The 136,725-nt window shown below is 41.9% G+C and overlaps 6 protein-coding genes across 9 annotated transcripts; 2 read left to right on the top strand and 4 right to left on the bottom strand.

Moving 5' to 3' along the window:
- Positions 1–34,150: 34,150 nt before the first annotated feature.
- rab40b (RAB40B, member RAS oncogene family) lies at positions 34,151–43,352 on the bottom strand. Of its 2 annotated transcripts, XM_028431114.1 has the most exons (7): positions 43,126–43,352; positions 42,762–43,005; positions 38,230–38,377; positions 36,539–36,599; positions 36,076–36,153; positions 35,660–35,882; positions 34,151–35,423 (listed from the first exon to the last, which is right to left on the bottom strand). In XM_028431114.1, the coding sequence occupies exons 2-7, from the start codon at positions 42,901–42,903 to the stop codon at positions 35,131–35,133; spliced, it is 945 nt and encodes a 314-aa protein (XP_028286915.1). In that variant the 5' UTR covers positions 42,904–43,005; positions 43,126–43,352; the 3' UTR covers positions 34,151–35,130. The 2 variants fall into 2 exon arrangements, with proteins under 2 accessions (XP_028286915.1, XP_028286916.1); XM_028431115.1 differs by having other exon boundaries at positions 38,317–38,377; positions 42,762–43,352.
- A 644-nt stretch (positions 43,353–43,996) lies between these two features.
- Positions 43,997–46,327, bottom strand: cox11 (cytochrome c oxidase assembly homolog 11 (yeast)). 3 transcript variants are annotated; one of them, XM_028431266.1, is made up of 6 exons: positions 46,272–46,327; positions 45,277–45,630; positions 45,048–45,203; positions 44,799–44,924; positions 44,445–44,676; positions 43,997–44,406 (listed from the first exon to the last, which is right to left on the bottom strand). In XM_028431266.1, exons 1-5 carry the CDS (start codon positions 46,272–46,274, stop codon positions 44,488–44,490), a joined length of 828 nt encoding a protein of 275 aa, XP_028287067.1. In that variant the 5' UTR covers positions 46,275–46,327; the 3' UTR covers positions 43,997–44,406; positions 44,445–44,487. The 3 variants fall into 3 exon arrangements, with proteins under 3 accessions (XP_028287067.1, XP_028287068.1, XP_028287069.1); XM_028431267.1 differs by having other exon boundaries at positions 46,191–46,309; XM_028431268.1 differs by having other exon boundaries at positions 45,277–45,534; positions 46,272–46,308.
- A 1,220-nt stretch (positions 46,328–47,547) lies between these two features.
- Positions 47,548–51,387, top strand: LOC114452074 (chromobox protein homolog 2-like). Its single transcript, XM_028431178.1, has 5 exons — positions 47,548–47,643; positions 47,735–47,778; positions 48,517–48,582; positions 48,818–48,887; positions 48,966–51,387. Exons 1-5 carry the CDS (start codon positions 47,578–47,580, stop codon positions 50,316–50,318), a joined length of 1,599 nt encoding a protein of 532 aa, XP_028286979.1. The 5' UTR covers positions 47,548–47,577; the 3' UTR covers positions 50,319–51,387.
- A 6,750-nt stretch (positions 51,388–58,137) lies between these two features.
- On the bottom strand, positions 58,138–59,142 carry nog3 (noggin 3). The gene has a single exon (XM_028431511.1). It carries the CDS (start codon positions 58,792–58,794, stop codon positions 58,138–58,140), a length of 657 nt encoding a protein of 218 aa, XP_028287312.1. The 5' UTR covers positions 58,795–59,142.
- Positions 59,143–66,796: 7,654 nt separating this feature from the next.
- On the bottom strand, positions 66,797–127,458 carry ankfn1a (ankyrin repeat and fibronectin type III domain containing 1a). The gene is made up of 26 exons (XM_028432085.1): positions 127,245–127,458; positions 126,726–126,853; positions 126,402–126,641; positions 124,190–124,413; positions 121,000–121,271; positions 106,676–106,713; positions 96,547–96,672; positions 93,160–93,355; positions 90,514–90,724; positions 86,680–86,874; positions 84,013–84,126; positions 83,668–83,765; positions 81,789–81,879; positions 80,953–81,060; positions 76,989–77,088; positions 76,748–76,880; positions 76,414–76,530; positions 76,064–76,279; positions 75,774–75,940; positions 73,827–73,998; positions 73,404–73,572; positions 72,563–72,729; positions 69,295–69,517; positions 69,024–69,216; positions 68,075–68,938; positions 66,797–67,976 (listed from the first exon to the last, which is right to left on the bottom strand). Exons 1-25 carry the CDS (start codon positions 127,326–127,328, stop codon positions 68,107–68,109), a joined length of 4,614 nt encoding a protein of 1,537 aa, XP_028287886.1. The 5' UTR covers positions 127,329–127,458; the 3' UTR covers positions 66,797–67,976; positions 68,075–68,106.
- A 1,136-nt stretch (positions 127,459–128,594) lies between these two features.
- LOC114451616 (TATA-box-binding protein-like) lies at positions 128,595–133,649 on the top strand. The gene is made up of 7 exons (XM_028430380.1): positions 128,595–128,642; positions 131,941–132,040; positions 132,348–132,447; positions 132,526–132,613; positions 132,700–132,791; positions 132,865–133,029; positions 133,550–133,649. The coding sequence occupies exons 1-7, from the start codon at positions 128,595–128,597 to the stop codon at positions 133,647–133,649; spliced, it is 693 nt and encodes a 230-aa protein (XP_028286181.1).
- Positions 133,650–136,725: the final 3,076 nt, after the last annotated feature.

Below are 136,725 nucleotides of genomic sequence, written 5' to 3'. Positions count from 1 at the left end.
AAAGGATGGCCACACAAGAGATAGAAAATTTGATGGAACTCAGCTGTTTGGACGCAGACAAGTGCAATTTGGTGAAGTTTTATGACCATTACAAACGCAATAACTACACCTATCTGGTGTTGGAAAAGTTAGATAGAAATTTGCACGAATATATGGTCAATGTGCATAAAAAATACCTACCTCTGGTTGAGATTCGAGTAATCTTGCACCAGACCCTGGTGGCTTTGAATGCACTCAAAAGCATTGGTATGGTACATTTAGATATCAAACCAGACAATATAATGCTTTGTGATCATCGCCAAAAGCCGTTAAGGGTAAAACTGATAGATTTTGGCTTAGCTGCTAAGGTGTCAAAATTAACGCAAGGCCATTGCAAACAGGTTACTGGTTACAGAGCGCCGGAGATAACCTTGGGCCTCCCAGTGACTGAGGCTGTGGATATGTGGTCTCTCGGATGCGTGGCAGCTTTCCTGTTTATAGGCACACATCTGTACCCTATCCATAGTTCATATGAAGAGCTAAAGATCATTACACAGATGCAGGGTCAGCCAGCTGATCACCTGCTGGATAGTGGATTGTACACTGAAATTTTTTTCTGGAAGAAAAACGATGGAGAGCGGCACAGGTGGCAACTGAAAACAAGGAAAGAATATACCATAACAAACCAAAAGGACATATACTATACCAAGCAGGAATACACTGGCTTTGCCAATGATTGTAACAGTTTGGAATGTTTGTTAAAAATGCGCGAAATCCCAAAGACAGAGTTGGAGTACGAAGACCACTTGGCATTTTTAAGCCTTCTCAAAAGGATGTTGCACACAGATCCTGCACAGAGAATCACACCCACTGAAGCTCTGGGGCACCGTTTTCTAACCACAAAACACTTTTCCAAATACAGTCTCAAAGACCCTTACGTAGACTCATCCCTTAAGTGCATGAAAGTTTGCCCACCCCTGGACAAAAATATTGAAACCCCAGCTTTAATAACCTCCAGTGAAGTTCCAGATGCAGAAGAACCCTTGTTTTCTACTGACAAGTCTAGCCCTGGGCCTGACAAGGCTAGTCCAGAAGATAAACCACACAGTGATAGAGAAAATACAGATTTTAGCACGAATAAAACTAAAAAGACACTGCTGACGACTATTAAAAGATTCCTTTCCAGGAACAGTCCTGGAAATAAACACAAAAAAACTAGACCTAAAGATAAACCCAACACGTCTTGCACAGAAGATAAAACAAACAGGTCTAGTACTGGACATCAACCCAACAAGACTGGTCCTGGAGATAAAGCCAACAAGGCTAGTCCTGGAGTCAAATCCAACAAGACCACTTCTGAAACAAATGAAGTCAAGTCACGTTGTGGAGAAGACATGATTTGGACCACAGTCAAATGCAGAAGAGCAACATTAAAGAGGATTTGGAACTTCTTCTCCAAGAATAAAGTACATTCTACTGCTGCTGTATAGAAGAAGATTCAGAAATTATATCTTTATTTTACAAATAAATATATAAAAAAATCCCAAGTCTGTCAGAACTTCCATCGTGCCAAAATCTGATGGGCATCATTTAGGCGACATCTAAGAGAGTGTATCTACTGTGCTGGCTAGAATAACCAGTAGAGCACATGCATTCTCTTGTGTTGACCACAGGAGCAACCAGAATAGAAGAGCATATCTCTTCTGGCTGCACATCAGAAGAAGTTTCCTGAATGTGGGATACTTCCTGCTAAAAAATAATAATAATAAAAAAAATAACAAAACTAAATTTAATGATTTGTTTTCAGACATAAACCCTTGAGAGCTCTGAGATTATTGCTCTCACAATACTGCTTTATTTGTCAAGATACTCAAACACTGACATTCAACCTCAAAACGTCAAAACTAATTAAAATATGGGGAAAATAAGAAAAAATAAGAAAATAAGGAAAAATGTGAACATGTGTTACATCCACTGGGGTGTCCGTTTTTGGTTTGTCCTGTTCCCCAATCAACGGGGACCTTCTCCTGATCATCTGCACCTGGCCATCTGCTGAGGGTATGAGGGTGCCCTTCCTTCACTCTTCACCCTCTCTCTCAACCTGCAGAAGCAGAGCCACACCACAACATTTATTTATATATTATGCAACAGCAATAGTAAAATTAGATGAGAATAGACACTAAAATAGTAAAAAGAACTAGAATGGTGATCACATAGTTAATTAAATCAATTGATTAATTTCAGCAACCATCAATAAATAAAAAAATGCCATTATATGTAAATATATCTAGGTCGACTTTATTGCCATGTCGACGATGTCAATTAGAATTTGTTTCAATAAGTTCTATACGCACTGACATGAAGGAAGTAACAAGTAAACACAGTTCTGTGACTCAATAAAAGTCAAAACCGTGCATAAAAGGGTTAAGATAAAAGACAGTAAGTAAAATCCAGGCTTAGTAAAAATACAATATACAGAATAAATAATAACATAATGAATACTAAACTTTCCCTGAAAGGTTGAACAGAAACATGAAAAAGATTTTATGAAAAAGGTTATGTGATATTAGTGTGATTGCTGCTGATTGTTGCTTACACTTTGTGTAATTTAGTTTTCTGTTACCACAGAAACAGGAATTCTAGTTTAATCTTAGTCCTTTACAGGTCATAAACTGTTGTTGTGTGTGCAACCTGAAATACGTGACACACACGGATTGTTAACACTGAAATGAATGAGCCGATTTGATACAGTCATGTCGCTCTGACAATTCACACATTTCTCTAAGCGATTTGGCCCTTAATAAACATTTTAGGAAACGATCACTATTATATTATTATTTAACACAAACGAACCGGCCCAACACGACCATCTATGTCGACATACACGTTTATTTGATCGATAAAAGTTGTTTTCTAATGCAACAGTGCTTGATATGATTGTGTGCGACAGCATTTCCTTATGAAATGACAGGAAATGGGGCGTGTATAAGTAACGTGGAGACATTTGTTGAAGTGAGTATGTGGTTATTTCATTTTTGAGAACGACTGGATTGAAAGACGGTGAAAGCTAACGTCGGTTAGCAGTTGCTCTGGACGGAAGCGTCGTCATGTTGCCATGGAAATGCAACTTGCGGGCCTGCTCGTGGTTACGTAAATTGCCTGCGACAACGCATGCATTTTACTAAGCGATTTCACCTAAATAAACGTTTATTTTTTTCTTGGTTCCCTTGTTTAATGTATACTTCATCTCCAAAATCTTCTACATATTTATCTGTGTCAATCTTTTGCCTGGTGCACGTTTGTTCATATTGTTTTCTAAGTAGTTGTGTATTAATATTTAAATTGCACTTCATATTGGTAGTAATCACGACGGTAAACATATTAATATTATGATGTATAGTATTTAGATAATATTATAATACAATGGTATATATCTGCAAAGTTTGGAAGAAGACTACCGGTATAAACCATATGTTTTCCACGGCAATGGAAGTCACGTGACGCCTCATCAAGCTGTCATTCATTTGGCGGCTACTTGCCAACTATTTGCTAGGCTATATGCTACATGCTAACGTTAACTTTTTATTTCGTTTGTTTTTTTATTTTTTTTTCATGCTAACGTTAACTGTCACATCAGGACAGCAGATTGACGTCACCGTCAGGTAAATGACGGCTGTTTGCATGGTGGTGTACATGTATGTCGACATAGATGGTCGTGTTGGGCCAGTTCGTTTGTGTTAAATAATAATATAATAGTGATTGTTTCCTAAAAAGTTTTAGGGTCAAATCGCTTAGAGAAATGTGTGAATTGTCAGAGCGACATGACTGTAATCAAATCGGCTCATTCATTTCTATTGGTGCTCATTGGTGTCCACACGTAATAAAACCCATGGTGTCCCTACGAAAATGCCCCACATTGACTTTCTGTGGAGAAAGTTTTTCAGTTTTCCGTGGTGCCTGCACGTAATTTCACTCCTTTTCGTGTCACTGCCACGTAATTTGGTGTTAACAATCCATGTGTATGTCACGTATTTCTGTGAGATCAGGTTGGTGTGTGGGTCTGAAGTATCAGCTTCCTCCTTGTATAGAAACCAGAGCTTTGGCTTCCTGTTCTAAAACCTGACTTTGCTCACATTTTGCTACACTCACACACACACAGTGTACACACATGCATCTGGGTCATCAAACATTCAGCAGCAGACTTGTCTGATTAGGGGTGACCACTGTGGTTTCTGTCTGCCACACAGACACAGACACACACACAGTCAAACTTCTGTTCTCGGTGTGCAAATGTACAGGTGAGCTAATAGTTTCCACGCTATTTAGTCAGCTAATGAATAATTCTAGGCTGTATACAAACATTTACCTTCTGGAGTTTGCAGTGCTTTTACAATGAGTACTTTTCCTTCTGACTGCCTTCTCTTTAGTTAATTTGGTCCTCACCCATCTGCATGGGTAAACAGGCTCTCCAGTTGTATGTAAGTACCTCCCTTGCATGGACTGAAATTGATATTGTTTATTACACCTATGCATTCCCAAGTTCATGCTTTGTTTAAATTTTGATGTAATTCATTTTGATTCATTGAGGAGTTGTGGTCCTGTTCATGTTGGCACTATCAATAATAATTCATGTAGTTGTTTACAATAAAGACTCATATGTTCGAATGCTCTTTATAGACTTTAGCTCAGCATTCAACACCATCATTCCACAGCTCATCAACAAACTGGACTAGCTGGGGCTGAACCACAGTCACCATCATTACATGATAAAAGAATATCATTAAAAACTCTTAAAAGTGCTGATCTAGTGTTGTGCAATGCTTTAAAACCAGACTGGTAAATCTCTAATAAAATGTGCTCAATTAAATGTGCAATTATCTGGTTGTAGACCAATTCTTCCAGGACTTTTATGTCTACCTTCCCTTTTTGTAGAATCCAGGACTGCATGGTGAGGGTGGAAGGCCTTTTTCCCAACAGCAGGAGGCTCTCATGGTTGGCATGCTCCTTCAAAACAATGCCATTAGATCAAATCAAATACAAGCAAAGGGGGAAAGTACAGTGTCAGCCTTTCCAGCACTGACTGTGTCTTTGAACACAGCATATTGTGGATGAAGCAGCTAAGAAAAAATGTCAGTAAATGTCCATTCAGACAGATGCATGTGGATGACTGGTGTCCTCTGCACCTGTCTCTGTGCACACCTTTGTGTTTTTTTTCTCTCGTTCACAACATTTTAACTGAATTTTCTGCAGTCACTGAATCATTTCTTGGAATTAACTTTTCTTATTATTGTCTCAAGAAGAATACAATTTTCAAAGTTTGGATTTGGACTGCTGTGTGTATGATGTAAAAACAGTGTTTGACTGAGCAGAGAAGAATCTGAGCTTTTTACTTTGTTAACTGGCTTCAGTGTTAGAGATTGAAGAAGTGTGTGGAAAAAAGTGTAAGTAAGCTGCTCTGCCATTGTTCTCTGTAATTCATGCATGTCTGATGTATGTATGCTGCGTGTTTGTTCTCCTCCCTTCGTCCTTCCCTTCTGTCCTGTCTACTTTCTCTTTTCCTCCTTTAGCTGACCAGCCATCAGCAGGGGGGAGCCTGGTCCTGCTCCAGGTTACTTCTTGTTAAGAGTTTTTCTTGCCACTGTGTCTTTAACTGCTTGCTCGGGGGTCAGGTCCTGGGTTTGTGTAAGCACCAAGAGGCAAATTCCATTTTAAAAGACACTATACCATTTAAGTAGAATTATATATTCGAAAATATTAGATAGATTTTTATAGATTTTACAGTCAGAATCAGAATCAGAAATACTTTATTGATCCCAGGGGGAAATTGCTTTCATTCCAGGTGCTCCATGTATACTCAAAAAAACAGGTTAGAAATATAAAATAAGGTAAAGTAGTAAGTGTAAAATAAAAATTAAACCTAATAAATTCTAAACATTAATAAACATTCAAGTAAAATCCAGGCAAGTGAAGACTGATAGTCATATATAATACAACTTCGATCCTTCCGTCTGCAGTAAAATCTTGTCTACAATAAAGCCAATATGGATATGATTACAAGACAGTGTGTTAGATTGTCTGATCTCAGAGGGAGGAGTTGTACAGTTTGATGGCCACAGGAAGGAATGACCTCCTGTGGCGCTCAGTGGTGCATTTAGGAGGGATCAGTCTGGCACTGAAAGTACTCCTGCACCTCAGCAGCACGTGGTGGAGAGGATGGAAGCTGTTCTCCAGGATCCCCTGCAGCTTAGACAGCATCCTTCTGTCTGACACTGCTGTCAGGGAATCCAGCTCCACAACATCTTCTTCTGATCAGTTTATTGAGTCTGTTTGTGTCCGCTGCTTTCAGTCTGCTGCCCCAGCACACAACAGCAAACAAAATGGCACTGGCAACCACAGACTCATAAAAAATCCTCAGCATAGTCCGACAGATGTTAAAGGACCGGAGCCTCCTCAGAAAATAGAGGTGGCTCTTGCCCTTCTTGTAGAGGGCTTCAATGTTCTTAGTCCAGTCAAGTTTATTGTCCAACACCCCTCCCAGGTATTTGTAATCCTCAACAATGTCCACACTTTGCCCACCGATGGAATTTGCCTCTTGGTGCTAATGTATAACTGAAAATGTAAACTGCTTCGCATAGAGTGACCTTACAAAATGAAATTAATACCTTAACATTTTATTTTATTGTTTTATGCATTGTCCTTATGCTGTGCCCTTTTAATAGCACGTCAGTATTTACACTAATGCCATGCTTTGCTGAACAAGCCAAGCACATTAAATGTTCTTTGTAATTTGAAGGACTGTTGTGTTTTGATGGTTGTCATAGTTTTGGAAGATTCTAGAATGTCACTGGTCACAAGAGTTTGGTTGCTGGGCAACCAAACTAATTAAATGGGCAGATGTCCAGATTCTACTGCATATAGGAGAATACCATTGACAGCTTAAGTTGGAAACTACAAGACTGACGAGCAACTTGGACACAGAAAATGTCAAGGTACTGTTTGAAAGACATCATCGGAAAGGGAACCTTCGGCACTGTGGCCAGTGGTTACAGACTTCCTGGAAAGAGAATAGTAGCAGTAAAATGTATTAGGAAAAATTTTCAAAGGATGGCCACACAAGAGATAGAAAATTTGATGGAACTCAGCTGTTTGGACGCAGACAAGTGCAATTTGGTGAAGTTTTATGACCATTACAAACGCAATAACTACACCTATCTGGTGTTGGAAAAGTTAGATAGAAATTTGCACGAATATATGGTCAATGTGCATAAAAAATACCTACCTCTGGTTGAGATTCGAGTAATCTTGCACCAGACCCTGGTGGCTTTGAATGCACTCAAAAGCATTGGTATGGTACATTTAGATATCAAACCAGACAATATAATGCTTTGTGATCATCGCCAAAAGCCGTTAAGGGTAAAACTGATAGATTTTGGCTTAGCTGCTAAGGTGTCAAAATTAACGCAAGGCCATTGCAAACAGGTTACTGGTTACAGAGCGCCGGAGATAACCTTGGGCCTCCCAGTGACTGAGGCTGTGGATATGTGGTCTCTCGGATGTGTGGCAGCTTTCCTGTTTATAGGCACACATCTGTACCCTATCCATAGTTCATATGAAGAGCTAAAGATCATTACACAGATGCAGGGTCAGCCAGCTGATCACCTGCTGGATAGTGGATTGTACACTGAAATTTTTTTCTGGAAGAAAAACGATGGAGAGCGGCACAGGTGGCAACTGAAAACAAGGAAAGAATATACCATAACAAACCAAAAGGACATATACTATACCAAGCAGGAATACACTGGCTTTGCCAATGATTGTAACAGTTTGGAATGTTTGCTAAAAATGCGCGAAATCCCAAAGACAGAGTTGGAGTACGAAGACCACTTGGCATTTTTAAGCCTTCTCAAAAGGATGTTGCACACAGATCCTGCACAGAGAATCACACCCACTGAAGCTCTGGGGCACCGTTTTCTAACCACAAAACACTTTTCCAAATACAGTCTCAAAGACCCTTACGTAGACTCATCCCTTAAGTGCATGAAAGTTTGCCCACCCCTGGACAAAAATATTGAAACCCCAGCTTTAATAACCTCCAGTGAAGTTCCAGATGCAGAAGAACCCTTGTTTTCTACTGACAAGTCTAGCCCTGGGCCTGACAAGGCTAGTCCAGAAGATAAACCACACAGTGATAGAGAAAATACAGATTTTAGCACGAATAAAACTAAAAAGACACTGCTGACGACTATTAAAAGATTCCTTTCCAGGAACAGTCCTGGAAATAAACACAAAAAAACTAGACCTAAAGATAAACCCAACACGTCTTGCACAGAAGATAAAACAAACAGGTCTAGTACTGGACATCAACCCAACAAGACTGGTCCTGGAGATAAAGCCAACAAGGCTAGTCCTGGAGTCAAATCCAACAAGACCACTTCTGAAACAAATGAAGTCAAGTCACGTTGTGGAGAAGACATGATTTGGACCACAGTCAAATGCAGAAGAGCAACATTAAAGAGGATTTGGAACTTCTTCTCCAAGAATAAAGTACATTCTACTGCTGCTGTATAGAAGAAGATTCAGAAATTATATCTTTATTTTACAAATAAATATATAAAAAAATCCCAAGTCTGTCAGAACTTCCATCGTGCCAAAATCTGATGGGCATCATTTAGGCGACATCTAAGAGAGTGTATCTACTGTGCTGGCTAGAATAACCAGTAGAGCACATGCATTCTCTTGTGTTGACCACAGGAGCAACCAGAATAGAAGAGCATATCTCTTCTGGCTGCACATCAGAAGAAGTTTCCTGAATGTGGGATACTTCCTGCTAAAAAATAATAATAATAAAAAAAATAACAAAACTAAATTTAATGATTTGTTTTCAGACATAAACCCTTGAGAGCTCTGAGATTATTGCTCTCACAATACTGCTTTATTTGTCAAGATACTCAAACACTGACATTCAACCTCAAAACATCAAAACTAATTAAAATATGGGGAAAATAAGAAAAAATAAGAAAATAAGGAAAAATGTGAACATGTGTTACATCCACTGGGGTGTCCGTTTTTGGTTTGTCCTGTTCCCCAATCAACGGGGACCTTCTCCTGATCATCTGCACCTGGCCATCTGCTGAGGGTATGAGGGTGCCCTTCCTTCACTCTTCACCCTCTCTCTCAACCTGCAGGAGCAGAGCCACACCACAACATTTATTTATATATTATGCAACAGCAATAGTAAAATTAGATGAGAATAGACACTAAAATAGTAAAAAGAACTAGAATGGTGATCACATAGTTAATTAAATCAATTGATTAATTTCAGCAACCATCAATAAATAAAAAAAATGCCATTATATGTAAATATATCTAGGTCGACTTTATTGCCATGTCGACGATGTCAATTAGAATTTGTTTCAATAAGTTCTATACGCACTGACATGAAGGAAGTAACAAGTAAACACAGTTCCGTGACTCAATAAAAGTCAAAACCGTGCATAAAAGGGTTAAGATAAAAGACAGTAAGTAAAATCCAGGCTTAGTAAAAATACAATATACAGAATAAATAATAACATAATGAATACTAAACTTTCCCTGAAAGGTTGAACAGAAACATGAAAAAGATTTTATGAAAAAGGTTATGTGATATTAGTGTGATTGCTGCTGATTGTTGCTTACACTTTGTGTAATTTAGTTTTCTGTTACCACAGAAACAGGAATTCTAGTTTAATCTTAGTCCTTTACAGGTCATAAACTGTTGTTGTGTGTGCAACCTGAAATACGTGACACACACGGATTGTTAACACTGAAATGAATGAGCCGATTTGATACAGTCATGTCGCTCTGACAATTCACGCATTTCTCTAAGCGATTTGGCCCTTAATAAACATTTTAGGAAACGATCACTATTATATTATTATTTAACACAAACGAACCGGCCCAACACGACCATCTATGTCGACATACACGTTTATTTGATCGATAAAAGTTGTTTTCTAATGCAACAGTGCTTGATATGATTGTGTGCGACAGCATTTCCTTATGAAATGACAGGAAATGGGGCGTGTATAAGTAACGTGGAGACATTTGTTGAAGTGAGCATGTGGTTATTTCATTTTTGAGAACGACTGGATTGAAAGACGGTGAAAGCTAACGTCGTTTAGCAGTTGTTCTGGACGGAAGCGTCGTCATGTTGCCATGGAAATGCAACTTGCGGGCCTGCTCGTGGTTACGTAAATTGCCTGCGACAACGCATGCATTTTACTAAGCGATTTCACCTAAATAAACGTTTATTTTTTTCTTGGTTCCCTTGTTTAATGTATACTTCATCTCCAAAATCTTCTACATATTTATCTGTGTCAATCTTTTGCCTGGTGCACATTTGTTCATATTGTTTTCTAAGTAGTTGTGTATTAATATTTAAATTGCACTTCATATTGGTAGTAATCACGACGGTAAACATATTAATATTATGATGTATAGTATTTAGATAATATTATAATACAATGGTATATATCTGCAAAGTTTGGAAGAAGACTACCGGTATAAACCATATGTTTTCCACGGCAATGGAAGTCACGTGTCGCCTCATCAAGCTGTCATTCATTTGGCGGCTACTTGCCAACTATTTGCTAGGCCATATGCTACATGCTAACGTTAACTTTTTATTTCGTTTGTTTTTTTATTTTTTTTTATTTTTTTTTCATGCTAACGTTAACTATCACATCAATTCGCAATCCAAGATGGTGCCAGTGTGTACGGCCCGCTCTCTGTCTCCACAAACTTTGGTTGTAATTCTGCTGTTTTTATTGCTTGCCCTTTTAAATATCAACGCTCTGCTGGTGTATGATCGCCAAACGCTTCTGAATCTTCGACTGTCCTTTGAGAATTTGGAGCAGTTTGGACATGATGGACAGAAAACTTTCTGCCCCCCGGTTCTCTCTGGTATACCGGCTTACCTTCTCCGTGTTCCGCCTCTACCTGCACGCAGAGGGCGTAGACGCCGGGGAAAACGCAGTGGCAGACTGGTGAAGCTGAAAGCGTGCTTGGCGTGCTCTCCTGAGGCCGCTTTGGAATACTTTGGACCCGACTATCGCCGCTTCGTCTCGTGGCGCTCCCTGGATCCGATCGCCTCCTCCCTGGTTACGGTGGCTGGTACAGACGAGGGACCGGGGACTTGTCACTCCTCCTTTCGCTACCTTCATGAGCGCGGGGTGAACCTGCACAACTTGCGGCCACTTCTTCGGATCCCACAGACGACTAATGCGCCGGCTCCAGCTCCGGTCAGGATGGCCCTGGTGAATGCTAGATCACTAGCCAACAAAACTTTTATCCTTAAGGATTTCTTTACGTCGCGCCGGTTGGATTTTCTGTGCGTAACAGAAACATGGATGACTACCGGTGAGTCCAGTGCTCTTTGTGAACTTTTGCCACCTGACTGCTCATACTTCAACTCTCCCAGGACGTCAGGTCGCGGAGGAGGCATAGTGACTGTTTACAGGGAGAGTTACATTTGTAAACAGCTCATGCAGACTCCTTCTTACTCCAGCTTCGAGCTGAATTTATTTGAGCTGGGCTCTGTCTCTCCAGTGTTGTGCGCCGTCATATACAGACCTCCCAAGTACTGTAAAGACTTTGTTGATGACTTTGCTGACTTCTTGTCAGGAATAATGCCTAAATATGATCGAGTTTTAATAGCTGGGGATTTTAATATCCATGTGTGCTGTCCTGTAAGGCCATTGGCTAAAGACTTCTTACATCTCATTGATTCTTTTAATCTCATTCAGCATGTGTCTGGTCCTACACACGAACACGGACACACGCTTGATCTTGTTTTATCCCATGGTTTTACTGTTTGTAGCCTAGAGGTTTGTGATGCTGTGTTCTCGGACCACATGCCTGTTGTGTTTGAGGTACCTCTGCCCTGTCACACAGTCAAACCTCGCGCTCCTGTGCAGCGCAGTCGTATTATTAACTCTTCCACTGCTGCTCAGTTCTCCTCAGCTTTTAACTCGGTGTTCAGCCCAACTGAAGATTTGGGCTCAAATTGTGATGTTGAGGCTCTCTCCTCTTATTTTAACTCAACATGCCAAACTGTGCTCGATGCTGTGGCTCCACTAAAAACAAGGCCTTCCAAACCCAGACCTAAGCCATGGATAAATGACTCTACACGTGCTGCCAGACGCGAGTGCAGGAGAGCAGAGCGAAAGTGGAAGAAGGACAAGCTACAGGTGTCTTTCCAGATGTTGAGGGACAGCTGGCGTTTTTATCAGAGAACTGTTAAGGCTGCAAAAACCAAATATCTTTCTGATATTATTTTATCTAATTGTCACGATCCTCATGTTTTGTTTAAAACTGTAAATTCTGTTCTTAATGCTCCACAGTCATTTTGCTTGGAGAATTCCACTGAAGTATGTGAGAACTTCCTGAGCTTTTTTATCGACAAGGTTGTGAGCACTAGGGCCCTGATTACTCTCCCTTCTTATGATCCTTCCATCTCTGTCACATGCTCGGCTGTGTTCAACCAGTTTGAGCATGTCAGCCTGCCCTTTCTGAGAGACATAATGGATCATATGAAACCTGCTGGGTCTCCCTGTGATCCAGTCCCCCCTCGTCTTTTTAAAGAGGTCTGCTCTACTCTGGCACCACACTTGCTTAACATCATAAACAGCAGTTTGTCAAGTGGGAGTGTACCTGTGAGTTTTAAGCATGCGGTGGTGACACCACTGGTTAAAAAGCCTGGCTTAGATCTTTCTGTGCTTTCTAATTTTAGGCCAATTTCTAAACTCCCATTTCTTTCTAAAATTCTGGAGAAGATTGTCTACTGCCAGCTAAATTCTTTTTTAGAGGGGCACCACATTCTTGAGATGTTTCAGTCTGGGTTTAGAACCCGTCACAGTACGGAGTCAGCACTGTTGAGGGTTTTTAATGATGTTCTTTTAGCTTCAGACGCGGGTCACTGTGTTGCTCTGGTTCTGTTGGACCTAACAGCGGCCTTTGATACAGTGGACCATCAGATCCTCTTGTCTCGCCTGGAGAACTGGGTGGGCATCCAAGGTGGTGCTTTAGACTGGTTCAGGTCCTACCTAACAGGGAGAACCTTTTGTGTACAACTTGGAACAGCGGAGTCACGTGCAGCACCTCTCACATGTGGCGTTCCTCAAGGCTCTATACTTGGCCCTATTCTTTTCTCCCTGTATATACTTCCTCTTGGATCTATTTTCAGAAAGCATGGTGTCACATTTCATTGTTATGCTGATGACTGTCAAATTTATCTGCCACTAAAACAGGGAGAGGCTTCTTGTTTAGAGAAACTTTTAGAGTGTATTGCAGAGATTAAGGCATGGATGTCATTAAACTTTCTCAGCCTGAATGACGAAAAAACTGAAGTCATGTTGTTCGGCCCTTGTGATGCTTCCAGAATTAATGTGGATCTGGGTCCTCTGAGTCAACATGTGACACAAACAGCCACAAATCTAGGGGTAAAAATGGACAGTGGTCTGAAATTTGATGTGCAGATCAAATCAGTTGTCAAGTCCAGTTTTTATCATTTACGACAACTAGCCAAAGTCAAGCCATTTTTATCAAGACATCACTTTGAGATTTTAATCCATGCTTTTATCTCATGTAGACTTGACTACTGTAATGCACTTTATGTTGGGCTCAGCCAGACGCTGCTGTCTCGTCTGCAATTAATTCAAAACGCTGCAGCCCGTCTTTTAACAGGTACCAAAAAATTTGAGCACATCACTCCGGTTTTAGCTTCCATTCATTGGCTCCCAGTGCATTTTAGGATTGATTTTAAAATTCTTTTATTTGTTTTTAAATGTCTTAATGGCCTCGCCCCACAGTATCTGTCTGACCTGCTTCAGCCATACACTCCCTCACGCTCTCTTAGGTCGGCAGATCAGTCTCTTTTAATAGTCCCACAAACAAAGAGGAAATCTAGAGGGGATCGTGCTTTCGCAGTCACTGCCCCCAAACTATGGAACAATCTGCCCCTGCACATTAGGCAGACTGACTCTCTTGTAGCTTTTAAATCCTCTTTGAAAACATACCTTTTCTCTTTGGCTTTTAACTCAGTCTGAGATGTTGACTTTTACTGTTTTATGTTTTTACTATGTTTTTATTGTTCTTTTATCTTCATGTGTTTTATATGCTTTTGTATTTGTGGACAGCACTTTGGCCAACTTGGTTGATTTTAAAGTGCTCTATAAATAAAGTTGAGTTGAGTTGAGTTGAATCAAGACAGCAGATTGACGTCACCGTCAGGTAAATGACGGCTGTTTGCATGGTGGTGTACGTGTATGTCGACATAGATGGTCGTGTTGGGCCAGTTCGTTTGTGTTAAATAATAATATAATAGTGATTGTTTCCTAAAAAGTTTTAGGGTCAAATCGCTTAGAGAAATGCGTGAATTGTCAGAGCGACATGACTGTAATCAAATCGGCTCATTCATTTCTATTGGTGCTCATTGGTGTCCACACGTAATAAAACCCATGGTGTCCCTACGAAAATGCCCCGCATTGACTTTCTGTGGAGAAAGTTTTTCAGTTTTCCGTGGTGCCTGCACGTAATTTCACTCCTTTTCGTGTCAGTGCCACGTAATTTGGTGTTAACAATCCATGTGTATGTCACGTATTTCTGTGAGATCAGGTTGGTGTGTGGGTCTGAAGTATCAGCTTCCTCCTTGTATAGAAACCAGAGCTTTGGCTTCCTGTTCTAAAACCTGACTTTGCTCACATTTTGCTACACTCAAACACACACACAGTGTACACACATGCATCTGGGTCATCAAACATTCAGCAGCAGACTTGTCTGATTAGGGGTGACCACTGTGGTTTCTGTCTGCCACACAGACACAGACACACACACAGTCAAACTTCTGTTCTCGGTGTGCAAATGTACAGGTGAGCTAATAGTTTCCACGCTATTTAGTCAGCTAATGAATAATTCTAGGCTGTATACAAACATTTACCTTCTGGAGTTTGCAGTGCTTTTACAATGAGTACTTTTCCTTCTGACTGCCTTCTCTTTAGTTAATTTGGTCCTCACCCATCTGCATGGGTAAACAGGCTCTCCAGTTGTATGTAAGTACCTCCCTTGCATGGACTGAAATTGATATTGTTTATTACACCTATGCATTCCCAAGTTCATGCTTTGTTTAAATTTTGATGTAATTCATTTTGATTCATTGAGGAGTTGTGGTCCTGTTCATGTTGGCACTATCAATAATAATTCATGTAGTTGTTTACAATAAAGACTCATATGTTCGAATGCTCTTTATAGACTTTAGCTCAGCATTCAACACCATCATTCCACAGCTCATCAACAAACTGGACTAGCTGGGGCTGAACCACAGTCACCATCATTACATGATAAAAGAATATCATTAAAAACTCTTAAAAGTGCTGATCTAGTGTTGTGCAATGCTTTAAAACCAGACTGGTAAATCTCTAATAAAATGTGCTCAATTAAATGTGCAATTATCTGGTTGTAGACCAATTCTTCCAGGACTTTTATGTCTACCTTCCCTTTTTGTAGAATCCAGGACTGCATGGTGAGGGTGGAAGGCCTTTTTCCCAACAGCAGGAGGCTCTCATGGTTGGCATGCTCCTTCAAAACAATGCCATTAGATCAAATCAAATACAAGCAAAGGGGGAAAGTACAGTGTCAGCCTTTCCAGCACTGACTGTGTCTTTGAACACAGCATATTGTGGATGAAGCAGCTAAGAAAAAATGTCAGTAAATGTCCATTCAGACAGATGCATGTGGATGACTGGTGTCCTCTGCACCTGTCTCTGTGCACACCTTTGTGTTTTTTTTCTCTCGTTCACAACATTTTAACTGAATTTTCTGCAGTCACTGAATCATTTCTTGGAATTAACTTTTCTTATTATTGTCTCAAGAAGAATACAATTTTCAAAGTTTGGATTTGGACTGCTGTGTGTATGATGTAAAAACAGTGTTTGACTGAGCAGAGAAGAATCTGAGCTTTTTACTTTGTTAACTGGCTTCAGTGTTAGAGATTGAAGAAGTGTGTGGAAAAAAGTGTAAGTAAGCTGCTCTGCCATTGTTCTCTGTAATTCATGCATGTCTGATGTATGTATGCTGCGTGTTTGTTCTCCTCCCTTCGTCCTTCCCTTCTGTCCTGTCTACTTTCTCTTTTCCTCCTTTAGCTGACCAGCCATCAGCAGGGGGGAGCCTGGTCCTGCTCCAGGTTACTTCTTGTTAAGAGTTTTTCTTGCCACTGTGTCTTTAACTGCTTGCTCGGGGGTCAGGTCCTGGGTTTGTGTAAGCACCAAGAGGCAAATTCCATTTTAAAAGACACTATACCATTTAAGTAGAATTATATATTCGAAAATATTAGATAGATTTTTATAGATTTTACAGTCAGAATCAGAATCAGAAATACTTTATTGATCCCAGGGGGAAATTGCTTTCATTCCAGGTGCTCCATGTATACTCAAAAAAACAGGTTAGAAATATAAAATAAGGTAAAGTAGTAAGTGTAAAATAAAAATTAAACCTAATAAATTCTAAACATTAATAAACATTCAAGTAAAATCCAGGCAAGTGAAGACTGATAGTCATATATAATACAACTTCGATCCTTCCGTCTGCAGTAAAATCTTGTCTACAATAAATCCAATATGGATATGATTGTTAGACAGTGTGTTAGATTTTCTGATCTCAGAGGGAGGAGTTGTACAGTTTGATGGCCACAGGAAGGAATGACCTCCTGTGGCGCTCAGTGGTGCATTTAGGAGGGATCAGTCTGGCACTGAAAGTACTCCTGCACCTCAGCAGCACGTGGTGGAGAGGATGGAAGCTGTTCTCCAGGATCCCCTGCAGCTTAGACAGCATCCTTCTGTCTGACACTGCTGTCAGGGAATCCAGCTCCACAACATCTTCTTCTGATCAGTTTATTGAGTCTGTTTGTGTCCGCTGCTTTCAGTCTGCTGCCCCAGCACACAACAGCAAACAAAATGGCACTGGCAACCACAGACTCATAAAAAATCCTCAGCATAGTCGGACAGATGTTAAAGGACCGGAGCCTCCTCAGAAAATAGAGGCGGCTCTTGCCCTTCTTGTAGAGGGCTTCAATGTTCTTAGTCCAGTCAAGTTTATTGTCCAACACCCCTCCCAGGTATTTGTAATCCTCAACAATGTCCACACTTTGCCCACCGATGGAATTTGCCTCTTGGTGCTAATGTATAACTGAAAATGTAAACTGCTTCGCATAGAGTGACCTTACAAAATGAAATTAATACCTTAACATTTTATTTTATTGTTTTATGCATTGTCCTTATGCTGTGCCCTTTTAATAGCACGTCAGTATTTACACTAATGCCATGCTTTGCTGAACAAGCCAAGCACATTAAATGTTCTTTGTAATTTGAAGGACTGTTGTGTTTTGATGGTTGTCATAGTTTTGGAAGATTCTAGAATGTCACTGGTCACAAGAGTTTGGTTGCTGGGCAACCAAACTAATTAAATGGGCAGATGTCCAGATTCTACTGCATATAGGAGAATACCATTGACAGCTTAAGTTGGAAACTACAAGACTGACGAGCAACTTGGACACAGAAAATGTCAAGGTACTGTTTGAAAGACATCATCGGAAAGGGAACCTTCGGCACTGTGGCCAGTGGTTACAGACTTCCTGGAAAGAGAATAGTAGCAGTAAAATGTATTAGGAAAAATTTTCAAAGGATGGCCACACAAGAGAAAGAAAATTTGATGGAACTCAGCTGTTTGGACGCAGACAAGTGCAATTTGGTGAAGTTTTATGACCATTACAAATGCAATAACTACACCTATCTGGTGTTGGAAAAGTTAGATAGAAATTTGCACGAATATATGGTCAATGTGCATAAAAAATACCTACCTCTGGTTGAGATTCGAGTAATCTTGCACCAGACCCTGGTGGCTTTGAATGCACTCAAAAGCATTGGTATGGTACATTTAGATATCAAACCAGACAATATAATGCTTTGTGATCATCGCCAAAAGCCGTTAAGGGTAAAACTGATAGATTTTGGCTTAGCTGCTAAGGTGTCAAAATTAACGCAAGGCCATTGCAAACAGGTTACTGGTTACAGAGCGCCGGAGATAACCTTGGGCCTCCCAGTGACTGAGGCTGTGGATATGTGGTCTCTCGGATGCGTGGCAGCTTTCCTGTTTATAGGCACACATCTGTACCCTATCCATAGTTCATATGAAGAGCTAAAGATCATTACACAGATGCAGGGTCAGCCAGCTGATCACCTGCTGGATAGTGGATTGTACACTGAAATTTTTTTCTGGAAGAAAAACGATGGAGAGCGGCACAGGTGGCAACTGAAAACAAGGAAAGAATATACCATAACAAACCAAAAGGACATATACTATACCAAGCAGGAATACACTGGCTTTGCCAATGATTGTAACAGTTTGGAATGTTTGCTAAAAATGCGCGAAATCCCAAAGACAGAGTTGGAGTACGAAGACCACTTGGCATTTTTAAGCCTTCTCAAAAGGATGTTGCACACAGATCCTGCACAGAGAATCACACCCACTGAAGCTCTGGGGCACCGTTTTCTAACCACAAAACACTTTTCCAAATACAGTCTCAAAGACCCTTACGTAGACTCATCCCTTAAGTGCATGAAAGTTTGCCCACCCCTGGACAAAAATATTGAAACCCCAGCTTTAATAACCTCCAGTGAAGTTCCAGATGCAGAAGAACCCTTGTTTTCTACTGACAAGTCTAGCCCTGGGCCTGACAAGGCTAGTCCAGTAGATAAACCACACAGTGATAGAGAAAATACAGATTTTAGCACGAATAAAACTAAAAAGACACTGCTGACGACTATTAAAAGATTCCTTTCCAGGAACAGTCCTGGAAATAAACACAAAAAAACTAGACCTAAAGATAAACCCAACACGTCTTGCACAGAAGATAAAACAAACAGGTCTAGTACTGGACATCAACCCAACAAGACTGGTCCTGGAGATAAAGCCAACAAGGCTAGTCCTGGAGTCAAATCCAACAAGACCACTTCTGAAACAAATGAAGTCAAGTCACGTTGTGGAGAAGACATGATTTGGACCACAGTCAAATGCAGAAGAGCAACATTAAAGAGGATTTGGAACTTCTTCTCCAAGAATAAAGTACATTCTACTGCTGCTGTATAGAAGAAGATTCAGAAATTATATCTTTATTTTACAAATAAATATATAAAAAAATCCCAAGTCTGTCAGAACTTCCATCGTGCCAAAATCTGATGGGCATCATTTAGGCGACATCTAAGAGAGTGTATCTACTGTGCTGGCTAGAATAACCAGTAGAGCACATGCATTCTCTTGTGTTGACCACAGGAGCAACCAGAATAGAAGAGCATATCTCTTCTGGCTGCACATCAGAAGAAGTTTCCTGAATGTGGGATACTTCCTGCTAAAAAATAATAATAATAAAAAAAATAACAAAACTAAATTTAATGATTTGTTTTCAGACATAAACCCTTGAGAGCTCTGAGATTATTGCTCTCACAATACTGCTTTATTTGTCAAGATACTCAAACACTGACATTCAACCTCAAAACGTCAAAACTAATTAAAATATGGGGAAAATAAGAAAAAATAAGAAAATAAGGAAAAATGTGAACATGTGTTACATCCACTGGGGTGTCCGTTTTTGGTTTGTCCTGTTCCCCAATCAACGGGGACCTTCTCCTGATCATCTGCACCTGGCCATCTGCTGAGGGTATGAGGGTGCCCTTCCTTCACTCTTCACCCTCTCTCTCAACCTGCAGGAGCAGAGCCACACCACAACATTTATTTATATATTATGCAACAGCAATAGTAAAATTAGATGAGAATAGACACTAAAATAGTAAAAAGAACTAGAATGGTGATCACATAGTTAATTAAATCAATTGATTAATTTCAGCAACCATCAATAAATAAAAAAATGCCATTATATGTAAATATATCTAGGTCGACTTTATTGCCATGTCGACGATGTCAATTAGAATTTGTTTCAATAAGTTCTATACGCACTGACATGAAGGAAGTAACAAGTAAACACAGTTCCGTGACTCAATAAAAGTCAAAACCGTGCATAAAAGGGTTAAGATAAAAGACAGTAAGTACACTCAAAAAAATCATTTGTTGGGGGAACATAAAAAAATTATGGAAAGTATTTTCATCCAATTATAACACGCTAATTTAGCAAGAAATTGTTTTGTTGTGCGACATAAACATAAATATGCTGGGTCAACATAATGCGTTTGTGTTACTGTGACTTAATTACAAGGGGTAAATCCAACATAACTTTTAAAGGTTATTTCAACTTAATTAGAATGGGTTTATCCATCATAACTTTTATGTTAGTTCAACATGTTTGATTAAAGTGTGGGTGACCCAATTTAATCGGGTAGGTACAACTATATTTAAAATGATCACTCAACAATACATATTTATGCCAAATTAGCATGTTATAATAGAATATAATTATACATATTATGTTCACCTAACAAATGTTTTTTTTGAGTACACGTGTTTGTCCTAAGTCAGGTCCATTGTGGCTTCTACAGGATCAGCTACAAGTTGTTCATTACAAATTAGATTAGAAGAATTAGTTGCCTTCAATTATTTATTTTTTTTAGTACACATATGAACTGGGCCGAGTCTCTGCTAAGACCTTGTAACATGTAACATGACCTTGTAACAGGTTTGATAACATAGTAATTATGTTAAATTGTCATCTAGACATTCTTTTAACATGAAAAAGAAATTACATGCTGGGCTAGTGGGCCTTGTGAACTTGCATGCACTTGTAGTCAGTCTGTGATCAGATGATACATATATGTATATACATATGCTCCCGTTTGAACATAAAAAAATGTTTCCATACAAAGTCCAAGCAGTCAAAACGTGAAAATGATAAGCGTCAGTGCAAAAACAGTGGCATAATGAGGATGCCTGTTCAAGTCCAAATTAAAGAGTGTGCACATTTTCAAAAATTATTGAGCAAAAAAATCTTAAGAGCAATAAAAACAAACAGAAAATAAACAACCGTGCTGGTAATGTAACATTTTACATCCATGGGCATGTAATGTCACTGTATGCAACAGTTAAAATATTAACATGCAAGTAGGGTTTTTAGCACCTGCAGTTTCTTAGACAATCTCTGTCCATCAAGCCCCATGATGAGCTTCTGCAGAGCTTCAAAAGTGTATTTCCACTCTGGAGGGTAGCTGAGATTGAGCGCATAAACTAAAGTGACCAGCATTGCATTTGCCACTGGCACATTACCAAGGTTGTTGAGGACTTCTACCCCCTCCAAAATGATGATAACATCCTCTGGACCATCACCAAGGTCTGCACCTTCTCTGCGAATCACAAATACACCAAAGACCGTCTCCATTTCAGCTTGACCGTTGTCAACATCACAGTCCTGAAAAAAGAAAAAATATAAGTAAATGAATACAACAATATCATACAGATTAAAAAATGGGGCACATGGCTAATACAAAGCAGCCATTTAATCCACATAATGTGTGATCTATGAGATCTAGATAATTAAAGGTAAATTACATACCAGGCGTTCTTTCACCACTTTGTCCGGCTCTTCGTTCAGGTAGACCTCTTTTCACATCAATGCTGTCAGTCTGAGCATTTGGGCCGCACGATGTATGCCAGGAAACAAAAACATGAGAAGAACAATTTTAAACAACAGGGAGACTAAATGTGATGTGACGTTACTTCTACTCTTCTCCCCATTATATTTCCGTTTAAAATGTCAACATTACAGTGATGTGTTTGGCAGTGTGTCCCCTTTGTTTTACCTGTGTCATTGGTATCAGGATACTTTTTATCTTTCTTCCCTGCGCACCACCCTTCTTGCCAAAGACCTGGAGCAGTTTTGATGAGTAACCATCCAGCTCGGAAAAGAACTTTGGCAGCAAACCAACCGTCGTTATCCTCTTGAACTCAGCACATAACTTGATAATGGGTACAGAGAAATATCAATGCGTTAATTTAACAATTATAGTTTCCCACCAAATCTTGGAAAAATAGTTTGGAAACATTTTTTTGGGTGCTACACATTAGCTGCATTGCTAATCCACAGAAGCACAATACTTATAAATTATGTCTTGTGGCAAAGGTGAAAAAAAGGCTTGAAACAATATGATACAAGAGCAAAGAAATCACCACAAAAAAATAATTCCAAACTGTGTTTGTTTGTGCTTGTTTTTGAATTGAACAACTCTAATCATTTACCTCATGCACACGGAAGAGAGCTGGCCATCTGGTTTTAAAAACTGCAATCATGGGTGCATCTCGAATAACTTCTTGCCTTCTATGAGCAAAGGTCTTGGTCATCATTGCTGCCACTGTGTCCTCATTGTTCCTTTTCGTAGCTTCCAACATAAGAGTCTCCCTTATCTTTTCAAGTGTCTCGGCTGATTCACCTGATGGGTAGGAGGGGCAGTAATTCACCTCAGCTTAATAAAAAGTGTAGTTCCTTGAGAAACTCATCCATTTTTGTGGCTGGCACATGAGCAAAATGCTCAAGTTTGAATAAAGCTGTAGCTATATTTTGCTGAATTGTGTCAGGTAGAGTCTTACTTAAATCCACATCTTCACTTGGAAATGCACTGTTTATTTCCATTGCAGAATAATCCAAACTAAGTGCATCTTGCTCTGCATTGTAAGACAACTCTTGAGAGACCCCAGTTGTAGTCACTATACCTGGTTTGAAATCATTTAGCGTATGGGGCTTGTGTTTCCTGTTTTTGTGAGAGTGATATTTTCCGTGGATATTCGTTTTGTAACTGCAATCCCTGAAAACACAGGCAACAGTTTCATGGCTCTTGAAAGGAATACCCAAATGTGAGAAAAAATCTCTTTCAGTAGAAAGACTACAACAGGCACACAATGGACAACTAAATGTTGTCAATTCCAGAGGCTTATGAGTATCAGGTTTGGGATGAACTCTTGATATGTGGATGTGCAAGGCATTCAGTGTCTTGAAATTACATGGGCAATTTGAATACAGGCACAAGTAGCTTAGCCTATTGCGGTGCATTAGTCTTATATGTTTGAGAAGTGCATTCCTACTCTGAAAACACACACTGCACTCCTTGCAGAACTTCTTAGCCAAGCCTATCTGGATACATCAGCTTTTCCTTTTCATGTCTTCCTTACTTATCTACACTCAAACCTGTCACTGGCAGATGACCACTTTTTCTGGGAGACTTTTGCGAAGGGGTGGCAGTTGAGGTGAGTGACCCAACAAACTTCGTCATGAATTTCTGTGATGACGAGAGAGAGAGAGAGAGCAAGTAAATGTTAAATAAATGTATTGCATGTTCAAATACACCAATGACATGGTGACAGTATGAAAAAAAGAAAATGAGCTTCATTGGCCCTCAACACTAACATGCCAAAAAAGAAAACACACAGTGCCTCAAAATTAACGTTTTAAATGACTCATTACAGAGGAATTAAAGTCTTTGCATATTGTTGGAACCTTTATTTAGGTATGATGACAAAAATTAACATGGGTCGATGAAACTTGTTTAAAAAACAATCCACAAAAATAAAGCACGTTTTTTCACAGCACAACTCTGGGATAGTGAAGAATACACAAGCCCACAAGAGATTTGAAACTGTGTAGATCACAGCAAAATTATTCCAAACCCAGCATCATCTAAGTGTAAACTAGCAGGTTAAGCCGTAAATGTACAGGAGATGTATTGTCTAGTATTTCATTAAGATAACTAACATCACAGCTCTGACAAGAATGCAGCACTGTGCTGTGAACTTCACCATGTCCTTAGTGGATGTGAAATACAGTGGCTGATATAGGTCATTCTAGTAGGCCCGCGCATTTGTAACAATTACCTTGTGTGTCAGAATGGCAGAATGTTGAAGAAAATGGGTGCCGCCACCCCGACAAAGGAAAAAAACCGTTACAGTGCAGGGACGTTTAATAAAAAATGGAAATGCTGACACAATTACACGTCAATGTCGGACTGGCAGCCTGTAACCAAACAAAATCCCGGATTTTGAAATTCCGCCTGGCCATATTTATAGGTCTCAAAAAGAAGACATGTCCGGCCAAAAGAGGACATCTGTTCACCGTAACTACGAAAACATTCGGCAACGAAATTAATCGCTCAAAATCATAAAGCTGACAGATAATAAGTTGACATTAACGTTTCTGTGCAGTGGTTTATTTTCAATTTACCGCCTTCCACGAGTGTACGCCTTCCTTCCTCTTCCATGTGCTGCCAGTCTGTCTTCTTCTGCAACCTCGCCAGTTTGTACATGCACTCCCTGCTCGCACACTACTGCCACCTTCTGTTCTGGAGTTGTACATGCGATTTGCTCTCTTACCCCAAAAGCATTAGGTTCTGTCAGCATGACTGAATTTAGCAAACGTAAAGTTATTGCACATCATGCTAAAATAGCATAACTTAATCATGCTCAACCACAAAACATAACTATATATGGTAGAAGCTACATGTTATAATTTGATTAATTTAGCAGACACACAATCCGGCTTTTTTGAGTGTAAAATCCAGGCTTAGTAAAAATACAATATACAGAATAAATAATAACATAATGAATACTAAACTTTCCCTGAAAGGTTGAACAGAAACATGAAAAAGATTTTATGAAAAAGGTTATGTGATATTAGTGTGATTGCTGCTGATTGTTGCTTACACTTTGTGTAATTTAGTTTTCTGTTACCACAGAAACAGGAATTCTAGTTTAATCTTAGTCCTTTACAGGTCATAAACTGTTGTTGTGTGTGCAACCTGAAATACGTGACACACACGGATTGTTAACACTGAAATGAATGAGCCGATTTGACACAGTCATGTCGCTCTGACAATTCACACATTTCTCTAAGCGATTTGGCCCTTAATAAACATTTTAGGAAACGATCACTATTATATTATTATTTAACACAAACGAACCGGCCCAACACGACCATCTATGTCGACATACACGTTTATTTGATCGATAAAAGTTGTTTTCTAATGCAACAGTGCTTGATATGATTGTGTGCGACAGCATTTCCTTATGAAATGACAGGAAATGGGGCGTGTATAAGTAACGTGGAGACATTTGTTGAAGTGAGTATGTGGTTATTTCATTTTTGAGAACGACTGGATTGAAAGACGGTGAAAGCTAACGTCGGTTAGCAGTTGCTCTGGACGGAAGCGTCGTCATGTTGCCATGGAAATGCAACTTGCGGGCCTGCTCGTGGTTACGTAAATTGCCTGCGACAACGCATGCATTTTACTAAGCGATTTCACCTAAATAAACGTTTATTTTTTTCTTGCTTCCCTTGTTTAATGTATACTTCATCTCCAAAATCTTCTACATATTTATCTGTGTCAATCTTTTGCCTGGTGCACGTTTGTTCATATTGTTTTCTAAGTAGTTGTGTATTAATATTTAAATTGCACTTCATATTGGTAGTAATCACGACGGTAAACATATTAATATTATGATGTATAGTATTTAGATAATATTATAATACAATGGTATATATCTGCAAAGTTTGGAAGAAGACTACCGGTATAAACCATATGTTTTCCACGGCAATGGAAGTCACGTGTCGCCTCATCAAGCTGTCATTCATTTGGCGGCTACTTGCCAACTATTTGCTAGGCTATGTGCTACATGCTAACGTTAACTTTTTTTTTCGTTTGTTTTTTTTGTTTTTTTTAATTTTTTTTTCATGCTAACGTTAACTGTCACATCATGACGGCTGTTTGCATGGTGGTGTACGTGTATGTCGACATAGATGGTCGTGTTGGGCCAGTTCGTTTGTGTTAAATAACAATATAATAGTGATTGTTTCCTAAAAAGTTTTAGGGTCAAATCGCTTAGAGAAATGCGTGAATTGTCAGAGCGACATGACTGTAATCAAATTGGCTCATTCATTTCTATTGGTGCTCATTGGTGTCCACACGTAATAAAACCATGGTGTCCCTACGAAAATGCCCCGCATTGACTTTCTGTGGAGAAAGTTTTTCAGTTTTCCGTGGTGCCTGCACGTAATTTCACTCCTTTTCGTGTCAGTGCCACGTAATTTGGTGTTAACAATCCATGTGTATGTCACGTATTTCTGTGAGATCAGGTTGGTGTGTGGGTCTGAAGTATCAGCTTCCTCCTTGTATAGAAACCAGAGCTTTGGCTTGTTCTAAAACCTGACTTTGCTCACATTTTGCTACACTCACACACACACAGTGTACACACATGCATCTGGGTCATCAAAAATTCAGCAGCAGACTTGTCTGATTAGGGGTGACCACTGTGGTTTCTGTCTGCCACACAGACACAGACACACACACAGTCAAACTTCTGTTCTCGGTGTGCAAATGTACAGGTGAGCTAATAGTTTCCACGCTATTTAGTCAGCTAATGAATAATTCTAGGCTGTATACAAACATTTACCTTCTGGAGTTTGCAGTGCTTTTACAATGAGTACTTTTCCTTCTGACTGCCTTCTCTTTAGTTAATTTGGTCCTCACCCATCTGCATGGGTAAACAGGCTCTCCAGTTGTATGTAAGTACCTCCCTTGCATGGACTGAAATTGATATTGTTTATTACACCTATGCATTCCCAAGTTCATGCTTTGTTTAAATTTTGATGTAATTCATTTTGATTCATTGAGGAGTTGTGGTCCTGTTCATGTTGGCACTATCAATAATAATTCATGTAGTTGTTTACAATAAAGACTCATATGTTCGAATGCTCTTTATAGACTTTAGCTCAGCATTCAACACCATCATTCCACAGCTCATCAACAAACTGGACCAGCTGGGGCTGAACCACAGTCACCATCATTACATGATAAAAGAATATCATTAAAAACTCTTAAAAGTGCTGATCTAGTGTTGTGCAATGCTTTAAAACCAGACTGGTAAATCTCTAATAAAATGTGCTCAATTAAATGTGCAATTATCTGGTTGTAGACCAATTCTTCCAGGACTTTTATGTCTACCTTCCCTTTTTGTAGAATCCAGGACTGCATGGTGAGGGTGGAAGGCCTTTTTCCCAACAGCAGGAGGCTCTCATGGTTGGCATGCTCCTTCAAAACAATGCCATTAGATCAAATCAAATACAAGCAAAGGGGAAAGTACAGTGTCAGCCTTTCCAGCACTGACTGTGTCTTTGAACACAGCATATTGTGGATGAAGCAGCTAAGAAAAAATGTCAGTAAATGTCCATTCAGACAGATGCATGTGGATGACTGGTGTCCTCTGCACCTGTCTCTGTGCACACCTTTGTGTTTTTTTTCTCTCGTTCACAACATTTTAACTGAATTTTCTGCAGTCACTGAATCATTTCTTGGAATGAACTTTTGTTATTATTGTCTCAAAAAGAATACACTTTTCAAAGTTTGGATTTGGACTGCTGTATGTATGATGTAAAAACAGTGTTTGACTGAGCAGAGAAGAATCTGAGCTTTTTACTTTGTTAACTGGCTTCAGTGTTAGAGATTGAAGAAGTGTGTGGAAAAAAGTGTAAGTAAGCTGCTCTGCCTTTGTTCTCTGTAATTCATGCATGTCTGATGTATGTATGCTGCGTGTTTGTTCTCCTCCCTTCGTCCTTCCCTTCTGTCCTGTCTACCTGCTCTTTTCCTCCTTTAGCTGACCAGCCATCAGCAGGGGGGAGCCTGGTCCTGCTCCAGGTTACTTCTTGTTAAGAGTTTTTCTTGCCACTGTGTCTTTAACTGCTTGCTCGGGGGTCAGGTCCTGGGTTTGTGTAAGCACCAAGAGGCAAATTCCATTTTAAAAGACACTATACCATTTAAGTAGAATTATATATTCGAAAATATTAGATAGATTTTTATAGATTTTACAGTCAGAATCAGAATCAGAAATACTTTATTGATCCCAGGGGGAAATTGCTTTCATTCCAGGTGCTCCATGTATACTCAAAAAAACAGGTTAGAAATATAAAATAAGGTAAAGTAGTAAGTGTAAAATAAAAATTAAACCTAATAAATTCTAAACATTAATAAACATTCAAGTAAAATCCAGGCAAGTGAAGACTGATAGTCATATATAATACAACTTCGATCCTTCCGTCTGCAGTAAAATCTTGTCTACAATAAAGCCAATATGGATATGATTGTTAGACAGTGTGTTAGATTTTCTGATCTCAGAGGGAGGAGTTGTACAGTTTGATGGCCACAGGAAGGAATGTGGCGCTCAGTGGTGCATTTAGGAGGGATCAGTCTGGCACTGAAAGTACTCCTGCACCTCAGTTAGTACTCAGGTACTCCAGCACCTCTTATTGAGTCTGTTTGTGTCCGCTGCTTTCAGTCTGCTGCCCCAGCACACAACAGCAAACAAAATGGCACTGGCAACCACAGACTCATAAAAAATCCTCAGCATAGTCCGACAGATGTTAAAGGACCGGAGCCTCCTCAGAAAATAGAGGCGGCTCTGGCCCTTCTTGTAGAGGGCTTCAATGTTCTTAGTCCAGTCAAGTTTATTGTCCAACACCCCTCCCAGGTATTTGTAATCCTCAACAATGTCCACACTTTGCCCACTGTTGAAAACTGGAGCCGTGTGTGTCTTGGTCCTCTTCAGGTCCACAACCAGCTCCCTTGTCTTTGCCACATTGAGCAGCAGATGGTTCTGCTCACACCATGTGACAAAGCTGTCCACCACAGTCCTGTACTCAGACTCTCCACCTTTGCTGATACATCCCACTATGGCAGAGTCATCAGAAAACTTCTGAAGGTGACATGACTGTCTGGTAGCTGAAGTCAGAGGTGTAGAGCGTGAAGAGGAAGGGAGAGAAGACTGTCCCTTGTGGGGCCCCGGTGCTGCTGACCACTGTATCAGACAAACACCGCTGCATCTGCACATACTGTGGTCTACCAGTTAGATAATCCACAATCCATGACACAAGGGGGGGCTCTACCTGCATCGCTGTCAGTAATCACCCAGGAGAGCCAGCTTGATAGTGTTGAAGGCACTGGAGAAGTCAAAAAACATGACCCTCACAGTGCTCGCTGGCTTGTCCAGGTGGGTGTAGACATGATTCAGCAGGTAGATGATGGCATCCTCAACTCCCAGCTGGGGCTGGTAGGCGAACTGGAGAGGGTCCAGGTGAGGCCTAACAGTAAGCCGGAGCTGTTCCAGAATGAGTCTCTCCAGGGTCTTCATGATGTGTGACGTCAGTGCCACTGGTCGGTAGTCCGAAGATCCACTGGGCCGCTGTGTCTTCGGCACCGGCACTATGCAAGACGTCTTCCACAGCACAGGGACCCTCTGGAGACTCAGGCTCATGATGAAGACCCGGTGAAGCACTCCACAGAGCTGGTCCGCACAGTCTTTGAGGACCCGAGGGCTAACACCATCAGGTCCTGCAGCCTTGCTGGTGGGGAGTTTGCTCAGCTGTCTTCTAGCCTGGAGAGGTGTGAAGAGTGGAGACCTCATTGTAGGTGATGGAGGCATCAAGAGGGGGGAGAGGAGGGAGCAGTGCAGGTTCCAAAACTGGAGAGTCAGCAGGGACCGGGACCGCAGTGTCAAATCTGTTAAAGAACAGGTTTAATTCATTGGCACTTTCCACACTACCCTCAACCCCTCTGCTAGCTGGTCTGAAACCTGTGATGGTCCTCATACCGCTCCAGACCTCCCTCATGTTGTTCTGCTGGAGCTTCCACTCCAGCTTCCTCCTGTAGTTTTCTTTAGCCTCTCTGGTTTTCACCTTCAGGTCTCTCTGAATGGCCCTCAGCTCCTCCCTGTTGCCACCTCTGAAAGCCTGCTTCTTTTCATTGAGGATGGCTTTAATGTCTTTTGTTACCCAGTCCTTGTTGTGACGTTGCAGTCAACACAGAAATTGATGTAGTCAGTGATGCACCCTGTAAGCCCATCAATGTCCTTCCAACCAGTCATTTCAACCTATGCAGTCAGAAGGATGAAAGTCACAATAAAACAGCTGCATTTGTCATCTAAAAAACAAACACAAGGCTCTTGTGGTGTAACAGTAACACATCCAGCCATTGGCTGGAAGATTCCATGTGCAAGTCCTGGCAGGAGTGTGTAGGCTGATTGTCACATGACAAATGTAGTTTGTAACACGATGTTTAATTTGTCTTTATGTAGTAACAGCGTAGAACAATAATAATATACACTGCTCAAAAAAATAAAGGGAACACTTAAAGAACACAATGTAACTCCAAGTCAGCCACACTGTGAAATCAGCCTGGCCAGTTAGGAAGCAACACTGATTGTGAATCAATTTCAGCTGCTGTTGTGCTGATAAAGATTCTCAGTCATTCAGGTCATTTTCATTCAAGATCTTGAAGCAGGGCAACTGGACTAAGGAGACTTCCTGCACCCAGTCCCCCCTTTCCACAAGTTATATTTAGGTCTTGTTAGAATTTTTGCAGCTATGATCAACATGCATCTACTGTACTTTGTAGGGTAACAGTGCAAATTGACTCACCACATGGTGTATATTTATAAATTCATAAAAATGATAAATAAATAACTATTCCAGCAGTACATGAGCTGAGCTGATGCTGTGACTCACCCTGGGTTTGGCCAGCTCTTTGACCTTCTCCATCTCTTTGTCTGACAAGATGTTGTGATAGCAGATGATATGGGGCTGGTCCCACTGGACTGGGCTGGTGGTTGTTGCCATGGTTGCGACAAGAGACTACTCTTATTCTGATGTCTTTGCCCAGACACAGCTACTCATAACACTTCCTCTCGGGGAGGTAGTCATCAGGTCAACTTTGGGTCTCGCTCCTATGTCAGTCTTTCTCCTCCTATTTCAGGTTCCCATTGGCTCGCTGGTGTGCCGGGTCTAACCAGACGGAACCAGACTATACCATCACTGTTTTGGGCCTATTCACTTTGGACACTGCTCTGTGTATGATGGTACTGACCAAGCTCCAGCAGCCTTCTGGTGAACTTCAGCGCTCTCTGCAGTCTTCCTGGCTGGTAGTATCTCAGGTAGTCCAGGACAGTCACAGATATCTCTTCCTTTTCCAGCTGCTTCATGGTCCGAGCCATCCACAGCTCCATCTTTCCTTCACAATGACTGCTCCTGTGACCTTCCATTTCTGCACTACATTTCTGACAGTGGAGATAGACAGTCCAAACCTCATTTCTTGTACCCTTCTCCTAATTCCTAATAATGAATTATCTTTTTAGTTTAGTTTTAGGTCAGAGGAGAGTTGTTTAGAGGCCCCCATGTTTCCACTCTCTCAGAAAGAACCTAGGACAAGCACAGCCAGGTCTTGAAATGAAAGTGATTACAAGGGTGCCCAAATTTATGCACATGCCTTTTTTTGTTTAAATGCACATAAAATGTCTTTTGGTTGGGCCAATAAAAATGATTTCACTGCTGATATGTTTCTGTTTCCATAAGGTATAACATACGTTAAAATGAAGTTGCTGCTTCAAGAGCTCAGCAAATGACAAACTGATGCAGTGATTTTCCTTAGGGGTGCCAAAACTTTTGCATAAGACTGTATGTGATATGTTGGACATCTGCCTAACCACCAACTACTTCAAATATGACGGCAAATTCTACAGACAAAAACATGGGGTCACCTGTATCCCCAATTGTGGTCAACCTTTCTATGAAAGTAGTTAAGGCTAGAACCCTAGCTTTCTTCCCAGGAACAGCTCCATCCCACTGGTTCAGATATGTGGATAACACATGGGTGAAGATCAGAACAAGTGAAGTGGAGCACTTCAAACACATAAATGCAGTGGACAAAAACATCAGGGAGGACAGTCTGGCATTTCTTGACTGTCTTGACTGTACACACTGAACTGTGGATGTTTGATATGACTTTTTTGAGTACTTGTCATTGAGTAAATGTCATTTTACAATACAAGTCTTATCTCTTAGAACTAACTCTGAGAATTAAGACCGATTTGAATAGTTTGAAATGCTTATTGTAGCTTGGAAAATTGTCATAGTAGTGGTATCGGTACTTGGTCGATACCACTACTATGACAATTTTCTGTAATTGAAAACAAACACAGTTACAGTTTTTCAGTGAACAGATATTTATTCTCATGTATGATCAACAAAAAAAGAACAGAAGCACCAAACATGTTAGAACCTGAAAAAACAACAGGCCAGTTCTAGGTGTGGGACGCCTTCCTGCTACACAGGCCTGTGTGTGTCAGCATGAGGATGCACCAGTCACCAGGTTGTCTACAGCATCATCTGAGCCTGCAGCTCCCTCAGAAACAACAGCTGGCTGCACCTGCTGCAGGAGGACCATGGTGAGGAGGTCAGATGTCATACTTGGTTCAGATGGAGCTCCAGCAGCTGGTGGATCTGCTCCAGGCTCAGGATTTGAATTCTCACCTGTCAATCAGTAAATAATAAACATTTATATATTGTCAATAAACAGAGCTTTACTGTCCTTGAACAGGTCTTGCATATGATTGGTGTCCAGACTAAAGTAGAGCAGGTAGGTGTCTGGTGATGTGAGGTAGCTGAATATCTGTAGGGAGCAGACTGCTCTGTAAACTACATAAACACCAGAGGAAATGCACTGAAGATTCATACATCCAATGCTACCTGGCTGTGTAGCATCACTACCCTTGTTGATTAGCTTCACAGGAGTTCATCCATAACATAAACTGACTGCATAGGAACACACTGTGCTGAGCATTCAAAGCAAAGACGGTGTAGCATCATGGCTAACATGGTGACTAACTTTATATGACTGCTGCGGCTAGTTAGCCTGCAACACCACACTCATTATTATATAAATAGTATTACGCACTGTTTTCATACACTAACATTTTCGCTTGGCAGATCTAGCATGCAATAACTGCCACGTTTGTTGTTTATATTTGTTATGACGATGTTACGTGTTTTTTACTGCTGTGTTATCTGACTAATCAGTTCAGCTCATAGACACACATAAAGACTGATATATAAACAAGATTATATGCATCATAAAAATGCAGCTTACATTTTATGGTTTAAGAATCATATTTCTAGTCTTTAGAACATGAGTACTGCTGTAATGTTGTCCCTTATAGCAGCATAGACCTGCCTAGATTTGCATTCCCTCTGCTAAATCAACTCAGCTCAGTGTTACCTACCTGAGATTCACATGTTTACGGTTAAACATATCTAAATGATGATTTGTACTTTTAAAGCCTAGTAACAACACAATCAGCAATTCATTTTACTGTGTCATTGGAACACAGTAGTAGTTGTAAAAATAGCTCCACATAGAGCTACATGTAGAGTGTCTTGACACAAGGGATAGTTGTGCAGCTCTGCAGCTGACATAAAGGCAAAGTCATTAAATAGTGCAGAGAAAATCACCAAAAATCACACAATCTGACCCTACCAGTATGAAGTTCAGGGCTTCTTTAGTTACATTTCTTTGCAGGCCTAAAATCCTCAGCCTCCACTGGTATCCATCTATCCATCCATCCATCATCTATTAACCCGCTTCATCCTACAGTGCAGGGTCATGGGGGGCTGGGGCCTATCCCAGCTAACTTCGGGGGAGAGGCGGGGTACATCCTGGACAGATCACCTGTCCATCGCAGGGCAACACACAGACAAACAACCATTCACACACACAAGCACTCCCTACTGGTATTGTCCTGTTTACTGTCTCTAATCTCAATTTCAGGCTTCTTTAAGAGGGGATACAAATTCAGGTCTAAATTCAGCTCTGCCAAATATTGTGGCCTAAAAGGAATCCAACGTGGTCTTCTATCTTCCATTTGCATTGTTACTTCATTACTGGACAAGCATTAATCAGGTTGTGTGTTTGCACCATTGGTAATTAAGGATCATCATTACTTCTCATCATCAAAATTTAACATCAGGTGTGCATCTGTTCTTCACACTTAAAAAAAGTAAATAAATCTGATGGAAGAATCAAACCCCACCATACAAGCAGATGGTGAACACGTGTTTTTACCTTGTTTGTCCCACTATAGAGCCTGAATGATCCACAGACTCCTTCCTCAGCTCCTCCAGACTGAAGCTCTTCTTCTCATTCTCCTTCAAACAAACAAACATTCATAGTGCTTTGTGATCCTTGAAACAAAATAAACTTTATAAAGTCCTCAAAAGACTTCTAATAAATAAAAAACAGAAGCACATACAAAATAAATAAAGTAAACACAGTAAACAGACTCTGGCGGTGAGTAAAGTTTATTGTAAAGGTGCGTCTTATTAAACATTGATGATAAACAGTGCAAAACAGAGCTTCCTATTCAGGGACCTCCTCTGTCTTTGGTGCAGGGAATATGTGATGTAGCTTTACACAGAAAACAAAGACAAAACCAACAGGTTCTTCGTCATAATCATCATCATATCGAACAGGCATATTTACAACACGTACAAATATTGTACACAAATCGCAGCTTTTAGTGTTTCACTGGGTGGTTTGGTAACAGCGTGAAAACAGGCTTTGAAGAAGAAGAAAGTGTACAAAAGTCAGCGTCCAAAGTCTTTGTATGTTTACGTATTTTAGGATCCACACGTCTGTTGAGTAGAAAACATCCTGAGGAAGAAGCTGCACAACCATGAACGCAAAAAAAATCTCTCAGATAACAAGGTGTTACAAGAAGTTACACCTCCATAATCTGTGAGGATCAGGACTTCCAGGAGGTGCATTTTATAATGAAACAGCCTGTCAGTCCTTAACAAAGAGTCAAACCACAGAGACCTGCTGGAAGGTAAAACATTTGCTTCCTGTGCTTGGAGTATTATTGGGTCACTGTTAGGAAAAAAAGACTTTTAGAACTAAATGTGATGTCATATAAAAACAATCCTGATGTAGAGACAACACAAAAATAAATTAAAAAAATATATAAATGTAGTATTAAGGTGAAAAAAAATATTTCCTAACACTGACTGAAGTCATCCTTGTTGTTCATTCTTACACACTTGTTTTACTGTTAAATACGGACGTTACTTTCTCTACGATCAGACACGTGAAGAAGAAAAACGCACAATCAAAGTGGAGCCAGGGGGTCACATGTTACCATATAGCAAGTTTTAACAGCTTTTCAGTGTCAGGTGGATTTGTTTTGGTTCATACAAAGTTCTCTTTTTTCTGCTTTGCCTTTAATGTTTGGAAGCAGAAAAAGGAGAAGGTGAGTTCACTGTCATTAGGATATTTTACAGCTGTTTCTGCAGCTCTGTGCAGACGGGCTGAGCGGAGGAGGTCGGATCAGCTTGGGCTTTTTTAGTAGTACCCCTCCGGTCCTCTTGGTGGCGCCATGGTGAGCGGATGCAGTGACGGAGTAGGAGCGTCCATGCATCATGCGGGCGTTGAGGCCGTTGGCCATGGAGAAGGACTTGAGGTGAGACTTGAGAGCCAGAGGGAGGGGCAGTTTATCAACCAGGTGGACCGGAGTGCAGGAGACAATGGAGCGACAGCAGAGGTCCTGAAGACTCAACACTGAGACAGAGAGAAGCTGCATGAAGTTTAAAGTGTTCAAGACAAATTCTAATGACGATAAGCAGCAAAGTCAAAGCAGCTCTGAGCACATTTGTTATTTCAGTGTTATCCAGCAGAGGGCAGTATGACCCTGAATACAAAGCACAATCCTCCGTTTTTATGACAAGATGTTTTTCTCTTCTAAAGCCTGGCTTCACTGTGAAGGCAGAGATGTAGTGATGGAGTTTATAACTGACCTTTGTTGGGCCTCCACAGACGCTCCATGCCGTGTCTCATCAGGACGATTCGGGCCAGCTCCATGAACGACTCAGTGATGTTGAAGTTGCACAGCGGGCTAACTTCAAAGAAGGTGAGGCCCAGCTTCTCAGCGTACACCTGTGCCTGCTCTGTGGTCACCTGACGTTTGTAGGCCAGGTGGAGACGGTTACCAACAAGGATCTTAGGCACCCCAGGGGCATGCTGGGAAAACAGGACGATAAAGTGCCATAGAAGAGGTGGGATGAAAAAAAAAAGATGAATCCTGTTTCAGAGCAGCAGAGTTTCTGTGTTTGTGGGTTGATTGTGGCTGACTCATTCACAGTGACATAGTCAGTCCTTGAAATAATATCTGATCAGTAAACATTTTTCAAACAATGATTGATTGATCACTGACCTCGTTTATCTCTTTGATCCACCTGTCGATTCCATCAAAGGACCAGCGGTTGGTGATGTCATACACCAGAATGACTCCCTGAGGAACAGACAGAGGGAGGAGAAAATATTCATATTTCATATTTATTTATAGTAAATCTGAATGAATGAGTTCACATTGTGACTTAAAAGTAGGGAAATGAATGGTCAATGTCTGCTCAGTTTGCACACCAACACAAACAACAGATTCATGATCAGCTTTTAGCCTCACCGTGGCAACAGTGTCACTGTTGTCATGGTGATATCTCCTCTGTACGCACCGATAGCCCGATGAGTGATGACAACAGCTTCATTCAATGAAAAGCTCAGTGTTTGAGGAGTGGGATGTGTTTTCTCTCACTCCCTCTGTCTGACCGAGAGTCACAATCAAAGAATCCTGCCACAAGTATAGCCACGATTGAATAATTAGTTCTGTTTATTATTACCTGTGCTCCTCTGGAATAGGATCTGAATATGGTGCAGAATCGACCCTGACCAGATGTGTCCCTGAAACGACAAAGGTCAAAAGGTCACACACACACACACACACACACACACACACACACACACACACACACACACACACACTTTCAGTAAACAGTTTAAACAGTTTTTTATATCAACTTTTACTGACTCATCTTTTTGAATATCATATGTAGGACTGCTTTCAGGTGAAGACAACATATCATTATTAGTTTTCAGTGCAGAAATTATATTTAGTCTGAGACAAAGTCAAGGAATACATCTGACACTGAAAAACTACAAAACAAAAAGGAAGGAAAGTAAACTTCCAACGTAGAACTTAACTCAAGATTTGTTAGTCTTTGACTTATCTTAGTCTTGCATCAGGACAGTGTCTTTATTCGGGACTCATTGGTCTTGATTTTGGCCTTAACTTGAGACTGGTTAGTCAGATTTGGAAGTTCTGAAGTACTCTGGACTGGTTCCTCTTAACATATGACTTCACTTAAGACATGTTAGTCTTGCCTGGGGTTTGGAACTTGACATGGGACTTGCTGATCTTCAGTTGTGACTTAAGATATTTTTAGCTTGAACCAGGACTTGGTGGTCCTGAGGAAGTAACTCAAGACATGGTAGTATTGACCCAGGACTTGGTGGTCTTGACATAGGAATTAACTCAAGACTTATGAGCCTTATTTTCAACTCTGAATTGGGAACTGTCACCCATTACTTTGGGACTTCATGCTGGAGATGTTAGTCCTAGAAACCTGTCTTGGCTTTAATCCTGAACCCAGTACTTGTTGGTCTTAATTCGGACCTTAATCTAGGAAATGTGAGTTATGACTATGGACTTCTTTGATTTGGGAAGTGTTACCTCAGCTTAGTATTTGGGACTAGCTGACTTTGACCTTGAAGTGTCCTTTTTTTATTCTTTTTTATGCAGTGATGTATAAATAAAGTTTCTATCAGTTTAACTCTGATGGTGTAGTAACAGAACGTGTCCCAGCCATCACAATTTCAGAAAAAAACAAAACAAGCCTGCACTGTGGGTCTGTTGTTTTTGAGCGTCCCGAGTGAAAAACAGTGTTTCTCAACAGCAGCTGAATACCACAGCAGTGTTTTGATTGGCTCAGAGGGATGCTGGCTGGCTGCCGGCCTGCTGCTCTGAACAGCAGAGATAGAAGCCAGCTGTCAGTGGTCCAACAGAGCAGGACAGATCGATGCTGTATTGATGCTGTACAATCAACACAAGTCTTATTTAGAAGAACTGGAGTCCTCACCAGAGCTGAAGCTTTACGATGCATCTGACGGGATTTACTCAGCGTGTGGAGACAGAGAGCGTTTTTAACAAACACACAGACTCAAGTGTCTCATCCGCTTAAACATCAAGGTTTCAGATTAATAATTTAATAATAGCCTTGCTAAAAGCTCTAAAAATATCTCCAAGAGGAGGACGTGTGTGCAGAGCAACGCTCCAGGATAGTCACATTTAAGCAAGTACTGAATTTAACTTTATCATCAGGTGTGACATTTTCCTCTTGAGAGTGGACATACATTGTGCCAGAGGCCGCATCACCTGAAAACCCTATTTATAAAACCAGCCTCACATGCTTCCTGTTTATTTTTGGTCCAAACCCTCTGCAGTGTAATATCAAAACCTGCTCTGGTGCCTTACCGCCCTCCTTGTACACAATCAGCCTTTATGCTGCTCACATGACGTGATGTTGAGGACCAGGATTCGGTCACGGATGTGTTTTCATACCAGAGCTGCAGCTTGACTCGTCTCCCGTCCAGGAGGATGGTGGTTGTCTTGTAGTCGATTCCTGGAAACAAACCAGTAGATGCAGTTTTTTTAGATTCAGTCTGATGTAAACTTCAGGATACACATGACAAATTAAACCAGATTATTAAAAAAACTGAAATTTGCAGGATTATGTTAATGGAGGGATTAGAACCAGCAACATTTTCCTCTGACAGCAGATTAAGAAGCGCACACTGCTGGAAGCTTCCAACTTCCAAGATCTTAACGGATTTACTGAAGAATTTCAGAGATGATTTGTACCAGAGGCCTGCAGCTGCCATCAGTGATGCCCTGTTATTCAAAACATCCTCCGCAGGCTTCCTGTTTCTGACCACAGCTCCATCACTCTCTCACTTATTACTGATTAACTGTAGATATCAGGCTGCTGTCACACAGCAGGAACAAAAGCAGCGGAGGACAGGACAGCCTGTCTCTTTTATAACAGTAATTATCAGGAGCCGCTTGAAAGTAACAACGCGGTGCCGTGATGCTTCAACAATGGCCGCCACACACGTTATGTAAATGCTCTCGACCGCTTTGTCATGCAGAAAAAGCTCAGAGGTCCGTGCAGCTGTTTTATTTCTGGCAGTTTTAGCCATCACGTAGACAGAGCAATGAATCCAGTTTCCCTTCTCTGACCTGCATTCCTTGTAATATTTTACTTTGACGTACCTCCTCACACCTTTAGTCACATTAGGTTCTGTGGAGCAACATTTGTATTACATAACAAGTGCATAAAAAATGCAATAACACTGATTGTTAGTTCAATAAAAGACATGCTAACACATTCCCAGTACAACAGGCTTTGTTCAAATTATGTCACTTATTTAGATTTTTAAAAGAACATTGAGCAAAAACTGGTCAAAGAGTGAGATGTGCGTGTCTCCTTAGCAGCTTGTTGACTTTACAGTCTGTACATGTCTAAATAAAGCTTTAGAGAACATTACAGCTACGTCATCGGACAGGGGGTCTTGAATTTATAATGTGCAATTAGGCAACCACAAAGCTGCATTTTCAGAGGACAAAGACAACAAGAGGTGATATAACGTAGGGTTCTGGGAAGAAATGCAACACACCATCCAACCTACACACATATGTTCAAGTTATTACACACACACACACACACACACACACACACACACACACACACACACACACACACGCATGCATGATACATGAAGCATCTTGGGAAAGTAAAATTACATAACAGGTTGGAACAGTGAGGTTTGCTGACAGACATCTGACAGTAAAACAGCACTGACTGTAGCTGCCTGCTGGGCTGGAAGGAATCATCTCATATATCCTTCACTTACTTCAATAACATTGATGATAATTAAAAGCGCTGGATGAAATTATGGTGACTGTGTGCCATCCAAACATGAGTGAAAACATCAAATAGGCAGTTTTTTTTATGTGTTAGTCAAGGTCACTCCATGAGTGGGATCACACATCCAGAGGAATGAGTCAGCCTCTCCTGGCAACACCAGCAACATCTTTACTTTCTTCATCTTTTATACCCCCACTGAGCTGCTCGCAGCATTACACACACACAAGCACACACACCTTAGTTGAGCCTTTATAACTGTTTGCTTAAAGTTCAGCTGGGAAAAGTCTTTTTAGTGAAGTTGCACAACACTGCCGAGCATGTTATAAAAGAGCTGATCGGGGTGTTCAAACTGTAAACGAGCATTTGGCTCACCGTGTCTCATTTGTGAGTGATTATCAACAGTCTCTAAAATACATAAAATAAACTGAGAGGCTGTTTGTGTGCATTTTTCCGAGCTCACGTCGACACTAATCAAGGTTTTCCCGTGAGGTTTTGGCACCATCCTCCCCACCGCAGCCTGTAATAACAGCCCTTCTCTGGACTTGGCTGAAGAGCGTGGCCCCCTCTGGGACCTCAGGGAGCCAGCGATCGCCCCGCACTTTCACCACAAACCTCCCTGGCAGAGAGGCAGTGGACCACAGCTATGTCTCTGTCTGCCGTCGAGCCTCTTGTTAAAGGAGATGACCCAGAAACAGCAGAAATGAACACTTTACCCTTTAGTTTTCCATCAGCTGAGCCAAACTCCAACACAGGAAAACATCAGTGCAATTGACTATATTACAATTATAAACGACATGTCAGAGGATATGATTTATTAGTGAGATGGCAGCAACTAGTGATTAATCGACTGCCAAATTTATTATTGAATCAATTAATCTGCAGTAGTTTAATGGCACAGATTGAAGGATTAGCTCCATCTGCTCTTAATCTGACCTAATATAATATAATCTAATAATCCCATACCAGACATTCTCAGCTATAAATTGAGCATAAACATGCAAGCAGGTGTCTTTATGAATACATTACAGTGACACGCTCCAGCCTTTATGCTAAGCTAATATATCCTTAAGGTTTATTCAGTTGAATAGAGGCTCACAAAAGTCCAAATTTGTTCCACTTTGACCTAAAACAGATGCAGCCAATCACTGAGGACCACTGCATGGATGGGGGAAAATGCTAATATTATTATTACTATTTCAAGGGCTGATGTTTAGAAAAGCGCCACCTAGATGATCAATGTGCAGCCATGCACCATGACTCTTCCACGCAGGGCGATTTTCTGCATCCACAGCTGCTTTCTCTCCTGATCCGTTTTGCCCTTTGACCTCACTGCACTCTGCTGCTGGTTATGTCAGCGCAGCATTTACTGCCATCCTCCTAAGAAGCTTTAGATGCTCACTGCCTGTCAGACTAAAGCCTGACCAATAAGATTTGTTATTGTGTGCTACTGCCCATAAAATCCAGCTGTCGTCCTCATAAGAAGAGAAATTAAAACTTCTTCTTCTTCTTCTTAAAACTCTTATCTGTACTCACAGCCATTTTTCTCCTAGAGTTATTATAGAGATGATACAAACAGATAATATTAAAGAATTCCAGCCACAGGTTTTACATGTTGTGATTATGTGACTCAGTGAGTACATTCTGTATACACAGCCCTCAAACATGGCCGCTGCAGCGCGTGTTACATCATGTGTCAGCCGTGTGAAGCTGGAGAGTGTCGACTCGTCCTGTTGCCCCCCTGCAGGTCGAGTGTGAGTCATGAGCAGCTGCCTGCCAGTGTTTATTAATACCTCACAGCTTCCACAGGTCCAATCCCGAACACACACAAAACATAATGTATGACAGTGGGATTCTGAGATAAGAATACACAGAATAAACATTTTTATAGTTTCATATTAAATAAAAGGAGATGCTAATCTTTTCAAGTGAAAATAACTCATGGTGCTATGTGCTAGCTTTCAAAAATCCTCATATGATTGTTACGTTTCTTCTTTGTTAAACTGAAACAATAGACTGACAGCAGATTTTATGCAATTTCCCCATTGTGGGACTAATAAAGGTTTCTTAATCTTAATTAATCTTTTGCCTTACAGTCTCCTATAGGTCGATCTCCCAGATGGTTCTATGTAATGCTGATTGAGGTGGAATTGTTTCACTGAGTTTCTCACAACTCCTGAAACAAGCACCGACACGCCCGACAAATCAAACTTCTCCAGATATTTTTGATTTCCTGTTCTGCGCCGGGCTCTGGGTGTCTGCAGAAATGACTTAGATTCATGTCAGGATGAAATTAAACATACAGTCAGAATCTTATATTTGTGATACTTTGGTACACAAACAACAATGGCTGGTTCAAACAGTAAGTCGCTGTTTGGTTTTCTCACACGATCAATTGACACTAGACATATATAATGAATCTATGAAGCTGCCTTGTAAAGACAGCTGGATATGACTGCCACATGGATCAACAGTGCCAAATATCTAGTCATAAGTATGAGCACTTTAATGTCAACAATTCTACATGCAAGTACCAACTAGAAAAACACGAGCAGAGTAAACATACAAAACATCACACAAAACAGTACCCTCCATTGTGTGTGTGTGTGTGTAGGGGGGTTTATTGTCCCCCACTATGATGAGTTTTAACTTCCAGTTAGGTACTGTGCTCCCTCATGGCTTGTTTCAGGCTGATACTGGGAGTTGGTGCCAAAGTGTCTCATGTTACCTCATGAACAAAGTGATCATAATTTACAGAGTGGGTGTGTATTGAACACATCTTTGGCATTAGAGCCTGTGCTGTCACTTGTGTTGTTGCACTCTCACTGGACTTTTTGTTCTTCTCATCAAGAGTACTTTAAGGGGTTTCTGTCTATAACTTGTAAAGAGCACTAAAATTACCTGATATCCACGGCTAGACTTCCTGTTATCCTCTTTGCGCAGACGGTGCGTAAAAACAGGTTATCCGTGCGCGTAAAATATTCAAAAATGAACTAACAGGTCAGTTTAGATTCAATAGATGACTTAATCTCTACACACCGCCACTCTACTCAACCCCTTTAGCCTTGTATCGCTCACTCACCCATGTTGTATCCGTACGGGGACTCAGTGGCTCCGTCCTGCAGGCTCGCCAGGATCTCGGCCTTCCCAACATCGCTGTCTCCCACCAGCAGGAACTTGAGCAGAAAGTCGTACGCCCTGGCAGGGCTGCTTCTGTGGCTCATCCTCGCGGCTGATGGCAGCTGCGGTGTCCCATCATGAGATGAGACCCGACTGCATGAAACCTAACCCCCTCCTCCTTCTTTTCCCGGTCCAAAGCAGGAATACTGAAATTAGATAAATGAAATAAATCCGCCACGGGTTCAGTCTCTACACGATCCACGACAGGGATTCTGTGTGTGTTTACATGCCACAAACAGTTCGGTCACCACCAGACTCAGACTGACCAGGAGAGCTGCAAGAATAACAGCGTGAAACGGTGACACTGACAACTAGTAAAGGACGGGCTACTGCAGTTTCTGTGCCATCCGCGCGCACAGGACTCCGCGCTTTTACGCACGAAGATCTGCGAACGGTTCAGCTCCGTTCCTGGACTTCCGGACTGAAACGGACGAGTTGACGGATCTACAGCTTCCCTCTCTCTTTTCTCTAAGCAGAAGGTCTCTGTGTGTATGTAGTGTGTGCAAGGAGGGGGGAGTAATAAGGACTAATAAGATTGTCCCCGAGTGCCTTCCTGTGATTGGATCATCAATTGAGTTGCTAGGGCAACCTCGAAAGTAGATTGGACGCCAGAGACGTCCGTCAGCGAGCTGGGGCAGTCGTGTGATTGGTTTCCTGTGTGACGTTAAATTATAAAAGATTAGATTTATGAATTCCTGTTTGCGGCTACAAAATAAAAGCACTACTGGTATATAAAAGAGTGCATTTCCTTAGACAAGCTCAACTGTACTTTTGATTTTGCATACCTCTACATTTAAGGTATGTCTTAACTTTATTTGTTTTCTTGTGCAAAACCTTTTCAACAAGGCTACATTCTGTAAATAATTATTACTCAATTTCAAAGGCTACCTTCAACCATAATATTAACTTCATAATTTCCTGTTACAAGAAAGCTGTTTATCTTCAAGCACACAACAGTGCCTCTGCTCCTCTACTGCCCCCTGGTGTAAATATACAGTACTTTAAACAATGAATTGATTGACATAAAGTAAATAATGATAACATTTTTCAATATGTATACACTGACACCTTCTTCCCTTTTTTTTTAAAGAAAAAACATTTATTATATGAAAACCTGCAGAACTGTTTGCAGCCATCCACATTTTTATAATAATTTATTGAATCTTGTTAAGGATTTTGAACAAAAATTAAGCACTTGTCAGAGGCCACATAGGCTGCTTGAGTCTCGGTGTCTTTTTGTTTTACTTTTTTCTACACAGATGCATAAATGAGAACTAGCCCAAGACTCTTGAAGCAATCATTATATCAGTCTCCTTTTCATTCACAGGTAACGTCTGTCACACATCTCCAAAGCTCAAAATTGACTTTTGACTTGAGCTTGGAGAAAACACAGGGTTTTCAGGAACATGAACATACAGCAGCACACAAAATAAACATGTTCTAAAACCTTAGGAATCTCTGTGTATTCTCAATGTTAAGGATCAGACAGGGTCTGAGCAAGCTTCATTTTAAGGATGTGTTATTTTTGGTGTGAAAGTTTTAGAGCATGGCAAAGTCAAGAAATTATTTTCTTGACTTTGCCATGCTCTTGACCTGTCCCTTCTTTCAGTGTAGCAGGTACGTGCAGGTCATTGGTAGCTGTATCCAGGTAGAGGGAGTTTCTGACCCTCCTTGGCCTCAAAGAAGGTGTAAGACAGCGTGATGGTGTCCACCCGGGCCATTCTGGGGTCCTCGTCAAAATCTGGGTCAATGTAGAAGAAGACAGGCATGTCCACCTCCTCGTGAGGGTTCAGGCGTTGCTCCTCAAAACAGAAACACTGCAGAAAGACACAGGGCCAGATGTTAAACATCTGGAGAAATACATAAATATGCAGGAAAATCTGTCCTTAAGTTAGATAAACAATGTGACAAATGGGTGACCAAGACACTCGAACTCCACCTGTATCTTGTTGAAGTACTGTCCCGCTTCAAATGGCACCACATTATAGGTGGAGATGCCAATGATTGGTTTATCTGTGGGATTCTTGGCTCTGTAGAAGGCTAGTGCTGTCTCACCTGGAACTACCTGCATTCAAACAATAATGACAATGTCAAAGAAAGGTTGTGAAGTTTACATGAGAAGTTAATGAAATGTAATCGTCTAAAATCTGGATGGGTTAAAGGGTCAGGAGTGAGGAGGAGGACTTACATATATCTCTGTTTGCTGTGGTTTGAAGTTCCACTGTATGCTGGCATGTGTGTCGGCATTGAAGGTCACTTTGATTATGCGTCCTTTCACTGGCTTCATCGTCTCCACCTGATCTGTATCATGTCCAGCCACTGCCATGCCACCAAGCCCCGACGCCTGGTAAATAAACACAACAGTAAAACTTTCCCACTGCAACCCAAAGCAGGAAGGTGTGTCTGCATGTCCTCACCTGACAGTAGAGCCGATAAAGTGGCACCGCCGCGTATGACAGGCCGATCATGCCAACCCCGGCTGCAGCGATGTATGTCAGCACTGTCTTGTTTTTCTTTTTCCACTCCTCCTCCTGGCTCCTGGTCTTTCTGCTCCGATTCCGTACCTGGAAGCGTGGAGGAAACCTCCTCTGCAGGAAGTGTCCAGTCTGAGAGTGCAGAGTCTTTGGGGCACAAGAGTGTAGTGTCCGGACACATTGTGCCAACAGCACCGAGGCCTGAGTGCAACAGATAGATGGATGCAGCAAGAGAGACAGTGACATTGCTGTGACAGCAGAGTCACACCTGTAGGCCAGACAGCCGAGGAAACTCACCTGGATGTAGGAAAGTGTCATAATAACACAAAGTTAGTGTGAGATAATCTAGCTGATTAACACACAAATCTCTCTTTGACCTTCACAATAAAAGTACTTAACCACCCAACATGAAATAAAACTCAGCAACAAATTAACCACAGCATGGGTGTTGAATATTAAAGGTTAACACTTTCCTGTACAATGAATTTTGACCAAAGGCTCCTCCTCCATCAATTTCAACTCGTGCAATTGTATTGGATTTATTCGTCTTTCACTGCTTGTGCATGGGCTTACCGGCTCATTTAACCAGTCAGTTAGCACCGAACAATAAACAGAACAAACTAACATTAACTTTAAAGTTCAGTTTAACTCATCTTTATAGAACAAACTGTTAAATTGAACGAAACGAGCTCACAGCAGCAAACAAACGTCTGACCTACAGTCACCGGCTGTTCGTCAGTCTGCTAAGGTTAGCTTTGCCGACTAGCTAACGGAGGACGGTTTAACAACAACATTTAATTATTACTTCAAAACGAAAGTTAATAAAATAGTCAAAATTCTAATTTGAATGCTATCACCTCTGAATATGAGTGCCACTGTCATTCACAGTTCCACTGTAAATCCTTAAAAAACATGTTTTACAGAACCAGGTTGTGTACCATTCAATATTCTCCCTCTTCAGCCATAGGCGGAAAGGTTCCGGTGTTATGCCGAGTCCTTCGTGCTAGAGCAGAAGACAGCTTTTGCGTGCATTACTGCCACCTGCTGAAAAGGAGGGTGGCTCAAAAACAAAAATGTATGTGCAAAGGAGTACAGATTTAAAAATCTCAGAAAGATTAAATTATACTTCACTGTTTCTGCCAACCTATTATTGCCAATTCATATTAAACTGTAGTATGCTTAATAACAATTATTAGACTGTTCGGATCTGAATGTCCAATGATCAGTAGATTTAATGCTTCCCTTTCCCTTTTTTCCAGTCCAGTTAATACTCACTATGTTCCCTCAAATTACCAACCCAACCCCATTATCCAACATTTTCTAACAGTATATATATATACTATTATACTGTCTTAAACCTATGTAACTCAGCCACATTGGAGAGTATATTCTGGTTTTAAATTGGCCCCTGGTCACTGATCTGCCGTTCTGCTTCCATCAGTCAGTGATTGGAAACTAAAAACTGTTGTAATCATAGATCAGACTCAGAATCAGAATCAGAAATACTTTATTAATCTGAGGGGGCTTCTGTATTCTTAGTCCAGTCAGGTTTATTGTCCAAAAAAACCCTCCCAGGTATTTATAATCCTCCACACTCTGACCACAGATGGAAACAGGAGCCACTTCTCGGATCCACAATCAGCTCCCTTCGCCTGAGCAGAAGATGGTTCTGCTCACACCACGACACCCTTGCTGATACATTCAACTATAGCAGAGTCATCAGAAAACTTTTGAAGGTGGCACGACTGAAGTCAGAGGGTGAAGAGGAAAGGAGAGAGGGCTGTCCCTTGTGGGGCCCTGGTGCTGCTGACCACTGTGTCCGACACACACGCTGCAGACAAATGACTGTGTAATGTGTATTACATTAATTATTTATCTATCTATGCACAATAAATCTTACGTTCTTGTAAATGCAGTGTGCATCCCTATTTGTTAGGTCTGCAACAATCATTGTCATTGAGGATTAGTCCTCAGACTGTTTTCTTAATTGTTTTCTCTGTAAACAGCCAGACAGATTTATTTTCAACTATTATTATTTTGAATGATGCAATTCCTGTGTGAAGAATGTGTACTCATTCTGTATTTTAAAAGTTAAATATTTTAGAAATGGCTAATCCATCAATTGACTTGTGTTGTTGTATGGTGGGGTCAATATAAGTTTATACGTGCGAGTAAGAAGAACCTACGGCGGCCGCGTTGGGTCAAAAGCTCGCAGTTTTCTCGTTGTGAGGGGCTGTTGTAGTAATGGAGGGGGTCACAGTCGGCCAGGTATTTGATGCGGAATGCATCCTTAGCAAACGGCCGAGGAAGGTAAGAAAACGCCGCCGCGGTCTTCGTGGGGACTCTTCTGCTCGGGGGGGCTCGGTTCTTTACTCTGTCTGACATGTTGTGTTTTTTGCAGGGGAAGTTCGAGTATCTGGTGAAGTGGAGAGGGTGGTCGTCTAAGTAAGTAGCTTGCTAGCTGCGGTGCTAGCCGCCGCGGCTAACGACACAACACTGAAAATGGCACCAAACAATGCCCGCTCCAAACCCGTGTTTACGCTGCTGCTCAGAGGATAAAACCAGCAAGAATCCATTTCTACACCGTCTGGTTAACACAGCAGCCGGTTCACACCATATTTGTCCTTTTTCTGTGTCCTAGAAGCGGTTGTTCGTTCAGCAGAACCATCTGCAGGCTCAGCTGGATCAGCTGCAGCCATTTAACAAAACCAGAACCGAAATATGATGAAAACCAGAACCCGATATAGAAATTCTGAAAAAGGAAACAGGAGAAATCAGAGTGTGTCTGCTGTTGTGTTACTGGATATTGTTATTGTTGTCATGCACATTATGCAACCAGAAACACCTCCAGTGTTTACACTGTACTGGTCATTCTCAAAGGCCAGATTTACACACGAATTTGGCATTAATTTATGAGGTTATTTTAATTTGTGTATTGATCAAAATATTCTGTGTACACAAAAATTAATTATATACATATACAGCTGCAGACTAGTGATAATGCAGCTTTTTAGTAATGATTTGAGAATCCTTTATCCGTTTGTCTTTTGCAGTTGCTTTGTGTACATAGTTGTGTTATGTCGGAAGTATCTCTTTGCATTTAACAGCTCATTTCCACTGTATTAAAGTAATAATTTCATTTTACCTGGTTGACAGAAGAGTAAAAGTTTCTGATGTTTTCAGGCACAACAGCTGGGAGCCAGAAGAGAATATTTTGGACCCAAGGCTTCTGGCAGCTTTTCACAAGAGGTGCGTGTTGTTTCTGTGATGAAGCAAAAAAACAAGTTATGATGCATGTCTATATAGAAAACAGCTACCTTACAAAGTACATTATAAAAACAGCTGTAATTTAACTATTATATACACCAAGTAACAAAGCAGTTCTGCAACTAATATGTTTTTTAAATGTTGTTGCATCATATGCAGAGCCACCGGAAGTAAATATCTGTATGTCCTGTTAATGGTTGTGTTAATATTTCTTTAGAGAACAAGAGCGAGAACTTCTGTTTCAGAAGAAAGGAAAGAGGCCAAGAGGACGACCACGAAAAATTCTGGTAAAATGCTGACATCCCTGATGATTCTCCAAAGTGTTTTCACTTTTCGGTTCCTCATATCTTTTTTCGTCTTTTCAGCCCCCTGCACCCGCTGCTACAAAAGATATTCGGTCCTCGTCCTCTTCTTCCTCTGGTCTTTCATCATCGGCATCCTCTTCTTCTTCAGAAGATGAAGATCATACAAAGAAGGCAAAGCCGAGCCCTCGTGTCCACCCCGTCCCCCAGAAGAGGCCCCAGATCATGTTGGCCAAACCTGATCCACCCCGAAAGAAAAAGCGGGGGAGAAAGCCCCTCCCCCCTGACCTGAAGGCTTTAAGGCAGGCGAAGAGCCGATCGCCTCCTCCTCTGCCTCCTCCACGCCAACACCAGGCGCTTAGACCACCCAGAGATGAACTACGGCCTGGTGTGAAGAAACCACTGCAGCCGGCCAGCTTCACCTACACCGGCCTGAGCAGGACCTCCAGAGATGAAGCTGCCTCTTCCTCCCAGACCTCCAGCAGCTCCTTCGCCCAATCAGCGTCCTCTAAACCTGGGACCCTTAGCTCCATTTGGACCAGTCGGTCCCTATCCACCTCTTCTCCATCCTCTGGCTCCTCCCACAACAAAGCCAATCCTTCAGCACAAAGTAAGAACTCTGTGTCTGAGCTGAAGCGCTCCATCTCAGAAACAGGCAGCAGCAGAGGAGATTTTAAAGTGTCCCCGCTAAAGCAAGGTGGAGCTTCAGGGACGCTGGGTTTACACAGCAGCTTTGGTAGTGGTCAGCTGGCAGTCCAGCGCTCAACACTAAGTCAGAGGAGGCAGGAAAGCATTGGAGGTCAGGGTGGGTTAGTCCAACACAAGCAGCAGAACTCCAGTCTTTCCAAACCCTCATCATCATCCTCACCCACCCCTCGAGATCGAGTCAACCAGGCCCTGAGCCTCCGAGCCCTCAACCTGCAGAGCGTTAGCAGGCCGCCGACCAGCAGCAGCCTTCAGGGAAACAACACAAGCAGCGCTGCAGCAAGGTTAAGTCTAAGGAGCGGTAGCAACATGGTCATAAAAGGGAGCACTAAAGAAACTCGAATATCAGCTGGTGGGCAGCGCTCAAGTCTAGCTGCAGGCAGTGCAGTGGAGCAGGGAAGAGGGAAGGAGAAGCAAGAGGACAGGAAACACACCCTCAGCTCTCAGAACCGCAACTTGAACGAGCTCAGCACTGGCGATTCAGACGAGACAAGCAGCAGCGAGTCAGAGCCCGACCTGTCCCTGTATCCCAGCAACAGTAGGCCCAGCCTCGGCATCAATGCCACCGACTCTGACACAGAAACAGACTGGCGGCCAGCACGGAGCCTCCTGGAGCACGTCTTTGTCACTGATGTGACGGCCAACTTCATCACAGTGACTGTGAAGGAGTCACCGACCAGCGTGGGATTCTTCAACTCACGCAATCACTGAAGGACGCCAGTCGATGCCTCAGTCTGCAGAGCTGGGCTGCACAACACTCTTCCTGCAACAGCTCAGGGTTCCTACATCACTCTGGAAGTCTCTCACTCAGACCCACATTCACCCTCCATCAGCAAAACTGCACACAGTGTCTGGAAGAATTTGTGCTGTTTAAATACGACAAAACACAGCAAAAAAATAAAAAATTCTTTGGATTGAACATCGTAGGAACCCTGATGGTTAGAACCTGTTTACACCTGACATTAGACTGCAGTGGGAAGCCTTTATTTTCACATTAACTACAACTTTGCTCATGTACAAGCAAATTTTATATCTGTCTCAAAAATGTCAGAAAAACGAACAAAATACCTGAAACTAAATATCAGCTATGATTTGACTACATTTATTCATTTCTGCTTGACTTTAAATGGAGACTAGCCTGAAAGAAATTCGATTTAATAACCCTAAAAGTGATATTATTAATTTGTTCCAATCATGTTTGTTGTAATCATGTGACCTCTCATGTCAGCTGATAACAGCCATAAGAGAGAAAAAAAGGCCACAAGATGTAAAATCTCCACCATATGGTAATAACCTAATTTTCTTCCCAGGAATTTCTCTGTCGTAGCAGCAAGCAGGTGTATAAATGGGGTTTAGAACCACAGATGGATGTAGACACCACCTCTCCAGTGCCTCAGGTTCTTCTCACAGCAGGACTATCAAACACACTGCCATCATTCAGCCGCTCGTGGTGAATAGTATTAGGATATTTGTGCTTGTATCCAGACTAAATATGTGGCTTTATCCAGAGCAGCATGTTCATAAAAAAAGGAAGTGAAGTCTGTTTGTGATTGGTAAATTCTCATTTACACATTCGAATCCCGCTGGGACTCTTTGTACTCTTCTTTCAGTTCTCTTTGGACCAAAGCTGTTACGAATGTGAACTGTCTTGATTTGAATTGTTTTATTGACAGTATTACTTGCACTACGCACAGTACAAATGTAAGCTGATTGAAACATCTTGTTAATCACTTCTATACCAGTTTTGTACCATTTTAATACATTTGCTGTCACAGTGTCTTTTGGAGTTGAAATATGTGTTAATTTATATTTGTAAATATGTTTTTTTTTCTCATGTGATATCTAATATCTATCTGGTGCTCTTGTTGGCTGACTAGCTTCAGATACTTGTAGCCTGTGTGCCTCTGCCATTTGAAAGTCTTTGAAATAAACCAGAAGTACCTAAAGCTTAGAAAAATGACAATGTGAAAGTCTAAATTAAAACACAGGCTCGTGTTTGTCTCATCACCTGCAGGTGGCCCTGTTGGACAGTAAATAATGCTTGCGATTGGTGGTTTTGAATGAAAACAGCTCTCAGTTTTTAAGTGTTTTTTTCCCTTTCTGAGGGTCCAGAGAATCTAGTGTCAGTAACCTAAGAGTTAAATGATGATTTGTTGACGGGGCTATAATTAAGTTAGGGATTTATTTATGTAAACAAGGTTTAGGCAGACAAAGTAAGATGTTCATGATAAAGCTCAGTATATTAAGGAATAAAAGGAAATGGATGAATACATTCAGATAACAACACAGTCTTTATCAAAAAGGGAAATAGAAAATTACCTAGAGATTGATCTCCGATCATTTTCGCTTGAAGCAATAATTACTTAAACATTAAAAAAAAACTACTGTCAAATAATGGCGATAACGGAACTGTAAATCATCCTTGACATGTTTGTGAGGAGTGCCTGGCTGTCCCTAACAGTCATAGCACCACCTAGTGGGAAGAGGAACTCACTGTAAAGCGACTTGCTCAAAGCATCCTCAGCTCATGACATTCAGGGGCAGTATGTACAAGTGTTCATTTTACTCTTAACTCCACCTTCTGGTCATAGAAGGTACTGTGGGTCATTTGTGCACTGCTGAGTACAGCAAACCTAAAGGCCAAGGTACCTGTGCTGAAAACCCCTCATGAAAGAGTCCAGTATCTAAAATGTCTATGTGTCTGTGATGAAAGAGTATTGACTGTGGCCAAAGCCAATTGACCAAAGTGTAAAGCAAGCAGCAACCTCCAGAGCAGGGAAATCAAGCCCACAAGCAAGTACACCTCTTTAAATAGTCACTTAAGGCTGACTTATGACACCCAAACATGAGCAGAAATAAACATTAAAAAATCTAAACATAATATTTAAAAATATATATATAAAATTAAGAAATAAAAGCTATTGAGCGATTGACTCAAATACAGAACCTGAGCATATTAATCTTTACAATTATGATAAACAATACACTAAACTAAAACACTGACAGTAAACCTAAAATTCAATCACAGCAATTACTATTGAAGGACCAATTTGCAGGACTTAGCACCACCCAGTGGTGAGGTTGAACATTGCAAATAACAGAACTGTCTTAGCTAGGTGTATAGGAACATGTGCTGTCAGTGTTTGGCTTGCCTGTTCTGGGCTACTGTAGAAAGATGGCACCCTCCATTGTAGGGGACCTGCTTCCTCTGAATTGAAGATACAAAAGAAAAAACAAAAGAATAAAGTAAATACAAATTATCCACTGCAGCTGTTGGATTATTGCAGCCACATGTAGAACATCACTGACAACGCTACACAATTCATCACACCAACATCACACCCCTTACTGAGCTGATGTCTGTACATCAGTGTGTGTGACAGAAGCTATCATCCCACAAAGCTGCAGATTCAGTGATTTATGGCCAGAACCGAGCAGAGGTGGAATTTTCCCAAAATAAGTTTGAGTAAACAGGCTGCGACAGAGGGGCCCTCACAGCACACTGGTATGCATAAACAGTTTGAACAGTGCGGGGCAGTGTAACACCTCCACCCCCACCACCCCACCCTCCAACTCCACCTCCAGCATCCCCAGCAGCATGTTACGGCTCAGTCAGACGCAATCTCACTTTCAATCCCTGAAAGTGAAAGTTGAGGTCTGATGCTGCATCCTGTCAGACACACTACACGCTGACAAACATTACAATATATTGATTATAATGAAGGTGAATGACAGAAAAACACTACACCCCCTTGTGGCCATTAGACCAGTTTGTAGATAAAATTAGTTTTTCCTTTGTTGTATTTCCTTTGAAATGTATAAATATATCTGGCAACAAATGAGATTCTAAAAAATTGCTTGACATATTTACAGAAATTTGAGCTATATTTGGCTGAAAAATATACATATAATACAGTATTTTAAGCAATGCTAAACAGGGGTTCTTGGACTTTTTATTTAACATTTTATATGTATGCTAACACTATACCTGCTAAACAACTGTTAAACAGCTTCATCCACCAGGCTACCTCCCATCTCTGAGCCTGGACTTTAAAAACAACCATTCTCCCAATTAATTTTACTGCACAAACGACTCATGCTGCTGCAGCAGAAAAAAGACACTGTTGTGCCACTGTTTGCACCATTTGCACTATACTGCCAAACTACAAACTTGTATATTAATTAATGATGTTTGCATAAATCTTACTTGTACTTGTATAATCGTTGCACTCAGGTTTGTACACGTAGTATGTTACATATATTCTTAGTAATTGGTTGACCTATATTTTAGCTTTGTGTAGATTACCTTGAGAACCTTTACAGCTAAAAGTTGAAGCTAGAGAACCAAAAACTGCAGTTCCTTAAATGGCCACTTGAGGCTTCCTACAAAAGTGAGTCAATCCTCATAAACTTCCATGTTACAATGTCCAACTTTATAGTAGAAATGTAGGAGGGAGGATAATTTTTGTAGCACTCATCTCCTAAAATAAAGGCTTAAATAGAAACAACACATTGGTTTGTTGTTGTCCCCCATAATTAGTGGTGCATTTACTCAAGTGCTGTTTGTCTGACTATATTTAGACCAAAACATTTAACCACATTTTACAACTTTTTCATTGCAGCAAAAAACTTAAAAAAATCTTTCAGGGTTAGATCTTTATGAACATTAAACAGGTGGATGGAAATGCTGTGACTGAGAAACAAACGGGCAAACGCACAGCGCCTCCTACACACGGTGACGGCAGCCTGGGATTACCTAACAGCAGCATGTACGTGTGTGTGTGTCTGTCTGGGCCGGAGGAGTCTCCCTGTTGGCACAAAGAGTGGCAGACTGTCATCAATCTGCTGCTGTACTAACACACTAACTGTCAGCACAGACCTGGAGCCTGTTAACACTTATACACTCTGCGGCCTGCAGGGCCTCACATACGCTTCTCCTTTGTCTGGATTCTCTAGTCCTCTGAATTCTAGAATCTTTCAATAAAGTACCAAAGTATCAGCCGGGTCCTGACTGAGGAGAAGCGGAGGATGTGAAACAGCAGCTCCTGCCAGAGTGTGTGTGTGTGTGAGCGCAGTGGGGAGAGGGGAGCAGGGGGGAAACTGGCGGCAGCCGGGCCGGTAGGTGGGTGGCTGCAGATGCCGGCTGTCTCCTCACACCACAGTGAAAACCTTGAAACGTCTCAGTGTGACATCCGACAGATCATCTTCACTTAAAACAGATTATTCCAGGATTCTACCTGCCAAATCCTGTCAGGGTGATTCAGTCATGCAGGATTAGGACCCGATTAATACATCTTTAAACCACAGTTTAAGCAGAAGAGGCTGATGAGATTTGGGGTTCATTTTCAGATGACACTAAAGTGCTGCAGCTGTGAGTCAAAGAAGAGAAGATACATCTGAAGACTGGGAATCCCTCAGATTTCCTGAAGAAGAGATTTCTTGAAGAGGTTTTGAGCTTCTTGAGGTTCCTGAAAGAAAAACATAAAGGAAATTAGAGTGAGCTGTTTGTGATGGGGGAAATGCTTGAAGACTCACCCTTAAATCAATGAATTTGTTCGTTTTTTGTTAAAATGCTCATTATAAGAACACAAACTACAACAGCAAGAGATTTTTTTCCCCTCACGTGGCTCCCATAGTGGCTAAATGAGACTTCGAATGTCATTGAGGCCAATCATGCTGTAGTCATGTGACCGTGCACTGATTTGTTTAATAGCGTAGCATTAGCTTTTTACCTCTGCCAATCATTTATAAGCTTAGAAAAACATAAAAATGGCAATTATTTGTGATTGAATCAACCTGATCAAGACTTTATCACATGCCAAATGAGAAATCTGATTTTTTGATATGGAAATGTGTGAGGTGCTAACGTCCTTTTTGAGCTATAAAAATATACCTTTCTAGCTAGACTGAGGCTGATTTCAGTGGTTCCTCATGATGTAGTTGGTAGTTGTTTGGGAAAAAACATTGGTTGGAGAAATCAACCTGGCTATAATTCACTGCTTTGTACTGATGGAACCTCGGTCTCCAGTTGACTTTTTTACATCCAGATCTTGCAACAACAGTTCCGAGCTCCTTCTATCCATTTCATGTGAGCTATACCAACACAAGGCTGCAGGCCTGGATGGCATCAGCCCCAGGATCCTGAGGATCTGTGCCAGCCAGCTGTCTGCAGTTAGCCAGCATCTATACAACCTGAGCCTCAGCCTGGAGAGGGTGCCACTCCTCTGGAAGAACTCCTGCCTGGTTCCTGTACCTAAGACGTCATCTTCCTCTGGCCTCAGTGATTATCGCCCAGTTGCCCTTACATCTAGTGTGATGAAGGTGCTGGAGAGGCTGGTGCTTGCTAACCTTAGGCCGCAAGTGAGATCTTCTCTTGACCCTCTGCAGTTTGCCTACCAGCCATGTCTGAGGATGGATGATGCCGTCATCCATCTGCTGCAGTGAGCTCACTCACACCTGGACGGTGGTGGAGGCACGGTGAGAATCACATTCTTTGACTTCTCTAGTTAGTGCCTTCAACACCATCCAGCCTTCAATACTGGGTAAGAAGCTGCTGCTGATGGGTGCTAGCAGGTCCACTGTCTCCTGGATCACTGATTACCTGACAGACAGGCCACAGTTCGTCCGGCTGGGTGGTTTTGCAGCCAGTGACACCAACAGACTGAACCAACTGATCAGGAAGGCTGGCTCTGTCATTGGCTGCAGACAAGACACATTTGATGCAGTGATGGAGAGGAGGACACTGAACAAACTGTTATCCATCATGGATAACCCCGACCACCCTCTCCTCCCTGTACTGGACAGACAACGGAGCGCCTTTTCTAAAAGGGTCAGCAGCTTCGTTATCACACAGAATGCTACAGGAAATCTTTCCTGCCCCATGCTGTAAGACTGTACAACACCTCATCTCTGTGCCAGAGATAACACGGACTCACTGCTGTAAGGGACAGATTTTGCACAGGATTTTGCACAAGTCTTAGGTTTCTGCACAAGTCTTAGGTTCTATTCTATGTAGGGGGCACTGATGAGACAGTCCTGAATGAATGAGGTCCTAAAGAGCTGTCGCACAATTCAAGTGCTACACCTGTAAATGTCAGTGACATATGAGGCACTTCAGAGCTTTTTGATTGGACACTTCCAACAAGCAGGAGAGGCCCCAAACAAATTAGCACCCATTAGCAGAATGCTAATCAATTATCTTTTATGTATAGATACACATATTCCTTGGTGATTGGTGGATATTTAGGTGTTAAATCGTGTCTAACATTGGCTACATGTGAAGGTGGTCTGGTCATACAAAAACTTCAGTGAACACACAGACAGTTCAAATTCCTTCAAACATTTGGCAGCAGGATAAAAAACAGTGCAGTTTGGTTGGCACTACCAGACACTGCTGCTTCAAAGCCTGCGTGACCTCGGGCTGACTACCTGCTCACCCTGCAGCGATAAGAGACAGACTGAGTCCTGCTCACCTCGGACATCCCTGCACCTCAACATCACATCCCGCCTGCTGTTGAACATTAACCTATGAAGCATCAGGCGTGTCAATAGTGATCACAGGTGTCCCTCAAATTTCTCACAGAAGCTTAGCATTTTAATGTTAAACCAATAGGTGGATGTGAAAAGGGCAGAGATGCACCAACATCTATCAAAAATAATGAGCAGTGGGTCAGATCACAGTCGGTAATAACTTCAGTGTGCGATCAGACCATCAGAGGCTTTTGGTCTCATTAAATCTCAGTCAAGCGAAGATCAGTGAAACCTCTGGAACATTCCTTTAAATTACAAGATGATGAAGCAAGTTTTGAACACACACACATCACACACACACATCTCATAATCTGTGATACTCTGAGGTATGAAGGAGCCCAGGAGCCCGAGGCTTCGGGAGGCCCCTGATGTTTAAGTCTGAACCATCTTTAATGTAGACTTCTGACAGTTTGTGACCTATTAAAACTCATTTTAAGGTTGACAACTCTTGTTCATAGAACTTTATGCTTTTACAGCGCAAACATTTTACAACAAACTACACAAAACATGCAAATATCACAACATGTAAATCTTAATACATTTATTTCATTTTTATTTATTATAACAGATTATGCAAGATCAATTTGTTAATTAATTATAATAAATAATCTGAATCATTGCTTCTTTTAATGTGTCTAATTTTGCTGACATTTGGAGTGTTAACAAATAAATAAACCAACACAGGTGACTTTATAAACAAACTGTCCCTTTTTATTTTAAAGCATTTGAAAATGAAAAAAATAATATAAATATCAACAGATACAATCAAGATATGATGGGCAAATACAGTAGATTTGATTATATTAATAATACTGACCTTCTGTCATAAAATAAAAACATGTACATCAAATATACATTCTTACAGAGCTGCAAGCAACACGTCACTTCATCAAGTCTCTGCTGTCCTCATCAGTCCAACATCTGAACTCTACACGTGGAGCAGCTTTGTGTGTCTCAGCTGACCTGATGTGCAGCTTGTTATTAAATATAGCGATGAAGCTCAGTTCGGACAGGAACACTTGCACTCTGATATGATGGGATACTGAACCTGTATCCAGGAGCATTTGAGAGCCCCCTTTTTCTGCTGGCAGCGCCATCGCAGGATCGTTAAATGAGTCGCTTTGGCAGGTTTGCAGACCATCCCTTCAGGGACCGAACAAGACCGCTTATTGTAGCAGCTTCCCACCTTCACGTAGCGCGGCCAGAACCTGCTGCCCAGATCGTTCCACGCGTAAACAACCGGACAGAAAGCGTAAGACCACAGCCACAACTGCAGCCTTCTCCGGAGTTTTTTACTGGGCCTCTGCTTCTTGCCGTGCTGGACCTCGAACTCCATGGCCCGGATCTCTTTGGGCATCTGCCTCGGGTCCGCCTCACTCAGCTCCTCGTTCCCCGCGTACTTGTCCTCCGGCGGGGATATGGACATGAAGAATGGGTCGAAGTGACTGCCCAGAGTGCTCCTGAGCTCCGTCTCGTTCAGGTCCTTCTCTTTAGGGTCCAGCGCCGGGTCCGGCTCTTCCTTTATGATCTCTATGGGCAGAGTGTCGCTGGGAATGGGACGGAGGAGATAGAAGTGCTGGCACATGCCCTCCTCTATCCTGAACCCCAGGGAGAGAACAAGTATAAACACAGCCAGCAAGTAACAGGAGTTTTCCATCTCCTTTGTGTAGTTCCCGGGTCAGGCTGATCCGAAATAATCCTCAAAAACAGAACACAAACACTCAGGTCTCCCTTTGGAGAGTTTGACTGAAGGAAGATATCCAAATGTGAGCAGCGCTCACCGGGGGGGGGGAGGGAAAGAGCGCGGCGCTCCAAAATTTCTCTGATCAGACAGAAAGAGTGGGGAGAAGGCAGGAGAGGGATACCCCGGGTCACTCCATGTCCTGGATCCCCGTGAACAGAAAGACTCAGCTCCTCAGCAGGTCCCAGTGAGACAGCTCCGCGCCTCGCAGGTCGCTGCTCTCTGTCCGCATGTTTGCGCACCAGCGGCTGTTGGTGCTGCTGGTCCTCCTGCAGCCAAACTGAAGGCGCTCCAGACTGCACCCAAATATCCAGCAAGGCGCTGATGTCATCCCACTCTCCTATGATAGAGAACCCCCACCTCCAAGCGCGCGCGCGCGCGCGCGCGCACACACACACACACACACACACACACACACACTCTCCATGGTTTTACGCACAAGCACACGTTTATGTTGATGGTGTTTAGGCTAGTTACGCAGTGGCGTGGGTGGCTGTAGAAGTGGGGAAGGCTGTGAACTCAGTAAATTAGCCCCTGTTATAAAGGTATTAAGATACATTTTTAAATATTTGTGACAAAAATAAAAGTAAAACATTATAATTCATCTCGGTTTAATCGAGGTACAGTTTTCTTAGTATCCTTTAGATTAAAGTTAAATGTAACATTAAAATACTCAGAGCTACTGAAGGAGGTAAATGTGCTTCCTCTCCATAACTGGCAGGAGATGAGTTAAGTTGGTTGCAGTGGCAGGGGCAGCAGTGTGGGTCAGTGGAACAGCTGTCATCCTCTCAGTCTGTTCAAGGTGATGTGGTTGCTCCATTGGGTTTCTGCGTTGCTTTTCTTTGGTGTCATGTCTGGACCTTCACAGATCCCTTTGGTGGCGAAAGGTGTGGCTGCAGCTTCATTTTTGCACCAAGTGGCATTTGGACAGCTACTGCAGGTAGAATTGCTTATGCGGCACCAACACAGCACAATACTGGAACCATGCAGAGTGTAAATGAGCTCCGGCAGCAGTAGAGCGTCTTCAACTGTAGACAAACAAACTGCCAGGAGAGTTTTTATGAGCCACCCCGGTGCCAGCGTCGTGTTTATTTTAGAACTCTAGATGCTCTCAGTGAGTTTCGACTGATCCATCGTCTGCAGCAGCGGAAAAGTGTCTCTCCTGAATTTTCCCATGAGGCTGTGCAGATTTATGTGTTTTCATAAAATCCAGCTTTAAAAATGATCCTTTCAGGACATGGGTTGGATGAAAAGGTGACAATAGATACTGTAGAATAGATCTGTGTCACTGTCTTTCAGCCTGGAAATGTGGAAAATCAGCAGAAATCTCAGTGTATAAATCACCCTGAAGTTTAAATCGTGTCTTATTTCCACATGCTGACTCCATTTTCAGCTTCCACAAACAACAGGATGATTTTTCATCATTAAAAACTTATTTAGCAGTTTCTCATTAACTCCTGCAGCACTGAGGGAAGCAGAAAGACACCTAAATGCTTACAATTCACAGAATCAGTCTGGAGTCCTGCAGCCAGAAGGCAAAAACCACTGGAATGTTTGTGTACGTTGTAAAGGTTGAATTATGAGGCTGATAAAAAACAAGTCTTGTGTCAGACGCTAATGCAGCAGAGATAAAGGGCTGACTGTGCTGGTCTGGACCGCACTGAGACCAGAACTAAACAGGCCCTGAATGTGGGGAACTGGTTCCTGTTGGGAATCCCACTGCTGAGGGTTAACGCGCCCACACAGAGCTGTAACGCCTCAGCATGCGGTGTGACCTGTGACCAGCGGCAGCCGCCACACGGTTCTTTGCTCTGTAAAAGCAATTAGTGACACGTCCGCCTCTCAGGAAACACCTCGTTATTAAATCACTTTAGTGGGCGCAGAGGTCTGCCCCATCAGCAGCCACACCTATAGCATCAGTCTAGTTCATTTCAACCTGATGGATGTCACATTATTAATGATTACTGAAAACCGCCCTGTACTCCTGATGCCCTGACTCACAGCATCAAGTCACAGTAACATTGTTGACCCCTGCTGACCTCCCGCCTCCGGCTCCTGCTGAATTTTGTGTAATTTTCTGGCCGGCTGATGTGACGGTGTGTGACGGGCGCCGCTAAACTGTCATATCTGTGCAAAGGAAGTCAGTGGCAGAGAGGCGATGCTCAGATAAGACTTCCTCTCTCTTTGTAAACCTTTTATCCTTCGCTCCCATATCAGGGGCCGCAGAAGGAGCCACAGGGGACTCTGGTTCACGCTGAGACTGATTTGACTTGAGGAAAAAAAACACTGCTATAAGCCCTGAAGTCAAAGAGCCAGCCGGCCATAAAATCTGCAGAAGATGAGAGAAGAAGTTTATACATACTGGTCATGGAGATTGCGCTCTCTTCCTCTGTCTGTGTGGGTTTCTCTGGCCTCCTGTTATATCCTTAGTACAGCCAGCTTCTCATGCCTGCAGCAGACACATAGGTGGGTTAGGTTATTCTCCAGTTTGTGCCATCAAACAGCTATGGAGGAAAGCTGAAATATGTCCTCACACCGCTGACAGGTTCAGACTACTTTTCTCTCTTAAAGTAAAAATTCAGTTAAAAAAAATCTAATAGAACCCAGCTGGAAGGTTGAAGCAAGGCAACTGTACTTGTAGAACTTTCTGTCAAGCACTCCAAGCACTGATGAAGCTGCTTGGAGGAGCAGCGAAACAAGTCCAGTTGCTTCAGCCTTCTAATTGAAACTGACCCTGATGACTGAGAATCTTCATCAACAAATAGAAACCAGCAGAAATTATGCTTCCCCATAAATACTGTGCACACCTGGATGTGTACTTATAACAATAAAGTTCAGTGTGAAATGACACATTTTGACAAACAAAAGCAATCTGTTTGTAGCACCCTCTGGTATTATAGACACACAAAAATAAAATAAAATAAAATAAATAAAAACTAAGGTTGAAGCTTCCATGATGTCACCTGCTGGTTTACTTGAGTGTTGTTTGAGTCCCTGTGAGAAGCTCTGGGATGTGTCACATTCCTCAAAAACCCCATACCTGTCATTTATGCCGATAATTATCCATGACATTTTATAAATAAATCAGGCAAGTTATAATTATTCAAAAAAAGTTAAAATTATTCATTCCCCATACAATTGACACTAAATTTGAACTTGAAATTTGAAACCAGGCTGTAAACATTTTCTGCTGTAAAATTAGCCACAATGGGAGTCTGTGTGGATTGACTAGAACCTGTGGCCCCTAGCGGCTGCGGAGTGAACTGCGACACTGCACTGGCTTCATGTTCAAACCCCGGATTGTGCCACTTGTGTTCACATGATAGAAAAAGTAGCACAAGGCAACACGTCAAGTACAAATTGCTAGCGCATGAAGCCACAGGAGTATAACCATATAACACGCAAATCATATTTCCGGGATATCACAGTGACGTTTTTAGCTCATTTACTAATGACACTAAACGTACCTCGTAGGCTGCTCAACACAGAGGGGCTAATCCCGGTTTCCTTGTGTTTTCCTTCTTACTTAGATATTTACATCCTCAACATTTAGCTTAGTTCAGGTTAGTTTTAACTTTTGGGTTTCTTGGCGTTATGCTGACAAGGTCGATAAATGGGATGTAGGAAACACCGCATGGGCACTAATTAGTTCCGCTTGCGTAACAGTCAATCACAACAAAACAGGAGGATGAAACACTTAGCCTGTCCTCACCAGGAAAACATAGCAGGTCGATATTTATCTTCTATGTGTTCATGGAGACACGGGATTGTTGTAATCAGCAGCTGAAAATGGCCAACATTCAACACCAAAATGTGTAAAATGTAGTTAATATTATGAATTTGAGTATTTTGGCTAATGTCACCTGCATATCACAGGTTACTTGATAGGCCCTATAAGATGGGATTGAGGGTATATTATGATGTACATAACTATTGCTACTTGGCTACAGGGCCCAAATAACATATCAGGATGGATAAAATAGAAAAAAGATTTGAGTTTGGATGAGTGCACATGCTTAGGCTTCTTGGGCCACTGGGCTTTTTCAGCAATCCATTACTGGAATGAAGAATTATAACTATTAGTTAGGTGTTAAAAACAGGGTTAGCAGTTAAAGGTTTATCCAAAGGCAAAGATTGGCAAGCTTTTTTTTTTTTATTGATTTCTTGGCTGCACTACTGTCACCTAAACACAGGAGGGCCCTGGATATGTAAACATGTTGTATTGATCACCTGAAAATGGTCACTGGTTGCCATCTTGGTTTTTTAGCAGAGGGGAGCACACACACACATAGCAGTTCTTTCTTTCTTTTTTTATTGAACACTAAATCTTGATTTATTGGGGATACGGATAAAATAACAGTGTGAGGTGAGCGGGAAAAACATCTGTACTCACAGCAGGGCTCATCTTTCTTCCAGAAAGAAGCATGATAATTCTGAAGGGAGGAAAGCAGCGAAACCTGAGCCCCCTTTTCGTGTCTGTGTTTTGTGTGCTTGACCTGTCTCTGCCACCTTGAAGCCTTCTCACCCAAATGGACCGTCCAAATTGCTCCGGCTGTCTCACCATCAAAGCTTGCTGTTTGTGGGGGAAATTACATAAACAACAAACAAAAGCTCCTTTCTCTCACTTTTATCTGGCCGGGTCACGGATGAAGCAGCCGGGGCCCTGTTTTTGTCCCTCATCCTGGGAGGCCCCTCTGATTCACTATTAAGATTAAGCTAACGTTATATTCAAACATCAGAGGGAACATTTAAGGAAGGCGCTCTGAGATGCAGAAGTCCCATCACTGATCCACTGCGCTGGGCCGTATCGCGGGCTGCTCTGGAAAATCAAAGGAAAAAGTGATTCAAAACATGTGGATCTGTCTGTGTGTAGTGGAAAGACGAAGGAAAACACTGCAGCAAACTGGAAACTATGGAAAATGGTAATGGCACTACAAGGCCTTTGATGATAAGTGAATGTGATCATCAGACTTTTAACGTGACGTAATGTTTTTACCCTGCGAGGGCTGCTCACAGTTCGGCCACTCTGTCTTATTCAGCAACAACATTGTTTTAGGATACAGTTAAAACTTAATTTATTACTATCAAAGCATTTCTTGAGCAACAATATTTACTGATATAGCTAATTAAAATAATAGTTAGAAAGTCGGCATAATTTTCATTTTCTTTTGCTAATTTTCTCAAAATTTTGCCCAAATTGTTCCTTTATTTGGAAGAAATGAGGCTGCAAACTATGTGTGTGAGCCTAAAAATTCAAAAACATATAATATAAACCCCAGCTCTCATAGAACCTGAACCGCAGAACTGGATCTGCACCTCCAGGCCAGCGGGCGACTCATTTGTGTGAAGAGCTTCAGCAGAGGTGATCCTGTGGTTTGGACCATCGCTCTCTAAAGCTCCGAACGCTCCAGCGGGAAAAAGAAAAAAAAAGTGTCTATTTCAGTTGATAAAATACATCTATTTATGTGAATTCAGAAGATGCAAAACTTCAAAATGCAGAAAACACAGAGCAGTCCATTAAAAAAAACAACATAATTATCCTTTTGCTGCAAATAAATAGGCAGTAAAGTGGAATCAAAGGATAAATTGATAGTGATGCAAAAATATACAGATAAAAGGTTGCTGAGTTTTTTAGTATCCGCACACACACACAACTGAATACTGCAGGTGGATGTCTGATACCAACATCACACACAAACAGGAAGTGAAATAAATAATAATAAAAAAAACAGAGGTGATCCTGTGGTTTGGACCATCGCTCTCTAAAGCTCCGAACGCTCCAGCGGGAAAAAGAAAAAAAAAGTGCCTGCCAGCAGTGGTGTGAGATTCCAGCTGGTTCACACCCTCCCACATGGCAGCTTCTTGGTCTGCAGCTCAGGAGTCCGGCTGCAGCAGATTCCACAGACACCTACAAGCCAAGACCAGAAACACTTTTAGTCCACAAGTCATAAGAGCTGCACTTACAACTGAGTATCTTCATACATACTCTTGTATTTATGTTTTTATTTAATCTAAAACTTCCATCCTCTGAAGTGTTTAGTCTGTCGGGGTTGTGGACCTGACTCCAGTAACTTCCTCTTTCAGCCCCTTCCGGGGGAGTCCCAGTCATGCTCCCAGGCCAGTTCACTCGAGCAAGCCATGGATCAGCCTTTTCCTTGCTGGCTGTGAGGGTGACCTCCCCATCTGGATCCTTTTATATTTGTGGTTCTTTGGATCCTGTCTGGAACTGGTCAATTGAGCCCTTTGTCCCAAGGACCATTTTCTTTGATGAGGGCTTTGTCATGGAGGAAGAGCCATGTTGTCTGGAGTTGTCTCCCATGGTTGTTTGGGTCTGGGGGTGAAGATCCAGACAAACACAGTCCAGAAGACTTTTACGGGAACAGGGATGAAGAAATTGAGTACCAAGCCCAGAAAATGGGAAACCAGGATCAACATTTGGAACCAGTTGTGATGGTGGAGCTCACCAACAAGCTCCTTTGGGTCTGCAAGGTCCAGATTCTAGCAATGAAAACTAGCTCTGTGCATTCGTATTGAACCAAAGGAGACGTTTGTAAAAATGAACTTATCACTGACACGCTTTGTACCAGTGACAGCACACATACAGGCTGAATCCACAGTCCCACGTCTTGATTTGAAAAAACAAATGAAAAGCACACACATTACCTTCAGCTTAGCATTCGTCACACCGGCGTCATGTTACTGCTGATTGGCTCAGCTTGAGTCACATACCCGGCATGCCTCAGATACGGCGGCGTTGACAACCTTGTCCACGCACACCAGACCCCTCTGATAGTGAGACAAACTCACAGGTTTAAGTGCACGACATCCACATGAGACAAAGTTTATTTCAGTTGATAAAATACATCTATTCATGTGAATTCAGAAGATGCAAAACTTCAAAATGCAGAAAACACAGAGCAGTCCATTAAAAAAAAACAACATAATTATCCTTTTGCTGCAAATAAATAGGCAGTAAAGTGGAATCAAAGGATAAATTGATAGTGATGCAAAAATATACAGATAAAAGGTTGCTGAGTTTTTTAGTATCCGCACACACACAACTGAATACTGCAGGTGGATGTCTGATACCAACATCACACACAAACAGGAAGTGAAATAAATAATAATAAAAAAAACAGAAAATGTGTCACATTCCATGCTGAAATCTCATAGCTGTCCTTGTGAAGGTATACAACTTCTCACAATAAAAGCCTCAATGACACAAGCAGTACTGCACTGCTCCTGAGGACGGTGAACATGAAGCCTCCAAATGTCAAAATACAGACAGAATCTGAATGGCTAAAGCTTTATTTAAAATACAAAAAAATATATATTTATAGTGAATAAATTCAGTTAATAAATGATGATTCCAACTAAAGGTTATTTTAGTTTGAAAGTTCTGTTCCTGTCCATCCTGGTTACTGTCAAGTGTTTGCGTTGCCAGCTGCAGTCTGAGTTTGAGGTTCACAAAGCAACTCGGGCAGCTAAACAAACAGTGCAGTTCAAATTAAAAGACTCGCACTTTTAAGAGTAGAAATCTCCAGGTGTGTGTGAGGGGACTAGGAAACTGTGACCTTCCACACATTAATATGAAACTGAAATGGAAACGTTAATGGTTAAATTTAATTTTAAGTGGAACTCGTTCATGAATAAAATATTTCAGCCAATAATCAAGGCTTTTACTTTAGCAGAAAAAAAAGGATTTGGTATTCAAACCTCAATGATTTTGATTAAAAATGTGAATTGCTACAAAAACAAAACACCCATTGTATAAAAAACATTAATAAATAACTTAATAAAAACAACTTAAAGTTTAGTGTTTTTTTTAAAAAACTGTTGACATTTGGAGTAAAAAAACAAACAAACAAAAGAAACCATGTCTGCAAAGAAACAAACATTTTGTTTTGGATGCTTTTTTTTAAATTAACAACTAAAAACAAACATTTTGAAGGTAGGATGAGGATGACAGGGTGCTGCATGTTCTCTTTCAATTGCTAATTGTTAGCTTTGCACCTGTTTTGCAGACATGATTTTAGTATTAATCATTTCATCAAACCAACTAAGAAAACTAACTGATATATTCACCAGATAGATTCGGAGTGCACATTACACATTCAAAAAGACCTGCGGTTTAATACTTCATGTGTCTTCTGATGGACGTTAAACTGACCTGTTTACAGTTATAATGATAGAAGCTGCCACAGTTAATGCCCAATTGCATCAAATAATCAATTAGCTTTTATTCCATAGTTGCTATGTGCAAACATTAAAAATCCTGTGCATACATGTTAAAAGTCTGTGCATGTTCTCCTTTGTAACACTGAACTGTTGCAGTTTTTGGTGCATATTGTGGGTAAAAAAAACAGATGACACACACCAGCAGCCTTCAAGAACACGACAGTAACTGTGGATGAAGCTGAACACAACACAAACACCGGTCCGAGGGGGTCACCCACCCCCCAACAAGGACCACTGACATCATCATGCTGAACGCAGAGGAGGCACAAACTGGAAACAAAGCTTCAGTCCCACAAAAAGAAGAAAAAAAACAACAACAAATTCATGCCAACATTTTACAGCTCTGAATATTCAGCAGTCTTTCAGTCTTTCACCAGGGAATATAAAAATACTTTAAGGTTTCTAGTGGTCTGTGAGGCAGCTCACGTGTTTGAGACTTCAGGATATAAGATAGAGATTTCTTTAAAGTGACTACAAGATGATTGGACCACATTACAGAGCAGCTTGAAATAACAGTGATTGAAAGACAGGATTGATCATCACAGGAGACCACGAACAGCTGTACATTCAGAATCCATGCTCTGAGAACGGCCACCAAAATACTGGAGATACTCTAACTCAACGGGGCAACGGTTTGAATGTTTTTTTTTTTCCTTTTTTAAGGGAGACATACAGAGTCGTGTGCAAACTTCCAGGTTGGAGAAGCAGTGCTTGGTTTCTCGTTGCATTGATTATTTTCTTTGTAACAGTCGAAGCCATGGGTTCTGAGGCTTGGTGGAGTTGAACCAGCAACTTTAGTTTAGTTACAATCTGCGGAGGTGGGAGGGGCTGCTCGTTGTAGCGCGGCTGGCCAGTTGTCACTGTAATAGAGAGACAAAGAGAGAGAGAGAAAGGAAGTGAGCAGACATTCCGGTGTGAGTGAGAAACATCTACCACACATGCTTTAAAAGCAACCCACATGTCTGAGCTGCTGCCTCCTCAGTCAGTGCCCTACAGTGTGCTACTGAGTATCTCTGACACTTGAGCATTGGTTTGGTCATCTGAGTCCACGTCCTGGGTGGCAGCAGCTCCCTCAGGATCCTCGCCCTCCCCTCCAGACTCCGCCTCCGCCACCACCACTGACACACCCGCTGCCTTAACATTCTCCGCCATCTCTTCCCCCTGCTCCTCCTCCCAGCCCCTCCTCTCATGGCCTGGTGACAACTCCTTGCAGGGCTCCACAAAGATTCTACGGACGTGGGGCCGTGTCTCTCGGTGTCGGCCCTTCCGGCTCTCCAGGACGCAAGTAGCATGGGTGACGTAGGTGGTGCCCTGTGGGGAGGGCAGGTCACCTGGTGGAGGCAGGTCGGGGTTGAGCTGCTTGGTGTAGATGCCCTCTGATAAAGATCCGGTGTGACTCTCCCCACTGTGACCCCTCAGCCAGCGTTGGGGCCCGCTGAAATACTGCCCCCTGTGGCTTCTGGACAGCAGTTTGCGTTTGGCCGGGGGGTTGGTGATGGATCTGAGGGGAGCGGTGCCCTCATGGTGGCTCCTAGAGAGAGACAGGCCTTCCAACGTCTTGGTGGTGTCGGTCAGAGTCGTGGAGAGGGGGAGGGACAGAGGAAGGTCTTTGGAGAATCTGGGGGAGAGGGGGAGGGAGGGAGAGGTGGGTAGGGTCCTGGAGAGAGAGGGGGAGCAGGGAAGAGTTGAGGGAGAGAGAGGGAAGTCTTTAGATAAAGAGAGGGAGTGGGGAAGAAGGGGTGAAGAGAGAGGAGCATCTTTAGTTTTGGGATCCTTCACCACCGGGGAGAGGGGGAGGTCTTTGGACGAGCAGACGCTGTACCTGATGGGGCACAAGACAGCAGTGAGGAGGAGACAAGCTAAATGCGAACCTCATCTACTATACACACAAGTGAAAAACTAGCCACCTGAGCTCATGGATCTGCAGCACGTCTGGGGCGCTGCCACCCAGTGAGTGCACGGCCTGCTGGGATAGATCCTGGGCTGGAGAGTAGAGCAAGTCCAACTCGCGGGGGCTCAGGGCGTCGCTGGAATCGTAATCGCTATCTGTAGGCAGGAAAACCTCAGAGGAGCCGTCTTCGTCTGAGCCGAGCAGTGTGTCTGGGAGACAAGAGCGTCTGGGTTATGTTTGCATATTTTTTGTGATGACAAACATTAAATGGCTGAGTGATGGCTCACCACTGATAGCTTTCCTCCTGCGGAGTTCAGGTGAAGGCGAAGGCGTGGGCAGGTAGTCCATGTTCGAGGAGGTGGAGTCGTTTTTTTGCTGACTGGAGTCACTCTCCGGGGCGTTGGCATCCACCAGGCAGATGATGGGCACACCGCCACGGGGCTGCTTGTAGCGGGCGTACTGAAGGGCATCTGTTATCCAACGGAGATCACGACGCATCTCATCCAGTTGCTATGGAGACAGAAAATTCAACAGAAAGTTAATTTCTATGCAGACGATGTTGTTGTATTTAACATCAGTCCTTCTCTGAAGTTTTAATCAACAAATCATGTCAGGACTTTGATATAATTGAGTGTTTGTATATATATATATATAAAAAATACACTGTGTAATTCCTGTTGTGTGTGCTTGACTGAGCAGAGCGCATAATAAAATACACAACCCTGAACCCTTGAGCAGTTCAAACTAAGGACCAGACACAGTGTCCTCACTCTCAAGGTCTACAAATGATGGCGGTCTTCACTCACACACACACACTCACACACAAACAGCGGGGAGACTGACAGCAGGGATGACTCGGCTGGAAAGAATGCCGAGGCTGGGACGGCAGAGCGAGAGTCTGTCCAGAGAAAAAACATGAAGGAGATTCCTGCTCAGCCCACAGAGGAGGCCACATGTCTGCTCTGTTTACCAACACACACACACACACTAAAACAGCTCGCGTTCTACTCAGCCGCCATCACCATTTAAACAATAAAAAAAAAACTTGCATTCTACTCAGCCGCCATCACCATTTAAACAATAAAAAAAAACAAGATACACACACTGATTGTACAGTAACAGGCAGAAAATGACTGTGTGACCGTTAGGCTGAATGAAAACTTTCCATCTGTAGCTGATCAGACTTACAGCAGCTTCACAGCGTCCTGATTTAAGACAAAGTGAGACAGATACGCTGAGGTTTCCAAGGACGCACCGCAGCTACAGCAGCTCTCTGCTCAGCGTCACTTCCCACAAGCCTCAGCATGTATGTGTGTGTGTGTATGTGTGGACACTGCATCAGTTCCCGACACAGTTCACGCTGTGATGCTGCAGTGGATTACCTCTGCTCTTGTTACAAACTAAGTCTACAAACAGAACATCTTCATGTCTGGTGAAGAGCAGCCAGTTGTGAATTAATTAATTAACAGTAATTTTAACCCTGAAGATCTAGCTTCTTCATCAAGAAAGTAACCCGAAGAAGAAATACAAGATGCCAGATGTTAATACTCCAGAAGGTTGTGCAACATTTAGCATCTTAGGAAACATTGTGCTCTGCTGTAGTTGAACATTAAACATTTTTATTGACTTTCTGTGTGTTTGAAGTTTTTGGAAGAATTTTTCTTTTGTTGTAGCAGAATAATTATTAATTTGATCATATTTCCCACTGCACCAACTTTTAAAAATGAGCCCCATGAGCTTAAAAAAACAGCTTGGATGTACACTTGATATAAAGTCCCTGAACACACCATGTTTAATTTGTTCTCAGGCTGATTCAGCCTCTCAGTGTCTCCCTTCTGCTGCATGAAACTGAAGGGTGACTGTTTGAAAGGTGTCGCACAAATACTGACTGATGAATAAAACAAATGACACGCTGCTGTGGTGCTGGATGTGATGTGAAGCAGAAAAAAAACAGTGTCTCGACATCTGCTGTCTGAGCGCACAAGATTTTCATTCGTTAACATGTGGTGAGTCTAAACAAACCAATTAGACAGCATAACGTCATCCTCACACACACACACAGGCATGATCAGCACTTTCCTCATCATACATGCTGAGGCTACAATGTCTTATGTCAGTTCTTATTTAGTAGGGACACTTTTGTGGGGACAAAAGAAAATGTTATATAATAGAGACACACATTTGCATTGAATGGACAGTATTAAGTTATGATGACTCTTTAGTTTTTCAGCTCCTGCGCAAGTGGAGAAATTTGTGTATCTCAGGGTCTGAGAGTGATGGAAAAATGCACCAATAGATTGATAGGCGGATTGGTGCCCCTTCTGCTGTAATGTGGTCACTGTACCAGTCTGACATGGTGAAGAAAGGCAAAGTTGTCAATTTACCAGTCAATCTATGTTCCTACTCTCACCTATGGTCATGAGCTCTAGGTAGTGACTGAAAGAATGAGATTGCGAAAACAAGTGGCCGAAATGAGTTTCCTTTGAAGGGTGGCTGGGCGCTACCTTAGAGATACTAGAAGAACTGTCCGGTGAGAGGGAAGTCTAGGTGTCCCTGCTTAGACTGCTGCCCCCGCGATTTGCGTTTTAATTTTGTGCTGCAGGTGGAGTTTTGCAATGGTTGGGTAATTTTTATGGTTTGAGGACAGTTTTTTATGGGGACAGTATATTCAAAAGTAAAGACATCTCCTCCACAGCTTCAAGCTAAAATTTCTGCACACACACAAACTTCCATGTGCTCTGATTGGTATTATTTTTTCCCCTGACATTCCCTCTCTTTCTGAGCTTTTTGTGGTTGGGGGGCCACTTTTTTCCAAGCTTTAAAATCACAGACAGAGAGCGAGACAGATGGTCTCACACACACACACATATACAGACACACTGAGGCAGCACTGCGATTGGAGAGCACCCTTGTGGTTTCGTGGTCAGCCTCCATTAACAGCGGTGGTGAGCTCTTCACACACATAGAAATCTCCAGGCGGCTCACGTTCATACTTTTACACTGTAGTCAGTGGTGGACTTTATAACAGCAGAAAAACAAGCTGCACTTCCATTTTATTGCATCAATAAACTACTCAAACTGTATTAAAACTGTATTCGTTTTCATTGCGTCTAAAAAGATATTGAAAATGAGATTTATTGAAATGCTCTCTTTGATGAGCTCTCTGTTGACTGATTCTGGTGTGATTAATGTCTATTTCTCACAGTAGAGAGACTTTTAAAAGCCTGAATCTGTACAGTAGCTGAAACCACACAACAAGACTGAACAGAACTGATTCCAGGCTTATGTGTTTTTCTCGCATGAACAGTTTTTACCACTGTACAAATTTCATTGGAGGAATTTTTCCCACATCTATTAGGAAATTATTCCCTGAATATTTCACAGCCTGGTTAGCGTGATATGTTTCCATAAAACAGCTACCAGACTTTTTTCCAAACCCTCAAGCAGCAAACGGTAACCGAAGTGCTGCTAAAGTTGCCCCGGGCAACAAAGACAAGCATCAGGATTGACATATGAGAAGTGGCAGCAGTAAAATGAGTGTAAAAAAAGTCTCACCTGGATGTAGTCAAGGATGAGCTGATGTCTCTGTTTTGCTGTGGCCACCTCGCTGTCAGTGATGGCCTCCCGCAGGGCCTGCTGGGTAATAAGGGAGTCCAGGTCCAGGACGGAGGACAGGCGGCAGTACAAGCTGATGAACTTTTCTTTGTAGGTGCAGAAGTGGACTGAGGACAGAAAGGACAGACAGGAACATGAAAAAGAGATGTAGACTTTGGCAAAAAAAAAATGGCTGAAATAAAGTCTGCATGCTGTCAGCCCGAAGCAGGAAACAACATCTGGATGATCCTCAGCAAAAATGTAGAAATTTAGTAAAGTGTGATTAAAGTCAAAGATTCTCATGGATGTGTTTTCATTCAGAGTGAGCAGCAGCAGCTGATGAGGAGGTCAGTGTGTACAAAGAGAGAGTATTGTGCAGTGTGTATGGGTGTTATTGACACATTCTTGTGTGTGTGTTTATGTGTGTGTTCGGAGGGTCAGCGGAGAGGCCGTCACGCTGGAGCCTGCAAACTGATTTAGTGCTTCTCCCAGCAGACGTAGGTGTGTGTCTGTGCTTCAGTAACACAGCTCGGTCTGTCCCTGCCCGTCCGCCCTCAGCCAGTCTGTGTCCACGGGAGAACTGTGGTGCTTTTCCAAACAGTGTGTGTAAATCTGTGTGTGATGGAAAGACTTTTGGAAATGATGCTGTAGCTCTTCATTAAGACAGCAGACTTTCCTTAAGATTGATTATCTTAAGTCAAGATTGTAAATTAAGATGGTTGATGGCAGTTTATTTATTTATACCTCTATTTTGTTGACCTGAAATTGCTGTTGAGATGTGGTTATGTGTGGTTGTTTTTACCGAGTTCAAACATCTGCAGAGGGAGGTGAAGGAATCCCGACAGTGGGGTGTAAGGGTTGGACTGTCCGGGGGCGGAGCAAACATTGTCGGCCGCCGGCAGAAGCAGCAGGAAGGAGACGCCGTGACCAAGTTCCACCACCTCCTGACTGTAGAGACGGAAGTGACGGGCCTGTGCGAACACACACACACACACGTACACATAAGACACTGACTGTTAGAATAAACAACATTTATTGGTTTATTTATACCTTGTGATCATTTACAGAACACAAGTCAAAGAGTGATAAAAACCAGCACTGACTTTTGCAGAATCACACTGACGCACATAAACAAAGCTGTCACCATGGTAACACTATCTACAACAAGGAAAACAACAAAAATCTACAATGTGACTAAAAACTAAATGAACTCTGGCATGTATACCTGGTGCAGAGGTAGGTTGATGTGCTTTAGCAGGGACTTGATCGCCGTCTGCAGCTCGTAGTACAGTAAAGGGGCGTGGCTCTCTGCCCGGGGCTCCGCCTCTTCGCCCTCCTCTCCGCTCGGGTCATTTTCTCCTGCAGCAGCCAGGGTCTGGATCCAGTCCCACTCCTCCCTGATTCAACACAACACACACAGTTCACCAACATACACTTGTGTTAAAGTGCACTGTGGGTAGCGTAGGCATGTGTAGTTTAAAAACAAGCTGAACAAGATGTACGAGGAGGGCTGTCCTGTCAGCAGAGAATATAATAGAATCAAGAATAGAGAATAGAATAGCTCTCCGAGAGATACTTCTATTCACACACACATAAAAATTGTTTGGTAAAAATAAAATATATAAAACCTTAATAAAAGTGCATGAAGATATTAAAGTGCACTGCATTCAGTCCAAACACAATTAAGATGGTGGAGGTGGAGGCAGTGTTTTTCTCAGTGTTCCTCTCCTGAGGAAGTGCAGGCTTTGCTGGGCCATCTGTACTGCAGCAGTGGTTTTTAGACTCCATGTTATGCTACTGCTGATGTAGGTCCCCAGGAACTTGCCACTCAAAGTGGTCGTGTTGGTCAGCTTCAGAGATTTTACCAAGGGTGCAACCATGGCATCACACATGCCGATTCAGATGCCATTGTTGGTTTACAAGTTGCCGGCTCCTTCCTGATGGGATCACATGAGTAGTAAAATAGTATGAGCTGTGATTGGTTCAGGACTGGTAAGTCATGGGAACAGCAGCCATCTTACCAAACAGAAAAGTCCTGCGGTCTGAGTTCACACCTCCACCTGCTGCTGCCGATTCCACTCAACCTCAAACATACTGTTTCTCTGTATAACTCCCCCCCTGTGCGTTAAACGGCCCACTATGTCGCCACCTCAGCCGAGTAATCACCTCCATCACCTCAGACCAAAACAAACAAACACATCAACAACCGACTCATTTACGCAACAACAGCCTGCAGACTCATTAAAGTGTAGTCAGGAAGCTGACGACAGCAAAAAGACAATCTTTCATTCTTCAGTCTGTCATTTGTTCTCTCCCGTTTCTCTCCAAACAGATATTTCTTCAGTCTTTTTATCTTTTTTTCACTTCACACTTTGCAATCTGTCCAAGGTGGGAACGCGGCGCTGTCATGCGTCCAGACATTCTTGTGATTGAGGCCAAACAGCAGAAATAGTTGTCCCTGCCATGAGCTCACAGCCAATCAGATTGGACCAAACACAAAAGACACACATGTCCAAAGACAAAAAACAGAAATGGTGACACACACACACACATACAAACTTTGAGTGATGGTGTAATGTAACACCAGTGTGCTGTGTTCACATCTGATAGGTGTGAACAGCTCTCATTCCACACATAATTTTGGAAGTAGCATAATGTAAATGACAGTGTGCTGGCTTACCATGTCACCAGCTAACAAGATCCATTATGCAAGGTTTGGCGATTATGTCCCACATTGTGTGGCCAATAACAAAGGAAATGTGTAGTGAGTGTGTAGTGAGTTCCCTCACAAGTCACAGGAGTAACTACTAAAATATGAATCTAAATGAGCAACATATGCTCTGCAGTGGACGTAAAGTTAAGTTTGTGGTAAAAAAAAGCGGCGCCGGTCATCATGCCGCCAAGGACCGTAAAGTGTTTGTTAAAGAATTGTGGCCGACAAGGCTGAATTTGCTGAGTCCCTCCTCCTCTACAGTCTGATTGTCACGATTCGCCATTCAGCGAGTTCAGCCTTGAGCTTTGTGTGTCAGTTTTATGTGTCTTATTGAGTGTGTGGTGTTACTGTGCCGTGATGATGTTTTCTCTAAATTTCTTGGGAAAAGAAGTTAATATGTTCTGGCAGGTAGATTTTTTTTCACAGACAGACGTTGAAGGTGTGTGTGTGTGTGTGTACCTGGAGACGTTGGCATTGTCTCGTATGCGGGTGTGACAGAGCATGTTGGGGGTACGCTGGGACACAAGGACTTTTATCTGGTCTACTGAGCTGCTGAGCTTCAGGTAGCCCAGGTAAAGGCCCGGGGCCAGCCTGTGAGTGCTGCGCCGCTGATACACCAGGATGTCCTGCAGGGAACAGGTCAGAACAAAAAAAGAAAAAATAACTTTCCACTTTTCTACTTCTTCTGATTTAGGTGTTAAGAATGGAACCTTCCTGTGGATGGAACCTAACCTCATGTCCTTCCTCACCTGTAGGGTGATGATGAGGATGTCGAGGGCGTACGGCTCCTCAGGTGTGGACAGGGACTTTCTCTGGCTCTGCAGTTTGGTTACCTGCATCCACTTCCCATTGAAAAGGGAGTGCTGGCTCTCTGTGTCGCGGATTGTCACCAGCAGAACGTTGCCGTGGCGATCCTTGACGGGCTCATAATGGACCCGACCAAGGTTGTGAGTCCCCAGGAGGTTCTGGAGATAAAACAGAGCTGATTACATGTAGGAATGGGCTTTAATCATTAAACTGACACACAACTGAAGTCTTTTTCATCTGGTTACAACGTACTTCAGTCAACATTCATGACTGATTTATTTATTTGTCTGACCTGCAGCTGTCCAGCGGCAGTGAGCATCTTGTGCCTGGCCTGCAGCGTGGAGGATGAAGACATTGACACGGACATGCTCTGTCTCAGCCATCGGACATCCTCCCACATGCAGGACAGCTGCAGACATACAGATAATTAACAACACACTGGTAAAAACTGCAGTGTCTCTGCAGTTATTTGTGCTGCATCCAAGGGCGGCGGACTGTGACAGTTACACAACCAGAAGGAAAACGCTCATTCATCATATTATAATGAGAAGAAATATATTTTTTTCAATATTAAAATATAAAACAGAAGTATGACTTTCTTTCAGAATTTAGCAGCAGCAGCGTACCTTTGTAAACCAGAGGAAATCTTGCATGAGGGAGCTGCTGTAGGAGTCGTCCACCTCCACAATGGGGATCTGGTCCTCTGCTGTCACTAGTAAACTGTCCTTATGGTAGAAGACAGCTGCCAAATAGATCCCTCTGCACAAAGGATGATAAATATCAGGGAAATGAAAAATTTAAGCTAAGCTTGATGGCTCAAGGATAAGAAAGTATCATCCCAGAACATAAGAAAGGTTCAGAACGAACCTTTTCAGAGTTTTCACAAACTTGTTGGAGGAGTTGAAGAGATGTTTGAGGCTTCTGGAGACAGACTGCTTTCTGCTGGGGTTCTGCAGCTTCGAGGTGTCTGAGGGAACAGCAGAAAGATGCTAAATCTGTGGGGAGGTCATTTTTCTGCAAGAACCTGAAAAAGATGTTTGGCAATATTTTGGTTTGCATTCCAAACATTTTGTGTATTTCAAAGTTGAGTATTTCAGGCCATGGTGCTGCACTGCTGCAGGGCAGTGTGCGGGGGTCACTCGGGTCGAGTCTCTCTCCCACGCTGCCAGTCTGACTGAACTTTATCTCATCTTCATTCATTCGTTTAGCTGTCTATCTCTTTTCCCTCATTCTTCTGCCGCTCCCTCTGGGCCGTCATCTGGGCCCCCGTGAGGACGGCGACCGGCCACTAAGTGATGCCAATCTCTAGACCAGAGAGACCTTTTTACTCCAGCTAATTAGGCGTCACGTAATTACCGTCCTGGAAACAGACAGACAGCCAGACATGGAGCCAACAGAAGCTCACAAACATGCTGGCGAGCTACCGTTCTGCGCAGTGGCTTGGCTACAGATGACCCGTTCTGACTTTACAAACAAACAGTGTACAAAGATGTGAGATGGAAGGCAGTTTCTGTATTGTAGCATACATATGTTTACAAATCTTTCTCATAGAGGTAGAGGGAGTAAATTTGTAGAAAAACTAGCAACTCCTTCTTTATCTTGTAAATGAGGAATTAGCTTGAGGTCACCTTAGGACAGACAATGTCAATGGACTTCCAGCAGGCACCTTTACATACAAGAAGGGCAGAAAAACATGGCTGTGATGGCGTCTCTAGTCAGTGAGGTTTTCAGTCCTCACTGGGTCAATTTGACAATGTGAATTGTGGCTTTTTGTTTGAAATTGATGCACGGCATGTTGCATCTCTTTCTATCCAGAGTGTTTCAGAGCAAAACTGCACAATAACGAGGTCTGTGTCAGCCTAACAACCTCTTTTCTTTCTCCAGTCTGACTGGTGTGTCATCAGACCTTTTTGCTTCCCACCGCCTCCGAAACATTACACAACTGTACCTGCAGCAGAGAGTCTGCGAAACATCTGAACAGCCATTCAGCAGCAGCAGCAGCAGACTCATGAAAAACACACACAAGCTGTTATTTCAGTAACAGGTTGAGGCTGCCACCAGTTCTTTCCCGCTTTTAAAAAGTCTCTATGTGTTTGCAGCACTGGAGGCTAACTAGGTTTGACAAGTGGATAATATGACAAGCGCTCACCGGCCTACTGTGCAGCGGCACACGTCACGCTGAATAAATAAAGAAATGAGTTTTGGTTGGAGCGAGGTGAAAACATGATTGGAGTTGATTAATGAGGCGCCCGCCATTCCATGCGGCCAAGAGAGAAAGGAGAAGAGTTTTTATTTTATGTTTTAGCCTCTGAACTGTTGTGACCTTTCATTTACAATGTGGTAATTACAGTTTAGCTTCTGTGACAACAGTTATCACAGACTCACACAAGGTACACCAACTCTGACAGGCAGATCATTAAAGCCGGGACCCTGTAGCTTCCAGGTAAAAAAAAGATTTAATTCAAGAATACAAATGTACCTAAAAGTCTGACAGACCAAACTGGATGTTAAGGTAAGCCTTAAAGTTGTCCAGAGTGACATGGTGGACAACATGGAGGACAGCATCTGCTGGCAATTTGGGTGGAGGCTTCCATTTCTCAACGATTATCACAGCAGACAGTCCCACTTTCAAAGAGTGCCTGCAGCAGCCACTTCCTAAGCCACCTTTTCAGCACCAAACGGCAGACAAAGGACGACTATAGCAGCAGTTCCACGGCAATTTCTCCATAAATTGGGCACTCTGGTTACTTCTACAGTGCAGGCAACGACGTGTGCATGCAAAACTATTTTACTTTGCCAGCAAAAGTCACCATTTTTTGCATCCCCTTTGATTAAGTCTCGAATTCTTCCACAAGACATTTAACTGTTTTCATGCAGATAAAAGGCAGCAGTGTTAATAAGTTAAACAAGGAATCAAAGCTTATCTTGTGATTTTATGTGTCCTCTATAAGTTTAACCCAACTAAAGCTTCTTGGTTATTGTGCTGACTGTGGATAAAAAAGAGACAAGCCTGCTTTAAACAGAGCTCCATACATGCTTCAGACTAATTAATGACTTAATTATTGAGCCTGATGCAGAGAAAACAAACCTCACCACACGTTGGATGTGCATGAGAGCTTCTCCTCCTGCAGGGAACACTGCTGCCTGTGTGTGTGTACCTGTATTACTAATGTTATGGGGACATAGATCTGTTTACACAGTGTGACTGTGTAAAGTCTTCACAACATAAACCATTAAATTACAGTATGAAGACCTGGTTCGCAGTTAAAGGTTAAGCTGTGAAGTAGTTAAGGTCAGCGTGTGGGTAAAGAAAAGTTAGAGTAATGTCCTCTAAAGTGATGGAAATGTGTGTGTATCCCGCGTACACACACACACACATCGTAAATTAAGATATCCCGGCTGCTAAATGAGCTCTCTCTGCTCTATAGTGGTGGCTTTGTACCCACACTGATTAATTTCACACATTTATTTTTGGCTCTCTAAGAATAAATTGTATAAATATACACCCCACAGAGCCACACACACACAGTGGGTGTATGTTACTGCAGCACGCACAGCTGGGATACTGACTAATTGAGCGTAACATAAATTCAAACACACACGACCGACTTTGAGACTTTTTCTCCTTCGGGTTCTGTTTTTCAAGGGTCTGTCCAGAAATGTGCAGCAATGAGAAATCCTCAGAAAAAACACACGTCTGTTCTGTGTGTGTGTAAGCTGGCAGTGACCCTGGTGACATCACAGCAGTAGACTTGGGTGGAAACACACAAGACACACTCATATAGCTTGTGCCCTGAATACTTGCAGAGCACAGATCCTGCACCATCTTCCTCCACTTTGCTCGCTGATAACAGCACAATAACAACAATAACTACAAAACTATAACACAATCAGGCCATGATATCCATAACAAAACAACAAGGAATAAAAAGGTTTATGCAATTATTATACAAATTTACACAGCATGGCAAAGCAAACCTTTCCTCATTTGTTGAACCTGTCAACCTGACAGACGCCTCAGACCTGAACTTGTAGAAACATTTCTTAAAGCAGGTGGACACACACACACACACACACACCTCTGGCTAAAATCCAAGGTGTGTTTTGTTTTTTCAGTCCAATGGATGATTTACAAAGCAGCGCTGCATGTGTGACCAACTAAAACATATAAATGGTCATAATCCAGACTGGCTAAACTTATTAAAGCTTATTTATGTACACATGCTCCCCTGTCAGATGTGTGTGAGCTGGGCTGCTGTAAAGACGCATTTGTCTGTCGAGCAAAGTTTGAAAGATAAATGTTAGGTAAATCCGTTTTTTGAGCGTTGTATGAAATTGTTCACATTTGTTTGTAGATCTTCGCTTCACAACATCGGCTACCTATTTCACCCTGGCGAGGATACATCAACGTTTATACTGCTAACCACTGTTTTCATCTCATATCTCTTTTTACTCCCTCTGATGACTCACCTCTGTTAGGTCTGAGGTTTAAAAGCAGTAGAGCCTCAAAAATGACATCAAGGCATCAAAGTGAGGCAGATCCACAAAGACCATGAAGTAAACCATCATTTTGTGTGTCTTTGGGCATTTTTTTCCCTCCCACACTGCTGATATTTCAGCTTTCTTAACGCTGTTAATAAAAAAGTAAAGTTCATCTGGTGTCAAATAGCAACGTTTTAAAATCAGGCAGTATATAGGAGATCTGTTGGGATGTATCCACTAAGCTCCGACACACACTAAAGTCTCTCCGAACATACTATGACACTGACACTGACCGCTTCTTTTGTGACTTACATCATACTTTAGCATCTTCCAGAGATTAGACACTCACCTCCACAGCAGTAGTGTGTGTGAGTGGCTCGGACCTGCTGCAGGAGACGTTCCATGGCCTCTATGTGGCCCCGCCTCTTGGGCTCCCGTCCATCACTCTCCCTCCAGTCTGAAAAAAAATAACAACACAAAATTTAATGAGTAAATTAGTTTCCTAAATTCGCTAAGATCTCCTAAAAAAATTAATATTTACACATATTACAGGCTCTTAAAGTATGTGTGTGGTCCTATGTGTACCATATCTACAAAAAAAACCTATTAATAAATGTATTGGATGGACTAATGGAGTTCAAGCATTTTCAAGGTGCAGTCACTTTGTCTACTTAAAACACACACCCACACACTGTCTGTGCTTCTGACATATGCACACACACGCACACACCACACCTCCATACACACAGACAGACAAGTGAAACAGGCAAATGCACACATAACTGAACACACACAGCTCAAGGCTAAAGTGCTTGAATGCTGCAGAAGAAAGGGAGTCGTGACGAAGAGACCGTACCAGTGTTCCAACCCGAGGACCTCAGAACAGAATGTTCACATGATTCACAGCTGACACACACATTATTGCTGATCCTAACACAGCCCTGCGTTTGTGATTAATGGAACTTAGTTTGTGCGGCTTCAGACAGTATCCTGAATAAGAATTTTTTTTGAGCTGTGGATGTGTCTGTGGAAAACCAGGATACTGAGGCACCTGATCCTGGTTTGTGATCAGATCTCTGCTGCTTAAATCCACCATTTTAAACCAAAGGTGAAAAAAGAGTAAGTGAGTTTACACTAGCAGAAAGTTTCCAAGACGAAAAATAAAGAAGGTAGGAGGGAACTTACTGGATGGTGCAGCCGATGGAGGCAGGGAGGAGGCGGGTGGACCCCAGCCCCTCATGTTATAAGCCGACACTCGAACGTAGTAGAGCTGACCCTGAAATATAAAAACCCATCTGTTAATTTAAAGCTGCAAGTTTGGAGAAAAAATCCTTTTGGCTGCAAAACAAGGTCTGTACATTCACTATGTAAACAGCTCATCAGTGTTGGACCTCACCAATGCTCTATGAATGGGAGACTGTTAGAGCATTTTTCCATGTCAGGTGTCCACATACTTTTGTCCAAGCAGCGCACACTCCTGATTCTTGTCCAGTTTCTTCATATTATTGTGTTAACCTTGTATTAAAACTTTCAGTCATACTTGACACAATTTGTAAGTATCACCTCCTGAAACGGAGACTTCCAGTTCTAGCTGTAATGTTTTGTCAGAACATCAGTCACTGGCAGTGTCTGAAATCTTCCTCACTATAAAGCCCATCCTACTCAGTATATAGCCCACTACATAGCATGAATTCCATGTTGTAGTAGTATTGTTCAAATGAGTGGTGAGAATCATTAGACCCTATATAGTGGGCTCAGGTTATCCTACAATGCACCATGAGTAGCAGTCATAATGGCATTATGCATGGTGATGCATTGTGCTTGATATTTATGTGCTTAGCAGTGATGTGGTATGTTTTAAGGATGCAACAGCAAATAATTGTGCAGAGAAAATGATGAGTGGTGTCCAAATATATATATATTTTTTTAATTGTGCTAATGAGCTCACTACATACATAGTCCCCTATAACAAACTCGTTATATAGTGAGTGTGCAGTAGTGAGTAAGTGGGTGATTTTGGACACTAGGATGCTAGCAGGGTTAGCATTTAAAGCTAAAGAAAATACTGTGTGACTATTATACATCTTTTGCGATGTGTTGTTTCACACTGTGGCTGTTTCCGAAACCACACACTCACTCCTAACTCCCAATAGGGGGAGTTCAATGTAGGGCACTATATAGTGAAATCATTGGGAAAATACTTTTGGATCATTATGGACACACTCCATGGACCCCTCGATCGCTGCCGGCTAAACAAGCTACGTCACTAGTAATTATAAACTTTACTTATAAATAATTTATTGAAAAAACTTTTACATTATTAAACGGATAATTATATTTGTAAGGCAGATCACAATGGTCCAGTTCCTGTTCTTGTTATCGATGGGCTAGTTACCTTCTGCACAATGGATGGCAGGACCATCTGTTGTACTTTTCATAATGCATTGTGGGACACATATATACATACATATAGTGCCCTCTATGTGAGCAGATAATTACAACACATTACAGTAGGCTGTGTCCAAACGTATTTTGTAGTGCTGTCCAAATGTGTAGTGAGAATTTTCAGTGTATATACACTGAGAATTCTCACATTTACATTTACATTTGGACAGCACTATTTGGACACAGCCTACTGTAATGTGTTGTAATTATCTGCTCATCGAGCCAACACTTGCACTGAATTCAATAAATGTTATTCAAACAAGATGGTTCAGTGACAGAAGTTTTAAAGAAATGTTAATTTTGTTTTTGACTGGGGTGAGTCAGGGTGACAGCAAATGTTTGTTTGTTGTGTTCCATTATCCAATCTGAATCTGAATGTGTTCAGGGTTGTCATGGAAGTTTGTGAATGCAGAGTGCTGCTTTAGATGACTGATTACGTTGGAGAATATGAAATATTTTGACCTGACAAAATGATATCGGGGAGGAGCCGCACTTTCAACTCGCAGCAGAGGATCTGTAACTTCTGCATAGAGTGAAAGGACGTGATAATTGTGTGTTATGTCGAGGCGGGGGGGGAAAGAAGGAGTCAGACGGTGTGGAGGAGTGATGCTCTCGTTACCGTGGTGAGGCCACTGATCGTGCACTTCAGGCTCTGCAGATTATCCAACACCATCTCTCCGGCAAGCTGCGAGAAATCTTTCAGGCAGCTCCACTCCACTACACACAACACACCACACACACAGAGTAAGTATAAGGTCCTCTTATCTTTTCATTACAAATCAATAGTTCTCTCTGAGAAGATGAAATTAACATTAAGCTTCTCAGCGTGTGGCCTCCAGCTCTTTCAACTTGTTCTGTCTGTGAGGTAGAAGCACATTTTGTTCACTTTCCTGGCCAATAAAAGTGATGTTTGTTGTATTTTATCTATCTTTGAAACCCTCTTTACAGGGTTTTTGTCTATTACCTCTGTACTTAGTCACCACTGTGGAGTTGAGACACTGCGGCTCCTGGAAGGTGACAGTCAGTGTGGTGCTGCTGCTCACGCTCAGACGAACCATAGACGGGGCCTCTGGGGCACCTGAGCAGGGACAGACGGGGGGATGTGGATGTTAGGAAAATACGACACAGTTAACCAGCAAATGTTTTTCTTCTGAAACCTGTAATGTGTGAAAATATCAGGCCAACGGCAAGCAGGGAGCTTTCATGCTGAGGTGCTCGGCTGATTCCCTGCTGGCTGCTGTCATTTGGAAATGCAGCTGCACATCTCAGGTTATTACTGTGAACGACTTGCACTTCACATAAGCATCCTCGGAGTGTCATTTTGCCGCAAGGAGCCGCTGAATGAAAGTCACAGCTGAGAGAGCCTAATAATTCCTGAGAGGAAGGAAAAAACTGAACAATGGGATGGGCTTTGTCTTAACGTGGTGATACGGAGAGGCAGAAAACCTGATTCACTTCACCAGATGATATCTCATATGTTCTTCCTCCAATTACTGTGTGTGGACACAAACAACAACAACAAGACACAAAATGGTTGCAAAAACAGCTTAGTCTCATCTCTGTAATCATTTGTGGTGTCTCTCTTCTTTGTCACTGCGGGTATCTTTGTGGTTGTTTTGTGTCTGAGCTGTTAGTTGTGTCTAGTTTATGTCTCTTTGAAGCTATTGTGTTGTAACTCATGATGTGTCTGTAGTTTTCCTTTACACTCATCGTGTGTTACTTGATAGTGTCTCTTTAATGCTGCATGTTCTTTTACAGTCAGTAAGCATCTTATTATGGTCTCTGCGGCTGTCATGTGTCTCTTTAAAGCTGCCTATTGCTTTATAGAGTCTATTTGTGTGTGTTGTTTATTTATCATTAATTTATGCTCAGATATTAGTACTTTTAAGACACAGAGGTTACTGTGATCAATATGCCAGCACCCACTTCATTCATTATTCCCCCCCTTACCTACACAAAGCATGTCACTGTTTTCTTTGTCATCATCATCATCATCATCATCAATGGCCTGCTGAGGTGTGGTAAAGGAAGAGCTTTTTCTTTTTTACACATCACGTGCGAACTTTCTTTTTCTTTTTTTTAGAAGTAGTAAATTAGCAGCTCAGTGTCCTCACTGAGCAGGAGCAGCTGGATCATTTACGTCCGCCACCTGCTGAATATATTCCTGCCACACGCTGTGGGTGAGCAGAGATGTGGATGGAGGTGACTGGATTGTTGCATAAGGTGTCCGCGGGGCCCTGCAGGGGGTTCAGGTGGTTAATTTACCTCAGGCCCTGCAGGTCGACTGCTTCAGGCCTAAACAATGAACAGTTCTATTCTGGTGGATTGCTGGTGGGTGAAAAAATAGCTACATTACACAGTGCTGCAAGTGCACACTAGTGGACATTTTTGTTCAGATTAAGAGGTAAATCAATCTAATCTGGACAAAAGAACATGTAGTTTATACATTGAAGTGATGTAAAAATAGTTCAAACTAACAATCCTGTTAGATCCTCACTGATCTCTGTGCCATGTGCATCATTGTGCACAGCTCTCTCTCTTTATAGGTGCAGTAAATTGTCTTTTTTTAATGTGATGCATTTGGTGTCAAGAAATAAAGCTGAATGTAGCCATCCAGTCCACTGTCCAGCACAAGAAGAAAGACAGACGGTAAAAAAGACATTAATGACAGACTGACTTCTGGGTCACACAAATAGCCTACATATTAAAACGAAATTGAGCCATGGAAATGTTTTTCATCTCAGTGGCCAACGAAAGGTCTGAAAAGATCATAGCAGTATTCGTTTTTGTGTCACATCAATAAACAAACAATGCAATAACAAGCGGATTCTAAACTGAATATCAAATGAATGAACGATACACGGACTGTAAGCTTGATCCGGTTTGTCCTGTGTGTCTGAGCCGTCTTTCATTTGCATTTCCATGAAAAGGGTAATTACAGCAGTATAGGCATCCATTTTAATGAAAACAGTTTCAGTATTGTTAAGTCTGCAGAAATAAAGTAAAGTGTGAATGTCACTAATATGACTGTAACAGAGGCAGCGGCTCTCATTGAGTGTAATGAGAGATAACGTGATCAAATAACAAGTCAGCAGCTTCATGGTAATGATGCGAGAATCTCATGTTTCCCCTCATAAAGAGTACAATCTAATTATCTATCACTTCATTATCACTTCTTATGAACAGGAAGTACGCTCCTCACAGACGTTTCTTCTCAGTCTGTGTCTCAGTTACTGGGTCTGGATCTGAACAACATGAGAAATATTCATATTTTGCTTTTTTTTAAATTTCTACAGATCATAAAATGATAATTTTAAGTGTTTAATGGCTCATTGTCAATGTTGCATTTAACTGGGTGTCTGCACACTAATTTTACCAACCTTGACACAAAGCATTCAGTGTCACCAGCAGATTTCTCTTTATACAATCATCTACATTTGTTCTGATGTCCGGAGTGCAGCCATTCACATAACAAACCACATGATTACCTTTGTTTAACTGTTTGTTCACTCTTAATTGGGAAGACAGAAACGTGCATTTTAGGAGTTTTTAAGGGTTTTTAGGTCCCTTATTTCAGTCCAGAACAACACACACACACACACACATACACACTGTTGCTATGGTGACTCACGTGCATGCTGGAAGCCAGTCCTCATTCGTTTGTACAGTTTGCACCTCCACTCCCAGGCTCTCAGCTGTTTGTCTTTGTGACAGGCCTCTAAAGAGAGGCCGTCTCTCTGAGCCTGAGCTGCCAGGTCTGCCGCCCGCCGCTCCGCCTCCACCACCAAAGAGCTCAGGTGAGCCTCTCGACTTTCCACGCTCACAACTGCAACAAGAAAAAAGTTTCACTTGTGTTGTGATGGAAAACAACTCTCACATAATTTATGATGTATTAATATTTTCAGATACAAATAAGAGTGACCAGATGGTTGGGTTGGATGTGGACAAGTATGTTTGCAGAGAAACGGAATATGAGGGTTCATCTGTCAAGGCTGCAGCCTCCTGGCCTTTCAAAAGCAGACAAGAGACACTGCAGAACTAGGGAAAAAAATAAAAAATAAATCAGGGCCACAAAAGATAAAAACTGTGTGTGTCCATAAAAGGACCAAAGCTGCACAGTCAGCCGTAGGAAGAAAGAGTGTAGAGAAGGGCCACACCTTGGCCTTCATGGTGTCATTTGAAGGCTGCAGATCCTGAATGGAACTATTAGCTAAACAAACTAATGTTAATGAATATCGTGTAGATGAAGCTTGTCACAGAACAAAGTGTTGGTCTAGTGTGTGAAGCCTTTACGGATGGAAACACATTCTGCTTTGTTGAAACTGAAGAAACAAGTGTTTATGAGTGTGTTTTTCTTACTGGAAGTATAAGCAGTATCACATATATCTTGTGTATCGTGTCGTTCCACCTTTTCATGGGAGTCGTTTTGATGGTTTCCCTGAGTGAAAGGTGACAACGCGGCGCTGGTATGAAGACTGATGGTAACATTCATCAGAAAACACAGCTCCGTGTGTGTTCCTCCACATTTGTCACGGTGAAACGCTCAGTGTGCTGCCAACTTGCCCAAACACTGCAGCTTTACTGCGTTCTTGCTCACTCTGCCGTCCAGTTCTTAGTCATGGACCGTGACAGCAGCATAAACAAACAAACAGCAGCAAACAAGAACACCCTCATTCACACAGACACACACACACAGATCTGCATTTTTACTCTGAATATGAAGATTTTAAGCATCTAAAATCAGGCAGTAAGGAATATTTCCGCTGAGATTATAAAAAAAGTAATTGGTTTAATGTCAGAGTGGCATAATGATGCAGCACCTGGGTGTCAGGTTTAGTGCAGAATAGCATTCAGAGAGAAATTCAGATCTTGGCCCTCTGTTATAAACACACAGATCATTTTTCCAGAACAAACTCTCGAGCTTATAAAGCCAGGAGTTCACACAAACTCTCTTTCCGAATGTTGGCCTTCAGCTGCAGAAAAGTAAAGATGACCTGCTTCTAAAGGTCTTTAGTTGGGGTGTTGTAACTTGTGTGCAATAACCACAAGCATTGACCGTGATTAGTTATCTCTGTGCTGACTGATTTGAGTCTGTAAATGGCAGCAACCATATTACAAACCTGGACGTGTCATTTCCTGCTAAGCTTGGCCTGTCAGAGCCCAGCTAGCTGCTAACAGCTGCTAATTGAGAAGGCTGTAAATTAACAGGCTGCTGTGCCTGAGGAGGAACTGCTGCACACAGAAACACATTGTCTAACTGAAGGGGATAGAAGGGGCCCTGAGGGGCCTCATAAATTATCACACAGGCTTCGTAGGTGCGCTTAGGGAGACACATTAACACACACATAGGCAGACAGAAAACACACACAGAAGGTCATGTTTCCATCACTTCAGAAGAAAATATATTAAGTTACATTGAATTACTGGAGAGTTAAACAAAATGTAGTTCTAACTATACTTTAATCCTAAAGCCAAACCAATACATGTGATTGAAATAATTATTTCCAAGCCTCTCTTTCGCCGTCTGCTTGTGCTGCTAAATTAGCATTAGCAACTTGCCCTTTTCCCAGCTGTTTACTGAACACTCGTTCCTTTTGAAAACAACATGAAAGATATTTTGCTTAAACTAAACTTGTTCGCTTTGCTTTGAATGTGGGCTACTGCTAGCATGTGTCAGTCTGTAATTCATCGTAATGTCTGGTGCAGAACTCCTCAGGATAAACTTCGTCACCTTGCTTGCTGTATCTTTGTTTTTGTGGTTCAGAGGTAGATCTCTTGGATTTTTGTTTTGTGCTAACAGTAATGCAGCTCAATGCAACACGTCTCACTATGGTAGGTGCTGTGTTTACATTAGCTTGGTGGCAGTTTCTAGTAAGTTCTCATTGTAAGTGAAGCAGTGGTCAACTCCACAGGTCATGTTTCTCTTTTCCATGGTAACATAATGCTATAACAATCCGTACTGTACTCGTTCCTCACTTAGTATCTTCTAACAGGAACAATAGTGACCCCTTCAGGAAAAAAAAGTACTACATCTACTATATTACTACAAACTGCTCCTTTAAGGGTTAACTCATAGATTCTTCAACATACTTGTATGGAAACTGACTAGTGTGCATGTGTGAGACACACACACACACACACCGGGCTGACTGATTTACTTGGCACTTGAGGAATGACATAAACAGAGAGCAGCCGGCCCCTGGAGGGAAAACACAGCAATGTTTACTTTGTGTTTGTTTACAAGGATGGGATTGTACCACCGCCCAGAGTCCACTGTTTGGAGAGCTCTCGAGGCCTCGTGGTCCCGCAGCACAATAAATCACTTAGCTGTAATTGCCTTGGCGTTACATGCATCATTGGAAAAGTTAAACCATTAAACGACATATCTCGTTAAAGCTGTTCAGCAGGGAGTCACGCAGGAGGCCCGGCTCACTGTAAAGTAGCCACTGTTTTACCTCCTTACACACACACAGCCAGACAGACAGGGGGGGCTAAAGGAGGTTTCAGGAGTAAAGTAAGAACCACCTGTCTATAGAGAGTTTATGGAGGACAACAGGGAGACTGATGAAGGGAGATGGAGAATGTGTGTGTGTGGCAAGTAAAGGAGACCCAGACTGGGTGGTAGACACAAATGGAGCCCCTGTCTGAACCACACATCATCAAAGGACAGTGACATCTATTGTATTATTTATCTGGTTTTATTTCCTCGTTAGTTTTGTTATTATTTCCTATTTTATTGGTTTTACTGTCACTTTTTAATTTCTTAGATTAAGAGAACTCTTTTCTGCTTTATTGCACGTCTCGGCCACCACTATGGCAACGAATGTCAACATCAATGAGACCATGACTCTGACCTGCTCACCTGAAAATTAGCTTTAGGCCTGTCAGCCTAATAAGGTCATCCTGGCCAAAAGGCAATCAGATGCGACAGCTGACGGAGTACCCTAACCCTAACCCTTTAAATACAGATGCAGACAAAGTGAGAGCTTGTCTGCAAGACTTCACAAATGTTAGGCTGAGCTGAGCACCAGAGTTGTGTTGTATAGAACCACAGTGAATACAGATTGGTTATTAATTAACCAATCACATGTGCAAGATCTGTCACTATGGTAACCAGGGAAATAGCAGAAAAGCTTGGGGGAGGAGCTCATGGTCACACCCACTGCTCGTTGAGGACAGTAACTGCAGAAAGATATATGCTTTCACGTCAGTCTTCAAAAGTCACCACAGAAAGTTGCTAGTCGCTTTTGACAACAAAACATTTGGAAAGTCACCAGATTTAGTGAGAGAGTTGCCAAGTTGGCAACACTCGTCTCTGTACCAGTGGGGAAAAAAAGCCTCCCTGACTGAACAAAACACACGCCCGAACCAAGACACGTGTACCAAACAGTTCAGATTTGTTTTACCTGAACCGTCCCATGCCTAATTTGCATGCGTGCTTTATAACATTAGTAGGCATACTCACAGTGCGGACTCTCCTTGCCACCGGCCTTCAGCAGCAGTTTGGCAATGGGCGTGTTGTTAGTCATGATGGCGATGTCGAGTGGCGTCAGGCCCTGGCTGTTAGGGGTGTTGAGGTCCAGCTCCTCGGCCGAAAACTGGTAGAGAAGGATCTGTACTGCGTCCAGATCCTGCTGCTCCACCGCCTCGAAGATACAGTCGCTGCTCTGCATTGTCTGAAACAGAGGACGGGCACTTTCAGCTCTTTGATATAGCTTCACACTGAACTTTGTGTCCTGAATGAAAACAGGGTCATTTTTGGATCTACATCAGCCTTGACTCCAAGGCAATTCATTTCATTAGGTGTAGAAGGAAGAGCTTGTACTTTTGTGACTCTTTGAGAAAATAACGTTTCTAATTTTATCCTGGAGCTCGTCAGATGTTGACAGGCAGGCTGCTCAGCAGAGACGTTTGACAATCTGTCTTCACACATCCAGACTGACCACCTGCTGCAGGACTGCTTAAAGTTTAAGATGGCTGTTTATAACTGGTAGTTTGGACTGAAACATCTAAAGTGTAGATGATTCCACTGTATGCTGATGTTCTCTACCCTCTATAGCCTTTTGTTTTCACCACTTTTCAACCTCCTCCTCCATCTGCCTTTTTCTTTCATGTCTGCTGTTGTGGCTGGTCTGTAAATGTCAGCAGGCTGGCAGTTCTGGAAGGCTTTCAAAACACACACACACACACACACACACACACACACACACACACACACACACACACACACACACACACACACACACACACACACACACACACACACACACACACACACACACACACACACACACACACACACACACACACACACACACACACACACACACACACACACACACACACACACACAGTATGACCTGTAACACTTGTCACGCACGATGAGTCTCAGAGACCAAATGTTTCGCGGGGCAGCAGGAAGGACGTGATGATGGCAGCTGAGACTGATGCCAAACCAAATGCTCTGACATGACGCTGTCCATCAGGGCCTGAGTGTCCTTGAGCAAGGCACTTAACGCTCCTAACAATCATTTTGACTGGGAGGTGAATCTGGTTTTATGATGTAACCATGAAAACCACAAAAGGCTTGAGGCAGCAGCTCAGATTGAATAAGCTTTGACAGACGAGACTTCAGGCACTGAAGATGTCGCTGTTAACAGAATTAGTGAAGCACCAATGAGATCTTTATTGATCCCTCAGTCTGAGCAGCCATATCGGCAGGCCAACAGGGTTTCCCCTCATTGTAGAACATCACCACTCCTTTATTTAGCACAGAACCGTTAAAAAAAACATTTGCAGGCTTTCTTTGTCTTACATGTCGTTAAACTGCCGGTTTCAAACAACAAAATCAATATATGTTACCAGACAATTAAAAAAAAGCTGAACATTTTGAGAACAGAGAAATTTGTTTTTTCTTGGCAAAGAAAATGGCGTCACTTTGTTCTCGGAGTGCTGGTTTGGGAGCTTGTGCAGGTTGTTCCCGACACATCGTCTGGGCAGAGATTTTTTTCGTTTGTCGTGTCCGAATTTTGGAGTGGGCATGTAGAATGTGGAGAAACAGAAAAGCTTCTTCTTCTTCTTCAGGTGCGCAGAAGACACTGTGCACAGAAGAGTATTGAGGACATAAACGGACAATGCAACTCTTGAGGAGAGTGTCATTTTGCTTCAGATAAGAATTTGGTTTACTGATTACACTGAACAAAGCATGGGTAGTATGGGGATGTACCACCACGCCTAATGTTCTAGACAGTCATCCACACATACCAGAGGTCAAACAATTCAGTCTGCTAAATACCTATTCTTTAATATTCTTTAATAGGTATTCTGCTATACCTATTGTGACTGCTAATCTCTCCTGGATAGAGATGGGCACGCTGTGTGTGAGTGCTTGCTGGATGAACAGTGTGAGCTGAGGGACAAGGTCGTCAAAACGACTGGCTGGTATCCTGAAAAAAGTGCTTCATGTTGTCCATCTCCTACATCTGTCGAACCAGGACACTGTACTCTCCCTGCTCGATTCTGGTTGTATTGAGTGCTAGTCGAACGTGCCATCAACATTGACTCCTGTTTTTCTATCTCCATGAATAGGAGCAACAACACTTTCTTCCGCTTCAAACATGTCTGCCTCCTCCCTTATTATTACTCAAAAAATTCCATACCTGCTGCTATTGTTCGGAAACACTGACCTGGATAAGAGAGGATATCTATGAGATATCTATGGGCTGCCTGTGTTGCTGTTTTCTTTTCATGTGTGACGTACTCTGCAGTGAGGCGGCCGTATGAGGAGTTCTGCACATTCTTTTCTCATGAAGTATAAAATGTCCGGGCCGAAACTAACTTGTTCTTGGCACCTCAAGAAAACAAACAAATTTCTCTGTTCTCGTGGAGTAAGTAACAAGCTTTAAAGTAGGGAGCTGATGCTGCAATGTTCTCAGAGGATGAAAAGACTCCTTTGTACTTTGAACCAAATAATGCAGTTCCACCAGTGGCCACTGGAGGCTGGCTACAAAAGTGAGTTAATCCTAATTAACCTCAATAGAGAAATAAACATGTTTACAGCCTGCAACAAAATGCAGTTACAATCCTACAGGAACATTTTCTAATCACTCACCGATGCCTTGCGGAGGCGATCCGTCTTGCCAAAGAAGTAGGCATCTTCAAAGGAGGAGGTGCTTCCTCGCAGCTTCTCCGACAGGTTCCTGTAGAGACGCTTGGCGGCGCTGGGTGAGGCCGGCCCACCGGGGCACTTTCTGGTCTGGGACAACTGCAGGTTCTGCATCTGCTGGGTCATAACAACTGGGAGGCGTCTGTTAAGGGTGGAAAGAAGAAAAGTCAGCAGGTCAGTGAGAGTATGATGTAATAAACTGCAAACTACAAAACAGCCTACTTTGATGTGTGATGTGAAGAGTTCACCAAAAAAATCCTCAGCATCATAATCTGATGCTTGGTTGTAGAATAAAGGAGAATTAAGTCTGAGTGTTTCCACCAGGTGAGCAGAAATTGTACAGAGAAAATGGCTGAAAGAGTGTGTGGATTGAACATTTTCCAGGCCCAGTGCCCCATCCTTCTGAGGTATCATGCCTTTTAGACTGAATAAAGCACTTTCAACAGCAGCGGTGGCTTTATGACTTGTCACTGTTCCAGTTTCTCTGCTGCTGTGAAGACGAAGCTCCGCTCAAACCCCCTTTAGCCATCGTGCTGTCAGAAATAATTGCTTCAGTTTTTCATCCAGCGCGTAAATGACCTGCTGTCGCCTCTAGCCCTCACTCCTTCTCTACATTACACTTGTACATGTTCAACACATCATAAAAAACAGCTGTTGAAAGGTTTCTGATGTGATTTGATTGTGGAAAAAATGTTTAAACACAAATCTATAGTCTGCTGATTATGTACAAACATTTAATTAAAAGGTCCTACACTGCAGTAGGAGTTCCCATCGTCTTTATGAGCAGAGAGACAGAGAAGTGGTGTCTCCAAGATATCACAACAGCTGGAATTAAATCATTTTGTTCCTGTGTTTTCCTGTGTCAAAACAATCAACTCTAGTCATATTTAACTAAGCAGGTGTCAAGAAGATGGAGGAGGATTTAGTATTAAAGTAAAATGAAGCAACTTGTCTTTAAACCTTTAAACACACCACAGGAGTGAGAATGCCAAAACGAGCCCCGCAGCACCAGCTCCAATGGAGGTGTGGAGCGCTAAACATCAAAGTCAGCCCCGAATATTTAATCCTGTAAAATACTGTCACGAAAAACTGTCAAATATATTAACGTGGAACATTTTCCACTCTACGGCATTCCTCAGGTGGGGTAAAGATAAACTCTGAAATATCATGCATGTTTTTGAGTCGCCGTACGTACACCATCTTATTTGTTGTCTTATCTGTATTATTTGGGCAGGAATCTCTATAATGGTCGCACAAAACGGCAGAAAGAAATGTAATGTTACATGTTGTGAAAAGGTGTGTTTTAAACAAGACCACGACCTGATTGTCGCCATGTTAGTAGCATCTGAATCTGCCTAAAACTCTCAGCCCAGATAAAGAGGTGGGGCCTCTGTGGAGCTGAGGTGGGCATCATGTAAGCAGGAAGCAGTCCATAATTATGCAAAGTATTGATTCTTCACATACTTAAAATTTTTATTTCTGACATCTCAGTCTTAAGGTTTGTGTAAATTTTACTCAATTTGGAAGCAAGCCTCCAGAGGCCACAGGGGGGACTGCAGTTCTTGACACTTCCGTGTCATTTCTCTGCGGTTGCAGATTTGTTTTAAGCCAATAAAGGATCTCATTCTATATTTAACAAAGAGGTTTAAATGACCAAAACTCATCATATATCATAGTAAATAATTAACTAATCAAGAGAAAAACCTGGGGCACACAAATGAACATCTAGAGCAAAGTTATAGCTATCCACTCCGTCTGTGGACCGCCTCCGTCTGTGGACTTTGCACGTCTGCCACCAATGTGACCATTTTTCATCTCTGAAGTAGGGTGAAAATTGGCCAAAAGCACTGCTCATTTGTGTGTTAGGTCACAGAGGGATGCAGGATGTTCTTCAGGTGAAGAACTCCATTACTGCCTTTATAGTCTCAAATATTGCCATTAGTATGTAGTGGTACCTGTACATAAGCACACTGAGTGATTATTTGCATTTCATTTGCATTTCATGATTAAGTTATAGTCTCTACACTGTAAATCTGCATTGCATTCTGTGCTTCAGCGTTGACAATACACACTCATGCTAATTTTGTGTAAAACAGCCGATGTGAAACAAACATACCTGCAGCACCGTCATTAGCTGCGTTCAGAGTTAATGCGCCGCTTCCCCTCATCGTTCTGCCCTCGGCTCAGCAGGACTCCACAATCAATGCACTAAATTGTTACCTCGCAATCATCACATCAGAGTCTAAACGGTGTTCGATGGGTCTGAAACCCGCATTCAAGCTACTCGGGCACACAATACTGAGGATGATTATTCAACAGTGTAACAGGTACTTGTGTATTATTAATAACAAAATCTGCTAATTGTATATGGTGGGTTGTGTTAAATCTTGCAGCCAATTTAAAGAGGCTCCATTTGTTTTCTTAAGAAGAGTAAATGTCAGATCATTTGATCGTTTTCAATCAATATCCCCTCCGCCGGTGACCTTTAGAGCATGATTAATAGGATGGGAGCTGTCGATCACAAAGCACTGGGCTCTAATCCTTTTATTTGTCAGGTAAATGTGAATCAATCCATAGCCAAAGATATATTTTGTGAGGTAACAGTGGCCTTTAGCCTCAGAAGTTGAGTTTTCAGTTGCCTTTGCCTTTGCTACATAAAGTAGTTGTAGAGTAAAGTAGAAATAATAAAAGTTGCAGCTCAGACAGGTGCAGCACTAATGAGGCAGAAAATAACAGACTCTTTATCTACAGTGCAGTCGGTCAATGGGCAGACTGCAACTAGATGCACGCACACACACACACCCTGCAGACATTATGCAACACTATTACAGAAAACACTTGCTTATAAGTGGCTATACAGATTAACTGTGTGTTCACCTGAATCGCGGTTAAGGTGAAAAGTTTAACGTGCGCTAAGAGACCCTAACCTATAACCATGGCAACAGTACTGATGGTTAGCTAACTGTGTGGTGTGTGTGTGAGTTTGTTGAAAAAAGACAAAGACAAATTACTTTTGACAGCCAATCAGCAGGAGTGCTGTGTGTTGCTGTTTCGAGATGCTGCGTAGTTTTTGGAAACTTTGCTACAGCATCAATTTGCTAACCAACTAGCAAGATAATGCTAAGGCTTTCTCTTGTTGGTGATAATGTATGGCTACTGTAAATAAGTTGAATAATTTAAGGTTTCATTTGTAAAATGTAAATTATAGAAATAATATTTTTCATGTTTTTTTATCAATATATGTGTTGGCTATGATTCATATAAACAACTGGGATGTTTCATGTAAGAATGTTTCATGCATGTAAATGTGTGTCTGTGAGTGTGTGTCCTCACCTGTCCAGGCTGAGTGAGGATCGGGGGATTCCCGTGTAATACAGGGGCCTCAGGTCTTTGATCAGAGCATCACCTGCTGGCCTCTGGTTCCACCTCTGGGCCAGCCGGGAGATCTTACTGTCTGACCTGAGACACAAACACAGTTAAGTGTGCCTGAGTACATCTGCAGCTGAGGGCAGCATGTGTTTCCAGAAAAAAACGCAACGATGCTCAGAAAGTTCCCACACTTTCCTTTGACTTCACAGTAACAAAAGATGCAATTGAAAACTGGGCATGTCAAATTTCTTGTAACAACAGACCTGTGATCACTAAAAAGACAAATTTCACACAATTTGATTTTTTTGTTCAGTCCATTATGAACATATTTTTTCTTCTTTCCATGAAAAGACTGGCTGAAGGCAGCTGCGATTTGACTTCACACAGGACTGCAGCAAAATTCAGCATAAGAAAAAGATCCACACTCCAGTTAAGACACCAGTGCAACTAGACCAGATGACAATCCACAAGGACAAAAGTTGCTTCAGAGTTGACACAGTATCAAAAAATGAAATTTTGCCAGATATAACCGTCGCTCTGATACTCACTAGTACACTGGAGCTAAATGAGGATCCTCTGGAGGAAGTACAACAGGCTGTTCAGCAGCAGATCTATCCCAGCATTTGTACCTCCTCCGCTGGGTTAAATCTCTCTGACTGATGCCTTTTGGCTGCCTTTAGCTCTCTGGAGCTCTGGATCATCTCCGGTGGGAGGGAGAAGAGAGACTCCGGCTGCCCCCCAGATGTGATGCGCTGTCCTGGGTGTACGAGCGTTCGCAAGTGTATCTGCTCTCTACTCTGGAGCTAAGCGCAATGAACACCTGTTCACAGGCAAACGCATCGGCATGTACACATGAGTGGAAACACACACAGAGACGCATACACACTCAATGCAGAAGAGAAGGAGAGGGAGAGAGAGAGAGAGAGAGAGAGAGAGAAATAATGACATAGAGATGTTTGAGAACAGCCAATAGATGAGTGTATGTAGTAAGTGAGCTCAGAGTGTGCGCACGCACGCACACACACAACCATGAAGACCTATTGGAGGAGGGGCGCTTGCTTCAGCATTTCAAAAGGCTAGAAACAATAGGGGGAGATCGAGGGGAGGTGATGGTGCGAGGAGGACATGGAGATGAAATAAACCAATGCTCAAGAGGAATTACTGCAGTAAAAAAAGGTCTGAATAGCAATAAAATGCAGGATATTAGAAAAATAATCTTGATGGTGAATAATTCTCCACGGACAGTGTTGGCTGGGAAACAGTTGAGTCACAGCTTCATGCTAATCATTTATTTTATTTTAATTGAATTCCCTAATTCTGTGAAGAAAATGATCAGATTAATGTATAAAATCAGAGCCAGAAAAGAAAAGAAGATGACTTTTAAACCTCCAACTCAAATATCCTAAATCTGATTATAAAAATAATTGAAGATTTGTGGATTAATTGACTGAATACATTGTGCTTACAAATGTCTCTTACAATTAATATTACATTTTACTCACTGATATTTACTCAATATACTGATGTTACTTATTGCTTTGGATTTCATTTATAAAAAAAAAAGGGATTTCAGATGCGGAGTCATTTATCAGTTATAAAATGTTATTCTCTTTGGTCTCGGCTGGGTCAGGCTACCCTGCTCCTCTGTTCAGTGCAATGCTGGGAATGAGACTGAAGTGTAGTGCCTGTATTTTTTTTGTGCTGGTCTTAATTGCAACACCCTCTCTGGCAGCATCCTGAATCATTACAGTTGTGCCAACTGTGACTGGCTGCTCCATAACAGTAAGTTCCAGAGGTAAACAAATACACAAACCCCACGAACACAAACTATGACTCCTTTTGTACAAGTTACAATACAGTAGCTTTTGTGCTTAGAAATTATTAAAAAAAAAGGATGAAGGCATATATACAGAGGGACACAAACAAACTCACTGATATACTCCCTTTTCAGGCAAAATAGAGCCTAATCAATGACCTTCTTCTAATCCTAACCAAGCAGTAACTTAAAGTGAAAGTACCCAGCAAGCAAAAAAACTACACTTATGCCAATCTCAGAACTCCCTGTTCATTTACCGTAAAGCATGTAACACAGCAGCCCTGTCAACACTAGAGGAGGCAGGTCGGTGAGTTTCTGACTGATGAAAGCATATAATGCAGGTTAACAAAAGAGCCTTAGCTGTCAAAGAGCTCAGAAATTTCAACCAGAGGACGATGGTCTCTCGTCTCTTCAGATTAACAGCATCACATATTCACTCTAATGTGAGAGCTGCAGGTGCCACTGGTCAGAATGATCTGTTTCATTCTCCACATCTAAATCCATTGTCTAATTTGCTATTAGGTTATCACATGTAAAAGAATAGAGGCATCAGGAAAACTGTCTGTCTGTGTGTGTGTCAGTGTGTGTGTGTTGCGTGGACAGAGTGATAAAAGGAGCAGGACAGCAACCTGTTGTTCTGTTTCAAAAACCCTTCTTATCTGTCAAAGCAGCTGCTTCATCTGCCACACAGGAAGTGTGTGAGTCTGTGTGCTGGTCCACATTCAGCTCAGCTCACACTGTCACTGTAATAATGGTTGTGTAAATAGCAGAGGGTAATATGTGTGAGCAGCAGGAAGTGAATTGTTGTTGCCATTTACTCAGGAAGCCACACAATCAGATCTGTTTCACAGACAAACCAAAGGACAGACTGCATAGGGAGCATATTAATATTTAATAATTGAAGGTTAACAACATGCATTATTATTTTATATCTATCACACAGAGCTATAGACTCTTTGTGTAGAAATTGAACTGATTGAAATCCAAGCAGTCGTATGTGAGAAATGCAGCAGTGTCAAAAACTGCAGTTACCACAAGTGGCCACTTGAGGATGGCTCTAAAAACGATTCAATCCTTATACCTCATATATTTACAGCAGAAACAGATATATTTACAGCCTACTATCAAAACAGTTTTGCTCTCTATTGATAGTTTCCTCGCTCATGAAAATTGTTCAAAGGTAAATGTTATGGAGAGTTCTGTTGTGTTAAGTCTTAAAGTTATGTATAAAAAAGTGTGATGTCTTTGACTGACAGGTAGGTTACATCACAGGAACATGGGAAGAAAAAGAGGAAGAAAAAAAGCATCTTATTCCACCCACATGTCACTGTGTTTGATACTAAAATACTAAAAAAAATCAATTGTATTCACATTTCAAATCGGCAAAGATTAGATAGTTTGGCTCGTAGAGTGAATCTAATGTTAAAGCTCATGTGATGGATGTGCACCTGTGACATTGAGAGAGCGAGTCGGTGGATTCCCAGGTATCTCTGAACAGCTGTACGTTTCCACCTGCTCCGCTTCCTCTTTACAGCTCTGCTGCTACTATGGAAAACTACTGACCTCACTCAGCCGCAGAAACATTGCGAACAAAGCGACTGAAGCATCAGCTGTCTGGTTATAAATGTAACACTGACAAAAAGAGCATTCCCCCCCCCAAAAAAAAAAAAAACAAGCGTTCGCTCAGATAATTAAAACCAATTAAACAGCTTTGATTTCTCTCATTAACTTAGCTGCCCCTCCTGTTACACTGAAACACTCATCCCTTTCTGTTTTCTGGTAACATGTTGGCTTAGAATCATTTGTCAAGTTCAAGAGAGTTTGTAATTAGAGGTTTGTCATGTCATGTCTTCTTTTATTTTGCTTTACGAATTATTATTATTATTATTATTGTGATCTAGTAGTTTAATTTGCATGAACTCCATTTGCACAGTGCAAACATGCAGAACACAATAGAAAGTGTCAGGTTAAATGTTGCTCAGCAGAAGCCATTGTCTTGTGTATCTTAGTCCAATTATCTACTGCACTCTGCCATCTTCCTGCAAATCATGACCTGCAATATAAAGTCCTGCCCATCTATGAAACCAGCAATTTTAGTGCAGTAGGTGTAAAAATACACAAAGCAGTTTAAATCTAATAGGATATAATTCATATATAATAAAACAAAAATGTATGTAAAGTGGACTTTGTGTACAACATTGTTGTTTCTGTAAAATATTTCCTAATCTATTTTATTTTGTTATGGATGAGTTTTAGTTACAAAGAAGAAAACAGCGCTGAGGACTATTTTAGCGGTGGATGGATCCACATATGGTGCTGTTGCATAAATATCTGTGTGTAGTCAATGTAAACAACCACCTGTTCCTGGTGAACAAACATGTCAGCCAACATATAATAACAACACATCCAAAAAACACGCCTCAGAGGGTCTTAGCGCTGTACATTTCAGGATTATCTGCAGCAGTGTCTGTTGGCAGCCATTCAAAGGGAAAAAAAAAAAAAGAACACCACAACATGAAGAGGAGCCAACAAACAATATGGTTTTGACATCACAAACGACTCAAACAGTTAATGTGCCAACATCCTGCCATCCTGAGGAGATGAGCTGAGCCGCAGCCAGCGGTGGCTGCCGCTGCCGCTCATTGGTTCAGAGCTGCCTCAGGATTGCACTGTTTCCATGGTTCCCTATTGAAGACCAACAGGTGAAGAGGAGGGGGGGGGGGGGGGCAGGGAACCACAGAGACTATACTATACAAGGAAGTTCCACCTTCAGTGTGTAGGTATTTAAATTTTATTTAAACATACACGCAGATGATTTTATTGTTTATCTTGATGATTTTTGTAAAAGCTTAAAAAAAGAGAGGAGTCGCCATTTTCTTTTTCATTATTTACTTTCACACAGTGCTCCAGTTAGAGCCAAACATCTACACAAAATGTTACTGAATTAAACTTCTGCTGTTTAATATGTGAAACCGAAGAAATTACCTAAATCCTTCACATCCTGTTCTCACAATTACAGCAACATTAGAGCCAAATACAGGCTGTGAAGACAGGCAGGCTTCACACCTCCACATCCGCAGCACAACAACACGTCTCAGCAGTGACGAAGAATATTCTTGAACGTCTCATTTTGTTTTGGCTCTATAAATAAAATGACTCAATAAAGTTCTGTGATAAAAAAGAAGATATCAACTGTAAGTCCAAAAAGAGACATTTTCCTCTTCTGTTCTGTCAACAACAAAAGCCTGAATGTTCACCGTTTACGGGTCATTACTGTTTAAACGGCTCTCTGCAGCAAAGACTGAGATACATTCAAACATGAAAGTTGTGAGCACACCTCTGACAACATGTCAAGTCACCATTCTGCAGTGTAGCATGAGTAGATATAACTTTAATGGACAGTGTATGATGGTAGTTTATTAGTGCATAGGAGTTTTCCTCTGAGAGTGCGGCAGCGAGGAAATGACTCGCATCAATCAAAGAAATGCTGCATTAGAGGTTTTCTGGGTGTCACACAGCGACTGTTATCCCGCGCAGACAGGCTGAGCCTGAACTCGCCGCAGCAACATCACACATCACCACGCAACACGTGATCGGCAGCTGGTAACAGACGACAAAACCGGGAGCGGAGAGACTAGTAACAGGAGATGAGACAAACTTTCTCTCCAATTCAATGTCTACAGTCTCCAGTTCAGCAAAATGTGACACTGTACAGATTTATTATAAAAAGATGGATTTATGAAATATTTCAAAGGCATTCATTTATTCTAATTATAAGAAACTCAAGCATTCATTCACTTAAAAACATACCAGTAATTCAAAAACACAGACTCACAAAGTCTGTTTAGGACAAAACTGATTATAAAACTATTACAGCATTGTGGAAGTAATCAGTCAGTGTTTCATGTCTGTTGACTCATATGCAGTAATAAAGTGTCTTGCAGAACATTATGACGTCACAGTGAGCACAGTGCCCAGTGTTCAGAACATTTGTGCCAAATTCAGAGATTCTCTCCAGCTGCTTCTAAGATATTGACTGTTTTCATTAGACCAGGATTTCATGAAGTCACATGACCTTCAAATTTAAATCAATTTATATTCAGTGGAGTTCAAGTGGACGCCGGAGCACTCCCGCATGGACTGTAGTGGCAAAATAACAGGTACCTTGGCTGCCTTCAGTATGGGAAAATGGGAGCAGCCGGACTCAACACTGCTAATCGGCAAGCTTTTTGCCACTTAGTGGGTATAGCTACAGGTATCTAGTGATAATTTCCCTTTTTCTAACAACTGCATAGAAGAGAAAGTTTATAATTTTATACTAAGATGTTTCTGCTTCCTTAGATATGTGCCTGCCTCATCTCCACTTGCTCTCTTTGCCTGTATTTGGATTAACCTAGTGTTCAGGTAGACTCAGATGGTGCTTACACTAACGTAAAAATAGCAACAGCCACTGGGGATTGTTTTTATATATTTTCTCATCATGCATGGAGCCCTGGGTGTGTAAGCAGGTGCCCCCTAGGGATCAATAAAGTATTTCTGATGCAGATCAATTAAAGGAAAAACACATAAAACATCCTAGCATTCCATCAAGTACTGTTCATTCCAAAGGACAAATACAGATGTTTTACCTGACAGAAAACATGTACAAATCCATCAAAAGCTAAGAAATGGGGGAAGACACCTCGGTTAATTGGCCCAGTATCTGCTGGGTCACAGGCATTGTGCCTGTTAATGTGTCCCATCAAAATGTCACAATCTTGAAGGCTTCGACAGCATTCTTCACTTCAGTGGGACTGTCAGGGAAATGACTCAATGTGCAAAGAAGAAGATTGACAATGAGTAATGTTTGTTTGAGCAACTGTCAGTCAGAGAGCTTTGTGTCCAGAAAATACGAATACATGTTAGATGATGTTCATTATAGTACATAACTTTGTGGAGCTGTGAAATCCTTCTTCAATAAACCTTCATTCTCATGCATAAATAAGCTATTTTATCTGGACTTGGTGGACACCCACGCCATCACAGGCCTTTAAAAAGCTTTTAAAACATGCAGCTTCTGAAACTATGCGCCCTGGGGGGGGGGGGGGGTTGGAAGTGAGGATGTGTGTGAGCTGACACACCTCGGCGCACTGCAGCAACTGCATGCAGTGGAGAGCCTACAATTATTTTCTTTAACATAAACAACGGTGGCAGGATCAAGAATCTCTTCACACACACTTTGTTTTGCTGATCCACTCCAGTCTTGTGAGAAACAAGGTGATGCAATTACTATACGACAACACACCAGCTTCAACTGGAACACAGACAGCAGAGAGAAGAAAGTTGAGTGCTCCAGAGTAAAATGAAAGCTGCAGAGAGAGTGGGAGTGCTGAATGAAATGAACTCACAGCGAGAGAGAGAGAGAGAGAGAGAGAGAGAGAGAGAGAGAAACAGAGATAGAGATCCTTCTAATGAGCTCATGACTCAGACAACTTCCAGTCACGACTGATGCTACTCCGGACTCCCGTCATTGTTTAAGCTGTGCATGTGTAATTGTGTGCACACGTTGCAGAGTTGGTTGATTGTCCTCAGATCACCTCAATTCTGCTCATGCACTATCCTCATCCACCAACATTGATGCATGCTGGGAGAATAACGCCTGTCTCTTCATTTTTTTAGGGATATAAAGCAAGCATAACAATGGTATTTTACAGTGAAATTACACATAAATGTGTGAAGGGATACCACCTGCAAGTTTCTGGAGAGAAGTTTTGATGCTCCGGTCATCACAAAGAACAAGTTTATTTCTACAAAAACACTAAGGTCTGTTGGGGTTAAACCAATACTGGAGTCAGCCTGAAGTGGCCACACGAGGAACTGCAGTTTTTCCAGCTATATCCTGAGCCTTACTGGTATCAAACGAGAGATATATCACAAGACACATCCTCATGGTTTAGTACATGAATTATGAAGGGTGGTCAGAATAGGTAGAATTTAGTCTCCTCCTCCACATGCTGCCTCCACTTCCTTGATCTGTGTCCACATAAACCTCTGCTAAACGAGACATCTTATGTTGACACCGACAAAGCAGGATATAACAACAATCTGTAAAATGTGATTACATGACTAAAAGGATTTTTGACTCCTGGAACATGCTTAAAGCTAAATGTGATTAGGTTCTATGAAGACATTGTTTTTAATATAATAGCTGTGAAGTAATTCAGCACATAAATCAAAACTAAATTACCGACATAAATGCATTTCCACTAAAATTCGACTGCTGCTCTGACCCTTTTCGTGTCTCTTCAAGTTGTAGTATTAAGCTAAATTAGATGGATTCATGTCTAAGAGCAGCAGCAGCCAGAGATAAGCTAAGAGATTATTCTCAAAGGAGACAGATGTGCAGTTTCTCTGCTGTTCATCAGCTCCACTAAACCTGCCTTTCTTTCCTCCTTTCTGTCACCATGGAAACCGGTAGCCAGAGGCCATTATTCTTAATGGCTACCTTGGGCCCCTAAATGTGTGTGTGTGTGTGTGTGTGTGTTGTATATTGTAGCAGATACATTAAACTAACCACTCTGACTTTAAGAGCTCCACATCAATAAACACCACGAGTTTAATGTGCAGATGAGGCCCTGTCAGTGGAATAAATATTGTTCTGCAGAGAGCGTTCAGAAGCACTGCACATGTGTGGAATTAATGTGCAGCATTAAAAAAAAAAAGAAAACGTGCATGTGCCAAAACATTATGGTTCTCTGGCTGATTTACTGATTGTATTCAAACAGCGAAGGTATGCTGGAGAAAAACAATCACAAGAGAGTATGTTGCCACGGTTTTGTGTATATGTGAACGTTCATTAAGAGTGGGGAAAGCATAGGATATTATTGCATCTATGAACACAGCTTCCATTATTGTGAGTAATTAGAAAACAGTAAAAGCTTCAGAGGATGGTGGAGAATATATAATATCAGACACTTCACTTAGATTTTTTGCATTTATATCCAGTTTATTTACACAATTGGAGTTATAATAATGCTATCATATCCAAGGTATATTTATTAGTACTTTCAATATGGTCTTTATTCTACTTGATATTTTTTACTGTACTCTATTTGCAATTTTCTCCTAAGGGATCAATGAAGTCTTATCTTATTACAAAACAGTGGCCCTTATCATTTAATTCAATTTTACATATGTGTCTTATGTAACAGTCATTGCTGATCACTGATTATTGGCTGTCAGGTTTTAGGAGAGTGTGGCACACATAAAAAAAATCATTCGGATGTTGCTCTAAGAGAACATCTTTTTAATTTCTTTTTAGTCTCCTATTATTCCTCCTACGCCTCTGTCCATCTTTCTGTCCTTGTTCCATCTCCTCAGGATGATTTATTTAATGTCAGCTTTGCTTCACTGGAGCAAAAGTCAGCTACCCCCACTTTTTTTTTTTTTTTTTACACAGAAGCATTGTATGTTTAAGAAGATATGACTGCAGGCATGAGAGGACACACACACACACACCTACAGCGCTAATGTGTGATAATGTCTCCATTGAGCAGAATGAAAAGGCAGTTTATGTAGCTCAACAGGGTGAAATGAGGGGATGCAGCACAGAGCGCGCGCACACACACACACACAAGCTGCGATACCATTTTTTTGCCTGATGTACTGCAGATTCTCGGTAGAGCTGTTCTGGTGTGTGCGCGTGACATTTTGAGTCACAACAACATCTGGTTGTAGCTCAGAAAAATGTTTCCAAAATGTATAAATTAAAAAAAATAAATAAATAAATTGACTAATTTTACAAAACCATTCAGTTAAAAAATTCACAACACTAAGATTTTGAATCTTGAATCTGAGTAAAATAAAAATTAGTCACTTCCTGTTTTGTATTTATCCCGCTGAATGTTTCTTTCTGCGTCAACAGAAAAATGTTGTCCATAAAATCAGAACGAAACCATTTTAAGAAGGAACCGCATGAGCTCACTTTAAATTCAGCAAGTGGCAGCCAAGATTTTTCTGCTAAAAATATCCTGTCTATCACATTTAACAGAGTGAAAATGGGCAGCACAGGCAACAGTGTTATAACCTGATTTCTCAGAAAGATACAGAAGATATCTCGCCACTTGTTTTATCAAATCATACCTTATTACTCTGGGCTTTGTGGGAATGCTTCAGGGAAAACAGCAGAGTGTAAAAAGTGGGTGGAAACACACAAGAATGTCAGAAGAAAAGATGAAAAGTTGGGAGTACAGATTTAAAAACAAAAAACTAAAAGGAATAAGAGGAGGCAGGACTCACTTTTTTCTGGCGTCGTATCTTCCTGTGTTTCCCAGGCTCTGTGAACAGTGCAACATAAAAAAAGAAAAAGAAAAGAAAATGATCAATTTCTATGCTGGATCATGCAGAGTAGTGACAACTTCACACCAATGATTCTATTGAGGAAGAAAACACATTAATGTCACGCCAGAAATACATTTGTGTCCACAGAAATAGATCAGGGCTTTGAAAATATAAAAAATGCAGATGCAGTGTTCATCCATTCTTTCTAGGTATGAAAAGGCTCCAAGGTGCAGTTTTCTTTATTCTAAGACATATTCATCTATGTCTCTGTCTGCTCCCATTCATGTGAAGGAAGGAACTCAATAAACGTATTTTCTAGTTGGCCTTCAACATTTATTTTTATTCTATTTGACAAATGTGTGAAATGTTTTATTGGCACTTATTGGCTAAGAGGTTGGGGGGGGGGGGGGGCATTTCTGTGGCTGGGCCTTAAAGGAGCTATTTATTTATTTTTTTAGTGTTTTTTTTTTTTAAATAAAAGGAGACCCATGCCCTGAATCAATCGACACAGGTTTAAGATAAGCATGGCTAACTCACTCAATTTGTTGACTGACCAGACTTGTTTGTTAACATTCTGTGTAGCTGTCGTGCATACATGCATAAAACTGTAAGCTCCTCCTGCAGTCTGCATCAAAAGTTCACTTGACTAAGTTCTATCATGTGTGAAGGACGCTGGATGCGAAGATGGAAGGGTTTGAGTTTGAAGACTTTGTGTTGCCCTGACAACAAGAGAGGACGCTGTGAGGGAAAATTGCTATCTGTGCTTGAGTGCTGGCTTTGGCTAAGCAATGTCTCCTCCCCCCAACAAGCTCCTCAGGGACGCCTGAAGGCCCGAAGATGCATGAGCAAAGCAGCGGGATCCTTCACATCTGTGTCTCATCACGCTGTGAGGACAAACCCTACGTCCTGTTCTTCTCCTCTGCATGGTGCCGGCTCTCATTTATTCTTTTTCCACATCTCACATGATACATTCTGGTCATCTACAACAGAGATTATGTTGTTGATTGTTTTATTAGTAAGTTAGTAGTATTAGTAAGGTTAAATCATCTACCAACAGGTTCAATCATTCACCAACATCAAGGGGGACCAATTCTATGGAAACTAGTAAACTATCACTATTATTAGCATGCATAGGGTTCCCTGGATATTAGTGTGGTTTCGTGATTAACCTACTCACCACAACCTACTCGCACAAACAACTGCTGCATCAGCATCTTGTTAACAGTATAGAAAAGACTTTACTGAGCTTTTAGCCTCCTCTGTAGATGTGTGATCCTCTGATCCTTCTCTGTTCTCTGTGTTTAGTTGAGTAATCACACTTGAGATTATTATTAACACATCAGGCAGGTTTGTTTTCACCAAACTCCTTAAAGGTAGGGTAGGATATTTCATTCTGATGCACTTTTAGATAAATTAGTGTAACTTCTCTTTACAATCCGATAGCAACCGATTAGTTCGGCAGTTTCGCTTTAAAATGAAGAATATTAATCATCTGTGGAAGCTATAAAATGCTAAAAACATCAGCCAATCCTATGAGGCGCCCCTGCACGTATAGTTGGCTGGTTGTCACTCTCTTCCTGCTCTGCACGCACCAGAGAGGTACGTGCATGATGGCCGAAGTCACAGACTGGTTGGGAGGCGTGGCTTCGGGGTGAACTCGAGAAATGCATGTATTTACTTTCAAAATCTGGCTGACTCACTGAGTTTTCAAAATCTCCTACCCTACCTTTAAAATAAACTGCTGTGTCCATCTTTGAAACTATGTTACCATCCACTTTCCTTTTCAGTTTGAAACATTTATTGTTCACAGCCGTAAACAAATAAAGCTCGGAGCTACACTTTCTCACCAACAACGCCCGGAGTATGAGCACCTACCTTTCTGAATCGCCTGAATGTAATTTCTCAAGGATGTGGCACCAGGCTGAGCATGATGCCACCAGCTGCAACCATAGCAATCAGGTAAACTAAATGTCCTTCTGAATGTCCACTTTTCCTTCATCTGAAATGTGCTAAACTCAATCTACCTCTACCTTTGAACCTGATAGAATAATCATGAGCCGTTCTTAACATTTTAATTCTCTGACAGCAAGCTATTCAGCTCTACAGAATTTCCCCTGCAAGCAGCACAGCGGCAGGATAATGGGTTTAAATGGCACAACTCAACATTCATTAGCATCACTTAAAACTTTCTGTTCTCTAAAATGAGCCTGACCACTTAGCACTGTCTGCGGATTCAGACATCTGTTCTATTGTTACTCAAAGTGCAGCTTTGCTGGAGGCCTATGCGCTATAACAGTGATACCCAAACACTTCTATAAGGCAGATGAAGACAGTTATTACTGAAAATGTTCTCTGACAGTGTTTCACTCATTTCCCCCACTCTCCTCTGATCTGCAGCTTTTCACCACGATAGGGGCAGCAGCGGGACCTTCTAGCTGTGTCATTCTGTTGTGAAGACGGATGCTTTGCCCCCCACCGGCTATAAAATGAGATTATCACTCAACCAACAGGGAGAAATCTGTTGACTGCTCACAGCTGCCTGTGAGCAGCAGCTACAGACTCAGAATCAAAACACTGCATGCATTTCATAGATCCCAGACCCTGAAGAAGATGTCCAAATGGCTTCTCTCTGTTTGAGAAATATTGTTTTGTTCCATAGAACTATCATAAACATGGAAATTATTACTATGACATAAGACTGACTTTTGGGCATTTGCAGGACTGTTTGTCATGAGATTGCAACATGTGTACAACCACATGCTTGCAAAACAAAGACCTCTGCTACATAAATTAATCAGTGTAACTGCAGTAGTGACACCCACAGTTAGGGGTGTGCGATATGACAATAATAGATCGTGAAGGGTTAGAACGTGTTAACGACCTGCCAGAGAAGACAGATCGTATTGTCTTTTACAGGGCACATTCTATTAATTGCAGTTCCACGTACAGCCAACTCAAAGTAAGCATATTGTGAACATTGCGTAGGAAGTATGTAGGAAGTGTGTAAACGAAATGGTGGAATTAGTCCCTAAAACTAAGTCTACGTTTAGGCTTTTCTCTAAATGACAGGTGCAAACGTCATCTGTAAAGCTTGCACAGACAGTTCGTACATCCGATGCAGACAAAGGCAAACGCTTAAGCGACAGCCAAAACAAGCAATTATAAAGCAGGTGTTTAATAAAGATACACTATATGAGAACACTAGCAAAATGGTGGAAAGAGGTGACAGCAGCAGTTCCATTTTTCCTTGCAAAAGATAGAAAGAAAATTTGATTATTTGTGTTTCAAATCACATTTTGATGTGGCCCTTTTTAATAACTTATTCAGCGATTTACCTTGGGAGGCACACGTCAGTCCTGTTTGAATGAATGTTGAATAATACTTTACAGAATTACATTCATTTGTAACAGTCCATGTTTTTCTGTCTTTTCCTCATTGATATTTTGTTCTGTAATTGTGATTTTAATGTTCATGTTTATTGAAAACTGCTACTGAGTGCTGCCTCAATAACCAAATGAAGTGAAGAAACTGTTTTATAAACTAAGAGAGCACTTTTTTAGAGGGTCGTTGTTATTGTTTGCCTTTTATGATATTTTTTACATAGAGTTGTATTAAGGTATTAAGAAACCTATGGGTGATGTCTGGACGGTATATCCATATTTTTACAGTTCATATACAGACAAAGAGGTGGAACACAAATGGAGCTAAGCTGGGCGGAAGTCAACAACAGCCCGTCACTTAAATCGGTCATTCCCATTGTATCGCATTGCAAGATTAAGATAATTAAAACAAACAAGTTATATAAAATCTCCCCATACAGTTGGAGCCTGGGGGACCGTGGCCTTAGAGGTTTCCACTTGAGCCTATGTGCTTGTGGCTGAACCACAGGTGGTTTGATCAATCATTACTTGCATTAATTAATACACTTGGTATTCCCATTGGGAATAGTTGCTAAGGAAAGGCTTGAGTGTGCATACTTGTCCTCCATTTTAAACCATGTGAACAAGATTACTAATGCTACAAATGCCACATTAAAGAGATTTCTGATTTCAAAACACTTTAACAGTGTTAAAGTAGACTCCAGTGGCCACAATCTTGTCTGACTACAGGCTGGACATATCGACATGATGGCATCATGCAGTCACTGCAGATCAGATTTGGTGGCTGCACATCTGTGGTGACCATCTTCAATTCCACTGCATCTATACTTACTCTATCTAAGGGGTTATCAACCTTTTGCAAGCCGGGCTCTATCATTACTAGGCTATTGTTATAATTGTATTTGATTGCAGTGGCACCAGGCTTCTAATGTGAGCTTGCAGACTTTATTACTATTTTTATTATTATGAGTAGTGGAAATCATATCCCATTGCAAACACTTTATAATGTCAGACAAGTTTTTTTCTAGCAAACTTGCTACTTGAATCCTACATGAGGGTGGTATGAGGGCCCGACATCCACAAGTGGGGCTTGTGCTTACAGCCCAACACCGTGCAGGGCGATTGGCATTTACCAAAGAACACCAAGTTTGGCAGATTCACAGGCGCCCTGTTCTCTTCATGGATGAGAGGTTCACACTGAACACATGACAGACGTGACAGTTTCGAGCACATCTGGGACATCTTGTCTCATTCCATCCACCAACGCCGCAGACTGTCCAGGAGTTGACTGATGCTTTAATCCAGGTCTGGGAGGAGATCCCTCAGGACAACATCTGCAGCTTCATCAGGACATGACACCTCCCTACCTCCCTACCCCCCTGGTCATTGTAGGGAGGTCATACAGGCATGTGGAGGCCGCACACACTACTGAGCCTCATTCTGACTTGTCTTGAGGAATTTCCACTAAAGTTGGATCATATGTGATTATATGCCTGTAATGTGAGTTTCCACTTTTTTGAGTATGGTTGGAAATCCAGACCTCCATGGATTAATAATTTAGATTTACATTGATCATTTTTATGTTATTTTGTTCTTAACGTTTTCCACTATGTAATGAATGAAGATTTTCATTCTTTGAGATCTAGGATGTATTATTTTAGTTTTTTTTGAGCAGTGTATATCCAGGTAACCTGGCTTCTCTCCATATACATCAAACAGCCTATCTGTGTGAAGGGGTTTGGCTAGAGAGGGCAATCATAAGCCCTGTAAATACCATGAAAATGATTACTCCAGTTCAGGTATTTCTATGAGTTCAGGTTGATGATGCAGTGCTGCTGGATCACACCGCCACCTTTTTTTCCCCTCTAACGCTGTGTCAAACATAGGGAGATCAAGATTTCTTAGCACGAACATTAAGTTCTTGCTGTAGTAACAATGTACAATAGAGAGTAAATGTACCATCTGATACACAGGAATATGTGGAAAACTCACTATATTTAGTACTCATCTAATTACTTCTTCTGGGGTATAACAGAGCTTGAGACCTTGACCATCAAAAAACTCTTACGCAATGCGCACTGACCCTTCTTTAGATAATAGTTTTGTATAATTGCGGAACTCTGACATCCGTCTGAATAAACCCTAGCAAGCCCGGAACCAACAGCAAGGACACAAAACAGGCTACCAACTGTCTATACCGTTTTTATTCCCATCTCTGTTAGTCATAGGCTTATTCATCTCTGCCTTCCTTTCACTCCATCTGTCTCTGCTGAAGCCTCGGAGTTTAACATGTCACCTTCACTTCTATGAATCAATCCAAAGAACATTTCCAAATTCTGCAAGGAAGTTTGTCTCAAAAGACGCCCAACGCTAACATTCAACATTTATCATGTAACCTAAGCCCTGTTGTATAATCTTTCAAAAAATAATAATAAAACAATTCAAAAACTTAAATGTTAACATTATGCTGTGCTATCTCTGGAGTTTCATGGGTTCTCATGTTTCATCAGGTAAATGTTCTAAGCGCGAGAACAAAGAAGTGACACCTCTCATCTCCGCTGACCCGACTCTGAATCAAGCCTTTATCTTGCCGCCTTCTCACCATCTCCTTCACTCTGCTGGTATTTCTGTGAATGTCAAGATGTCCAGCGTCTTCTGAGAGGACATTCACACTCAGACGATGTCCTATCTACTAGGAGATAGCAGACGCTGATTGGACTCTGGTTTTAATTAATACAGCCTGTCACATAGGGCTGAACGATCTATCGTTTTAGACCAAAAATTGCGATTTTGAGATCGTCAGAGCCACGGTTTTTTGCACTGCTCCTAACTGAATCAGGTTTTGTTTTGTCAAATGCTACGGCTGAAAACGAAAAGAAAATGGAGGAACTGGTCCCTAAAACAAACTCCACCTTTATGTTCGGTGCTGTTTTTGCCGACAGCAGCAGCGGCGCATCTTCTAAGCCTGTGTGCGCGACGTGTGTCGCAGTGGAAGGGCCGCGTGTATACGAATGTATTATAATGCTACGAGCTGTGTGTGTGTGTGTGTGTGTGTACGTACATCAGATGCAGACAGAGGCAACAGACGTCACCAAAACAATAACGCAGGCATTTGATGAAGAGGCTCCATATGAGGACTCTAGTAAACGGTGGACAGAGCTGACAGCGGCAGCTCCGTTTTTCCTTAGATATGACTCCCATTAAAGTTTGATTATGTGTTCTAAATCACATTTTACTTAAGTTACTTAAGTCTCAATACTGTATTTATTGTTTAACCTTAGGAGGCACACTTCAGTCTGTTTAAATGACTGTTGAATAATACTTTACAGAATTACATTAGTCTTCTTTTTAACCTATTTGAAATAAAACTTCATTTTGTTCTGTAATTGTTTTTTAAATGTTCATGTTTATTGAAAACTAATACTGAGTGCACAGTATCAGAGTTTACTTTTAGATCTACTGATAGTTTTTGAGAAGTGACAGAGTAGGCTAACTGATGTCATTTACACAGAAACATGCAAATTAGTGTCAATGTAAAAACAAATCGTGATAAGATCATGATTTTATCATTAAAGAATCGTGATATAAAATTTTTGCTATATCGCCCACCTCTAGGTATGATGTAAGTTTCTGTGATCTTTGCAAATGCTCATGTGCACTAAAACTTGATTTGAAAAAAATCGTGGATGAAATCGAAATCTCAATATTTGCCAGAAAAATTGCAATTCAATTTATTCTTAAAATCGTTCAGCCCTACTGTCACATTTGCCACTGTATGAGGCTGTGCTCTGTAAGCTGATGCTATATTAACTACACATTCATCCACAGTCCTGCAGTTCTGATATGAACTGATGTACCTTATTTAGTCATATTAAAACTCAGCGATGTATCTGCCAAGCTTTACCGCCACACCGCTAATTTGAACTAATATAACCCTGTTCACTCCTGTACATTTACCACATTGCACACACACACACACACCCACACACACCCCCACCCCCACACACAGGCGATAGAGCCTGACCACAGACAGCTGACCCCCCCACCCCTCAAACCAGCTCCACTACTTCTCACTTCACCTTGCTAATTTGAACAAGGCTTTATTCTGAGATTTGTCAGAGGCTGCACTGTAGCCGGCTTGTTGGCCTCCTCCTTGGGTTAATTAGCCCAGCAATGCCAGCATTCATGTCCGGGCCAGGAGCCTGCAGACAGGGGAGGCTGATCCGTCCCTCCTGGCAGCGACCGCCGGCTCTGGCACCTTCGAGAGCTGGCTGGCAGGCTCACACACTGGGTGACTGACAAGCTGACTGGCGTGGGCATCGATTGGATACGGCACGGCTAAACACCCACTGGAAGTTATAATGAAGGCATCTTTACTCTGTAGGATCGAGCAGGTTTACTGTGTATCACACTGTGTGAATAGGGACTGCAAGATATCGGCAAAAAAAAAGGCGTGATAGAAGCCATGGGGTTCGAACAGCACATGACAATACAGAAACAAATGACTAGGGTTACCATTTACTGTAATTTCTGGCACTTTGTATTAATTTTTGTCTGTTCTCTGTGCTTGTTGCCAGCAGAGAGGCATCTTTTAGCCCCATTCTTATAAAGACTAGGTGGTATTTTCTACATTTTTTTCTTCTTGAAAGATTATTATTTCTTTGGATGATGTTAGCTCTACAGGTACAATACAAACGGCTTTCCTGAAGTAACAAATTCATGTTTTATCTGAGTTATTTCACCCGCAGGTAATCTAAATCACGCATTCAGTGTCACAGCTATCAGTCATTTACTTTAATTGATTTCACAGCCGTGTCGTCGATTACAAATAACTGTTCTGCACCGTGATTTCACAACAACTTTGGCTTTCTGGCTTGTCAAGCAGTTCTGCTTTGTGCATGAATCATCACAATCACAGATTGTTCTGAGATTCCTCAGAACATTTTACTAACATAAAAAAAGATGTCTGTTAATGCAGCTGGATTTTACAAAATGTCAAGTAAAGACATTAAACTCATTATCACCACAGGGTTAGGCTTTCCAGTGAAGTTTTCATTTTTGGTCTTTAACTAACAACTTTAAAATGCTTTTTTTGGGGGGGGGGGCGGGGGGGGCGATGACACATGATGCTACCATTCATTATTTTTGACATTAACATGTTCTGCTCCCCTTCCTATCAATACACCTCAGTTGGCTGCTGGTGTTTGTTTGCTGCAGCGTCTGTGTGGAGGACTTCCACCGTCACGTTGCAGTGGTAAAGCATCAGGAAAGTGTGCAGCCCTCCCCATTTGTTTGTGCAGTCTTCTCATATCATGCGGACACACACTCTTGAGGTGAAGGGCGGCGATGGCGCAGGCACCAATCATCCGCTCCGTGCCATGTTTTTTTAAAGGATTAAGCTTAATAAGATGGCAGGCTGAATTTATGGAGCTAATATTTCATGGTGGGTGATTCATGGAGGATTTGGTGCAGCGAAGCAGCTTAATGGATGTTCAGAAAGACTTGCTTGACTTGTGCCCTGATATGATTAGCCCTGTGGGAGCACGGCTGCTTAATACACCACTGTGTAAGTGTTTGTGTACAAAGATGGTGAGCGGGCCTGAGAAAAATGTACAAGTAAACACAGCATGTACACAAATCCCTCCTGTACTGGACTCTATGTATGGAACATGTATAGTATCTTTACTTTGTTTGGACAGCAAACAGACATCATTTCACTCTGCATCACCTCATCTGTCTTCTACTGATGATAATTGCACCAGGAGAAGATGCAGTATGGCAACTTTCTAACTCAATTACAACTACTGACATTCAAACATGCTCATTACTTTGGACTGTAGAATGAATACACAGATAGATGACGCTGTTTTTTCCCCCACATGAGCGCTGCCATGTTGGAAAAAAAAGGTACCATCTTGAAATCAGAGTCCCTGCAATAGAGGTTACGAGTTGTCGTCGTTGTCATACTTTACATTTTTAGTTGGGTTTGTGTCCCACTAACATGAATAAGGCAGGGGTTTATGAACTACAGTGCCTTGAAAAAGTATTCATACCCCTTCAACGTTTCACATTTTGTCACCTTACAACCACAAATTTAAATGTATTTTATTGAGATAGACCAACACAAAGTAGCACATAATTGTGAAGTGGAATAAAAATGATACATGGTTTTCAAAATTTTAAGCACATAAAAATCTGAAAAGTGTGGCGTGCATTTGTGTTCAGCCTCCTGCACTCTGATATCTTACCTAAATAAAATCCAGTGCAATCAATCGCCTTCAGAAGTCACCTAATGAGTTAATAGAGTCCACCTGTGTGTCATTTAGCTGTTCTGTGGAGGCCTCAGTGGATTGTCAGAGAACACTAGTGAACATCATCATGAAGACTAAGGAAACTCATCAGACAGGTCAGGGATAAAGTGGTGGAGAAGTTTAAAATAGGGTTAGGTTATAAAGAATACCAAGCAGCACTGTTCAATACATCATCTGAAAATGGAACAAGTAACTGCAGGCCTACCAAGACATGGCCGTCCACCTAAACTGACAGTCCGAGCAAGGAGAGCACAGGTTAGAGAAGCAGCCGAGAGGCCCACGGTCACTCTGGAGGAGCTGCAGCAATCCACAGCTCATGTGTCCACAGGACAACTGTAAGTCATGTACTCCACATACCTTTATGAAAGAGTGGCAAGAAGAAAGCCATTGTTGAAAGAAAGACATAAGTCCAGTTTGCAGCTTGCCACAAGCCATGTAGACGACACAGGAAACATGTAGAAGAAGCTGCTCTGTTCAGATGAGACCAAAGTTAAACTTTTTGGCATAATTGCTCCCCATTGACTGGCTGAGCTTGAACTATTTTGCAAACAAACATGTGGAAAAATGTCAGTCTGGCAGTGTGCAAAGCTGGTAGAGACATACCCCAAAAGACTTGCAGCTGTAATTGCAGCGAAAGGTGGCTCTATTAAAAATTAAGAAACCTTTAGACCTTTATTGGTCCCACAATGGGGACTCTACAAAGAATTGATGCAGGGGGCTAAATACAAATGCGCACCACACTTTTCAGATTGTTATTTGTTAAACATTTTTAAAACCATGTATCATTTTCTTTCCACCTCACAATTATGTGCTACTTTGCCTTGGTCTGTTACATACAATCTCAATAAAATACATTTAAGTTTGTGGTTATAAGCACAAGTGGATGATCTGCTCACTTTTAGGGAACTCAAATCATCTATGTTTATTTAAAGTCTGCTTGTTAAAGTTGTTAAATGGACAACTGCAGCCTACAGCCACTGTAATGTGGTTTCACTTAATTGATTAAAAGACAAAACAACATCCTTCAGAATGAGAGAAGGTATTCAGTTCAAAACTTGGCCGCAGTGTCCCTCTCCAGTTCTTTGACTATCACTTAAATTGCCAACATCACACTCTGACTCCACGATGCGTCCTTCTCCTGTTCTGTCATGCAAAAAGCAGGGTTCCGTCACTCCACACACATGTCTAGGCAATAATCAGTGCAAAGAGGTGACCATGACCAATAGCACGGCTGACAAGTGATGTGAGCTTGTTGCTACCTGAGGTGAAGGACCAAAAAATATACTGGTTGTGTGTGTGTCATTCCAATCTAGTGAGTTTATGTGAGCTTGCAGATTAAATTGCCTTCAAACAATTGATTAACGAAATGCACAAACTTGTGCACTGACCTCTCAAAAGAACCAAATATTGGCAATCATACACTGCAAATTTGATAAACAACCTTGTGAACAAAACTGCTTCTCAAAAACCTACAAATGAGGCCACTGAGGGTTCATCTATAGGTACGATGTGGGTGCAGCCATCACACAGAGGGTCAATGCTGTGAAGCTACTTCAGCCTAAGTCGTCTATGAAACTTTGCATGGCGACACTCACAAATATGAGAACTACAGTGACTGCGGGGAATATAAAGCGCCACACAACCTGATCATAAACACCACCTATGTCCAAGAGAAGTGAACTATAAATCCACAGAGCTATAAATCCAACACTCCTGCTCACTCTTTTTGTCAACAATAAAGTATGAAGAAAAAGAAATGAGCAAAGAGAAGAAATTCTACATTGTGTGATCAGAGAGAAGAGTCACTGCTTACTGTGATACTGATGGAAAAACAGGAAGATTTACAGGCACCTTCTAAAATGTAGGTTTAAAATGTACACAAGAGATGAGGATGGACAGTTCTAGGAAATTAGTAGCAGCAGACAAAATGATTCATGAATTAATACCCTGTGGACGAAATTATGATAAAAACAATGTTTGTGGCAGAGATGAGCCAATTGTCTCAATTGTATGGAAATTTAGCTTTTGACTCAAGATAACAGACAAGCAGTGTTGCAATATCTATTAAAAACAACAGCCGCCTCTTCAGTCCAGAGGAGATTGCTTTTGCCAGCACACACAGACACACACACACCGAGAACAGCACACTAAGATTCCATCCTCTTCTACCTTTTTTTTTGGTGATGAATCGTGTATTCACAGTATCTGTCTGCATCAGCAGCACCATCAGCCGGCAGGTCAATTTACTGGCTCCTCAGTAATAAAACACTGTGGTTTGTTTCTGAGGGTTGGGGGGTGGGGTGAGGGTAGGCAGCTACTGGCTTAGAAACCAGCTGATTAAATTGTCACAACTGTTCTCAAACTTTCCACTCCAGATTTAAAAGTCATAAAGCTCTACTCAGGGAAAGATGTGGCCCACAGTTATTTATTCTCTGAACTTACTGCCAAAAAGCAGGGATTCCTGCACAAGAATGATCTGCTCACATTTAGGAGGAGGAGGAGGAGGAGAGGAGATCGCCCCCTGCTGGTGATGAGAGGACAAACAGATCCTCCAGCTTTTGAAATTTCAATTTGCACTGCAGTCTTAATAGTGCAAATAGTTTTTATATTTATTTATTTATACTAAGTAGATACAAATCCTCTGCCACATTTTAAAGTTGAATGTTAGTCTGACCATAACGAAGAATGCATTTCAAGCTTAAATAAGTTTTTTTAAGAGGGAAATAACAGCCTCAGCCAAAAGAACATCACACCAAACATCTTCAAGATGCATCGTTGCTTAAAGAACAAATGGAAATATAGGTTTGTTCAGTCAATTTCCCAGAAAGCAGGAGTAGAACACATCGGTTGTTACGTGTGAATAAATATGAAGCGCGCTGTCCACACACATGAATGAACAGAATATATTTAGAAAGTCATTGCAAAGGAAAATTTCCCCTGAGGCATTCGGCAGGTTCGACAATGAGCTGTAGCCGCTCTCAAACACATGAAGTGACACCATCCTGCATAATGCAGCGTTCGGGCTCAGCCGCCGTCCACCACCTGCTGCGTCCTCTCTGCTGCCCTACAGCCAAATCTCCCAGTGCTACCTCTTCTTTGTTTTACCACCATGAGGTAAACACACACCGACATGTTTCTGCCTCAGTGCTGTTACCTGGCTGCCTACGTTGCCTAGAAATCAAGTCTCTACCAGTCTGTGAAGAACCCTGTTTTTGTACTGATCATGCCCAAATGAAAACTTTACAGGCATATAACACAACCTCACCTGCTCTTGCAACGAATAGCTAGTTAATCATTCAAAAGAGATATTAACAACTCTTATAGTCACAGCCAAATAATCCCTGATTACCATAAACTTAGATGATGAACTATGGACAACAAGAGATGAATTAGACTGATGTTTTACATCCAAAACAAATATAATAAATAAAAGAGATCACACTCAACTTTCATTTATGGCTGTATGGATACACTGCTAAAAATATATGGTAAATAAATTGGAACCCACAGGGACAAAAATGCAACAGGTGTGAAAAAAAGAAGGAATCAGATATTTGGTGAAATGAGAAAATAAACGGGAACTTGAACGCCTATATGTCCTTCAACATTCTGACAAAACTAATGATCTGCCTCTGATGATGTACAACACTTCACACTCATCTTCTCCAAAACCTACGCCTTTAAAAAGCCACCAGAGTCGTCCTGTTTCCGTGTCAGAGCTGCCTACACCACAGCTTCATCACAGACTTCACACTGAAGGGTCAGAAAAAAGAAAGTCCACAGATGATCCCATGACTTCTGCTAGCTGCCACAGAGATCTGATGTGATCTTTGCAACATTTTATATATTAATTGTCCCTGTTTACTATGATGGAATATGGTCTCACAGACAGACAAAAGTTTTCCTATATTAAAATACATTATTCCCTAGCTTTTGTGTCTGTTAATCACTTGAATCAGAGAAAAAAAATAAATAAAGAGTTGATCCATTGCAACATGGTAAAAGATACAAACCACAAAACAAAGGAGGACTACAAAAAGACCTTAACTATTCTGATTAAACTCAGTTTACTCAACCATGACAGCACAGGTTGGAGCCACGGAAACACATTTTCACACTGTGTCCACAAGTTCTGAATTTGGTAAAAGCTTCTAATTTTGAACATCCATCTGTAGTGCAGCGTGACAGGCTGGAAGGCTGGCTGTGTGTCAGCCTCTGACTCACTGCAACATGAGTGTGTAACTGGAGAGGTTCAACAAGTCCAGGTTGGAGAAGGGTTACAGCACTCAGAAAACAAACACAAAAAGCAAAATGACGTCGTATCCTGACAATGAGAGCTGGAGAGAGTTTAACCTCAGAGGGTCAACAACAAACAGCCAGTCTAATCCAGAGAACACTACACAGAACAACACACTATCACACAACACATGAGCTGCATGCATTTCTCAGGATGATTTACAATATAAGCCTGTCAGGCAAGACACAGATATAGATACGGGGCCTGATTTGGCCTCAGGTGGCTGGAACTTAGAAAAACATGTAGATGAAATTTAAGGCATAACTTGACCAGGAAACCAAAAGACAGACTCACATGGATGCTGTGGAGTTTCTTCTTGCCTCTCTCTAGTCGACTCAGCAGCCGCAGGTGTCGCTGCTCTCCGCCCGGCTGCAGCAGTCGGTCATCAACTGAGATAGTTTTCCTTAAAACCACCCGCTCATTGGCCCACGGCGGTGACACTCCACCCACATTGGTCAGAGGGAGGCTCCTTGCACCCCGACCTCCACCTCCACCTCCCCTTGCTGCTGCAGTGCCCCCTGATCTCGTGGACAGATTAGGTGACCAGAAATCGCGCCGAACACAACCTGGATGACAGAAACATTAGACAACCTGCTATGACTGCACACCATACACACTTCAAACACACATTAAAATATGAATAATATTTGAGGATTACTTTTCCAGGATTCTATATTAAATTATAAAAGCAGCGAACCAGGTAAGCCTTCAGCAGCAGATCAGAGATGAGTATTAACAAGTTCAAAAAAAGAGTACATCTCAGAACATCCCTCTTGTTCTGCTCCTTGGCGGGCTGGTTTCAAGTTTCCATTCAGGCAGTGTGTAAATGTGTGTGAGTGCTTCAGGTGTCAGGCTGCAGGCTGGCTGGAGTACCTGAGCTGCTGCATTAAAACTGCATGAGGAAGCTGAATGATTAAACAGTGGGAGCTTCCTGGATGTGTTTGCATCAGACATGAAAAAAAATTTAGTAGTCATTAAATGTTTTTGTTTATTACAATTTTTATATATTATCATATTTTTGTGTAATTTCAAAATATGTCACCTTTTGTGCTGAGTGTTTCAGAATACTGCCACATTGAAGTTGCTCCAACATGCCATTATGTAATGCTTTAGGTGACCTTTAGCCTCTCATTGTAAACATAAAAGGAAATCCTTGAATATGAAGTTTAGAAGGGTGGTAGTGTCAGTATGTGTCAGTATTTTAATTTAGAGAGGAAGCAAAAATGCATGCAGGGAGAGACTTGTGACGGTCAACAGACAGCAGATGGAGCCAGTGAGCTTCACACAGGACAGCCCTCACTTTCTCTGAGCATTTAGACTATAAAACACAACAACTATTATTTGACTGATGGATACATGATGAGTTAAAACTGAAGGAGCCTCAGCCCACAGTGTCCAAATGTCCACTATCACCACAAAAGGTGATGAGCATAGTGAGTATAACAGGAAGCAGAAAGAAGCAGTGTCTGATCTATTTAATTTAATCTGATAAAACACAATTCCTACTTCTGACAGTTCTTTACACAACAGGAATCACAGCTCCCTCTGCTGGACACAAGTCTCATAACATGCACCGAATCTCTAGATGAATGTTGATTTCTGCATTTGTAATGTTATCTAACAAAGTTGGAAGGTGAGAAAATGAACCAGCGGTTAAGATTTTCAGTGTTTATTTTTTTGTGTGACTGCAAATGGAAAATACAAAGACAGGAGGGTCCATAGGGAAATGACACATGACCTCCTGTTAAGTTTGACAGTCTGTATGTATGGTGGCTGATGTCAATCAGACTGAAAACCTCTAAACAGGTCAAATATTTACACATTCTTTGGAGCTTTGAGACTGATGAGTCATATTTCAGAAGTGTTATGAGACTGACTGTAGGCAGTGTGTGGCTGAGGATGGACACCTGATGGGATGTTCTTCTGTAATCTGCCCAACAGGAAGCTCATTATCATTCTCAAGAAGGGTGGAGCTAAAGAACAGAGAGACTAACACAGGAAGCAAATCCCCTGGACACTATAAACAAAAGCAGAGTGATTGTGGCAGAAACATTCCTCATAAAATGGCACGTCCACAACTTCCCTCTAACTGGAATCCACGCTTATGGACCTGACGACCTCTAAAGCCATTTAACATTGCTCTCTGTACATTCACAGAACTTCATTTAACATTAATGTTTCCTATACGTTTACAGCTCTCGGGCTATTAGCTTAGCTTAGCATAGTCAATGGAGTTCAGTCTAACCAACTACCATGTCATAAGCAACAATGATCAAAACAACACAAGCTCTCTATCTACAACTCAGAACTGTGTCACATCCAGAAGTTTGCAGATGACACAGCCATCGTGGGGTGTATCAGGGATGATGGAGAGGATGAGTACAGAAGTGTAGTCAGCGACTTTGTCACCTGGAGTCAGGTGAACCATCTCCAGCTTAACACCTCAAAGACTAAGGAGCTGGTCATCGACTTCAGGAAGTCCAGCCCACAGCCACGTCCAGTGACCGTCAGGGACGACGAGGTGGAGATTGTAGGCAACTACAAGTACCTCGGGTTGTGGCTGGACAACAAGCTGGACTGGATATGCTGTACAGATCACCTGTACAAGAAGGGCCAGAGCCATCTGTACTTCCTGCGAAGACTGGGAGCCTTCAACATCTGCAGGAAACTCCTGTGAATGTTCTACCAGTCTGTGGTGGCCAGCACACTTTTTTATGCTGTTGACTGTTGGGGGGTAACATAAACAAAAGGTGTGCTAACAGGCTGGACAGACTTATCAGGTGGGCTGGCTCTGTGGTCGGCATGAAGCTGGACTCCCTAATGACAGTGGCAGAGAGGAGAACACTAAGAAAACTCCTGGCTATTGTGGACGATGCCAGTCATCCTCTGCACACTGTCATCAGCGCTCAGAGGAGCCAGAACAGTCACAGGCTGCTCCTCCCCAAGAGCAGGACCAACAGACTCAGAGACTCCATTGTCCCCCGATCCATCAAACTCTACAACTCTGCTTTTGGCAGGAGGGGGAGAAGGAAGGGAGGAGCACAGCCCGCCTGATACAACACATGTGCAATAATCCTGTACCATTTATGCTGCTGTGCAAATTTTGAACATAATTCCTTTACATTACTGCACTATATCACATGACCATCTATGCTGGTGTGCAATGTTTGTAAATAATTCCTCTTATCTTTTATTTTTTTTACTGCACTATATTCTATTTCATTCTGTTTTATTTTATTCTATTTAATTCTTGCTCTGACTGTTGGTGTTGTAGTGCTGCTGGTACCCAAATTTCCCCGAGGGACCTTCCCAAAGGGATTAATAAAGTATATTCTATTCTATCCACTGGTGGGAGTGTGCTGTATAGGAAATCAAATAAAATTGACTTGACCTTCTTTTTTTTTTTTGGGGGGGGGGGGGGGGGGGGGGGGGGGGGGGTGCCATGACCATGCCATGTATTTCTATTCTATTCTATACCCCTCACCTGAAGAGTTCCAGTGGAGTCCTCCAGGGCTGGCAGCGAGCCGTCGCCGCTTCCTGATACTGATGCCGCTGTGGGAGGTGGAGTCTCCAGCCAGAGTTGCAGAGGTCAAAGCGGAAGCAGAAGCAACGGGTGTGGAGGAGAGGATGGGGAGGAGCGGCGTGGACAGAAATGTCATCTCCTTTCCCAGGGCAGGTGAAAGGAAGCCAGATTCCTTCTCTGACGACCTGTGGGGATTGAAGGAGAGAGAAAAACGACAAAATTGTTATCTGTAAGAGAAGGACGCCACAGGTAGATCCACTGCTACTCAGCATATCCCAAGATTCATTGGGTGCCGGGGATGATGTTCGGAGAGAGCAGAGACTGGGCAAACAAAAGTGACGGTATTAACTGCAGCAAAGGTCAATAGGAACAGGAACTTTCCTTTGAAGGATTAAACACAGACTAATGTTCGATAAAAGGAGGTTAAAATATGACATGAGTTTAAATTTAACTAACATTAGCTTCAAACAACCTCCTGCTAAATCAACACAGGTATACAAACAAGTATATATATATAAGTAAACAGGAAAGGACGTCCAAAATGGCTGCCACTCTATCACATTGCCAGACATCGCTTGGCTGTATTGTCTGGATACCTGTCCTCTGAGACGACGTAGCTGCGACTCCGCCATGACCCCCTGATCTGTCGGCTTCCCTTTTTTTTCCTCCGCAACACAAAATCAAGCAGCTGAGCCCAACTCAGCATCTCCGACTGAAGTGTTTCACAACTTAAAGCATCATCAGCATCGGTTCCAAAAAAATTAAAACCCCTGACCACCACTGCAGAGTTTTCAGAAGGCAGGAAACATAATCACATTTGACTGAAGTGGAGGTACACTGCTGAAGGAAAACTGCCTCTCTCAAGTGTTCAATGCCCAACAGGGGTGTTACCTTACCTCTCACTGTGTGTGTGTGTGTGTGTGTGTGTGTGTGTGTTGTGGGGGGACAAAACCTGAATCAGGGGAATCGAGAGTCAAGTGCTTCAGATATCACAGTTTATCTTGAGGAGGCCTTTGTGTTGAATGAAAGGAAAGCTAGAACCAGCAGGCTGGAGTCAGTTTGCAATCATTAAAGAAGCAGAAGGGTAAAGGGTGTAATGGATTAATTCCAGATTTTGTGAGGTGAATAATTTAAAAGACGTTCTGAATCAACTTTCTCATACCAACATGTCTAGGATGCAATGTTAAGAGTATCACTAAATCAGTGTTCTGATGGAGGGAGAATTTAAGGATGTATGAATGTTTTGGATCCACAACTGTCTTTGCATAAAACAAAACAATGAAGACTGGACCACAGAATGTCTGCAATATAGTCTGAAATCATAGAACTAATCATAGTTCTGTGTCTAAAAATGAAATAGTGATCTTCTTCAAATAGAAGCGGGTGTAAATAATATTTTTACACCTACGTGTATTAGCTCTGATAATTTCAGTGATAACTGAAAACATTAGACTGTAAAGTGATTATATTTGCTCATTGAAATCAAATGAACCCAAATCAGGAAGCCTCATTTATCTTCCAGTATTTGATCTACTTTGCAGCTTAATTCTGCCTGCTATTTCAGCAGATTCCCAGTAGATCATGAGAAATGAGAAGCAGTAAAGAGTGTAAAGAAATGAGTTCCCTGAAGCATTGCAAAGTGTGTTCCAGGTGGCTGAAGTCTGTGTTTACACTCTGAAACATTTGAAATAATTCACATTCAAGTCAGTTTTTTATATGTATGCTATTTTGCTGGCATTTGTCAAACTTGTTTTGATTTAGAGGTGTCTAAGGTTGGAAAAAAGCATGTTGAATATTTTGTGTGTGTGACAGAAAAATCTATGACAAGTTAGAGATGACAAACTGACCGAACAAAGCTCTTCCTATAGGTTCCCTCAAGAGATCTACAGATCTACAACATATCAGCAGTACATTTCCCCTACATCTATAAACGGCACTTTTCCCTAAAGGGGCTTCCTGCAGGCTCTTGGCTTATCTTTCCCCCCACATAACTGCCATCACCATGGTGCCAGACAAATACTTTATGAGCTACAACAACGGAGAAACGATGTTGCTGCTGGCTGAAGGGGGAGAGGGAGGAGCAGCCTCTGCAGGGACCACACTTTCTACAGCTCTAACTTCTTAAAGCTTCAAGCATACCCATCAGAACCAATACAAGGTTATGTTATGTTACCTGTGCAGCATGTCGGCTTCTCCCGGCTCGCTGCAGATGGAGTGACGAGAATTGGAAGCCGGAGAGGAAGAAGAGGAGATCGGTAGTGAGTTTGTGGAGTGGGTGGATGCATGTGAGGAGATCGAGGCGGAGGATGAGCAGGAGCTGTGGGTCGAGTCCAGAGCCCTGGAAAGCGAGGACGGCATGCACAGCCATGTCTCTAGGTCAGAGAACTTGGAGTAGCTCAACATCTCCAGAACGCTGCAGAAAAGAAGAGGCAGGTGTGAGAAAAGAGGGGGCGACAACAAACACACCAAGTCCTGAGTGTACACAGGTGTCAGGTACCTCTCCTCTCCCAGTCCTGGGAGGTCATCTTTCTCGTCAGCTGTTTGGAAGATGCAAGAAGTCCTGGAGTCTCGTGATGACAACAAAAGACAGGAGTTATCAGAATCCACAGACATCTTCAGCCATATCTGAGGAACATTAGGAGACAGTCATTAAGATACAGAGGTTATCCCAAGCATTATACATTATCTAAGACTATAAAATGTGTTTGTTTTTTAAACGTGTATAAGCCGGATTTAAACTCTAAAAGTCCTGCCGGATGTATCATTAGCATGTCTATCGATGTTTCTGCAGCAAACGGAGCAGACTGGGCCACTACACGTGGATTCTGTTAGCCAGTCACTGACAGTGGAACCCGTTAACGAGTGATGAAAGCACAAAAAAAACACACAGAGCAGCTAACCAAGAGCTAGCACATCTTCATCCAGTTTAAAACATCGGTCTGTGTGTCATTCTGGAGTCCGTACAGCAGTCAGCTGTCCTTCAGCTCTGCACCCGCAAACTTGCAGCAAACTTTACCGTCTTTCCTCGCTTCTTCTTCTGCAAGAATAATGTCGCTTCTTCTTCTTCTTCTTCTTCTTCGTTTTCCCAGAACAGAAACATCTGCTCAGGCTGGGCTCCCGCCTGGAAACGTGTCTTTGTCCTGCCCCGTGTAAAACATCCCAAAATACAGGCAGCCAGGCCGGAGCAGGCTCACATTTCACTGCGGTTAACTCACCGCACTGACGCCCATGCAAGGCCACACATCTGGGAAGGGCCGAGCCTCAATACTGTTGACACACACACACACACACACACACACACACACACACACACACACACACACACAGACGTCAGCGGCCAATCAGCGGAGGAGGGCAGAGACGAGCAAACTGATCATCAACTTATTTATATCGGTTTTTTTTTACTGAATACTTGAGGAGGAATTATGTGGGAATCAAAGAAGAAGAAAGAATGAAGCAAGAGTATAGAAAAGTAAACAAAGCGACAAGAACAAACAAAAAATAATGAATAAGGAAATCATGCAAAGTGATGACATAAAGAAAAGAAAATTAGTTATGAAGAAGAAACTACAAAAGGGAGGAACACGAAGAAAGTATCCCATTTAAGTGAAGGAGACAAGGAGAGGAAGAGAGAGAAAGGGAATGGTAAAAGAAAATACAGGAAGGAGGAGAAAGCAAAGGAATGGATCAAAGAAAGAGACAGGAAGCGACACAAGGAATATGAAAGGAGAAAGAGGAAGGATTAAAAAAATAGAAAGAAAACATTACCAGGAGTACAATCATAAAATGAAATGACATGTGGCTGCTGAAGTATTTCTAGTTGTGTTTGTGCAGAAGACGATGCGACGTGTGTGATGATTGTATCAGAGACAGCTGCAGACAGGAAGGATGCTGTAATTATCGGCTGTGTGATAAGCAGCAAAGAAAAAAAACACCATGGAATAAGGCCGGCTAATACATTTCCTTTGAATTTAAAGTTGATTTGAAAATAAAAACAATAGATCAAGAAAATAAAGCTTTTAAAGGAAATGTGGCAGTCTGTGGGCTCTGATTTAACCACTGCCTCTGTGGGACGTGTATATACATCACACATCTGACTACACGCACAGACTACACGATCAAATGTTGAAATGATATCGACTGAGATCATAATGCCATAATTAAAATAAAATTAAAAAATATTATATTTTATATATTATAAAATAAATCTTAAAAAAAAAGTCCACAAAAAAAGTTTGTATATATACAAAGTTATGTATACGAAAATTTCACCGTTTAACGGAAATAAGAATTGAGGCAATTTTGCCGATCTTGTGAACTTACAGAGTTTTATTCGTTTGTTATTGAAATTGCTAAAACCTTCACTATGGACGAAAACGCGTTGGAGCGCTTCTTCGATAAGTACATTGCAAACGTGAGTAGAGCATTCACTTTCTTATCTTTACTCATCTGACTGACCTATAGGCCAGTATCTGACTCGTAGTTTTGATTAACGGCTGCTTTTTTTTTAACTTGAACAATAAATGGCTAACATTCAGCCATTTCTTATCTCCAGAGTTAGTTTCCCAAAACAATTCCCTACAGATATTATCAACACATTGAACAAATTAGCCCTGAAATGGTTGTTTTTTTATTAGGGCCCGAGCACCGAATGGTGCAAGAGCCCTATTGAAACCCTTAGGATTATTATTTTTCCTTCCCCCCCTTAGATCGCATTTTTGGGGGCCTTAACATGCCCAAAAACTCACCAAACTTGGTAGAAAAATTCATTCGCCCGAAAAATTTTGAAATTTGCTGACTTTTGAAACGCACATAGGAAAATGGCTCTATAGCGCCCCCAACGTGAAGCCCCTCTGGCCGGTTTGACACAGGATAATGAAAATTGGCACACATATGTATCACCTCAAGACGCACAAAAAAGTCTCTTGGACCCCCCCTCCAAACCCAACAGGAAGTCCGCCATTTGAAGGTTTGTGGCCATTTTTGGCGATGTGTGACCCTGCTGCCAAACTTTTCACGCCTCGCATATTTCATCAGATTGAGCTGAAATTCGCCGTGTCCACTCAGGACACCATAGGGAATAGACGCATTCCAAAACTCTTACAAAAGTCTGACGGTGTGGCCGGGGCGTGGCCTCAAAGTTTGACCATTTCAGAGGAAACAGGAAGTCGCTATAACTTCTTCGTTTTCTGTCCGATCTGTACCAAATGTCACATGTATGATCAGAGTCTGACCCTAAACACATCTATACAACAATATTGAGGCTTTGACAGAGCGCCACCTACTGGCTACACAAAATGTTGTGTTTTCATAGGTTTTTCTGCCTGCCCCTGTGGCCTGTTTTGAGTAGGGTCATGAAAATTGGCACACGTGTGTATCACCCCAAGATGCACAAAAAAGTCTCTTGGACCCCCCCTCCAAACCCAACAGGAAGTCCGCAATTTTGAAATTTCTGTTAATTTTTGGCGATTTGTGACCCTGCTGCAAAACTTTTCACGCCTCGCATACTTCATCCAAATGAGCTAAAACTCACTGTGTCCACTCAGGACACCATAGGGAATAAGCGCATTCCAAAACTCTTACAAAAGTATTACGGTGTGGTGGGGGCGTGGCCTCAAAGTTGACCATTCGCCATTACAAAGGAACTCCCTGTATTTTTTGCCCTAACGCGTAGCCCCGCTGGCCAGTTTGACACAGAATCATGAAAATTAGCACACATGTGTATCACCCCACGACGCACAAAAAAGTCTCTTGGACCCCCCCTCCAAACCCAACAGGAAGTCCGCGATTTTGAAATTTCTGTTAATTTTTGGCAATTTGTGACCCTGCTGCAAAACTTTTCACGCCTCGCATACTTCATCCAAATGAGCTAAAACTCACTGTGTCCACTCAGGACACCATAGGGAATAAACGCATTCCAAAACTCTTACAAAAGTATTACGGTGTGGTGGGGGCGTGGCCTCAAAGTTGACCATTCACCATTACAAAGGGCAAAAAATACAGGGAGTTCCTAACGCGTAGCCCCGCTGACCAGTTTGACACAGAATCATGAAAATTAGCACACATGTGTATCACCCCACGACGCACAAAAAAGTCTCTTGGACCCCCCCTCCAAACCCAACAGGAAGTCCACCATTTTGACTTTTGTGGCCATTTTTTGCCTATTTGCGACCCTGCTTCAAAACTTTTCACGGCTCACATGCTTCTTGCAATTGAGCTGAAATTCACTGTGTCCACTCAGGACACCATAGGGAATAGACGCATTCCAAAACTCTTTCAAAAGTATTACCGTGTGGCGGAGGAGTGGCCTCAAAGTTGACCATTCGCCATTACAAAGGAACTCGCTGTGTTTTATGCAGTACCACCCATATACTTTATGCAATGTGGCCAAAATCTTACACTACTGCTATGGACCCAAGTCTGAACAGTTATATATGCTAATAGGATGATACGGTCATAGCGCCACCTACTGCTAACAGGAAAGATTGGTTGTAAACATGTGTTTGTTGTACATCTCTGCAAATGAGAGGAGAGGACAGCATAGCACAGGAGAGTATGGGAGACAAGAGCATAGGAGAGAAGACAGCGATAGCCCCGCGGATCGCAAGGTGCGCGAGGGCCCGCAATGCTGCTTGCAGCTTTAATTGATGTTTGTATTTACTGAAAAAAATATTAGCAAACCTAAAAAGTAGCATTGGTTGCTAGGCAACAGCTATTTTTCGGACAATATAGGTCGCACCGGAGTATAAATCGCAGCAGCCAAAGCGTAATAAAGAAGAAATTACCATATGCTGTCGCACATAAATTGTATGGTATGCTAATAGCATGCCGCACGTTACGGCCATTGACAATAAAAACTATGGACAGAGCTTCCGTGACGCCACCCGTTTGTTTCTGAAGAGCCGTTTTGAGGCTCGGTTGGAGGCTCCGGGACGCTCTGACCGCCGTCAAGTTGGCAGCGTCACGTCCACCAAAAACTCCAAATAAGGACAAAGTGGGGGAGCACGAGCGGAGTTTAGGGGGCGGGCGATCGCGGGAGCAGGAAACTCGCGCTGTGATAGGGCAACCGTCTGTCGCTCAAGCGGCAACGCCCATAATTATGCATAATTTTAAATCCTAATATAAAATACGAGTGAGTTGTAAAAAGATTCACCCCCGTACAATTGACAGTAGTAATTATGCATATATCATTATGCTACGTAACACATTGATGGCTATTCAGCTACATGAAGCCTAAAAACGAACTCAATAGTTGTCCTTAATGTATCATATTAAAAGTTATTCGGATAACGGTAGCATAAAGAACATGACAAAACGAGTTTATTAAACTCGTCTCACTCCATTGAATGCTTCTTCCTCTGTATCGTTCTGAACAAGTACGCCAACTCCGGAGGTAGACAAGCCTAGAGCGCCCTCTAGCGGCTGTCAATGTGAAAACAACAAACGTGAAATTATATATTTTTTCCATATATAAGTCGCACCTGAGCATAAGTCGCATACACAGGCAAAGGATAAAAAAATAGTGCGACTTATAGTCCGAAAAATATTGTAATAGTTTGGGATTAGGCCCACTTTACACACTTTAGATTGCTAAAATTAAAACACACAAGAGCAAAATGAGACTTAACATATCATTGTTTCACACTTCTGTATCTGTTTGCATCAGATGAATAAACATGGTGTGTTACTCACTCAGTAATTTCTGCCTACAGGAGTACACAGAGGAGGAGAATATGGAGGAAGAGAATGATGAAGACGAGTTCTTCAGATTGCTGCCCGATGAGCTCCTGTTGTACTACAATCCAGGACAGGGTGACACAGGCATAAGAAAACTTTTAATTTAGTCATTTAGCAATAATTATAGGACAGTTAGTTCATGATGGTCCATGATCTTGAAAACTGAAAGCTATGTGTCTTACTGTTGTCATGTTGTCACTTGACAGGGGCATCTGTCTCTACAGGTGTTTCTTGCTGCTCAAAATTTGTCATGTTAATTTCAAAACTAGAGCAGAAACGGTGCACACAGAGAGGTCACTGAGTTAGATAAAAAGTAGTTGTTGCTGAAGTGTCTATAGAGAAAGTGTTCCTAACTGATGGTTTGTTTGGTTTGGTCCCTCAGGCGAGACTTCCTGTCCTGACCCGCATGCTGACCTTAATCCTCCAACCAACACTGTGCCACCAGAGGGCTATTATAGAGCAGGGTTCACTATAAAGATAAGGTTAGGGCACCATCATTCGTGCTGCATTTACATTTCACTGTAAATATTCATAACTCTTCTGTGCGTTTTTGTGTATAGTAATGTCATGTCAACAGCGAATCTGGGCTGCAATCTGGACCTGGGCTTCATTGCCAGGAATACATGGAATGTAGAGTGGAATCCAAAGGTAAACACAGAACCCAGAAGCATATGTGGAGTGTGTTTACAAGGACATCAGTATGCTGTTTTATAGTGATTGCTTTTGTGTTTCAGACCTTCTATAGATTAAACCTAAGGTTCCGAAAGCCCAGAGCCACAGTAAGCGTCTTTAGTAAAGGCTGTGTGGTCTGCTTTGGATGTGAGTGGTGAGTCAGAAGTGTAGCACTGGCAGAGGGGGTCAGGACAGTGAATAATCCTCTTCTCTACCTGTTTTCGCAGCCTGGAGGAGTCAAAGGTGGCAACCAGGAGGTGTGCCCGCAAAATTCAGAAGCTCGGCTTCCCCGTCACCTTCAAAAACTTTAAAATTAAGAACATAGTGGCCAATACCAGGATTGCACCTTTGCGTCTGGATCAAATGGCACTTGCCCACAAAGAGACCTGCAGGTCAGGGTCTACTACAAGGAATAAATTACAGCATGAAATATAATAGAAACAACTGCAAATGGGGGAATTGAATGCCTCTGCAGATGTGTAGGTTACACATACCGTGTGCGTTGATGAGCCCTCTCCATGGATGGTCAGATTTGAACTGCTTAGACAACAGGACAGTCTTGCTCTTCACCCATCCACCTTAATGTTGCCAACACATAATTGGGATAATTCTTATGAATGGGAAGATAAAAATAATAAGTGAAGGACATGCAGAGAAATAATCCAACTTAGATTTATATTGTGCCTACTGGGATGATATAAAGATGTAGCAAACAAAAGCAAAAATGATTACAAACCTGAAGAAAAACACATGGTGAAGCGCACCTCTTGCTCTTTGACCCTGTAGTTCAGGACAAAGTGGGTTCAGACAGATAAATGGATATAGAAAAACATGCCAAGACATAATCAATGTGTCGTCCTTCTCTTGTGCCACTCTGACTTTCCATTTTTTTCCTTTTGTTTGCCTCCATAGTTACGACCCAGAGCTGTTTCCAAGCCTCTTCTACAACCGGATACCAGGCATTTCTGTTACCATAGGCCATAATGGGGGAATAGCTCTCATTGGTAACTAAACACACATCTGATTTATTCATTAATCATGTGGTGCTACTGAAAACACAGTATAGGTCTTACAGATAATGATCGATGGTTGCCATAGTTCTTAGAAAATAGCAGTGTGTTGTTTGTGTGTTTGTTACACTCATTGAGGCAGTTAGATCTCAAGTACACCTGTTGGGCATACTTTGAGAACATCTGCAGCATTATTTCTCCTTATAACTAAGAAGTATTGTTTTAAATTTCAGGAGCAAAAAGCTTAGATGACCTCAACAAAGCCCTTGACATTCTCTCTACCTTCTTGATCAACTTCAAGGCAACATGTTAGACATGGCGACAGGACAGGAGATGCCAGGGCAGAGCCAATGTATATAGTTGTGAAAATGAATTCTACCTGCATGGACTTTTTTTCTGACAGGAAAAGGTAGTTACGCTGTAGTTTCTCCCTACACCACTAGATGTCAGGGTGGCTGCAGGTTTGCCTCACTCACTAGGAATGAGTTCTTTTTAATGGAGCTTCAGTTTGATTTATGTTTGCAGTAGGATTAATTTGTCAGAATAAAGTTATAATGATAAAAAATGGTTTGCAGCCATATTTATGTTAAAAATTCACAAAGGTGACCTGGCCAAGAGTTCAGCAGCACATGTCAAAAAGAACAGTTACAAGAAAGTGTCGAGTAAAACATACAATTTTATTAAACTCTGTTTTCAAGAAGAAAGTGCAGGAGCTCCACAAGACACAACACAGGCACCATTCAATGGTGTCACGCTGACTGTCCCTGAGGATAGAACGGAAGGCTCCAAGTGGAATCTCTTGAGAGTTTGGACTGTAAAGTATTCCATGCTGAGGGGATTCAGTCACCCATGGAACAAATCAAACAAACTGGATCAAACAAACTGTTTGTTTTCTGCAATAAAGTGCACAAATCAAGTATAACCTTTTAAATTAGGGTCAGCCAGTGTACATATCTGCTCAAACGCAACCAAAGCATGTTTGATTTCATATACAATTCACAGTGATGAGTGAGACGATTGCAGCCAGTGATAAACCTCTGTGCTGAATGAAAAACAGTGTCCAAGGACTGGAGACAGTGAGTTGCAGTAGTCCAGTCTTGAAGTGACAAAAGCATGGATGAGCTTTTCAGCATCACTCTGAGAGAGGATGCTCCTGATCTTAACAATATTACGCAGGTGAAAGAAGGCAGTCTTAGAGACCTGTTTAATATGAGCGACAAACGACATGTCTTGATCAAAAATAACTCAGAGGTTCCTCACAGTCGTACTGGAGGCCAAAGTAATTCCATCCAGAGAGAAAATGCTAATCTAATTCTGAGATGTTTAGGTCCAAAAACAATGACCTCAGTTTTGTCTAAATTAACAGTAAAAAATTAGAGGTCATCCAGTCCTTTATGTCCTTTAGACATGCCTGTAGTCTGGCTAACGGCTCTGTTTCTTCAGGCTTCTCCCAAAAAATTTTAACTGCTAGTAAGACTCAGGTTAAAAATATGTGTGAGAGGCTCAGCAATAAAATCTGCAGCCAACTTCAAGAAAATTGGTTTAATTTTATCAGGTCCTGCTGCTTGTGTCCAGCCTCTTTAGTGCATTGTTTACCTCAGATGGATACAGATGTAAACTCAAACAGACAAGTTATGGGTTCACTCACAGCATGTGGAGTCAAGTCAGCACTGGCCAGACCAGCATTTTTGTCAGTTCAGAGTTTAGCGACTCAAACAAGAATCCAGCAGAAATGAAATGATCATTAAAATGATTTATTATAGCTGTCTTATCAGACAGTGTCCCAGATTGAGTAGTTAAAAAGCTTGGCAAGTCATTAGTTGTCATATGATTTTAAGAACATTTTATGACTTGCCCATTTCTATTTTTTTATGGATTCATTTAGATAAAAGTCAGAATTAGCCCCCTTAATATGGGAAGTGCATATATTTCTAAGCTGTTTTCCGAGCCCTGGCCCAAGCAATGAGGAGGTTTCCAATTTTAGATCACCCAAGATTTAAATCTGCTCCATCTCTCCGTCAGTTTGTACCTGAAACCTCAGAGAAGCAGGCAGGTGATGATAAAGGGAGGGACAGACTCTCCTCTATTTGAAACATTTTTTGTGCCCTGCTAACCACTGAACTAGAAGCCCTTCCTGTGTGCTCTCCAGGGCTGCAGCAGGAGGTGAGGTAATGCTGCTGCTAACATGATCCTACATGATGCAGTAAATTATAGGAACGTTTCCTCCCCACTTGAAAAATGGGGGCCTTCCACTCTCTGCCTCTTTATGACTTTCCTATCCATCTTCCTCCGTCAGTGATATTTCTTCTCCTTCCTGTCCACATCGGTCACTCTGGTTCACGTTTTCTGCAGCTGATGAACAGACCTCTTGTCTTGTTTTACTTTTTTTAATGGGCGCTGTGACTTTTCACTGAACACACTGTGACCTGTCCTCTTTTCATTTGATCTGTTGGAGTTTTCACATCCTGTCACTCTTGCCCCATTTGGCCCATCTCGTTCTCTCTCTAATAACATCCTCAGTTTCCTCTGATCCTAATAATACCAAACAATAATCATCCTGACAGTTGTGCATCCTGTGCTCTCTTCGCTCTGTCTTATGCTGTCAGCTTAAACACTTGCTGGTGTGGGTGTTGTAGAAGTTTGAATTGTTAAAAGAGAAGAATCCTATGCTGGGGCTGATGGAGGAAGATTCTCAGTGCCTCTGTGCAAGGAGGAAACTTAAATCTCAGCGAGGAGCCTTCTGCAACATGTGACTGGTCCATTTAAAAAAAAAATCTTGGTGGGCATAGGGGAACATGCAAACTCTACAGAGAAAGGTCCAATGCACCACATGAAGATTTATCAGCTCAGCAGTTTGTTAGAGCCTTGCTGTGCAGCTGCTGTGACTACACAGTTTTGCTAAAACCTTTTTTAGAAACTAGAGAGTGTCAAGCTGCAAAAATGCAAAGTCAACTTTTCCACTTTGTTTTTGAGCCCAAAAATATCAAAGATTACAAAGCAGGAGTCTGAACACACCTGTATTCACAGGAAGGAAGAGAGAGAAAAAGAGCTGTAACTTGGTGCCGTGTGTTGCTAACT

The sequence above is a fragment of the Parambassis ranga genome, chromosome 19 (assembly GCF_900634625.1).
Source record: "Parambassis ranga chromosome 19, fParRan2.1, whole genome shotgun sequence".
Lineage (NCBI taxonomy): Eukaryota > Metazoa > Chordata > Actinopteri > Ambassidae > Parambassis > Parambassis ranga.
The sequence above is the reverse complement of the archived record's forward strand: the minus strand, read 5'-3'. Positions and strand labels throughout refer to the sequence as shown.

Bases quoted from the DNA above. Each gene is read 5' to 3' on its own strand.
- rab40b (XM_028431114.1), bottom strand. From the start codon at position 42,903: ATGAGCCACAGAAGCAGCCCTGCCAGGGCGTACGACTTTCTGCTCAAG. The intron at 36,600-38,229 runs GTAAGGCACCAG...TTGTCGTTTCAG, and splicing joins GATTGTGTACAAGGAGGGCG to GGACACATCTGGTCAGGGTC. The intron at 36,154-36,538 runs GTAATAATAAAC...TCTGTTCCTCAG, and splicing joins CCTATTCCAGAGGAGCACAG to GGAGTCATTCTGGTGTATGA.
- cox11 (XM_028431266.1), bottom strand. The intron at 45,204-45,276 runs GTGAGGACATGC...TTTATTTACCAG, and splicing joins TTTATCGGCTCTACTGTCAG to GCGTCGGGGCTTGGTGGCAT. The intron at 44,925-45,047 runs GTAAGTCCTCCT...GTTTGAATGCAG, and splicing joins CACAGCAAACAGAGATATAT to GTAGTTCCAGGTGAGACAGC.
- LOC114452074 (XM_028431178.1), top strand. From the start codon at position 47,578: ATGGAGGGGGTCACAGTCGGCCAGGTATTTGATGCGGAATGCATCCTT. The intron at 47,644-47,734 runs GTAAGAAAACGC...TGTTTTTTGCAG, and splicing joins TTAGCAAACGGCCGAGGAAG to GGGAAGTTCGAGTATCTGGT. The intron at 47,779-48,516 runs GTAAGTAGCTTG...TGATGTTTTCAG, and splicing joins TGGAGAGGGTGGTCGTCTAA to GCACAACAGCTGGGAGCCAG.
- nog3 (XM_028431511.1), bottom strand. From the start codon at position 58,794: ATGGAAAACTCCTGTTACTTGCTGGCTGTGTTTATACTTGTTCTCTCC.
- ankfn1a (XM_028432085.1), bottom strand. From the start codon at position 127,328: ATGTTTCTGTTCTGGGAAAACGAAGAAGAAGAAGAAGAAGAAGAAGCG. The intron at 93,356-96,546 runs GTGAGGACACAC...CACCCTTAACAG, and splicing joins TCCTCACTCAGCCTGGACAG to ACGCCTCCCAGTTGTTATGA. The intron at 69,217-69,294 runs GTGAGCCATCAC...CTTGTCTCCCAG, and splicing joins CAGGAGGAAAGCTATCAGTG to ACACACTGCTCGGCTCAGAC.
- LOC114451616 (XM_028430380.1), top strand. From the start codon at position 128,595: ATGGACGAAAACGCGTTGGAGCGCTTCTTCGATAAGTACATTGCAAAC. The intron at 132,041-132,347 runs GTGACACAGGCA...TTGGTCCCTCAG, and splicing joins GTACTACAATCCAGGACAGG to GCGAGACTTCCTGTCCTGAC. The intron at 133,030-133,549 runs GTCAGGGTCTAC...TTGCCTCCATAG, and splicing joins GCCCACAAAGAGACCTGCAG to TTACGACCCAGAGCTGTTTC.